The sequence below is a fragment of the Sturnira hondurensis genome, unplaced genomic scaffold (genome assembly GCF_014824575.4).
Source record: "Sturnira hondurensis isolate 20B ecotype Veracruz unplaced genomic scaffold, ASM1482457v3 Scaffold0004136, whole genome shotgun sequence".
Taxonomy (NCBI): Eukaryota; Metazoa; Chordata; class Mammalia; order Chiroptera; family Phyllostomidae; genus Sturnira; species Sturnira hondurensis.
In genome coordinates this window covers 18,023,040-18,152,175 of record NW_028076767.1, presented here as the reverse complement: position 1 = coordinate 18,152,175, position 129,136 = coordinate 18,023,040, and the positions used below count along the sequence as shown (strand labels likewise).

General features: G+C 45.4%; 4 protein-coding genes and 1 long non-coding RNA gene across 12 annotated transcripts; 3 read left to right on the top strand and 2 right to left on the bottom strand.

Moving 5' to 3' along the window:
* Nucleotides 1-11,018: 11,018 nt before the first annotated feature.
* On the bottom strand, nt 11,019-56,362 carry TPX2 (TPX2 microtubule nucleation factor). 3 transcript variants are annotated; one of them, XM_037043813.1, is made up of 18 exons: nt 56,272-56,362; nt 53,889-53,976; nt 44,154-44,271; nt 42,086-42,205; nt 37,555-37,681; nt 33,874-34,002; nt 32,890-33,012; nt 31,653-31,774; nt 30,578-30,729; nt 29,425-29,596; nt 26,937-27,078; nt 25,832-26,048; nt 18,863-18,955; nt 17,545-17,718; nt 17,023-17,169; nt 14,837-14,948; nt 13,982-14,169; nt 11,019-12,464 (listed from the first exon to the last, which is right to left on the bottom strand). In XM_037043813.1, the coding sequence occupies exons 3-18, from the start codon at nt 44,260-44,262 to the stop codon at nt 12,354-12,356; spliced, it is 2,238 nt and encodes a 745-aa protein (XP_036899708.1). In that variant the 5' UTR covers nt 44,263-44,271; nt 53,889-53,976; nt 56,272-56,362; the 3' UTR covers nt 11,019-12,353. The 3 variants fall into 3 exon arrangements, with proteins under 3 accessions (XP_036899708.1, XP_036899709.1, XP_036899710.1); XM_037043814.1 differs by having other exon boundaries at nt 13,982-14,148; XM_037043815.1 differs by lacking the exon at nt 32,890-33,012.
* Nucleotides 56,363-68,024: 11,662 nt separating this feature from the next.
* Nucleotides 68,025-68,486, top strand: LOC118985964 (40S ribosomal protein S25-like; the record flags this gene model as incomplete). The annotated part of the gene is made up of 1 exon (XM_037044751.1): nt 68,025-68,486. A coding segment is annotated over one exon (396 nt), but the record flags the coding sequence as incomplete, so codon positions are not given.
* Nucleotides 68,487-69,832: 1,346 nt separating this feature from the next.
* On the top strand, nt 69,833-112,959 carry BCL2L1 (BCL2 like 1). Of its 6 annotated transcripts, none has more exons than XM_037043811.1 (3): nt 69,833-69,944; nt 71,409-72,084; nt 111,311-112,959. In XM_037043811.1, exons 2-3 carry the CDS (start codon nt 71,521-71,523, stop codon nt 111,446-111,448), a joined length of 702 nt encoding a protein of 233 aa, XP_036899706.1. In that variant the 5' UTR covers nt 69,833-69,944; nt 71,409-71,520; the 3' UTR covers nt 111,449-112,959. The 6 variants fall into 6 exon arrangements, with proteins under 6 accessions (XP_036899706.1, XP_036899705.1, XP_036899707.1 ...); XM_037043810.1 differs by having other exon boundaries at nt 71,391-72,084; XM_037043812.1 differs by lacking the exon at nt 69,833-69,944 and adding an exon at nt 69,955-70,059.
* LOC118985338 (uncharacterized) lies at nt 101,605-105,851 on the bottom strand. Its single transcript, XR_005066101.1, has 2 exons — nt 105,690-105,851; nt 101,605-102,123 (listed from the first exon to the last, which is right to left on the bottom strand). It is a non-coding gene; the product is annotated as an uncharacterized LOC118985338 (long non-coding RNA).
* Nucleotides 112,960-123,896: 10,937 nt separating the features above from the next.
* LOC118985336 (heterogeneous nuclear ribonucleoprotein M-like) lies at nt 123,897-125,922 on the top strand. Its single transcript, XM_037043806.1, is given in 4 exon segments — nt 123,897-124,157; nt 124,159-124,418; nt 124,420-125,308; nt 125,310-125,922. Coding segments are annotated over 4 exon segments (1,740 nt in total). The 5' UTR covers nt 123,897-123,911; the 3' UTR covers nt 125,655-125,922.
* The last annotated feature ends 3,214 nt before the right edge of the window (nt 125,923-129,136 follow it).

Below are 129,136 nucleotides of genomic sequence, written 5' to 3'. Positions count from 1 at the left end.
GACCATGGGTAAGCAGCTTCGTGAATGTCCCCCATTCAATTCCAGCAATCTAAGTAGTTGTTCAAAGCTCTGTCAATCAAGCTGAGACTAATAACTGAGGCATGGGCAAATGCTTTCGCTCATTTCCACACCTGTAGGAGGAGCATCTTTGTCCCAGGGGAAGGGGTATAAAGCATTTTGAATAGTGCATGAGTGCATAGTAAGTGCTTTTAAAATGTCAGCTATTTCAACCCCATTTTAAAGATGTGACAGGAAAACTCAGTCACTGAGCAAACTCACAGAGGTGGGTTGGAACCACCAAATCCAAGGCTCGGCTCATCACCTACCTGCCCGGGGTCTCTCTCCCAGGGTGGCTGGGACCATGTAGTGAGCACATGTTTCAGAGTGCTTGGTGCTGTCCCTGTGGCACTGTCACTGCCCCTGGGGGGTCTCCACAATGGTGTGGACACCCCAGGCAGAGGGCTCAGCTGTCCCTGCAGCCTCCTCCGTGGTCCCTCCTGCTAGAATTGAGAGGCTGGCCTGCAGCTTGCTGGCCACCCAGGCTGAGCACACCTTGGCCAGCTGCTCCTGGGAGCCCTGAGCTTCGCCTCGGCTTTCCCTTGGAGGCACAGGGTGGGGCACAGGGGAAACCTCCTCTACCAAGCTGGGGGCTGCCAGAGCCCCTGCCCACCCTTAAAACGGGCTTTCCCACCCTGCACCAGCTGTGCCGGCACCCTTTTTGCCTCTAGAGGGGCAGGACAGGAAGTGGGGCAATGCCAGGACCAATTAAATCTGCCAGAGGAATTAAGGTCAGCAGGGTGCAATTATGCCTGTTGGATTTAACAAGGCCAGAGGGAAGGTATCTCCAGCCAGAGTTCACGGCTCCTTAGGCCTCTTGCCCTGGATGGCTCTGCACTCCAGAAGCCTGGGCTTTCAGACTCACCCATTCCTGGGATTTCCTTGGGAGTGGAGGGGTTAACTCCAGGCGGGCACTGCTTCCTTGGCTCCTAGGAGGAAATCGACCCAGCCAAGATGCTTTTAAAAGGACCTGCTCAGAGGAGACATTTCCCAGCCTCACCCTGCTCGGCTGTGATGGAAAATTTAGGGAGTTGAGCAACGACCTTCTGACTCTCAGGAGAGCAGCCAAGTCCCCGCACAGCTTCCCTCTGGTCCTGGTATGGGAGCCGCTCAGGGCTGTTTTCTCCCGCCCTCTCCCACCTGGGGCCCCTGTTTTCTCCTGCCCTCTCCCACCCAGGGCCCCTGAGCCCCGGGCTCTGGCACTGCCTCTCAGGCCTCTGGACAAGCTCTAGGTAAGTTAGGTAAGGCTGCTGTCCTTACAGAGGACCCTCTCTCCTTCCCCTCAAGGCTGTAGGGCCAACTGGACATTGGGAGCTCAGATGGTACGCTGTGCCACCCCAGAATTGCAGCGTGTCATTGCAAAGATTATTTGCTGAATGTGTTACTCTCTGGCAAGGACTAAACTGGTCACTTTGGAGACAGAGAGATGGAGTTGGGGAAAAGCTAGAGCATCATCACATCGTGCATTTTAGGTGGGAAAGACTGCCAAATCATTCATGAATTTGGGATTGTTTTATTACAAATATTTATAGAGAGTGTCTGGCGGAGTAGAAATATGCATATGAACAGGTGTGGTGCACAATTTTTACTCTTTGGTTTTTGTAAGATTTTCTGGACTGACCATTTGTAACTGAGCAGATTAACAAATAATTCAAAACATATCAATATGGACTCATATTTCTACAATTCAAGGCAGAAAATGGGAGGAGCTTCACGTGAGCTATCACACCCTGTGGGGTTTCAGAGGAGGAATCTCGGGACTGTGATCAGCGTGGCTTTCTCAGCCACAGGCCTGGTCAGCGCAGGCTTTCTCAGCGCCCAGGCCCCAGAAGCGGCTTCCAATAGATCCCCTGCACCCTTGCTGGGTGGCTCAGTTGGAGCATCTGTTCACCAAAAGGTTGAGGGTTCGATCCCCGGTCAGGACATGTAACTAATTTGCAGGTTTGATCCCTGGTCGGGTGTGTTCAGAAGGCAACTGATTGATGTTTCTCTTTCTCTCTCCCTTCTTCTCCCTAAAATCAATAAATATAACCTCGGGTGAGGATAGAAAAAAAAGAAGCAGCCTCCTCGAATACGTCTTGGTCCGCACATTTCAGGCGGTTTTCATGCACACCCAAGTTTGAGGAGGGGCCCCACATCAGGGGACCAGCTTTGAGGCACCCGCGGGAGCATCCCACCCATGCAGCCCGTGGAGATCCCATGATGCACGTCCCTCTCAAGCCCTCTGGGCTGTGCTCCTCAAGGCTGATGCACGCGGGGATGCCTGGAGAGTGGTCACAGCTCCGGAAGCCTGAGCCCCTCCCGAGCTCAGGCCAGTGGAGTGAGAACCCTCAACGGTAGAACCCAGGCTCAGGATACTTCTTCACCTCTCCCCAGAAGACTCCACTATGCAGTCAGGGTCCAGGGCCACTGCTCTGCAGCTGCCCCAGGGCGGAGACATCTCCCCATCTCCCTGGAATGCCCCTGAGTAAAGCAGCGTACACGGGTGGGGCTCCATTCTGACGTGTTGTACCGACTATGCACGCTGTCCCGGTATCTGGGGCTCCCGGGACGCAGATGCCCGCTCAGAACACACAGAGACCGTGTCAGTGGATTCTGCCCCCTGTACGAAACATGCTGCTGTGAACAGGAACAGCCGCTCCTATCTGTCCTGCATTTACCATGTGCTAGACACAGTAACCCCTTCGATCTTCACACGCAACCTTATGAGGTAGACACTGTTATTACTCCCATTTCCGAGAGGAAACTGAAGCACAGAGGGGTAACTTGCCCAGGATTTGAGAGAGAGGATTCCTGTGGGGCTGGGATTTAAACCCAAGCCGTCCGGCTCAGAGTCCTCACCCTTACTACTCCACACCACAAAGTAAACGTCAGCTGGAAAATAAGTTTGTGAGAGAAGATGACTACATCACCAGTCTGGAAGCCCCAGGGCCTGGCATTCAGTAGGTGCTCCATAAATGCTGACAAATAAATGCTCCTACTTTGACAGGGCCCCGGAACCATGGGCACCCAGACCAGCTTCTCCTTAGCTGTCTCCCTCTCCCCCATCTCAGCCCAACTTCTCTGCGGCATAAACAGCAAAGCCAGAAATAGCCAGCTAATGACGTCAGAGGAGCAAGGTCATCTGAAAACTGACCACAGCCACTGGACACCTCCCGAAAGGATTGAGTAGCAGGAGGGTACCCCAGGCTGTTGCAGCTGTTCCAAGAACAGGAGACACCCCAGGAGCAGACTCGGAAACACCCCCTCAGGAAGGCAGCCCTGGTGGGGTCGGGGGCCAAACAGAAGTACATGTAAGAGTAGAAGCAAGACCCACGAGGAGACCTGGTGGTTGAGAGTAACTGGGCTTTGTCTGCCCCAGAAGTCCCTCCTGTCACTCGATCCCAGGAAATGACTCCAAAAGTGGGGAATGTGTTTTGTCCCCGGGGGGCAGAGGCCAGCTCCCCCGCCCACCCCGGTGCTATTTATAAAACTGAGGTCCATTTGCTAAACTGAGTTGTAGGAACCAGGGGTGCACGGCAAGCTCTGAGCGGCTGCTGGGAGAAGAGGGCCTGTGCGGGTGCCGAGGGTGTCCAAATAAAGGATGAGTGGGCCGGGCGAAGCACCTTCCAGCGGTCGGCGCTTGGCACGCCGGCCACCTTGGCTAGCACTTAGGCCTGCTGAGGCCTGTGACTTAATTGACTGGCAGCCACCACATCCCTGACAGGAACCCAAGCATCCGGAAAGGTCTGAGGCGATGCCTGCCGTGTGAAATTGAGGAGAGGACCTGCCTCCCAGCCTCTGGGAAGCGTAGCTGGAGGTTCCACAGCAAGGTCAGGAGTTCAGGGCCAGCCCCAGCCCAAACTTCACGAGCGAGACACGTGCTCCCAGGTCTGATGTTGCTGGTCCTGGAGGGTGACAAGCTCTTCTTTGCCCGGTGGTCTTCGATCAAAGGTCGCTCGATTCTACAAAGAGCCAGGAGAGTACAGGGTCTCCCCGGTGGCCTTCTCCCTGAGGAGTCTTTCTGCTCTTGTCACTGGCTTGTTAACGAGCAGCCGTGGCCCTGTCCTGTTAGATTGCTAGTTTCGGGTAAAAAGCAGGGATTTCTGGCAATCCCTAATGACAAAGCCTGCAGCTGGCTGCACTCAAGGGACGCCACAGATGTGGGGGACAGGGCACTTGGGGACAGGGAGACCTGGATCCGAATTCTGACTCTGCCACTTACTAGCATTGTGAACTTCCGGAAAATAACTTAAACTCTGAGCCTCGGTTTCCTTATCTGTCATATGACTTTTGGGAAGGACACACGGAGAAGCATTCTTCCCTCCATCTTTATGCTGGTCACAGAGTCTCGGTTAAGGACTCTGCAAAAGGAGATAAAGGCCTACTCGGCAAACTCAGCATCTCTCCTGGCTGATGTGCACAAAGGCACTCCCCAGGGAACTCCAGAGGGGAGAGGTGTCGCCCTCTAGACTGGCTCTTGCTTGGCCCGGGCACTGAAGGTCACGGGGGAGAACCGCTGCTGGCTCCCTGCCCAGAGAGACCTTCGAGCTGGGAGCCCTGCAGGGCCCTCTCCTGGCACAGTGGTCCTCACGCTTGGGCGTGCACTGCGAACCCCGGAGGGCTTGTTAACACGCACATTGCTGCCTGAGTGCCTGACTCAGGGGGTCCGGAGTGGGGCTAGGGAACTGGCATTTCTAGTTCCGGTGATGCTAGTCTGCCGGTCCCCAGGCCACACTCTGAGGACAGCTGTCCCTGAGACAAGTCCCCAGCCCCAGTTGCCAAATGTCCAGCCTGCCGACCCCCACCTGGTCTCGCGAGGCCTCTGGGTGCCCAGGAGGGTTTGGGCACTTGTTGAGGAAAACACAAATGGCAGACGCCACTGTCAGCACAGCTGGTGTTTCCTGAGAGCGAGGCGCACAGAAAGTTAAGCTGTTCGGTGAGAGGGGGCGCTAGTGGCAGCTCCTCCCCACTGCTGACCAACTGCTTTCTCTGTTGCTTCCTGCATTCGTCTTCTATTCCGAAGTGACAAATGGTTGAGAGAAAACGGTTAATGAGCAGATAAGACCAGCGAGCCTGTGGTGTAGACACTGAGCTCCAGTCATTAAGAATGAGATTTCTTTTTTCTTTTTTTAAAGATTTTATTTATTTATTTATTTATTTATTTATAGAGGGGAAGGAGAGGGAGAGAAACATCAATGTATGGTTGCCTTTCGTGCATCCCCTGCTGGGAGTTGGCCTGCAGGGAACCAGCCTGCAACCCAGGCATGTGCCCTGACTGGGAATCAAACCCCGATCCTCTGGTTCGCAGGCCCGCGCTCAATCCACTGAGCTACACCAGCCAGGGCAAGAATGAGATTTCTACAAGCCCAGTTCAAACCCCGTGCCTTTCTTGCACGAACTCCCACGCAGCCTCATCCCTGAGAAGTCTCCCTGCTCCTTTAGCTGGCTGTCATACATGGCGCCTGTGGCTCTGTCCTGTTAGGCTGTGAGCTTTGAGTAAATAGCAGGGGGTTCTGGCAACCCCTGGTGACACATACCCACGGACAATTACTAGCGAATACACGGCTGAGTCACACTGCCCGACAGGCACAAGTGAGTGTCCAACACGATAGTCGTCGCTGCTGCCCAGAGTACAGCTGGGTCCTGCTGAAGCTGGGAGCAGATCATAATGCGCAGGGCTGGAGGGAAGTCCTTCCCGGAAACATCATCACAACTTCTAAGACGAGGAGATTGAGGCACAGGGAATTCAAATGACCTGCCCAAGGTCACCAAGCCAGAAAGCACTCTTGCAATTCCTGATCTAGGGATCATCCCTCCAACTCATCTCGTTTTTCCTGAACCCTGCGACACTTGTCCTCAAATGAGCAAAGGCCCTGTGACCACGAACACTGTACGACTGAACCGCCGTGGGGAGAAACAGAGGGACAGCCAGGCAGGGCATCTGTGTGACTGGGGTGTCCTTTGGCTGCTTCCAACAACAGGAGAACCGCCATTGGCTAACTTCACACCTTGAAGTCACCAAGGATGGGAGGGACTTCGAGCAACTGTCTGTAAGAATTCGCTGAACATTCTGTGCAGTCTTTAACCAGTTCCAAGGTCAAGAGAAACAGCAGAAAATATGTGTGTGTGTCAGAGGACATTATTCAGGGATTAGTCCCCTGGAGTGATTTGGAAGAGATTTCCGCTTCCAGAATAACCCTTGGAAAGTCCTCAACAAGATGGCAAACCAGTCTCTAACATACTTTGCTGAAGTTCAAATGAAACTCCAGGGGCCAGAGAGTTTACCAGAAGTGCCCTCTTGTAGCTGGTTATGGAAAAAATATTAACACAAAAGTGGGGCTGGTGTAGTGAAAACAAGTTGCCAAAAAAAAAAAAATCTGAAAGGAGCCTTATCAATCTAGTTCAATCTCCTTGCTTGACAGATGTGGAAACTAAGGTCCAGAAACGGGAAATGACTCGTTAGAACACTATGTCAGTGAGAGGTGAGATCCTATTCCTGCTCCTATTCTTCCCCAAGACACGAAGCGCCCCAAGCTAATGTCAGGAAAAAGGGCGTTCTTCCAAGTCTGCCTCGAAGGCTTAGAGATAACACCCCACTGTGTCTGAGACGCAGCATTCCGAGACTCGAACCCAACTAGCATCCTCTCCAGAGAGGCTCTGCGAAATGCCAATAAACGCTTCGTGGGGCACGAGCGCCAGTAACATCGCTGGCACGTCAGCCAAAGGGAACTTTCCACTTTGCAAAGGGGTGTGCCAGAACAATGATGCCATTAACTATGCTTTGGGGAGGGGATCCTATTTCCTTTTAATATTTTATTTTCAAAGTTTAACTAAGTGCTTGGAAACAGTCATTTAAAGTTGAGACAGACATGATACATTAGAGGGAAGCAAATAAAGACAAATCGGTCCTATAAATAGAGTCTAAACAAATCCTTTGCAAAACAAGCATTTTCAACGGAGAGAAGCAAACTCAAAACAATGGAACGTATGCGGCTGTTAAAATTGGTATTTACAAAGTATGCAGTAATATAAAAAATATTTGAGTTACTGCTATGCTAAGTTTAAAAAAAGCAGAATACAAACTATATATAAACACCTACAATGCAGAAAAACAGACTAAAGTTTTACATGAGGGGAAAAAAGAGATTAAACAAAGAAACACCAGTGTTCAAGGTGGGTGATGGGAGCATGGATTTTTCTTCTTTTTCCTATTACCAGGCATATTCCAAATTGTATCCAATTAACAGGAAACCCCAATTTAAAAACTGAAAATAGCAACACTGTGAGATTTTTGCACAGGGCAAATTTAAAGTCACTTCCTAGTGACTTAGTGACACGAGTGCCCGTAAGGGACAGTCAGTGTTGGCCAGAGACGTCATCTCTCCTTACCACCACACAAGCCTGAACAACGCTGCCCAAACTGCTTTTCACAGCACGAGTTACGACCAGACTATTCAGTGTCTTGACCGATGGCAAACGACGCCTCCCACCTTTGCTCTTGAAAGACCTGAGAAAATCCCACTGGTGCCCAAACAAGCTGGACCACGGCACCCGGCTACCCACGCTGGCCCATCCGCACACCTGCCCGTGAGGCTCTGGGATACCAGTCCCATCACTACGTGGGGCTCGGCAGATCAGACACATCCAATTTTATTTCCTTTCTAATAAAAGTTTAAAGAAAGGGGAGAGGGCAACTGATATGCTAAAGTTAGGCTTCGTCTGGCGAAATAGTTCCTAAATAAAATCTAGTCTTTTCCTAACCCTCAGCCCTTTACCTCTGCCCCTACAACTGTGGTTTCTGCGAGTGAAGTCTGCGTTTGTCAAGCCCTTTCAGGAAGCTGACACCTTCGGCACATAAAAGCCAGGCTCTGGCCTCAGCCCAGCCTCTTACTCTCCGGCATGAGAATAGCAAATATCACCAGACATTTTCGATGTGGGAAACATTCCGTATAGGACTAGAAAAGAGTGGGTATGCAAGAAGACTAAGGCAACTAGGAAAAAGCATGCTTTTGTCCCTCAGCTTCTTTTTTTGTAGCAACTATATTGGCTTCAGCTGGATAACAAATTGTCCTGGAATTCTTGGCGCCAGAGCAAACATGTCAGCTCCCTGGTTACGCCTTCGTCACCGCTCAAAGCACCACACACAATTTACCCTCCCTGCTCCTTCCATAGGCCTGGGCTTGACCCGTCTCCAGGAAACTTTATATGTTGTCTAAACTGACCATCCAGGCAGGCTGCAGGGCAGATGGCAGCCCAGGATTCCAAATGCTGACCAACGCCTACCTGGAGCCACACCACCAGGCTGTAACTCAGCCTGTCTGTGCAGAAATCGGAGCCCCGCTGCGTGGCTAATGGCTTTTTTAACTGCTACTCTCAGCAATGAGGAACTTCCCCGGGAGGCGATATTCAGAAGGGAAGTGGAAAGCAAGCAATGTCAAGATTTACCTAAAGGGATACACACGTTTGACCAGATAGCAAACCGGCAAGCCCTCAAGGCTCAGCTAAGCTGGGAGCTAAAAGCCCGGTGCTGCTGACCCGCCCTCAAGTCCTTGGACCTGAGGTCACTAGCCCGGGACAACGTGTGGAGGAACAAGACCCCACTACAGATCTGCTTCCATGTCACTAGATTCTCCTAAGAGGCTTCAGACTTCAGTTGGGAAGCCAGCCAGGACAGGCCCAAGGTGGCAGCCTGACCACGTCATTCAATGCGGACCATGAGAAGAGTGAGGTACAGAATGTAGAAAATGACACTATCTGTGCAGAAGAGGAGGGAAGGGGTAGAAATTATACATGCAGAAGCCATCTCTGCATGAAAACACACCTGGCAGCAATGTGAGGGGAGGGGAGGGGAGGGGAGGGGAGGGGAGCTGGAGGAAGAAGTGGGAGGCTTTACCTTGGCAGCTTTTGAATTTCGAACCATGTGGGGATGCATAACCTTTCAAAGAACAAATTAAAATTGAAATGCAGAATGCTATAATCATTTTGTTGTAAAAAGACAAATGTTCTATAAATCTGTGTATACATAAAAATACCTTCTGGAAGAATGCACGACTGTTAACTGTGGGTCTCTCCTGGGGAATGGGAATAGAGGAAGTTAAGAGATGTTTGCGTTTTGTTCTACATAATCGGTATTATTTTGTTTCCAAAAGGCAGTATTACTTTCGTGATTTTTACTTAAAAAGAAACATCTTTAAGAACTGCAACCTCACCCCCAACAAGAATCTCCCTGTGCACTTGTTCCACCCGACTCACGTTGCTCAGTCACATCCCATCCTGTTTCACAAGTGCTCGCGTACAGGCCTCATCTCTGTTAACTGATGGGGTGACTGCAGCCGCTGCCTGTCTGCCACCCAAGCTCCACTTCCCAGGGACAAGCTCTGTGGGAAACAGCCAGCAAGCACTAAAACAGTAGTCAAGGTGGCAACAAAGCAATTAAATTACCCGAGAACCAAACAATCAACTAGAGTAAGGGGGGTACGATGATCTTCTAAGTGTTTAAATTAGCTCAGGACCATTAGCAAAGGGAAACCTTGACCAAGTCAAAACAAAATGGAAAACAGAGGCCTTCCCAGAAAGCGTGGGAATTCCAACAATGCGCATAAGCTAGGAACTTTGTGAAATTACCAAGCGAAGTGTGAGGGCCAGATTTCTCAGAATTCGGTCAATCCCTATTGGCCAGGTTCTTGGTTTAGAAAACCTGCAGAGCGGCCTCCAAGCGTTGAGAGACTCCTTCCAGGGCACGGCCTGAACAGATAGAGCTTAACTCCTCTGCAAAGTGAGGGTGGGGAGCTGGGAGTTTCAGGGGACCTGGGAGGCTGTGCCAGAAAAGTGAAGGCCATGTGAGAGCCCAGAGAGAACTCGATACTACAGATTGGGCTCAGGAAAAACAGGGGGCCCCTGGGAACCCGAGAAATTCTGGGAAGAGGCAATGGATAGCTGCATCTCAATTTCCAGCTATTTGCTCTGCTAAATGACCATCATGTATAACCACTCCGACACGGGTGTGTTTGGAGAAGGTAATCCAGAGTGAAGCAAAGGGATGAAGGGACCCCATGAGTCCGTGATTCTCAATAATGCTCTTTCCAAACCCCTCCACGCGGGGGCCAGATTTATTCTCCTACCGGAAACAAGCAAAAACAAAAAACGGACAGTGGAAAAAACGATACCAGATGGAAATATGAGCAATATCAACCTGTTAGAAGGGGAGGGCTGGTATAGGCAGGGAGAAAAGCAACACAGGAGAGATCAAATGAACAGAAAGTGAAAAACCAAAGCAAAAGGCCACCAGAAAAAAAAGAAAAACGAAGCCCCTCAGAGAATCCACAAGAGATATGAGGCCCGGGGTTGAAACAGCTTTCTCACAGGACAAGGGGTGGAGAACTGTTTCTGGTGGATTGGTGGATACCTGGGTGCCCTCCTCAACTCCTCTCTCTCACTCACTTTCCACATCCAATCTGTCAGCAAGTGCTGCCGGTTACAACTTCCAAATACGTTCAGAATCCCACCGTTTCTCACCCTCCGCAGCTACCACACCGCCCGAGCCACACCCAGCTCGCAGACCACAGAAGCACCTCTGCGGCCTCCATTTCCCACCTCCCACCCTGGCTCCCGCCCTCCTCCGTTCTCCACACAGGAGTTGGGGAAATGTTTATCCCCTGACGGATCAGGATGGTTCCTTGCTTATTACCTGTCTCCCCCATAAAACCTAAGCTCAATGAAGACAAGGCCTTCTATTTTTGTTCACTGCTGTATTCCCAGACTAGCACAATGCCAAGTTACATAATGTCGGCACCAAAGTATTTAAGTGAACTACATATGTAGTTACGGAGCTGTACACCACACACATCCAAGCAGTGAAGAAAGGAACTGTATTTTGCATCAGTTTGTGGGCCTTCAGGAGGCCCGGGGATCTGCAAGTCATGTCTCGGCTAAATCTACAATGGCTTGTACATGATGCTCACTGAATGAATAAACAAAAGGAATATAAACCAGGTTTAATATTACCCATGGGGCATAGGACTTGGTCCGGGCAGAGTGACTGGTACAGAGCAGAGCTCATAAATAATGTCAAGTCTCAAAGAGAGTACATTCTTTAATACGGACCTAGAAGATGCTGTGCCAGCTACAAGAAATACAGAGATAACCGAGATAATTTTAGGTATCTGTGTCTGTACCGGTTCGTAAACAAGTCCAAGGACTTCAGCGATGTAGCTGCTATACCAGCTACACAGAAGAAACCCTGGGCAGGCGCGAAGGAGAAGCGGCCATCCTTATCTGGGGAGGTCAGATGATCAAGGAAAGGTTTATGGAAAACAATTTTTCTTGAGCTGAGTCTTATAAGGAAGAGTTCACCGGACGAGAAAAGGCATATTTAGGGGAGAAGGCGCAGTCGTGCGGAGGAAGAGCACACACACACTGCCTTCCGGGGGGCTCCCCGGGAGGAAGTCCACAAACACAGAAGGATACTCTGACATAAGACAGAAAAAAGTTGCAAAGCACTTTCCTACTACCCGAACCTACCTCTCAAAGTACCCTTTTCCCAAAAAAGACGTGACCTCCTCCAAAGGGGCCGGACAAATTTTAAGACATAAAATAACAAAACCAGGGAGGGGAAGACAGACGTATTTATTCTAGCCCGGGTCACTGCAGGACCTAACGGGTGCGCTGGGCGCTCCCCGTCACTATCAGCACGATGACAGGAGAGCGGGCCTAGACGGCAGCTCGGCCTGCAGCGCGCCGGGCACTCTGTGAGGGTCCCCACCAGCCCACAGTCTCCCCCCTCACCTGCAGCTCATGAGGCTTCCCCCACACAGCAAAGGGCCCCTTAACTCCAAATTTACCTTGTGGAGATTAGAGGAAAGAATCTGATATACTGATTGTTCCTCGTTGAAGCCGTAAGTTAAATCCTATCTCAATATTTAACTGTCTTTATTTTCTGATTTAAAATAGAAAAAAAGGGGGGGCAGTTAGGGAAGGGACAAGAGAAATTACACTGTGCTGATATAAAGACTTTCCATTCTAGGCAAAGTGAAAACCCATTTTAAAGGTCAAATGATGGGTCAAAGAAGTAAAGACATGGAGTCTGACCGACACACACTCGGGCTGAGTCTCATTATCAGCCTGAATAACGTAGGGTCACAGTTCTCAACACAGTCAGTCAGCAGCTGTTAGGCATGCTCTGTCAGGCATGGGTAGGTAACAGTCTGAAGAAATGGCTTCTCTCCGTGCCCCCGATGGGACAAAGGAAGACAGTTCCTGGTGCGATGGAAAATGCAGCTCCCTTCCCAGGCCGCGCCCACAGCTCGAGGCTGAGTTCAGCAGTGGAACCGAGTGGAGAAGTTGGGAGACACAGGCACGGTCAGAGGCCGCTCACTTGACTTGATCTCCACGCTCGGGTATTTGCGTATCGGGTTTGCCTTGTGCACCTGCAAAGTAAGGGAAACAAAGTTAACACTGATAAGGATGTTAGAAAACTGCTATGGTTTTTTCCCCTCCTTGAGAAAATGTTTGCACAGTTTTACAGATCCCATCACATACTCAAAGAGGGGGAAAAAAGGCAACACAGTATAATGAAAAAGCATATGAGTTTAAGAGCCCAAGTTGGTTTCTATTCAGGTCTTGGGGATCCCTCAGCTTACACTCAGGAATATCACACCTATCTCCAGCTTCGGCATTATTACTAGGGTGTAATAAGGGTGCACTCAATTTCAGCAGAAAAGAGATGCGTGTTAAGAATTGGCTAGAGTACAGTCTCGAGCTCAATGAGTCTTAATATTAAACAAAAGCACAGACAAAAAACAAAACCCCAAAACAATAGCTAGGGAGGGTTGCTGGGAGAATGCCTGGTCCCATCCATCCTGCGGGGCCGGGCTCAGAGAGAGCTGACCAGCACTGGCAGAACCGCGCTCTCAGCCTACCCTGAGCCTAGCTGTAAGAAACAGCTCCTCCAAATGTTGAAGAAAAATCAAAGAAATGGGGGGTAGAAAAAGGTTTGGTTTCCTGAGTGTATCTGGAGTGGGGATTGTATTGGTTTTTTTCCCATTCAATCAGAAAGTAACTTGGATTTTGCTGAGAAGCTAGTCCCTGTAACAGTTTGTCCTGAGAGCCTTCCAGCAGCCAGTCACCTCTGCAAACCGCTGTATTAGCTGTTGGCTTGGCATTTTTAGACAAAACCTCACCAACTCATGTATTTCTATATTCTCTCTTTATTAATCATATGAGGTTCCATCTAAAACCGTCCTTGTCCTCACTGGTGCAGTTAATGTGGCTTGCTGCACTCGCAGAGAAAGGGTCCTCTAATGAGGACCCAGCTTTCTTTTGGATAACTAATATTTAAATGGTGATGCTGGTATGAGCAGAGTCACATGGACCAACATGCACTGTGACGCCAAGGAACCTGAGTCAGGTATTAAGAGGAAAATGAAAACAGTTACTGCTCAATTCTCATGTCCTCCCCTAATTATTTATTTTTATCTAATTGTAAAATACATTGGTTTTCGTACCAATGAATGGTCTTAAGGAAACCTTAAGGAAACAGTAAGCTAAATAGTGCATCCTTGTGCGCCTTATGATTTCCCCCTTATGAAGACCCTTGGAAGTAACTCTGTCTGAATTCAATACCAAGGAGAAATGCATTATTTTTAAACAGCTGGCTTGTTTTTATCTGATGAACACTGTAAGTTTTGTAACCGACAGGCCGGTCCCTCTAAAAAGGGCCAGAATGACGACTCAAACTAGCAGATACGTGGACCACAATGCACACATCTTAAGCCTGGTTCGCATCTCCGCTTTGTCACCACCCTCGGTGTGTGGGATTCCCTGCCCCCACTTCTCTCTGATGTGTCCGTGTGGCCACCTTGGACCCTCTCTGGACCAAGATGAAGTGCAGATAAAACAGAACAGGCACAACTGTGGGTTAGCCAGCACTCCTGCTGCCCGTTACCAGTTCTTTCCGGAGCCTGGCCAGCTCCTTCCTCTGCTGCTCTTCCTCCTGCTGCCGGACCTCCTCCAGCTGCTGCGCCCGCTGGGCTTCTGCCTCAGCCATTTTCTTCTCCAGCTCCTGCCGCTCCTTGGCTCTCTTCTCAGTGGCCAGCTGAAAAGGTTCCTGAACTAGAGAACCAGAAAGGCCCTCTGAGTACAGAAACAGAGAGAACATTGGTACAGGGCTTGCATAAACCTGGCCCTTCGGCTCTAGCAAGGGGCACAGACACGCATGGCAAGAGAAGAGCTGAGCACTAAGGAAGTCTTGTTTCAAGAAAGGTGGAGTCAATGACACACAGAAAGTCTCAGAATTTTCAAACTTGGAAGGGCCCCTGGAAATGAAAACAATTAGGAGAAAAGCAAAACCCATGAAGGTCAAGCAGCTTGCTCAAAGCCACACAGTGATTGTGAGATAGAGATGTAGAACCCATTCCTGACATCCTGCCCAGTGCTTAAAGAACCAAATGTTCCGTAGCCAAGGCCTGCTTCGGAGTGAACTCCAGGAAGAGTCCCGACCCTCCCTCCCTCCCTCACTGGTTACTCTTCAGGTGGGTAAAGCCTTAACTGTCACTGGAATGCCAGCGGCCTTTGCCCAGGCTCCTGCTCTATGAATCTGGCCCCAACACATTCTGCCACTCCACACAGCTGCTGGGTTCAACAAAAGGAAAAAAACCCGCTCCAGGGGAAGATACACTAGATCCTCTACCAGCAGATGCTGCTGGCTGACAGAGCACTGCACTGCCACACCGAGCCCCAGGTATCCCGCCGGGGAAGTCCGACAACGGTGCCCCAGCCCCGAGAGTACTCCTAACACTACCAGCTGTGGATTTCTTCTCTTTCTTGGGAACAAAGGGCTCCTGCGAGATGACGGTGTTTGGACGAGCCTTGAAACATGTTGCTTCCTTCTGTTGTCTCAGTTCTTCCTCCAGCTGTTAGGGAGAGAGTTTGTCAGACGGCTGGCTGTGACCACCTCCGTGACCCAAGTTCTACCGTTTCTAACTGCAGCACCCACAAGGACAGCAGACGATAGACCCTAATCCCCAGTTCAAACCCCTGGACAATGAGCAGAGCAGACTGACATCACTTAAACCCACAGAGAACTAGAAAGTATCTTTAAGATACAGCTGACCCTTGAAAAACCTGAGGATTAGGGCGCCAACCGCCCACACAGTTGAAAATCTTCATGGAACTTTCAATTCCTCCCAAACTTACCTCCTAATGGCATACTGTTGACTGGAAACCTCACTGATAACATAGTCAATTAACACATATTTTGTATGTTATACGTATTATATACTGTCCTTTACAATTAATTAAGCTAGAGAAAAGGAAATATTAAGAAAGGAAGAGAAAATACAGTTTTTACTGGAAAAAAAATCCAGGCATAAGTGGACCTGTGCAGTTCATACCCATGTTGTTCAAAAGTCAACTGTAATTTTAAGGCCTTAACAGTGCCCGCCCCCCCACCCCAAAGGTAGACATTATATATCCCCAGATGTGATCAGTTACAAAGTATTCTCCCTCCCAATCCCAAGAGAGAAACTAACCAGACTTCAGTTAAGGTCCCTGATGTGACTACTCATCTACAGGACACACAGTGATTGAGGAACACAGGGAACAGCACCGCGGTGCACAGTGACCCAAGCCCAGATCACAGGAAGCTACGGGACAGTCAACCCAGTTCATTCAAAGTGGGGAATGCAAACAGACACGCCTATAGACTAAAAGGGATTTAGAGATCTATCAAATGCTACATGTGGACCTTACCTGGATCTTGATTTGAACAGATCTTGATTTCAACAATTTTAAAAACTTTGAGAGATCTGGGGACATGTGAATGCTGACTACTTGTCACCATTGAGGGATTACTGTTAATGTTTTTGCTACAATGATAGTATTGTGGCTATGGTTTTCAAACCCTTATATTTTGAAGATACATACTGAAGTATTTTTTGATGAAATGAGGAGATACCTAGGATTTGCTTCAAAGTAATCATGCGTAGGTAGAAGTATCCAGTACAGAGATAAGTGGATAGAACTATAGATGAAGTAAAATTTTACATGCTTTGATCACTACAGAACCAGGTTATAGGTTCATGAAAGTTTGTTATACTATTCTACTTTTGTGTATGTCTGAAAAACTTAAAAAAGATTTTTTTATTATGGAAAATACCTCCCACGGACACTCTGTGTCATGGTCCTTGAAAGTGAGATTCACTAGCGCTTTCAAAGCGCCGCTCCTAAGTTTTCCCTGAAAACACACCGACAGGAGCCTACACTCAGTCACGTCAGCGAGCACATTTCTTGGGCTGCAAAGGGGTAACTTCCTACAAAAATTAGCCCAGAGCTCCTTTTGGACACAGTCCAAGATAAGTGACAATATAAAAATGCTGACAAACTTAGGAATTCAGGAAAAATCTTTTCCAGATAGGGCCAAATTAGATTCCAGTTAAACTAGCCAAAACCAATGAGTCGTTTTTAACTCCCTGTCTTCTATAAAGAGCAAACAGCACTCAAGGCTGACAAAACGGCATACCGTATGGAGAATCTGTTTTCACCATACTGCACCTACAATGCACCAAGAAAACAAACAAACATTGAATGAACAAGTCTAATGGATGAGATCTTAAACTCCTGATGCAAAAATGTCTACAGTTCTCACATTCTGGAGATGAGCACCTAGAGCCAAAGTCGGCACACTCAGCCAGCTTGCAACGTCCTTCTGCACAGCCCTGGAGCCCAGAGAGATGGCCACAATCTTGCAGAGTCGTAACACACACACACTACATGACAGAGATCATATGTGGCCAACGGGACCTAGAATATGTATTTACTACCTGTTTTTTTAATAGAAAAAGTTTGCTGACCCCTGATTTATAGTGGAGACTCTGAAATAATCCAATGTGTTAAGTTCCCAGATGAATTTCAATGTAGCGGGTCTGCCCACTCTAACAAATCGACGAACAAGTCACTGCCATCCTAGCTGCTCTGCCAAGGTCTCACCTGATGCTTCCAAGTCTGTGCCTTTATAGCACCTCTTTTATCAGTCTCCAAGCAGAAAGGCTCAATCTGGGTTGCATTCTTCACCTTCTTCTCTGGCAGGTTAACAGTGTCAAAATGAGGCAAAGGAAGTGCCTTGAACTTGGGTACCTGATAGAAAAGAAAGCATAAGATTTAAGATAAGGCCTTTCAGGCCAGGAAGCAATAGCTGCAGCAGAATATTTGGATGAATCTCAATGCAAAAGTAGGAAAGGCCAGTTTTAAAGCAGCATGATGTAGCAGAGAGAATAATGTGCTTAAAAGGAAACCTAGGTTTTCCTCCCAATAATAGGAGGGCAACATAAACATGGGCAAGTCACTTAACCTCCTTGTGCCAGAAAGGTTATTAAAATCACGTGCCCTCTTCACATTTCACAAAGGGATCGGAGGAAGTCAGTGATTTTGGAATTGCAAGTGCAACATGAAAGATGATCTTTGAGGAGTCAGAGAATAGTGTTGGCCATTTGTAGAAATGGAAACACCTACCTCCCCTTTCTGCAGTTCTTTTATTCTCTTTTCCTTCTGTAACTGATGTTCTTTGTCTCGAGAATCAAACGAGAAAGGGCATATTTCCACAGTTTTTGCTTCTGGGATATGGGGCTTAAAGGGCACCCCAAAATGTGGCACAGGTTGAGCTCTTATCACTACTGGTTCCTCTTCCTACAAGAAAAATTGCAGTTTAGAAATGGGACTGCTCACTCTTGCCTCCTCAGAATGTGTAGTCAGAGGACATTACAGGAGATAAGTCACCAATTAATGCAAGTCACTCGACCTCTCTGGTGTCTTCGTTTCCTTGTGTATCAAAGTCACTGACCAGTTCACAGGGCTGAGACCAATATGAAAGTATTTGATAGTATTTAATAAAGGACTAACACAACTACTCTTAAAGAATCTAAAGTCCTCCAGAGAAAGATTGTAAAAAGTAAAACGAAGAACAGAAAGTCCTAACCGAGCATCCATCTTGGCCTCCTCTGTGACCCACCCTCCATCTGGACCCACTAAACCATGTGACTGGGAGTCAGTGTGAAGCCAAACCCAGAATAGGACCGAGTAAGTTGTTTGGGTTCAAGCTGGTAACATAAGATTCCTGTGTATTTTAGTTTCAAATGGACCTATAAAAAGGCTTATGCTTGAGATCTGCTATAAAATTACCCCAACTCTTGATATTTATAGGTAAAATGGAGATGTAACAAGAAACTAGCCCGATCCGTGACAGTTTACAGATCCCAGTTTCAGGAACCATATCACACAGTCACCTTTGCAACCCTTGGGTTAAGGAAGATAGGGCAGGGTAAAAGGCAGCCGCGTGGTGTGGACCTGAACAGCCCCTCAGTGCACTGGCCAGGTAGCTCAGATGGTTAAGGGCGTCGTTCTGATACGCCAAGGTGGCAGGCTGGCTCTCCAGCCAGGGCACATACAAGCAACAAATGAATGTGTGAGTGGAACAACAAATAGGTGTTCTCTCTCCTCCCCCCCTAAAATCAATAAATTAAAAAAAAATTTTTAAAGCCCTCAGTGAATGGTAATAATAGTTCAGGCAAAACAGAGTACAGGGATCGGCGACTTTTGATCCACATTACAATGCTCCAATAAGTTGCAAACAGTTACCACCTCAAGACAGAACATTCATACCCTTTCCAACGACTTTGCTCTTGAAGGAGCAAAAGCGATGATCAAATGGTTAGGCCCACTGCTAAAGACAACCCTGGACAAGAATGACCGCCTTTGGACTCCACGGAGTTTGAAGAAAGAGTAATAATGCCTAGGTCGATCACGCAGAGAGACCCCCATCCCAAGGAATCACCTCATCATTGGTGGGCATTCGGATTCTGTTCTTCAATGCAAAGGCCGGGGACTTGGGCACAGTGATGGGAAGTACTTTCTTTTCCGGAACACCCTGGAAGGAGTAAGTAACTCAGTTAGACATCCCTGAACAAGCTCCACTAGTTAAGATTAAATCCCTTTCTTAAAGGGAAGTTCATACACCAGGAATGAAAAAGAAAAAAAAGCTAGTATTTCAGATTGTCATTATCTACCTAAGACAAGGCATGTCTGACCGGCAGCAGCAGGCCAAAGGCGGATTATTGTGGCGAATCATAAGCATATAGTTTGATTTGTATATTCAGTGAAAATAGAATTCATCAAGATCTTTTTTCCTGGTATTTATAGAAAACACTCACCACAACAGAAAATAAACTAATGCCAATATTTTGTTGTTTCTCTTCCTTCCTATAAAGGTAGAAATCACTCAAAAACAAAATAAAAATATAGTCTTCCCATAAGCATTTTCTGATTCTCATAGAATTTATACTCTATCATGAATCTGGCAATTAACAATAACTACAAACTGTTATGTCTTGGGCTGTTGTTTTGAATGAAGTGTATGACCAGACCGATTTAAAAAACCCTCTCACGTGCTGGTGCTGCCCCATCAGCCCTCTGTTCTGCCTCCGCCCTGACTGCACCGCCACACCACGGGCCGCACCACTGACTGCACCGCCACACCACGGGCTGCACCACTGACAGCACCGCCACACCACGGGCCGCACCACTGACGGCCTGTGCCAGTCGCCAGCCTTCTAATAGTCTGTTTGGCTTCTCATCTCATTCTTCCGATTCATCCTCTGTATACAGTCAGAATTATTTTTCTAAAACACATCTGATAATGTTACTTCCTCACTTAAAAATCCTTAAGGGCTCCTACCGCCTACCTACAACGGTATAATAAATGCCTTGGCATGAAATACAAGGCGCTTCATCAGCTGGTAGCCTGACTGACTCTTCAGCCTTATCTCTTGCCCCTTCTTAAGCACGACCCTCCAACCACACGAACTGCTGGCAGCTGCCAAAATGTAACACTGGTCCTCCACTCAATACCCTTCCTCGTGTGCGCTCTCTCTCAGCCACTTAGAAGTACTTAACCCTTCTTTTCAAGCCTCCACTGAAGCATGTCCTCTTTATAAGCCTTTCAATAGACCTGTCCAACCCTCAGAATCCACAGAACTGATGCCTCTCTCCCCTGTGTACAGTTCTATCACAGTACACCCAAAATCCCACTGAACTGGTTTATCTAGATGCTCGTTCCCTTGTGTTAGCTGGGGAGAATAGGGACTGGTATTCTGTCAGTCCCTAGTACCTAATGGATATCTTGGCAAGTATAAGGCCAAGCATTCAGCAAATGTCTGTTTAATGAATGTAGTACGAATAACAAAATTTATACTGTAGACTCTAAGGCTCTTAGATTCTAACTCACATCTTGGGAAACTTCTCCTTAATCCCAACAATGCTGCAACTGCCCGAAACGTGTTTGGGATCTCTCCTGGAGCGGCTCTTAAAGCCAATTTTTTGGCCATGCAAGGTAGTCACTCAATCTTTATTTTTAATTAAACAAAATAGTTTCCAGACCTATTATCTTGGACCACTCTGAAGCTTTGGTTCCAAATGACTTTACACCAGCTTCTAAAAGGAAATTAATCTTTGAAATATGAAGATTTGCCATTGCTGAAGAGATCCAAAAGACTGTGTCACAGGATTTAAGACAAATGGCTTTTCCAAAAAGCTTTGCACAATACCAATCATTAGGAAAAAATTATACCCCACCAAGCTGACCGATATAAAGGGCATGCTCAATCGACTGTGAAAGTTCTTACATGTTCCCAAACCAAAGCCAGGATCTCTCCCATAGTGAAACCCAATACAGCAGAACTTGTAATCTGAGCAACAAAGGCCCATGAAATGGGGTTTCAAACAATGCTTACCATGAAACAACAAAATCTACTGTTCCACCACACTCTAGACAAGCAGGCAGCAGCCTCCTCCTTGAACATACCCAGGCCGTGTGGGAATGAAGTGAACTCCGAGCAGAGAGCCAGAGACCTGTCCTTGTCCACTCCAATTCCAACTGCTAGCTACAACCTTAGGTACATCAGACAGCCTCCAGGCCTCGAATTTTTGTTTCTTTTCATTAACAAAGAATCAGAAATAAATATCTGAGGGCTCATTTCATTCTAAAATACTGCTTCTTTTCCTATTTTTCTCCTCACTCTAAATCCACTTAGCAGAGACATGTGTATTTTATTTTAAAGATTTTATTTCTTTATTTTTAGAGAGAGGGGACAGGAGAGGGAAAGAGAGGAAAAGAAACATTGATGTATGAGAGAAATACCACTCAGCTACCTCTCACATGCCCCCAACTGGGGACCTGGCCTGCAACCCAGGTATGTGCCCTGAACTAACTTTCGGTCCGCAGGCCAGTGCTCAGTCCACTGCGCCGCATCACCCAGGGTGAGATGTGCACTTTAAAAGAAAGCAATGGAGGCCCTGGCCAGGTAACTAAGTTAGAGCACAGACCTGATACACCAAAGTTGCAGGTTCAATCCCCAGTCAGGGTACATACAAGAACAAACCAGTGAATGAATAAATAAGTAAAACAACAAATCAATGTTCCTCTCTCTCCCCCTTCCTCTCTCTTTCTAAAATTAATTTTAAAGATAGAAATCTCTAAAAAATAAGCCATGAAAAGAGACAGCTACCAGTGGAATCAATCCTCATTAGTTAGGAGAGAGGGAAAGGTGATTTATGAAAGTCAACCTTGCAACATCTATCTACCCACACTCCATAAAGAAAAGGAAATTGGGTTTTTAGAAACAAACAAACAAAAAAAGGGCTTGTTTTGCTATTTTAAATTTGTTCAGTTATAAACTCCTTGAGGGCAGTAATGTTGCATTTGCATTCCATTGCATCCTCCAAGGCACCTACAAGAAGTAACTGTTCCATGAACCTAAGGCTGATTAATTCATTTGTAAGTCAATCTACTCTACCAGGCTGTGAAAACTCTGAGGACCAGGGCTGTTTCACATTCCACCTCTGAATTTCCGGGCTCCAACACAGACCAGACGCACAGGCCGAGCGGCCTGCACTGTCACTCGCTCATGCATCCCGGCCTGGAGTGCCTATGCTGTGATGCTAGGTTCTGGGGACAGAGCGGTGACTCTTGCGGATATCCAGTCCCTCTCTCAGGGAACTCACATTCTACTGGAGGAGAGAGAATGAAAAGTAACGAATCAGTGATTTCTTGATTTTCACAAGTGCTACGAAGAAACCTAGCAAAATCTGGAACTAAAGTCTAATGGGGGCAAGCACATCTCCCTAACATGCAATATGCCCCCAGGTCCCCCGGGATGAATTCTTAGGCTTGTCCCAGAGCAGTTAAGAAATCACTGTGTAACAATGCTATTTCAGGGAATATAGGGGGTGGGGGTGGGGAGGGAGCACACTGGTCTCCCCAAGTCATCCCTAAAATATCACTGCTAAAATTACTCACTGGCCTCACCGACACCATATCCACCTCTGTGGTGCCCCAGCCCCCCCACTGGATGTTGGCACCAAGTTCACATTTCACACCCTGGAGCTCCAGGTTTTCATCACTCCACCTCTCCCCCAAGGGCCCTTATATTTCATCTCTGCCTCATGGCCCACTGCTGCCCAAGCCTGCTGTCTCCTCCCCACCTATCAACCACAGGCGGGGGAGCACAAGAAACACTGTGAGGACAGAGACAGCGAGCTTCAGGACCCAAAGGGCATGAATGGGGAACAACAGTGGCAGACAGACCAGCTGTATTCGGGCTCTGGGAGGCAGGCTCTTCTGTGCGACTATAAAAGTCCAGGACTGGAAGCTAAGAGACCTTATCTCGGTTCTGCCACCAGCTTTTAAAAAAGGACAAGCCACATTCCTCTTCCATAGCTTCCCTTTCGAAAAAATGGAGCGAGCGAAGGAGAATACATCTAGTGTCTCCTGTGCTTTGCTTTTCTAGAAACCAAGGGTTGAAGTGAAATCACTGGAAGTTTGAGAAAGCTGCAAACAGCTGGTGTCAAATTCAAAATCCCTTTGCCGAAACAGACAATGATTAATAGCATGTGGGACAGAATGAGAGCGCTCAAGACGACGCCAGTTCTAGTCCTGGTTCTATGTATCAGGCACCTCTTCGTGTCTCTTTCCTCATCCAAAAACCACATAAAAACAGAACCTACCTCTCCAGAGTTATGAGCACTAATTACGAGAACCTACATAAAACACTCAGCACAATGTAAGCATGCAATAAGAGAGTTATTACCGTTAACAATACGACCGCTTACGGAGTGTCAGAGGCTACATTTTTCACAGGGCTCTCTCATCTTTGCTGCACCCAACAAATCCAAAACTCCAGGAGTGGGGCCCAGGAATCTGTTTACGTAATAAGATCCCCAGAGGATTCTGAGAACCAGCTGGGTTTGGCAAGCGCTAACCCTGCGGCATAGCACTTGAACTCACTCGCATACTCACTTAACCTAACGCTTTGCTGATCTGTTTATCCAGAATTTTCAGTAACGCATAACCTGGTACAACACTTCTCTAAGATCTCAACTAACTCCTAATGAACTTTAGTCCCCCTCCCCCACTTAATACTTCCCCCGAGTGTTTCCAAAGTACAAGAAACTGCCAAACCAATTCTTCCATCAATGTTTCTAAAAGTGGGGTCCAGGCACGGGTGGTGATATGGAAAAGAATGTTAGATGAAATATACTTTTTTTTCATACCCACATTTTCTTAAGAGCCTTCTATTTTATTAAAGAATGCTCCAAGAGTATGGACCCTGGAACCATACTACCTAGATTCATATCCTAGCTTTGGCACTGGCTAGTTGGTTATCTGGGGCAAGTTATTTAACCTCTGTATTTCCCAACCATAAAGTGAATTATTAATATTATCTATAGTGTTTACCACCTAGGGTTAATATGAGAATCAAGTAAGTTGTTATAGAAAGAGCTTGGAATAAAACCTGGTACATAATATGCTTTAATTTAGTAGTAGCTATTACTGTTGTTATTCATGGCAAAATGTACTGGTTTCCCATTTACATAATAATTTAAATGTTTCCTTTAAAATCACTTTAAAAATGAAGTGATCTTAAGAATATATAAATTCAATATTGGTATATGAGATACAAGAATATAGCAAAAATTGAAAGAGTGATATATAAATATGCTGGAGAAATTCATCTTCTTCCCTGGGCCCTGGATTCCTAGTGTGTAAAACGAAAACACTGTGCGAGCACTTCTGGCTCTTAGGATTCTGAAGTCTGCGTATAAATCTGCATTTCCCTTGTTCTATTCAGAACTGTTTACTCGGTGGGTGATGACCAGGGTGGCACTGTTCTTACAGATTAGTCACTTGGGTGGGAAGAGTTTTCTTAAAAGTTGGTATAACAGCCTTGGCCAGTGTTGGCTCAATTGATTGGAGCATTGTCCCATAAACCAAAAGGTTACAGGTTCAATTCCTGGTCAGGGCACATACCTAGGATGCAGGTTCTGTCCCCAGTGGGGTATATGCAAGAGGAATCCAACTGATGTTTCTCTCTCACATCAATGTTTCTCTCCCTCCCTTCCCCCTCTCTAAAATCAATAAGCATGTCCTTGGGTAAGAAAAAAAATAAACAAAATACACAATTCACTTTGAAAGAAAAGGTCGTATAACACAGATTACCCTTATTGTACCTATGCATCTTAGCAAAGAAGAAAAAAAAATCATGATAGAAAAGAGATCTCACATGCAGAAAGTTCTCAACTGACAAGATATGAGGTGGAAGAGGGTAAGACCCATTTATTTCTAAGCATCGTCATGCTTTTTAAAGCCTGGAAAATAAAACTTCAAACTGACTCTGACTTTTCTAAGAAAACAGAATAAACAAAAGCTAAGTACCATTGACCTGACCTAAATGCCCCTTCTTGGGCATTGTTAAGTACCCAAAGGTAATACAATGGTAGTTTCACTTGAAATGGTGATTACAAAAGAAAAGCAAAAAAGAGGACAGGAAAACAGCAAATCCAAACCGAGGAAGAGGTGTTCCCTCGTCTGCACGACAATCCACCTAAAAGCCACACCTGCACTTATGCAGGTGCTGAACTCCGCTGCTTATTCTTGGACCGTGGCATGTCTTCCCCGCCATCAAAATAAAGTAACCCACTTCACAAATCTACTTTCCAGTTGCTCCTCTTGATATACAGACTTTTTTTCAGCTTACCTTGCCCGCACTGTTTCTAGCAGCTGTCCCACACATCCCTCTTCAGGCCTTCTTTGTGTCCCTCCCACTGCCTAGAAGGCCCCACGAGTCTGTTTCATTGGCACTTCCACTACTCCAAGTCTACCGTACACCGGAGAGGCAATGTGACATTTTGGGATCACGGACTCCGGAGCCAGAGCGCATGAATTCTTACCCTCGCTCCACCATTTACTAGCTGAGTGTCAAATGTCTCATCTCAAACTGCTGACAATTAGGGCAAACAACCTGGAGGGGCCCTGGTCTAAACAAGTGGCGTAATATACAAGAAGGGCTTAGAGCAGTGCACTACTGAAAGTGTCAGTTACTACGACAGTGACATGATGACGAGGACAACTACAACATATTGTCAAGGACCAGGTCAAATGCTTCTTCTCCCCAAATCATTCCCTAAAACCTCTATCCGAAAGAAATCACTCTCTCCTTTGAACTCCTATATACTTTTAACCATCATCTCTCTGAGAACAACACGTCTCATTTTATATTGTTCACCCGTGTTGTCTCCCTTACGGGACTTTGTCTCCTGAGGGCACAATCCACCTGTCCTCATGTCCTCATGTCCTCATCACCTACAGATCCTAATACGGTGCCCTGATCACAGCACTCATTCACACATGTGTACGTGGGCGGGTATTTGGTCAGGAGCAGGACAAGCTGGCCAGCATGCAGGGCCTCACCACAACATCTTCCAAGATCTTAGTCGGGCAAGGTCTGGAATGAAATTCAAAGTATTCCTCCTCTGATTTCTTCTTTGATTCACGCTCCTGGATTCTCTTCTCAATCTCCAAATCAAAGCCAATGGGCTGAGTGGGCGGCTTCACAGCTGGCTTCTTGGGCAAGATAGGCCCACCTTCAAGAATTCTCGGATCAAGTTCCCGTGCTTTGAATTTGTATCTGTAAGGTGAGAGTTCAAATGATAACCACACACATAAAATTTTTTTTAATAAGATGAAAACTACATAAACAACAAAGGCCAAAACAGAAAAACAATAATCACTGAGCTTAGCCATCATGCAAGGCAAAATTTCTCTCCATAGCCATTATCTTTACTTCTAGAACAAAGAATAAATGAGGTAGGAAGTCCCAACATTCCCATCACCTTAAAAATTGGAGTTTCTCAGCCCCGACTGGTGTAGCTCAGTGGCTTGAGCGCGGGCCTGTGAACCACGCGATTGCGGTTCGATTCCCAGTCAGGGCACATGCCTGGGTTGCAGGCCAGTTCCCAGTGGGGGATACACAAGAGGCAACCACACATTGATACTTCTCTCCCTTTCTCCTTCCCTTCCTCTCTAAAGATAAATAAATTTTAAAAAAATTAAAATAATTTGCCAGCCCTGGAACTTAAAAAAAATGGAGTTTCTCTGAGGAAGCTCTCCCCCTTCTCAAAATCAGTACAAAAAGGAACGGAAGAAGGATACAGGAGACACTCCAGTGGTAACCCACATTCAGTTCCGGTTTTCTGTCTTGAACAATGCCTTGGGTAGTCAGGAGAAGGAAGGGCCCACCTAACCTAACCTCAGAGGACACTCCCTAATTGGAATCATAGGCAAGTTCTCCCACCGCACTACTGCATTAGCTTTTTACCAATTTGCACTCCAGGACATCTCCACAGTCCCACTCCCAAGGCTTTAAACAGAGGTGGGGGCACAGCCTACACAACCAGTAACTCAAACACTGTAAGTTCCCATGGCATGAAAATAGCAGCTGTCCCCTTATAGAACTGAAAGCCTGCGCAGGCTCCCGGAACTCCTCCTCTGATACCGCCGGGGGTTGGGTACTCACTGTTGCAATTTTTCGAGCTCCTCAGCCTCCTGATCCGCTGAACTTTTGCAGGTCACAGGCCTTGTGCGCTGTTTGGTTAGCAACACGGGAGTCTGTGGGTCTCTGCAAATCTTGGCCACGGCAGATTTGGAGGGTAACAGAGCTGTAAACCAAGATCACAGACATTCATGTGGCTCCCCAAGACCCCACTTACCTACAGGTGCTGAATCACCTTGGCAGCCCAGAGATGCCCAACCACAGATGCCTTCCACACTCAGCTCGGCTCACAGCAACCTGACAAACATGCAGTCAGGGGTATGACCACTGTGGCCTTTGGGGGAACTCAACCATGATCTTCTGAACATAAAGACCACCCGTGTCTAGTGAATTCCTTATCGCTGCACCAGCCTGTACTCACCTTCTATTGGCAATGCCCACTGTTTTGCTTGTTATTGAAAAGTAAGATTTGTATTTATTCTAGCTTTAAAATGAGGCCTTTCTAAAGACCAAGTAATGATTCCTAATTTTATAAGCTCCCTAAAAGCATCTGTATCAAAGTATCAAGACTACCTCTCACAGAAAGACAAATGGAGAAAGTTAAAAAAAAAAAAAACTGTCAAAGCATCAATATTAAGACCACCACCCAACATTACTCCAATAAATTCAATAAACATTGAAAAAAAAAAAGACCATCACTACCACTCATAGAAAACACTGATTTGCCTGGTCAGGGGCAACCATGTCAGTTTTCAAAATGATATAGAATGAGTCCTCTGATTTAGATGTATAAGGAGGTAGAATCCAAATCTATTTCTTTTATAACTAAGCAAGCCTTCAAGTACACACATAACCATTATTCAGCTTAAACTATTAAAAGTTTTAGCCCTGACTGGTGTCGCTCAGTGGATTGAGTGCGGGCCTGTGAACCGAAGGATCACGGTTCAATTCGCAGTCAGGGCACGTGCCTGGGTTGCAGGCCAGTTCCAAGCAGGGGACCCATGAGAGGCAACCATACATTGGTATTTCTCTCCCTCTGTCCTTCCCTTCCCCTCTAAAGATAAATAAATAAAAATCTTAAAAATAAATAAACAAAAAATAAATTAATTTTAAAAGGTTTTAAATAGCCCTGGCTGGTGTGGCTCAGTGAATTGAGTGCCAGCCTGTGAATCGAAAGGTCCCTGGTTCGATTCTCAGTCAGGGCACATGCCTGGGGTGCTGGCCAGTTAGGGGCATGAGGGAGGCAACCACGTGATGTTTCTCTCCCTCACTTTCTCCCTCCATGCCCCTCTCTCAAAAAGTAAATAAATAAAATCAAAAAAAAATTTTTTTTAAGTTTTAAATAAAAAGTACAGAATATAATTTTTATTTCTATTTGCTGGGACTGAGATTCAAAGAGGACATAAAAGACTCTAAAAGTCACATATTATTTGTAGAGTAATATTTAATATTTAAATCTCCATTAGGTTAAAAAAACCATTTTATTATTCTTACTAATATGACATGTGACAAATGGCTAAGAGAAGAACAAAAACAGTGCTAAGAAATGCTGCACTTAAAGGAGGTTGTCTGCCTACTGGACACGGCACTGAACGATGCCTGAGCAAGGGCAGAGAAACTGACCTCCAAAGGCAAGCCACCAGGTTCTGCTGTATCCATAATGCTGTCTGGTACTCTGCACTATTTTATGCCGCTTCTATTTAATTCTCCAACTTCTTTACCTCCCTCCTTGTAGTAATTATTTTCATAAAAATAGGAACTGTTAGACTAGAATCTTCTCACTGTTCACCGCCAAATCTACACCCACCAGCATTTGCACTCATTCCTCTCACTCTCCCACCCTCCTGTCAAAGAATGATCACTTCCCCTGTGCTAGGATCCTCCGCTACCTGCCTGTGCAGGGATTTCACCTTTGGTTACTGTCTCCTTCTGCTCTATCCTCAACGACTCCGTATGCAGACATGTTCAACTCTGACATCTCCCTCCACATTCTTAGCACTTACAATAATCTGTAATAATCTTTTTGTTTATCTCTCTCATTGAATTAGAAACTTAATGCTGAGTAGCACCAAGTCCATTTTGTTCACTTCTATACGCCCAACACGCAACAAAGTACCAGGTGTGTGGTGGTGAAAAACTTGCTGAATCACTGAACAAAAAGCACACAATCTTAAATGAATGGGATGCTTCCTTTTCTCTAGGCAAATAAATGCACTGGGACACTCTGACACACAGCGAAGACATCCTTGATGTATAATAGCACATCAGATAGCCCTGATTCCCCGTGGCCCGTTACTGACCGGGGTTAAGGTAGCTGATGGGCACAAAAGTGGACAGAGAGCTGGGTGGTCTGAGACATGCTCAACAATACGTTAGTTGTCTGCATGTAGGCATGTGCCATAGTTTAGCTCAAAAACTAGGATTTCAACTAAAGATAAATTATGCCCAAGATGTAAGCAAAAGGAATTTTAGGGGACACTCCAGCCAGTTAGGATATGAGTGAGAAACTTACTAATATCATCCTTCTTGCTCCTCAAGTGGTATCTGTTAGGGGTTCGTTTATAGAAGGCTTCCACCTGCTGTGCAAGAGGCACGTACGAAGAGGAAGTTTCATCAAACGTCCTCTTCTTTCCCTGGGACAGGTTGAAAGGCTTTATGATGGTGCACCCCTTAGTCACCTGGGCCTGTAAAGAAAGACATTGTCCCCAAATGAAACGTTGTAAGTGCTCAGATCTGCCACGAGTCACGCATTCAGCACAGATCAAAAGAGAGCCCATGGAAAACCAGGATTACTACACTCAGTCTGTCAGTTCTTGGGCACAAGCTATAAGCAGTCTAGTCCTGTCTTTTTCAAAAAGGAAGAAAGGACCCAGCACTTAGCAAATTGTCCTATGAAAGTACATAAAGTGATTTTTTTCACAAGTATGTTAATGTTCTGAAGCAATCAAAAGCAAATCTTTAGAATTAGAAGGTAAAAAAAAGCTAAAAAGGCACCCCATCCCCAATCCCATTAAAAAAACTGACAGGGCTTCTGGGGGTGGATCAGGTCAGGCAGCTGCCTGAACCAGACTCTCACACACTCCCAGAAACTGGCTGCTGAAGAAGCCTGCTCCCTGGAACACTGATTTGGATTCAACTGGTCTCTGACAGGAAACAAAACTCTTCCAGAACCTACATCTCAAAGAAAGAAACACACCCCAGGGATTAAGACGGAAGACTGAAACTGCAAGCAGAGATTCTTACCACTAGCATTTTCATTTAGGGTTGTGACTGCTTTCCTCAGGGCTCTGGCACAACGCTGCATCGCATTTGGGTGGTCTGCCCCAATCCCATTTCCCCCATAAATGCTGTTATATTTTGTATACTTTGCAAACACAAGAGTTCTCAAGAATTTTGTAATAGCACAAGCTGTAACAGGCCTGTGCTTACCCCTAATTCTATGTGTTTTATGTATATTCTCAATTTACTTTCCACAGTAACTTGGCAAGATGGTTTCCAGAGAGACAGCACTTTATCCAAGATCACAGAGCTAACAAGGGACAAAACTGAGGATTCAGATCTTACTTCAATCTTATTGTTGTAAGTAGCGACCACAAATGCTACAGCTGAAACCCTCCCTGAATTAGCAACGTGAATAGTCACTTTCACTTAGTTCATCAACTTACAGGAGACGGAGGATGCTTTCGCAGTTCAGATACAAAGTTCGCTTCCTTATACTCCTCCTGGTTCTGAGGATGTTGTTTGATTCGCTCATCTGTGCGGAAGTGGAAGTTGACTGACTTGGTTACCTGGCTCACCGATTTCTTCACGGGTTGTCCTGAGAAAGGAGCAGAGTAAAACACACAGGTGACACTAAGAATACAGAATATTAGTTTCTATCCAGGCCCTTTGGTCTTTCTGTTACCACGGATCTACCTTTGTTTACTCTCTACATATAACCCAATATTCACTCGTACTTATTCACTGAGTTGAGACTGTAGAGTTTGAGGCCCTTCAGTCAGATACAAACTGTAAAGAGGTAGCCAAGGAAAGAAAAATCCCATCTCCCAGGTGTGGCCACAGGTCTGAAAACACAGAGTAACTAAAATACTTCAGGTAAGCAAAGCTCTCAGTTGACTTTAAAAGCACATTTAACTAAATATCACCAAGAAGAAACCCTATGAAACCCCAAAGGTGCTTCTTCCCACCCAGGGAGCAGGGCTTCATAGCTCCACCCCCACCGATAAGAATTCTACGCCGGAGCAAAACGGAGCTCAGACGCCTTCAGCTCCTTCTGCCAAACTTCTCCTCCACAGGCTCAACTGAAGCCATTCGGCTTTCTCTTCCTCGGCCTAAGATAAAATGGGAAAACAGCAACAAAAAACTGGCCTGCCAAACTGCTCCATCCTCTGCCTAATCCTAGTCCTTTTTATTTTTTCTAATTTAAAAAGGAAAAAGGAGGGAGAAATTTACTCTACTTGAAGAAATGAAGGAAGTCCTACTGGGACAAGACCTCAAAAGACAGGCGTGACGGACACAGAGGAAGACTGCCCTCTAAGAAAGGTCCGATACGCGTGACGCGTTCTAGGGAATGATCATCGGGATGTAAATGGAGCCCGTGACCAGCCCTCTGAATAAACACGTTATTTCACGCCAACACCTGACCAAGAAAACCTTTTTTGCTATAGAGACTTCAAAACACCCGCCACGGTTTATGAGAAGCGCCCCTCATAAACCAGACTCAACCAGAGCCAAGCTGACCTGCTCCTGCGAGAGCAAATTTCTTGAATTCTTCATTCTTTTTCCGCATCTCCATCACCTCCTGCTGCATTTTCATGCTCTTCTCCAACTCTTGCTCCTCAGTACTTTTCAGAATCTTCTGCCTAAAGGGCAGATCAATAAAGGAGTTAAGAGAGGAGAAAGCAGCTCAATGGTTCAAACTAATTAAATGCCTTAAATTATATAATGCCTATATAACTAAAGGCATTATATAGGTTAGATTTTAAACCTGAGATAAAATAGTCAACCAAACAAAAAGCATTACCTAATAGACATTTAATTAGATAACCTACATATATACTCATCTTCACAGAATATTTGGGACTATTAACCAGATGTTTCTGACGCACTCAACACACAGTATAAGTTCCAGTTAGCACAGCCATTCTTAGTAACGAGAATGTCACCAAGCCCACTTATAGATAAACAGAAAAGGAAATGGACAATTCACCCAAGAGGAAATATGGAAAAGACGTTACATAACAGTAACACGTTGTCAGCAACCAAGCAAATACAAATTAAAATAACTGGATGCATCAACAACATGTCAATTAAATGGGGAACATTTTTTAAAGTAAAAAATGAAATGCAGATGAGACAAGGAAATAAAAATATTCAAGGCTAATAGCACTGTAAATTCATACATCTGTTCAGAAAGAAAGTTGGCAATGAACATCAACAGCCATGAAACTAGTCACACCCTTTGCCACGAGACTACCCGGAAGAAAAGGTTCTGCCTGTGACGATGTTCGCTGACGTTCACAACAGCAAAAAACTGGAAACTGCTTTTCAACAATGTTTAAATATCATTGAAAGGGTATTAATAATCTATCAAAAATTAATAAATGTGAAGATTTTATAGCAGTACAGAAAAAAAATCTAAGTTTCACGGTGAGTGACTAAAGCAAATCCAAAGGATATTTATATACTGGTTGTGAACAAAGACCAGAAGGGAGCTTGGCAAAATACAAACATTTGATTTAGGTAGTAAGAACCTTTACTTTTTCCTTTTGTATTTATTTTTATTTGCTTTAATAGTATTTTTTTTCCATGTTTAAGACTTGGGCAACCACCAGGATACAAAACAATTCACCTCACCGTGATTACAGCCTTAGGCCTTTCTCAAGTCCCACCCACAGCAAACGGACCACAGACGCACCCACGTGTAACTGTGCGCCACTGACTCGAATGCGCAAGTTCAGGAAAGAAGCACACATACCTCACGGGCGGTATACAAGGCACAGTGTGTCTGCCCTTGGCTTTCTCTGGGGACGACTCATTCTTGCCAGACGTATCTTGATGAGCACTATCTTCCTCTTCTGGCTTCTTCTTATTGTTAGAGCTTGAGTTCAAAAGAACAAAAAATATCCTCTTAATTCCCCAAAGCATAGCCTGCTCTAGCCTACTCCCCAGACCTACCGCATGACTTCAGCTTTCTCACTCTTCAGGAAAGCAAACATGCTTCAAGCACAGGATTCTTCCACCAGAACCGTCAGGGCACACACACCACTGGCTACAGTGGGTAAGCTGAAGAACACCAGTAACAGTCGGGGTGACAGTGGTTTGGTGATGGTGCAGGAGGGCGGGACTGATTCCAACGGCTCGTCATCGAACACACCAAGGGCAGACAGCTGCCTTCCCAGCATGTGTGCCATTGTCTTTGTTCTCAGTAAAACCCCAGTTTTGTTTAGGGCAAAAATGCACGGAGGCAAAAGTACTGTACTTGGGCAACAAGCTCTACCGCAATGAGGAGGGACCCAGGACACAGCCGGACAACTGAGATATGACAAGGGTTTCTGGAAAATATTTCACTTTGGCAATACGGGTGCCGCCCCTCTTCCTTTGCCTTCTTTTTCTCTCCAACATGGGTGTGATATCTGGAGATATAGCAGCTCTCTTGTGGCAGGAGGGCAAGAAGCACAGGAGGAAGCTAAGAAATACAGAGCAGCCACCTCCAGCAACAAGCGAGAACTAAACGCCACGACACAGAGATGCTGCCCAGCATCGTTCAGCTGCTGAACCGAGGCCAACAGCAAACCTCTGCGAAGCAAATAAATAACTATTCCGTAACCCTCTCAAGCCGAACAGATAAAGTACATTCCTGACTGATAAGGGTAAGAGCACCATATATTCTGCTGACTCTAACCATGGGGGCAGATGGGGGTAAAATCTACGCCAGCGGACAGGCACGGTGGCGACTTACACTCTCATTCTTTTGGAGGGTGGAGTTTCACTGGTGATTCCAGGGTTAGAACATCTCTTAGCTGTCGTTTTTACATGGTGTTTTTCTTTCTGGGCCAAATTCTTCCGAGCAGAGAGTCTAACAGATCTTCTGTGGTAGAGGAATGGACAAAATTTATCTGAAATAAGTATGTCTACTACAGATATGTAAATGTTCTTCAAAAATGTGAATGTATGTCACACGACAAAGGGCTATGAAAAGTTTAGTGATATTATTTCCACTCTAAAAATCTAACCTCTTCTTATCTTACTGATAGTTTTTGAAATCTCATCAGAAAATATTGGTACTTAAATGCATTGGTGTTTGCAAACCAGACCTCAATAAAGCTAACATTCTTTTCTAAGCCAAAGGCCATCAATCACCTAGTAGAATTCCCTTCTTTTATAAGTTAAAATAAGTCAAAAGAGATGGGGTGACTTGACCAACCCTGTGACACAGCTAAGTGCTGTCAGAATTGAAATTAGAGATCAGATCTTCTAGAAACTGACATTTCCTCATTTTTCTTTTAGCCACATCCCTCTTTTTTGTTAAAATATAACACACACCAAAAAGTGCACCACACAAAAATTACGTTACATTACAAAACGAAATCACATTAGACCTTAGACCTTAGGTCCGTTCCTTAGACCTTCTGGTCTAAGAAACAGAACACAGGCAGCAGCTGTACACGTGAACACAAGAAGGCAGCTGCCTTCTTGACTTGTTACAGTAATTGTTACTTTTTGTTTTAACCATTTTACCACATAAGGGTGCATCCCATAAATATGGTACATTAGTTAGGAAAGAAACAAAAATAAATCTTTATAATATAATCAAACTACTGCAAGTATTTTATTCCGTTGGGTTTACTTCACTGAGATTTTTACTTTACTTTGTGAGATTCAATCCAGACTGATTCACGCAGCTTTGGTTCACTGTTCCCAACACCGCATTCACTGCAGGAACGTACTGCTGAGTGTCCAGCCCAATGCTGATGCCCTCGTCTCTTGGTGCATATGTACGCACGCTGCTGTTGGGGATGCTAAGTCCTAGGATTGCTGGGTCATGGCACACTGGTTAAAACAACTGAAGTTGTTTTCCTAAGTGCTCGTACTGATTTGTGCAAGTTTGTCAGTCTCTTCTGCCTCCCTCTACATCCTCCTGAATACTAGGTATAATCAGGTGGTTTAATTTTAGCCATATTAGTTGCTACGTAGTAGAACTTCCTTGTGGTTTTAATTTGCTTTTCCCTGATTAACAGTTGAGACTGAGAGACTTTTCATGTTTATTGGCCATTTGATTACCTTCCTTCATAAGTGCTAGTAGTTCGAGTCTCTTCCTTATTCTCTATGGGTTGTCAATCCTATACATCTTTTTTTAATCTTTATTATTGAGCCTATCACAGATGTCCCCCCTTCCCTTCCTTTCCCCTCTTTCATCCAATCTCCTGTCCCCTCTCCTCTGACAGTTGTCGGTCTGTTGGTTGTTAATCCTCTTCCAAGTGATTAGTAGGAAGCCTTTATATACTATAAATATGAGCCCTTTGTAGGTTTTATCTGTTACAAATATCTTTTTCTACTATAGAAGTTGGCTTTTTACTCTCTTTATATTATCATTTGACTAGATAAAGGTGCTCAAATACATCAACTCCCGCCTTTCTGTGTGTATTCTACTAAAAAAATCTTTCCCTATTCTAAGGTCCTAACTATACTCTCCTGTATTTTCTTTCCTTTCTTTAAATGTTTTATTTATTTTTAGAGAGAGGGGAAGGAAGGGAGAAGGGAGGGAGAGAAATATCGATGTGCAAGGGAAACATCAGTGTACCCCTTGCACCTCTGGACACCCTGCACCAGGGACCTGGCCCACAACCCAAGCATGTGCCCTGGGCGGGAATCGAACCAGCGACCTTTCAGTTTGCATGCTAGTGCTCAATCCACTGAAGACCACCAGACAGGGCTCTCCTGTATTTCCTTGTATGAATTTTAGCTTTCACATTTAGATCTACAACCTACCTACAACTGACTGTTTTATATGGAGTGAGGTAGAGGCCAAGTTTCATTTTGTTCTGTTTGGATAGCCATTGTCCAAGTATTTAATGAAGGGACATTCAAAAAAAAAAACTTTCCCCACAGGTCTGCAATACTTTCTCATATATCATTTCCATACATGGGAAAGTGAGTTTCTGTTTAATTTCACTGGTCTCACTATTGTGATAAAGCAACACGTCCATGGAAAATTATTAGTACAGACTAAGGTCTTGTTGACTCGTAATTTCTGTGTCAAAAGAGTCTTGGCCATCTTTCAGCCTATCCATCTGCACCATGTGAAAATAAAATAGTAGAGAATTTATATGACTGCCTATACCGTCCTATTCTGCCTGCTGCTCCTTTCTAGACTGGGCATCTCGGGACCACGACAGATCTGAGATCTGAGATAACAGCACCAATGTTTTGCCCCTCATACATTTTCATAACACTGTAATTTACAAAGCACTGTCACATGTTATCTTATTTGGACCTTTCTTACAATTAGCTCCTTTGCACTCTCAGTAAACTGAGGTTTCTCAATAGTAGAGGGTAACTGACTTAAAAAAAATTCAGGTCTTCTGACTCTGACGGCAACTATGTTCTTGCCACACCATCATCTCCAGAAAGCTTTCTGGAATTCAGTCCGGATGAGGGACAATTTTAGCAACCATATACATAGGCAACACAGAGAAGCCACGGCACTAACACTGCTTTCCTGGGTTCTGCAGGAATCTGTGGGACGCTGGGTCTCTTTTCCACGTGCCCCACCTCACAATCTAAACATGGAACGGGGACCACAGAATCAGCCACGTCTCTAAAAACTCCTGTGACAGACACCAGGCTGGTAGGGATTTCATAGAATTCTTTGATTCAAATGGGCCTCTTTACCAGAAAAGATTAGTGTAAGTGTGTGATACCACCCTCAAAAGTGATACTCTTATGCCAGCATACAGCTCTGCAAGGGGCAATTTCATTACTTCTGAGCAATAACATTATAAATATTCTGTCACTGCTCTTCCTTGAGGATAGTCTAGGTGATGTCAAAGTATAAAGCAATAAACACTCCCGCACTTTAAACTCTGGGTGGGTGGCAATCACTAACGGCGAAAGGTGTGAGATTGCTGGTGCGAGACTGCGGGGTAACCTACCCATCCATCCATTTTTTTCATTCATAAAATATTTCTTCAGCTTTGGCTCCGGCCAGGCACTGTTAAGCACTAGGGATACACGATACTTGCCCTTATAAAGTTTATTTACAACAAGGTACAAAAAATCTGTCAAACAGCCATAAAAACGTAAAATTGTAAAAATTTTACAATTGTAAAAGGTAAAAAACGTAAAATTGTAAAAATTTTAAAAATTGTAAAAAAAATGTAAAATTGCAGCCCACATTGACAGTGCAAATAGCAAGGGCTTTGGAACCAAACCAACCAGCTTGAATCTGGCTCTGAAATAGTTTTTACCTTGGACAAGCAACTCACTATTTCCAGCCCTTATACAACTCATAAATGTTATGAAGATGAAATAAGGCAACATAAAAAGTCTAAAACAATACAGGACACCTAGTAGATGCTCTGTCCAGTAAGCATTCATTGAACATCATTAATATTACCACCACCTTGACCCCGAAACTTACCTCTGAGCCTGGGATGGAGTATTTCTTGAGTTGGTTCCCTTGACCTTCAGGGAAGAACAAGCACTTGAGGGAATGGACTGTTGCACCAGATTCTCTTTTTCTGATTCTTTGTAATAAGTGTTGTCAGCTGCAGGAGAGTAAAAACAAGGCAGCACTCAAATCTCAAGAAAATCAGTTAGAAATAAGATATACAGGATGGGGCAAAAGTAGGTTTATAGTTGTTTGTATGGAAAGTAATACAATAATTAACAAATAAAAACACGAGAACAAACTGTTTCACGTACTCGCAACTGTAAACCTACTTTACAACCTATACATATGACCTAATACAGAATTCTAGATCGAAACTTTTATGTGTGTGTGCATATACATACAGCCCTCCTAAGCAGAAAAACCTTTATTTCTAGTGAAACGTTCCACAGACGACCAATTTATAAAAGCTACTTTGGTTGAAGCAGAAAGAAAGTATCCAGGGTCCTGCCTACTTGCTAGCCTAAGGCACCACCTCAGAAAAAAACATCCCCGAAAGATAAAACTTTAAAAGCTCTCCCAGAGAAAAAGAAACCACCTAAGATGCAAGGAAAATATGATAAGCTGAATTCCTTATCAGCAACAGGACAGAAAATAAAAAACAAACAATGCCTTCAGAGCAGTTAAAAGTGGTTTTTACTTTACCATTCTATATTAAGTCAAACTTTCCATCGTATCTGAAGGTGGAACAGTGACATTTTCAGACACGAGAGAACTCAATGTTCTCGTCTCCTGCACCTAATCCTGGGACGCTCCCAGAGGATGTACAGTCCAGCAAAGTGAAGGACAAATAAAAGAATTCAAGGAAGAGACAGACTACCCAGGGAATAAGTCGGCAAAGATATTGAGAAGATACAAAAAAAATCCTCCCCCCCTAAAAACAGTTATAACTTCCAAGGACGACTGTCCAATATGACAAAAATGTAAGTAACCGATGAAGCTTAAAGTGAATCGACCTGACCCTGGTACCAGGACCATCTCCATGTGGCCCAAAGGTCCTACCAGCGGAACTGAGGAGAAACAGGAGAACCGAGAAGGGATGCAGCTGTACATCCCACTAACTGACCTCTCATGGAATATAGTTACAGACTCATAACAATGTAAATACTGCTGATATAACCATATCATCATGCAGTATGGGTACAGCCACAGTTTATAACAGTGAGAATTAAAAGATGTAGCAATTGAGAATAGGGACGGGTATAAGGGTGGGAAGGGGAATAAGATATTTTATCACTAAATATTATGATGTTACCACAGCCATATGAAACAGAAAGAGAAAAAAAAGTGCTGTGAGAATACTAAGGAAGGAATAATCAAGTAAAGACTTCATGGGAATAACAGCATTTGATAGTACAGCTAATGAACTGAGCCTCGATAAAAGAAGAAAACTCTGCCCTGGCCAGTGTGGTCTCTCTTTCTCCCTTTCTTCCCCTCTGTCTAAATAAAAATGAATAAATATTTTTTTTAAAAAAGAAACTCCAACTATATGACAGGGGAGAAAAGGCCACGAAAATACATTTCATGCATTATTTATTCCAGAAAATATCATTTGACTCATTCTCGAAAGAAGTTTTTGAGGGGGAAGAAAAAGACAAAGAAACAAAAAAAACGATAGCATGTAGCCTATGTCAAGGCTACAACAGAGACACTTATCCTAATTAAAAGGAAGAGATGATTATATTAAATTTTAAAAAGATGTGCCAGAAGAAGAGAAAGAGCAAGAAATCGGAAATCTATTTGAAAAAATGCTGAAATAAAACGTCCCTAATTTGGTGAAGGAAAACAGACATGTAAGTCCAGGAAACACAGAGAGTCCCATAGCAGATGGACGCAAAGAGGCCCACTCCAAGACACATCATAATTAAAATGCCAAAGGTTAAAGAGAAAGAGAATCTTAAAAGCAGCAAGAGAAAAGAAGTTAGTACCTACAGTGGGGGCGGGGAGGGGGTACCCAAAAGACTGTTAACTGATTTCTCAGAAGAAACTTGCAGACTAGAAGGGAGTGGCAAGACACATTCAAAGTCATGAAAAGCAGAAACCTAAGGCCAAGATTGCTCTACCAGGCAAAGCTATCATTTAGAATCAAAGAGCAGATAAAGAGCTTCCCAGACAAGAAAAAAACTAAAGGAATTCACCATTACCAAACCATTATTATATGAAACGTTAAAGGGACTTATTTAAGAAAAAGATCAAGGCCATGAACAATAAAATGGCAAAAAATACATATCAACAGTTGAATCTAAGAAAACAAACTAAACAAACAAGAAGCACAGAGACAGAATCATGGATAGAGAGCATTTTGATGGTTGCCAGATGAGAGGGGGTTTGGGGGATTGGGTGAAGAAGTGAGGGGATTTAGAAGTATAAATAGATAGTTACAGAATAGCCACGGGGATGTAAAGTACAGTACAGGAAATGGAGAAGCCAAAGAACCTACACACATGACTCATGGACATGAACAAAGTGGGGGGACTACCTGAGGTAGTGGGGGGTGCTAGGTGGAGAGGGGGAGCTAAGAGGTAAAAATCAGGACAACTGTAATAGCATAAGCAATAAAATATAATTTAAAAGGGGGAAAAAACAGAATCCCTCCAGCCACTGAGGGTCAATCACTGCTCAGAGTTGGCTCACTCCCATGTTCTGTGGAGTGTACTATCACTTAATAAATCTGCTCTCTCATTCTGCTATTTAAAAAAAAATGAGTACAGGCCTGGCTGGTGTAACTCAGTGGATTGAGCGCGGGCCTGTGAACCACACGATCGCGGTTCGATTCCTAGTCAGGCCACATGCCTGGGTCGCAGGCCAGTTCCCAGCAGGGGACTCACAAGAAGCAACCATACATTGATATTTCTCTCCTTCTCTCCTTTCCTTCCTCTCTAAAGACAAATAAATAAAATCTTAAAAAAAAATGAGTACAAGTGAAATGAGAAATCTGAGTAAGATTGGTGGGTTGTTCATCACATTGCAATAGTATATAAATGTATCAAATCAAGTTATACTGAAACTTATACAATGTCAATTACATATCAATTTTTTTAAAAAAATGAGTCAAAGAAAATAACAAAAGGTAAATTAAAAAGTAATTTGAAACCCTGGCTAGTGTAACTCAGTGGATTGAGCGCAGGCCTGTGAACCAAAGGATCACGGTTCGATTCCCAGTCAGGGCACATGCCTGGGTTGCAGGCCAGTTCCCAGCGGGGGAAGCGAGAGAGGCAACCACACATTGATATTTCTCTCCCTCTCTCCTTTCCTTCCCCTCTAAAGATAAATAAATAAAAACAATTTTTTAAGTATTTTGAATGGAATGAAAATGAAAACACAACACATCAAATTTGTGGGATGCCACTTAAGCTTTTCAATCATGTGCTGTAAGAATTTTTAAAGCATGCAATTCCTGACTGATTTAGGCCCTGATCTCTTTTCCCTTAGATTGACTAATTCAAAACACAACAGTCAACAACACAACAACAGCCATCCATTGTGATGCCCCATCTTGAACCATAAATATAAAGTTGCATTTTATTGGTCATGTCACGTGATAAGGTTGGGTCCGATTGGTTAATTCTTGGTACCAGAAATCCTTTTATACAAGAATAGGCACCTGACTTAAAAATTCATTTTGGAACAAAAAGGATAGGTAATTACTTTTTTTTTCCTTTTGGTAAATCAACCAAAATTATTTTCTGGTGTGCCATAGAATTTTTGTAATATTAGTTTATTGGGCCATGAGATAAAAACAGGTTGAAATTGCTGCACTAAAGGAGTATTTGGGGGGAAATTTACAATAGCAAACACATTAAAAAAGAAAATCTCAAATCAATGACTTCAGCTGGCACCTGAAGAAACCAAAGAAAGAAGAGCATATTGAACTCATAGAAGGGAAATAATAAGGTCAGAATGGAAATCTATAAAACAGAAAACAGAAAAACAATAGTAAAAAAGTCAACGATAAACTGATCGTAGTGATGGCCGCACACTACTCTATGAACATACTGCAAGAAACAATGAAATGTACACTTTAAGTAGGTGAATTACATATGTAAACTATATCTAAATAAAGCTATGCCTTCAAAAAATTATTTTCAAGAATTTATGACCTCTGATCAAATAAACAATATTCTACAGATTTAGTAACCACCAGTTTAAATGTCAATTATCTTTTGAAATCAGACACATGACTCACAGAATTCTTAGATAATATAAAGCAGTACATTCTTTCCTCCTACTGATTTATCTCCCAGCCAGGCCCATGTTATGTTAAATCTTTAGTAAAAAGAAGATAGTTATGTATCTATCAATCAGATTCTATGTTAAGAAATTATTTTAAAAGTGTAGCACATCATCCACTTCCCCGTTCACCATGAAATGAATGAATTAGCCCATTTCACCAGTAACTAACCAAGGGATGCAGCATTTAGTAATTCCCCCGGATCCCTCGGGCTCCTAACACACTGCCCCACCATTCTGCCAAGGAACTTTTTCCTATGTTCTCTCTTACCTGGTCTCAAAGGTGTGACAACAGCTTGCTGAGGATTTGCCTTTCTCAAAGGAGTTTTGTCTGGAAAAAGCCCCGTCCCATTCTTCCCGGGAAACTGAATCTCCAAATTGGCCTTCTCCTCTGTGAAAAGGTGAGAGTGTCAGCATCTAAACAAGTAAAATAAGTCAGTACCACGCACTTACAATGGGGCCTAACGCCCTTACCAATACACTTCTAACTCATCTGGCAAGTACAAAGCAAAGTTCTGGTGATTAAAAAAAAAAGACACATTATACCTCAGAGATAGAGACTGAAAACTATCACTGAAACACTGGCAACACTGAACAACGTATCACAATGAAGAAGCGCAGACTCTGCACTGTGAACAGCTCCTTGTCTTTGCTCCATGCACATTTAGGACTGCACAAGCATGAACCGGCCTTATCCACCACCCATGCACATCGTGCTCCTTCGAAAGAGCACTGTAACCACCAAGCTCTGCTGGGATCACAGGGCCATCTGAGGGTCTGAGCTGAGGTTCTTCTTCAGCTGGAATGGTGATGGGGTTTCTGAGGGAGGACCAGACCTGGGCTCTATGCAGAAATTTTACCTTAGGTTCTGCGTGCCCAAAAGTCAGCATAAGGCAATGAAACGCCTGTCTGCCAACAGTCTACTGATGGACTGAAGTGTCAGGACCATGGTGAGCCTCAGCAATAGCAAAGTACATGTAACACTGATTGCAACTGTGTAAAAATGTGATTATTTGGAAGAAGTTACAAACTAATATATTAGCACTGAGGTGCATTTGAAAAAACAGTGGGCTTACTTTTTTTCTTTCAGAGAGTATTTAATAGTTTTGGTATATTAATAGTTCTTTTTTGTGTTAAAGAAAAACTTAGGAAAAGACTGCACACAACCCAACCACTCCCTCAGGGTTTCCGTGGAGCAAGGGCAAGGGAAGACCCCTGCAGGGCAGCCGGTCACTCGTCCACCTTCCTCCCACACCACTTCCAAGAGACCTCTCTTCTCAGGACCCCCCACTAAAGTCCTTTCCCAAGAGAAGGGCATGTGCCCTCACACATTTGGACTCTGCATTATCCGTGCTAAGTACAGCTGCAATGGAATCATTTTTGTCCTCTATCGATACTGATTTATCTTAATAAGGAGTAAAAAGGACATGAGAAAGAATTAAATGAAGGGGCCCCAGCACCTACTATCCAGGCATATCACTCATTTGTCTCACATATTATTCCAAAGTAAAGTAACAACATAACTATTCTTATTTATTGTTGGCCTGCTGTCGGGTTTGCGCCGTATCGCATGACCCAACATCAGGTAACTCTACCTCTGTTTAGGGCCCAGGCTCTGAGTAGCATAATCCATCCATTTAAAAGTTAATTGGGGCCCTGGCTGGTGCAGCTCAGTGGATCGAGTACCTGTCGGCAAACTGAAAGGTCACCAGTTTGATCCCCAGTCAGAACACCTGCCTGGGTTGCAGGCCAGGTCCCCAGTGGGTATGTGCAAGGTGACTGATCCATCTCTCACACATTGACATTTCTCTCCTTCTTTCTCCCTCCCCACCCCTTTCTCTAAAAATAAGTAAATAAAATCTTCTTTAAAAAATGAACTGGGGAGGGTTTAGCCAGTGTAAGGGGAGTGTAGTTATAAAAGGACAACACAGGGCTCCTTGTGAGGTGAGAACTGTTCACCATCTTGGCTGTGGCGGGAGACACGTGAACCTCCACAGGTGGTGAAATCACAGAGGACTTAACACATACAGATGAAGACGAGCACGAGTGAGATGGGAAATCTGAGGAAGTGTGTGGATTGAATCACTGTCATATTCTCGTAGTAACATACTCTATGCCCAAGGACAAGTGGAGCAAATTTGTATGTGGCTGCCATCATTGTATTTTAAGGAAATATGGATTTCTGGATTTCCCCATCTGTTCCTAAAGTTTAAATATTTGTCATTCTTAACTACAAAATAACATTGACTTACATCGATAGTCCATTCCCAAAATACTGGGCACTTCAGAACAAAGCAAGCCACTAACCCTTAAAACGGCCAGAGAAAGCAGACACGTACCAAACCAGGAATCTATGTTTTGGGTGTCTTCCTCATCATCCAAAGAAGTAAAATTGATGAAGTCCGTGGGAGCATCGTAGGAGTAAGAAGAGGCTTTAACCTGCGACATTGTCCCCACCTTGGCACAAAAGAGCAAGTTTTTCCAATATTAGTGTCACTTTTCTCAACAGTTCACCTTCTAAGTAAAGAAATGGTTCAGCAACTTGACGGCACCTGCCTCACTTTTCAATCAAACTGAGCTAACCATTCTTTCTGGTAACTTGCAGATACTCCTTGAGGTAAATATGGTGGGATTAGAAAGAGGCGAAGTTTGAGTACTTACCGCACATGCCAGGCACTGGGCTAGATGTTCTACATTCATTATTCTGTTTTCCCCTCAATCTACCGTTCTCTCATCTGATTTACTCTCTGTTGCAAACACCCTAATTTCTGAAAAACACTATTAAATTTTATACCCTCCAACCAAAATCCTATCAGTCAAAGTCCAATTCAACTCTCTATAAACTGTTTCCCCATTTCTACCTATCACACAGAACTACTGCCCCTCCAAAGCCAGAGAGCTTTGTTTACCATCCAACTTTATATTAGTTAACTATGCAAGTGTCTCTCCTAGCAGACTATTAAGCTCCCGAAGACAAGAATGGATACTGGCCCTGACTGGTGAGGCTCATTTGGCTGGGCATTGTCCCACAAAGTGAAAGGTCATGGTTTGATTCCTGGTCAGGGCACATGCCTGGGTTGCAGGCTCCATCCCCAGATGGGGCGTGTGCAAGAGGCAACAGATCAGTATTTCCCTCTCACATCAGTGTTTCTCTCCCTCTCTTTCTCCTTCCTTTCCCCTCTCTCTAGAAATAAATAAATAAGATCTAAAAACAACAACAGTAACAAAAAAAAACCAGGATGATTAGTTTTTAAAAAAGAAGAGTGGAGCCCTGGCTGGTGTTGCTCAGTGGATTGAGCTCGGGCCTGCGAACCACACAATCGAGGTTCGATTCCCAGGCAGGGCACATGCCCAGGTTGCAGGCCAGTTCCCAGCAGGGGACTCATGAGAGGCAACCATACATTGATGTTTCTCTTCCTCTCTCTTTCCTTTCCCCTCTAAATATAAATAAATAAATCTTTAAAAAAAAAGAATTTAATTTAAAAAAGAAGAGTGGATTTTACTCATTTGTGTATACCTAGTCCATCAAGGTGCCTAGTATCTTAGTAAGAGCTCAATACAGTTTTGCCAAGTATAGGTTTTCTTCCCTTATTTTCATAAAAATATTGTTCCTGAGCATGAAGAAAAAGATTTTAAGTGTGTGTGTGTGTGTGTGTGTGTAAAACAGGTATGACATGTAGATTAAGTACAAGAAAGAAGTCAAAGACATGGGCCCGTCCTGTGTACCAATTCTACACACTGCGCTACGGAAACCTGCGCAGGTTTAAAGTCAGCCCCCACTTCAGCCTGTATGGTTGAAAAAGAGCTGGAAGTAGACTGAAAAATAGCCTAAAGGCCACACTCACTGGCAAAAAATTTCCTATGAACCCAATGAGCCATTTGTCCTCACCTAGGGAACAACACGTACTTAAGGCAGTCTGTATCTTAGAAGGGAAGACCAGTAATCACTTGCATACACATTTGTCAAATTAAGTATCTTTCTTTAAGCCCTTACTTAATGTTATAAAAAAATACATGCTCATTAAAAAATTAGACCACAAAAAATTTATAGATTTTTAAAAAATCTACAATGTCACACTAGTCCAGCCTCTCTCCCCCACTCCATATATACAAACTTTAAAAAAATGGGATCACTTGACATTTGTATATGTTTACATATTTCTATGCCAATAAATGTCAGTATATCATCAATGGATGACTATACTGGTTTACTTATCCCCTACATTTAGGCTTTTCCCGCTATTTTCACTTTAAAGATACTACTAGAAAAATATCCTTGGAGCTGAATTTCGGTACACAATCACAATTCTTCCCTTAAAGTAATTTCTTAAGATGGCCCTGGCTGGTGTGGCTCAGTGGATTGAACGCCAGCCTGTGAATCAAAGGGTCACCAGTTTGACTGCCAGTCAGGGCATGTGCCTGGGGTGTGGGCCAGATCCCCAGTTGGGGGTGTGTGAGAAGCAACCACATATTAATGTTTCTCTTCTTCATTTTCTCCCTCCTTTATCCTCCCTCGAAAAATAAATAAATATATTTTAAAAATTTCTTAAAGATGGACTTGCTGGCTCTTGATATATACTGTGAAAATGTTCCTCAGAAGAGTGATGTCCACTTACATTACCAGAAAGGTGTGCCAGCTCCCCAAACGGTCACCAATTCTAGGCACTAATGGCCCTCAGTGTTCATTTTCTCCACATTATACCACTACTATACACTGAGAGAAATCGTAAGAGTCCTTACACCCGACTTCATTGCTGCTCAGTGGTTTGGCCAGCATTTCATTAGCTTCTCTCAGTGGCCTGGGATAATTCAGAAGCTACTTCAGTTCCTCAGACACATTTGTTCTGAGCTGTTTGGCTTACATAGTGACATCAATCTACAGACTAAAGAACGTCATCTTCCCGTGGTCTCCCTATGTAATCAGAACTCCACAGATACCTTTAAATAATGCCCTGGCTGAGGAACTTAGTGTAGAAACACGACATTTTGGAATTGGGAGGGATCTTAGACAACAAATAGCTTTTGCAGTTTATAGATAAGGATTAGTAGATGCAAAAGGGGTCCTCCAAGATCACTCGGCAATAATACTAATGATGATGGTAAAAACAGTTACCAAAGGCACTTAGGTGTGGCAGGTACCATGAAATACTAAATACATATTATTCCTAATACTCTGGACAACCCTGTAAAGCAGTAATTACCATCCCAGCCCCAAAAGAGGAAGCTGAAGGTAAGAGAGATTAACTGACTTGCCCAAACCCTAACTGGCATGGCTCAGTGAGTTGGCTATTGTCCTGCAAACTGAAAGGTCGCTGGTTCAATTCCCATTCAGGGCACATGCCTGGGTTTCAGGCCAGGTGCCAGGTTGGGGGTGTGCAAGAGGCAACTGATCAATGTTTCTCTCCCTCTTTCCTCTCCCTCCCTTCCCCTCTCTCTAAAAATAACTAAATAAAGTATAAATAAATAAATGACTTGCCCAATATTGCACAGTTACATAAAAGCAGAATTAGATCTAGAACTGAGGATCCTGACTTCATTCAGCACGTTCTTTCCATATTGTCCTTCGCACCCTGTGAATTACAGAAGCGCATTAATGTAGTTAAGGTTTCTATTTTCATAGAAAGTAGTGACGTATTTATTCCCAAGTAGATCTACTCTCCATAGTCTTTTGCACTAAATAGATAATTCTTTATATCCTCATTCTAATATTTTCACTGTCCCTCATTTCTACTTTCAGTATTCAACTTAACTCAATAAGCTATTTCTTAGCGATCCACTCAGACACTTGCGAAGGGCCCTAAGATGCAGTCCTGATGATACTGCAGCTCCTTTCTCACTAATACTCAAGGACGAAACCCCAAGTCTCATACAAAAAGTAGATCTGGTCTCAGACACCAAGGGATTTAAGTCTAGACAGTAGCCAAAGTCCTATATTCTCAATAAATAAGACAGTACACAATATTTAAATTCTATAGTATGAACTTTAAGTATAAAGGGAATTAGATATTAACATAGCTTAAGTCAAGCCATTGTTAAATATTTTTCATTGAACATCATCAAAACAGTAGGAAGCACACTATAATGGAAGTCACCTCCTTGACTGCGACCTTCCAAGCTTGGGAGTAGCCACAGGGCAGTTCTGGCCAAAGAGAAAACTATAAATCTGCTGTGGGATTCATAGGAAAACTCTTACATTCCTGATACAGCTGCAGTGCCTGTCCCTACCCTTTCCTTTCACCTTCCTTCTTGCCTTGACGGCAGTTACAATGGCTACAAGTATAGTAGCCCCCACTACGCAGGAGTGGATGGCTAAGAGCAGACACTGACCCTGACATCACTGAGCGAGTGATCACTGATGATCAAGTATCAGCAGCCACCTACCTCCAGACAGTAATACTATTCCTGTATAAGCCACTGCAGTTACATTTTCTGTCACTTATAGCTAAAAAGAATCCCAACAAATACAGAAGTCCAGAATTCTCGCCCTGCCTCTGGTATTTACTAGATGTGTGTGGCAACAGGCAAGTCACTCTACCTTTCTGCCTTCCTACTTCCCATAAACAAATTAGGAGATATTTTGAATGCTATGAATACATACAACCATAAAATATTATCACTGCTTTTGACTTATTGATACCTTTCCTCTCCTTGACCAAATTTCTATTCAAAGGACCCTTACTGAAAGATTCCCCAGTGACTGACAGTAGTTAAAATTCCCCTTCTACAAGGAGGAAGTTCTCCTGTTCTTGTGAACAAACATGCTGGAAGACATGGGAAAATCCTGGATTCCCATGATCTTAATGCCTAACCCAGGTCACTGGGAACACTTCCCAGGCAGGGATGTAATGAAGACAACTACAGCTGGGGGAGGGAAGAGGCAGGAATGTAATTTGCAGCAACCCCACTTAGCCTCCTAAGAATCATGATTCCACCAAAGCTGCTGCTGAAAACCACCTGGAGAGTAATCAAATGTAACCCCTCAGACTCTTTCTTTCTTTTAGTTACGGATCTACACTGCCAGCCTCTTTGGAGGCTACTTGCATTTTTCTTTTTGCGAGATCTTTCCAAACATAAAAATTTGTCTTACAGATATGTATTTACACATATATAAAAGTATAAGAAAGTTCACTATAGAATTGTGCATAAAAGCCAAAAAACTGAAAACCCAAATTCCAACAATAAGAGATTTGTTGAATGAATTATGGCACAAACATATATGTAATAAAATATTAAGTAACTTTTCATATGTGGTTGTATGTGCAGAATGAGCTCCGAGCTATTAAATGAGAAAAGCAAAATGCAGAAGTGCACGTTCCCATTCATGTTAACAAGAGAGAAAAGGGTGATGTGTACATATATGTACCCTTGTACATACACAGTCTACTATGGAAGGAGACACAAAGATGTCAACAATATTTTTCTCTGGGAAGAGAGCTAGGAGTTCTGAGTCAGAAGAAATCTTTTTATTATGTGAACTTTATACTCTCTGAATATGTTTTATTATATTAATGCATACCTTTTCAGCTTAAAGAACTGGTTAAGAAGTATAATAAATACCCCTAAATCTATGTTTATAGGGCTTTCTGAAATTTTTATAAATATTCTTAAATCCAGCAATAACTGTTAAAACTCTTGATTTCTGGAAAAAATGCTGCCCATTTGTACAGTCTATAAATAGGCTACCAACTCTCACATGTCCATTGTTATACATCCTCTTTCTTTTGTAATGTTTTTGTATAAAGATAAAATGTTCCTAGGTATTGGCTGAATAAAAAGGTTTATAAACTTGAAAAGAAAAGTGAAAAATAGTAACTACTAATTACTGAGTGCTTACAACAGGCCAGGCACCGTGGGCAACGTTTTCCATTAAGTCACTAAACCCTCACAATTCCCCTAGGAAGTAGGTGCTGTTACACCTTTGTTTTACAGAAGCGGAAACTGAGGGACGCAGCGTTATTTACTGTTTGTTCGGTCACAACACAGCTAAGAAGTAGCAGAGCCAGGATTCGAGCCCAGACAGGCCCTAAAAGTATGTCTTTACCCACTGCACCATCTACTGCCTCTCATTTTTACTTAAAAATAGATATTTGTATAGATCAATATCAAATGTTAAGAAGCCAGAGACAAACCCATTTACAAGTAACAATAAATTCTAAACACTGTCTACGAATAGGCCAGGCACCTTACCATGCACTTCACACAAATCATCTCACTTAAAATGAACTAACAATGTAAAAGACAGACATCACCATTTTTCAAACAAGGGAACCGGTTCAGGGAAGTTAAGCCACTATAATTGCCACCAGTGCAGCAGGGCTGTCTTAACACCGGGTCCGTGGGGCTCCAAAATCCGGAATCACCATAACATGCAGAGTTTCCCACAAATATTCCTTCAAAAAATGAGGTCATGAACCAAATTTTACTGATCTGTTAGGCCCAAAAAATAAAAATAAAACTCTGCTCTTCACAAAAATTGAGCATCCCTGACAAGTTGTTCATCAAGAACACTGAGAAATTAAAAATCCTACTCTAAATATATCAGAAAAGCTCTGAGCTGGATCTTCCCATAAAGTAAAACATTGCCTCTTAATTTCTTTTTCTAAGTTTGTGCTCTTGTACATAAAGTTTTTGCCCTATGTTAGGTGAGCCTGAACCTCTCACTGGATATTCTAGAAAGAAAGACACTATAAAGAGGTTACTCAAACACCAGAAGGAGGGATGGCCTCAGAGGTCTCCAACTGCACGCAGTTGGTGGGGGTTATCAGTCAAGGGGCTCAAACCTAAAGACACCTAATCTTTATTTAGCTGTTATTTTAAAACCAAAAATACTGTTTTTAACATGATGTCCTTTACAAAAAGCTTCTTTTGAGCTCTCTCTTGGTACAACATGGCCAACTCAGGAGATCACCCCCCACCCCCAAAAGAGGGGAACAAATAAGTAAACGCACAGCCCCGGAGAAGTTCGGCATTCCTCAGTAACGGGATAGACAGCTCGAGCCATGAACAAAGCCAAAAGTAACCTCGGAGTCATGCCAGTTTCACTGCACTGCCTCTTCCATAAGATGTAAAACCTTCAAAAATTAAAGAACACAAGGCCTGGTGGAAAATGGAGTAGGCCAGGGCCAAAGCTAACTTTAAATGAGAGAGCCTAAAAAAAAAAAAAGAGAGAGAGAGAGAGAGAGAGAAATAAATAAATAAACAAATGAGAGAGCCTCATGCATGGTGGGAACTGGATACCTTCCTGCACCCCTTAATCAAGACTGAATTTCTGTCAACAGGTCTCACTTAAAAAAAAAAACACCACATGAGTCAACCGTATTCCCCCAAACAAATTAAGCTGCCAAGCAAGAGAAAGAGAATCAGTATCACATTTCAAAAGTCAGCATTACATTTCAAAATTACCTAAATACACCATAGCTTCAGATTCCTGCAAATGTAGAAACATACGTGAATAAATAGCTCTTTCGGACCAATAAACCTACAACAGACATGAGAAAAAAGCCTCTCCCATGTTATGAACTAGTTAGCTTCCTTTTAAAAACTGAGTGTTAAGTGTCATCCATCATATCATATAGTTTACTTTTGTTAATCAAAGGAGATCATCTCCCCCAAAAAAACAAACACTGAAAGGATATACAAAATCCCTTCCCTTAAGGAACTCACAGTTGGACGGAGGATACGATTATGACCCTTGCTATAGTGGGGTATGAACCCAGGGCAACTAAGGATAAACTATGGAAGTGCAGACAAGAGGTAGAGTGAAGAAGGGTCAGAGCAGGCTTCTGGTAAAGGTGATACAGAGCTGAGCCCCCGAGTTCTATAGGCTAAGGATGACAGTTGACTTTTCTAGGGGAGGAGGTAAATGGAAAGAGGAATCTAATGGGGTTAAAGCGTACAATCGAGGAAGACTGCAAAAGCAACAACGTAACCTGTTCCCACAGTCATCTGAAATGAACCTCTATCACCTCCTGTCTCTCTTCACTCTCAAACCAAAAATAACTAGCTTTGACAAGCTCTATAAATCAAAAGGTGCAGGTGGGGGGAAATGGCAAAAGAGGGGGCATTCTAAGCAAAGCTGAAGTAACGGACTAGCAGCTCCTAAGCAAAACAAAGACTTCGGTGTGATAGATACTCTCAACTGAGAACCTCGCTATCCAGCTTTAAAACCGTGTCCCGCCTATTTCTACTGCAGGAAAAGAATCATGAGTGAAACAACTGGTAATGTCACAGAGTAAACAGAGCAACCCAAGACTCCGTTAGAAGTCTTAGTGACGATGGTCCCATCCCAGGCAATGCCATTTCCCCAGGGACACCCTCTCCTACTTTCACAAGGGATAAGAGATCGTGTTACAATACCACAAGTTAAATAGAGTTGAGTTATTTTCATCTTACCCAGGGAGAAAACACCTACATTTCTTTTGTACAGAGATCAGCAGGAGTCAGTAAATGGCAACATAATCCAGCATGCAATCTTAACTGTTAATCTAAATCAAAAAGCAAGTCTGAAGGATGTTAATGGACTTTGTGTTTCCACATTTAAGTTTCCACATTTCACCTTCTGTGTTGAAATTGGATCTGTTTACAGAAACAGATCTATGAAGCTTCCGAAACTGGGTCAATTTAAAATCCAATGACAATCCCTCTGTCCAAGCACTCAGAAGTCAGCACAGGACACTTGTTTTAATTCATCACTGTCCAGAAACCTCAAGCAAATATATTTTTCTATGATTTCTCTCTCAAACTTGTAAATTCCCTATACTCTCTTGGAAGAATTATTCAGTTCTGCTTTATTTAATTTATTCACAGACTCTGTCCGGGAGTGTCCATCCTGCGGCCCGAGGACTGCGTACAGCTCAGGATGGCTGTGAATTCGGCCCAACACAAAATTGTAAATTTACTTAAAACATTATGAGATTTGTCATTATGTGTCACAACGTATTTAATGCGTGGCCAAGGCAACTCTTCTTCCAGTGTGGCACAGAAACGTGAAAAGGTTGGACACCCCTGCACCATAACCCACTTATACAACTAACAGGATCTGGATAGAAATCAATGATGCCATTTACCTCTACACCAAATAATGTCACAGATCTTTGTAGGATACTAACAGAAAATCTTTGTAGAATATCCAAGTGTTTCTGATGTTCCAAGAGTGAGAAGCTGAAAGAGTTTGTAAGGGTGGACAGTGGGGCTGCAGGTTACAATCCTCATCCAATTTCACTCACTTGTAAAGATATATAACCTTCAAGTGGTTTGGGAAATATACACACAAACCCCCAAGAACCTAAAGAAGTGATCACTGCCCTGGCTGGTGTGGCTCAGTGGACTGAGTGCCAAGCTGCAAACCAAAGTACAGCTGGTTCAACTCCCAGTCAGGGCACATGCCTGGGTTGTGGGCCAGGTACCCAGTAGGAGGGTGCATGAGAGGTAACCACATATTGATGCTTCTCTCCCTCTCTCTAAAAATAAATAAATAAAATCTTTAACTACTTTAAGTCTTTTTACATTATTGTGATTTTTGCACAATGCAAATGTATTACATATTTTTAATATATAAATTTGTGCCAGTGTGAATACATTGTACATTGTCAGTGGGTATGTCAATCAGCATAATTTTCCCAGTAGTCAATTTGGTGTTATGTACCAAAGTTTTAAAAATGTGCATTCTTTCTGAGGAATGACTCCACTGGGTAAAATACCACAGTAGAACCATACAGTAACGGAATACTACATAACCATTAAAATTACCTTCTACAAAATTTTCATGGCAAGAAAAAATGTTCATACCCTATTAAGCAGGGAAAAAAATGAAGATTTTCAAGTGCATGATTTTTTGAAACCAAATATAGGCACAAAAAAACACTGGAAAGAAACCTATCAAAATGTTACCCATAGTTTATGAGAAGTGGGATAATGGGTTATATTGTTTTCTTTTGCTTTCCCAATATTAAATTTTGTTCCAAAACACATTACTTCATTAAGATAGATTAAACATATTTAAACACGTTTGAGGCTAATATATTGATGCTTCCCTTGTTCTTTTTTAATATAACTCACCATGGACACAACCTTACCTGTGGTTTAATCTGTCAGTCCAATCAAAGTTGCAATGTACTCTCACCTTTCTTTTGAAATCTTAAGTCTAGCAAGTCTTTCAGTAACCTGGAAGAAACAGAAAGATGATAACACAGGTTCAAATTCTCTATAGTAAAAAAGGTTCACAGAGAACAGGAAGGAGCTATAACACCAAGGAGACCCACTTTCAAAACCAGAGAGCGTTCTGAGGGCTAAGGTCTAAGTTGTAGAGATCCCCAAATGCCAAACTCAACAGCATTTTATAGAAAGTAATTTTAATGGTTATGTAGTATTCCGTTACTGTATGGTTCTACTGTGGTATTTTACCCAGTGAAGTCATTCCTCAGAAAGAATGCACAACTTTTACATTGATGTTGTTTCATCAATGTAAAAGTGTTCTTAAAAATTTTTAGGGTACATTTGCTGTCTCCTGGTGTCCCTCATGTGACCCACTCCCCCATTTTATAGAACCCTCTCCAAAGCCTGCAATTTTGGAATAGTAACCTGTACTTCTGTCCTATTCAAACAAGACAAATAGTTGGCACACTTAAAATATGAAAAAACATTTACCACTTTATTTCAAAAAGTAGAAATAACATTTTTTTAAATTTTCCAAAGTAAGCTCCTACATACAACTTTTACCTTTCTCACTAATCTTTACTTTTTAATATATTTTATTGATTATGCTATTACGGTTGTCCCATTTTCCCCCTTTTATTTCCCTCTGCCCTGCACACCCCCTCCCACCCACATTCCCCACCTTTAGTTCATGTCCATGGGCTGTACATATAAGCTGTTTGGCTTCTACATTTCCCATACTACTATTAACCTTCCCCTGTCTATTTTCTACCTACCATTTATGCTACTTATTCCCTGTACTTTTTCCCCATCCTATTCCCCCACTAACAGGGAGGGCTATCTCACTAATCTTTAAATTCTCCCTAATTAAGCTTCTCTATGCAGACAGATAAAAAGAGAACCCCTCCCAGTTATCTACAACTTTCTCACAACCAACCTTGGGCCGCTGATCTCTATCTACATCCTTGTCTCGAACACAGATCTGTTCACAGAACTGCTGTTGGATCTCCCTCTCATCCATTCTGCTTTCTACCTGTACCCAAGGCAAAGAAAATTAAGTTTGCCAAGGCGCATTTGAATCTCTCCTCCTCCTTTCTTCTCCAGCAACTCAACACAAGGTTGGCCAAAGTAACCGTATTTTATTCATATGATTTCAGAGTTTAAACAAATTCACCATCCTAGCTGAATTAAGTCCATTTTTTCATACTTGCAATTTTGTAGTCAATTTACATAATGCCCTCCTGCCTAGTCAACTCAATAGACATTAAGTGGGTGATGACTATGTACCAAGACTGTTCTAGTTGCTGTCTCACAAACTTCGTTTATCAAGAGCCAGTTCGGGTCCCACCTGCTTCACAAAGACACGCTTGTCTACATTTAAGCTTCATTGATCTTCCTCACCTTTCAATTGCCAGGGCATTTACAATACAAAACAGCAGAGCACTCAGATGCCATTTTAATTTGATCTGGTTGTCACTTGTCCACTGGAATCCATCTTTTGCCCTCAAGCATACCAGAAGACCCTTTGAGTAAGTACACCACATATGACAGAACTACATTATCGAACACCAACTTGAACATACAGTGGTCCTTCAAAAGTCAATTAATTAGCTAAGTGAGCTGGCAGCTACACTCATTTTGATCCCAGCAGTGACAACTTCATACTGAGCTGACACACTCAACAACGCAACTCCCAAATCACGGGGGATATAGGGGTGTTTCGACCGGGGGAATTTAACATCTGAAATGTAGTTGTGACCATGTTTCCCTTCACCAAATGCAACCATTCTTGAGGGCGAAGATACCGTGTCACCCATTTCTTTAAATTTAGATTGTGGGCCTCAGTTTCCTTCTCTACCAAGTGGGGCTAAGAACAGCACCTACTTCATTGCCTTGATGTGAAAATTAACTGAGAAAGCGCACACAGAGTGTTTACCCCAGTAAATGTTTATTTCATGTGTGCATTGTTAATAACAACTGCTACCATTACTAATAGCCCCTACAGCCTCTCGCAACTCCTTCCGCCTACTTCCCACGGCCGGCCCCCACCTCTACCTCCAGATACAGCCCAGCAGACTGGGCGCGGACAGACTTCTCGGGAAAATCCTGTAACGAAATCAAGGGTGTCAGGAAGCCCGGCTCCCACTCCGCCCGGGCCAGGACGGAGCCCAACAAAAGCTTCAGAAGCCCGGGCCTAGAGACGCGCGGACCGGCTGGAAATTTGGAGGCAACCTCCAGCCGCTCGAAAATTAGGAAAAGGCATTCCCGCGCTCCAGCTGCTCCCCTTTTCTCCCCTTGGCTCACCTGGACTCAGCTGCAACGGCGAAGCACCCGCAGGAACGCCGCGGGATTCATGGAGTACCGTTGAAAATTTGAACCCAGGCTCTCCAGTCGAATGCACCAATCAGACTGCCTGGACCCAGAGATCCCAGTCTTCCGATTGGCTCTAGAGATGGCAAAACGCCGGAAGTCATGATGGTAAACTGGCAAACAGCCTGCCCCGAAGGCCTCTGGGAAACGTAGTCTCAGGTGACTGCGTGAGCCCATTGGAACCTCTCTAATTAGGAATTTACTACAAAGCCCAGAATGCTCGGCTCCAAACTATTTTGGAAAGGTGGTACCGACTGAAGAGATGGAGAGTCGGTTTTGGTAACAGAATAACGTCGATCCTAGACCTCCCCAGAACTTTTGCGGAAAAAAAAAAACAATTTAATATTCTCTTTATAGTTGGGCATTGTGCCTGAATAATCATAGGGATTCACTTCGTTTTAATTCGGAATCCCTGGCGTGCAGGATAGATCACCCTCAGCTTCTCTGCCAATGAAGGAGTCCCTCAAATTCTCTATCCAGTCTGCGCTCTGACATTACTGCCTTAAAACGGCGCTTTATTGGGTGCATGGTCCTTCCGTTTTAATTCCAACTACATCGCTAGTGTTTTTACTCTCATGTTGTGGAAGAGACAACAAAGACTCAGAGAAGTTGAGTAAACTTGTCTAAAATTACGTGATGAGCAGAGGAGCTGGGATTTGAATTAAGAATGTCTGGGTCTGTACATCATCAATAATCAATTTGAAAATAATAACGACAAGAATAAAAAGATCACCGTCCATAACAACGACACACGCTACCAAATTTTTTTAAATTGTCCTATTTGGCGTGGCTCAGTGGACTGAGCCAGGCCTGTGAACTGAAAGGTCACTGGTTGGATTCCAGGTCAGGGCATATACTTGGGTTTCGGCCAGGTCGCCCAGTTGGGGGCTGCGAGAGACAACCGATGACGGACGTTCCTCTCCCCATCTCCCTTCCCCTCTCGCTAAAAATAAATAAGATCTTTTAAATAAATAAAAAATTAACCTAAGACCTTTATGGGAAAATTTAAAACTGTAATGCTTTCTTGAATAACTCTAAAAGTAATTAAATAAGATGAATATACATTATTAATGGATGGGAAAATCCAATATAATAAAAATGTTAACTCTCCCTAATAAAAGCTCAAGGCAATTCCAATGAAAATACCAATAGGTTTTGTTATGAAACTTGCCAAGTTCATTACAAAATGTAAATGGGAGAAGAAAAGCACAAGAAGTGGCATCTGAATTTTGAAAAATAAGAGGGGGAAATTGCCATACCAGATCTCATAAACATTAACATATTATGAAATTATAATAATTTTTAAAATATGGTTTTTTGGGTTTTTTAAAAGATTTTATTTATTTATCTTTAGAGGGGAAGGGAAGGGGAGAAGGAGAGAAGGATCAATGTATGGTTGCCTCTCTTGAGCCCCCTGCTGGGAACTGGCCTGCAACCCAGGCATGTGCCCTGACTGGGAATTGAACTGCGATAGTCTGCTTCACAGGCCCGCGCTCAATCCACTGAGCTACACCAACCAGGGCTAAAATATGGTTAATTGTCTCCATAGGGACACGATCAGCAAAATCCAGATGAGAAAATTCTACAGGACTCAAAATCAAGTTGTGTTTTTTTTTCAAAAAAATAAACTGCAAGTGTTTTTTGTTTGTTTCAATACAGTTTGGTTTACTTGTTTTTTAGTACTCCTTATTTTTAGAGATACACACAGAAATGGTTGGGATGAAATGACTCTAGAATTTGCTTCAAAATAATTGGGAGTATGTAGGGGAGGAAAGGAGGTGGAATTATAAATGAAACAAGTTTAGCCAAAAATTGGTAATTGTTGAAGCTGAGTGATAGGTTCATGACACATATATGCATATCCATACTCATGTACAGGTATGTGTTTGAAATTTTATGCAAAAGTTTTTTTTTAAGTATTGCCATAGACATTTTTTTAACCAGTAGAAAAGTTATGAGTCCCCAAACAGACCTATGTGTATCAGAATTTAGAATTAGGTTATAGAATTATTCTAATTCTAATTTGGAATTAGATTTATCTGATTAGAATTTCAAATCAGATAAATAATGGAGTTGGGACATTTGCTTTTCATTTGGGGAAAGAAAACATTACATTCGATTTTTATCCTGTAGCAGTTACAAAAATAAATTTTAGAGGAATTAAAACCCTAGGTATATTTTAAAATTAAAAATCTTAAAATCTAGCCCTGGCTGGTGTAGCTCAGTGGATTGAGCACAGGCCTGCAAACCAGAGGATCACGGTTCAATTCCCAGTCAGGGCACATACCTGGGTTGCAGGCCAGTTTCCGGCAGGGGACACATGATACATTGTGTGTCCTCAGCAGAGGCAAACATACATTGATATTTCTCTCCCTCTCTCCTTCCCTTCCCCTTTAAAGATATATAAATAAAATATATTTTTTAAAAGTTTTAAAAAAATCTTAAAGTCTTAAAAGAATATGTTAATGACATTGGGGTAAGAAATTTTTAAGTAAGATAAAAAAAATTAAGACAAAAGTTAAGACCAACCAAACCAAAAATTTAAAGGTCTATTTGACAAAAGAAAAACAAACAAGACTGAGAGGTAAAATACTTTCAACATATACAATGAAGGATTAGAACCCAGAATGTGAAAAAAATGTCTCCTATGACTCTCTGAAGAAAGGACCAAAAAAAATATTCAATAGGAAAAAAAGTGGGGAAAATAGCCAATTCTTAGAAGAAAAAACAAAACTGGCCATTAAAGTCACAAAAGGTTGCTTGGCCTTACTGTAGTATGGGAAATGTAAACCAAAAGGTACCATTTTTCACCCATTAGATTGACCAAAATTAAAAGTTGGAAAGTATCAAGGATTTGCAAGGGAACTCAGCAGGTGAGAGAATGGATGGGGTACCACTGCTTTGGAGGGCAACTTGGTAACATCTACTGAAACGACAAACGTGTGTGCTTTGCAACCTCGAATTTCTGAGTTTAGTTCCAAGAGACGTACTCGCACCCATTTTCTCACAGAGACACAGTCGCTGCAGTTATTTAGAGCCTACTCTGTGTCAGTCACTGGGCTAAGTGTCAGCATGCAGCAGTGAAAACACAGACAAAATCTCTGTCTTGAGGTAGCTGACATTCTAAGTGAAGACAAATACCAAATAAGGTAAATAAATAAATGGTGTAGTGTCTTAGGAGGTGATAAATGCAAAATCGTTCACTCCCAGGCCCCGAAGGGTGGATGACAATAAGAGGAGGAGAGACTAGACAGAAGGAGAGAGCAGGATCTGCCCGGGCCGTGACTGTGCACTTTCAGTAGATACCTCGTCCAAGCTTCACGTACGTGCTGGGCCGGGGAAAAGCCAGGCCTGGGATGTGAGGGCGGAGGCAGAGAGAGCTTGCTTTATATTAGGAGGGAGAGGGCATCAGACCTGTGCTGTCTCCAGGGCCTACTAGGCAGAGGGTGTCCAGTGAGTCAGTGGGTGGGTGAAGGGGGCAATGCCAGGAGGCCACAGGGTGTGTGCAAGAACTTCCCAAGTCCTTCCAGAATCAACATGAGGTAAATGAGCCTGGCCCAAGGGATTCCTCTCTTTTCATTCCTTCTGCATTGATTACATTCTAGGCTGTCTCAAGTTCCCATTCTTTGTGAATGAGAGACAGAGAGGTCTGAAATCAGCAACGCAGAATTTTAGAGCTGGAAGGGAGCACAGACACATCTGGTCCATTTTATCCACAATTTCAGCCATCACTGTTTGGACCTTATCTCTGTAAATGAGCTGTGCACTTTTCAACAGGGTGGGTCAGGGACATTTGGGCAAAGACCTGAAGAAAGTGGAGTGAGTCATGCAGATAACTGAAGGAGGATGTTCCAGGCACAGAGAACAGCCAAGTGCAAAGGCAGGAGCATAGCAGGAATGTTTTAGAAAGAGCTAGGAAACAGGGTGACTGGGTCAAACGGACAAAGAAGAGAATATCAGGAGTTGCAGCCAGAGATATTCTGGGGCAGGATGCAGACCAACTAGGCCATCGTAAGGACTTTGATTTTTCACCCTGAATGAGGTGGAAGTCCTGGGAGGGTTTTGAGCATTGATTTACTCTCTGCTTTTAATGAAATAACTGGCTGCTATGCTAAAAACAGAGGGAAAGGGAACAAAGCGGAAACAGGGGAATCGCTTAGTAGGCTGTTGCATTGTAGTTTTGAGAAATTGGAAACCACCTAAATGTCCGTATGCAGGGGCTTATTTCAATAACCTACCTATAGCTTTGGTTGATCTGGCTCAGTGGATTGAGTGCCTGCCTGTGAATTGAAAGGTCGCTGGTTTGATTTCCAATCAGGGCACATGCCCGGGTTGTGGGCCAGGTCCCCAGTTGGGGGTGTGAGAGTCAATGCATGAGAGACAACCAATCTCAGACATTGATGTTTCTCTTCCTTTCTTCTCTCTCTAAAAGTAAATAAATAAAATGCTTAAAAAAATAGCCTATAGAATGAAATACTAAGCTATGCATCTGTTCAAAGAATTCCATAGATCTGAGCTAACAGGGAGGTATCTTTGAGACACATTTGAGTTAAAAAACAAAGCGCTGCTCTGGCTGGCGTAACTCAGTGGGTTGAGTGCAGGCCTGCAAACCAGACAATCGCGGTTCGATTCCCAGTCAGGGCACATGCCTGGGTTGCAGGCCAGCTCCCAGCAGGGGACTCACGAGAGGCAACCATACATTGATATTTCTCTCCCTCTCTCCTTCCCTTCCCCTCTAAAGATAATAAATAAAATCTAAAAAAAAAAACAACAAAGCTCTGATTGACATAAATCAGTGATTTAAAAAAAATATATTTTATTGATTATGCCATTACAGTTGTTCTAATTCCCCCCTTTATTCCCCTCCACCCTGCGCACCCCTCCCCCACCATTCCCCCCTTTAGTTTATGTCCATGTGTCTCAAGTTCTTTAGATTCTATATTTCCCCTACTATTCTTGCCCTCCCCCCTGTCTATTTTCAACCTACCGTCTGTGCTACTTATTTTCTCTACCTTCTCCGCTCTTCTCCCCCTCCCACTCCCCTCTTGCTAACCCTCCATGTGATCTTCATTTCTATGGTTCCACTCCTGATCTAGCTGTCCTCTTGGTTTGCTTTTGTTTTAGGTGTGGTTGTTAATAACTGTGAGTTTGCTGTCTTTTTCACTGTTCATATTTTTCATCCTCTTTTTCTTAGATAAGTCCTTTTAACATTTCATATAATAAGGGCTTGGTGATGATGAACTCCTTGAATTTGATCTTATCTGCGAAGCACTTGATCTGTCCTTCCATTCTAAATGAAAGCTTAAATCAGTGATTTTTAAACTTGTTCATCTCATGACACACAGAAACTAATTCCTAAAATTCTGTGGCACACCAAAAAATACATTTTGGGCCAATCTGACAAAAAAAATAGCTACAATTTTGATTCAGTCACACTGGACTGCTATTGCTGCGTTGGCTGTTGTCTTTTTTTTTTTAATTTGACAGTCTAAGGGAGAAGAGGTCAGTGCACCTGACTAAATAGGTGTTGCATGTTTTAAAGACTCTTGCAGCACACTGGATGAAAATAGCTGATATAAATGCATTATGAAATCATTATGTTTTAAAAAATTGCAAAACAATGCTCTACTTTTCCCATGTGTATGTATAAGTAATAATACCCAGCACGTGTCCTATATCAGGCAGTTTGAAGTGTTTTATACATACTAATTCACTTCATCATAACAATAACCTCATGAGGTAGGTAATGTTATCATTCCCATTTTATAGATTGAAGGAATTGAGGCCCAGAGAGGTTAAGCAACTTCAAGGTCACGCAATTTATATGTGACACAGTCAGGATTTGGACACAAGAAAGCCATCTCCAGAGACCAAACCCCTAGCCATTGGGCATTCTGCCTCTCCTAACATGAATGTGTGTGGCGAGAGGGAAGGTGTGGCAGAATGCGCAACAAAATAACAACTGTGGGAACTTCGGAGGCAACTAAACTGGACTTATGGACAAAAAGGATGGATGATTGGAGCTTTATCTTTCAATTTTTATTAAAAAAGAATGTTGCCATGTATTTGAATTTATTTATTTGTTTGTTTGTTTATTTATTTATTTACAATGAAAGCCTGGTAGGAAAGAAACGTCTACGAAGGACAGAGGAGGAGGAGCCAGTGGGGTAGAAAATCATTCAGGTTTTCAGGCTCTATTTTTAAACAGCGAGAGAGAAAGAAAGAAGCAACTGCTGCTCCTGCCCCTTCCAAAGCTGCTGCTCCGCTCTCTGCCGGTCACCCCTACCATCTATCTAGCCTGGCCAGAAATCGGGACCTGCCTTTTAGCTCCGCGGAGGCTCCTACTTCACGGAGAAGAGACGCAGCCTGTCGGTCATTGGCTCAGGGTGGCAGTAACTGTCAGATACCTCCAGGGGAGGTCGCTGTGATCGCCCAAGGAGACTTCTGGAGAAGTTTGCTGGTATCAGCTGCTGGTGACAGCCGTCAAAGGGAAATTATGCAGAAATGTAAAGAAATCATAAACATGAAGTTCAAGCTAGTCATTGCACATGATAGAGGAGGGTACAAAATAAACCGGAACAGGATAAAATGGGGAGCTTGGAAGGTCATGGAAATGTTCTTATTAAATTAAATTGTATATATGTGCACAGAATTTATTGCCTCATTATTCTTAATACCTTTCATATATTTTACATATATGTGTATGTATTTATACATATATACACTACTCAATATCTAATAAAATCAATTTCAAAAAGAAAGAAAACATATTAAAATGCTAATAGTGAAAACATTGCCTCTAAAGTCTAGGTTAGAGTTATTTTTTCTTTCTTCTTTATTATTTCCAATATTTTCCAAATATTACAAATAAAAAAGTATTACTTTTGAAGTGAGAAAGATAAAAATGTATAAACAAACATCCATACATAATTTCCCACATATGTACATACCCCTGTATTAATTTTCCATAGCTGCAGAATCGATGACCCCTAAACTTGACAAATGACAAACACTTATTATCTCATACGGTTCTTGAGGGTCAGGAACCCCGCTTACTGGACTGGTTCTGTTTCAGGGTCTCAAGTAAAGTTGTAGTTAAACTGCCACCTGTTGTCATCTGAAGCCTCGTTTGGGGCAGAAGGACCCCCACATGACTGCTGGCAGGAAGCTTCCTACCTTTACCACACGTGGGCCTCTCCAGGGGGCTGCTCTCCCACAGGGAGTGACGCGGTGGGGGGAGAGGTGTGACCCAACCTTGGAAGTGACACATCACCATCTCTGCCATTCGCAATCAGTCAAACGGCACAACTTGGGGACAATGCGGGAGGAAACTACACAAGGGTGTGAATAACTGGAGGCAGGGATGTTTGGGGGCCGTCTGGAGAAGGCTGGCTACCACAAACCCTCAACAGTATGTTGAGTAAAAACAAACAATATATAAATGGAATTACACTGCATTATTTTTTGCAGTTTCTTCAAGCAACGAGTGTCAGGTTTTGTCATGCTCCACGTAGCTAAAGTCACTTAGATTCTCACTGTATCATGTTACTACATATAAATATACTCCTATTTGTTTAACCATTTTGCTGCAATAGGCACTTAGGTAGTTTCCCAATTTCTGTTATTACAAGTAGCGAGGCTATAAACATTCTTATACCTGTGTCTTGCACACGTACAAGAGTTATTTTAGGACATACATCAAAGAACGGAACTGCTGGGTCATTCGTCATGGTTATCTTCAAGTCTACTAGGTAACGATACAGTTTTTTCCCAAAGTTATTTCACATTCTGAATCACACTTGATTTATTCAGATTTTCTCACTTTTTGCCAATCTAGGGGGTATGAAATGGTAGCTCACTGAGGCTTCAATTTGCATCTTCCTTGACAACGAGTGAAGTAGAGCATCTTTTCAGGTATATTGACCATTCTGGTCCAGTTCCTCTTCAGCGTCTGTGCCCCCAGGGGTTCTCTGTTTCTCTTTTGTCTTTATGATATTGATTTCCCGGCTTTTTCCTGTGAATGGTATTGTTTAAAGTTGAGATCATGTCACACATCTAATTTTGTATACTTTCATTTTCACTTAACATTACTATTTTCTTGTCATCTCAATTTCAGTGAAGAAGTTTTTTAAACAGTGTTTTCCAATTTGAAAAATACAGTCATGGTTAGATAATACAGAAAAGTATTACAGAAAATAAAACCTCCATCCATAACTTTATTAGCCAGCAATAACCACCTTTAAGCATCCTGGTATAATTCCTTCTGTATTTTGCATGTAATGTACATTTTTTAAAATTAGAATAATTCTCAGTATAGTTTGATAATCTATTATTTTACAAAATGTTATGTTTTGAACATTTTCCCATATCACTAAATATTCCTCAATCGCAATTGTAATGTGTGAATTTAACCCACATAAACCATCATTCTGAACTTCTCAGTTTTAATTTCTTTCCTGTGCTAGTTGGGTTGGCCAAAAAGTTCCTTTGTTTTTTTCCATAAGTTGGCTCTAGTAGCGCTTAGTTGTCTTTAACTTCATTTGAGACAATTTTGTCAGATTGTATTGTGACAGCTGTCATATCAACACACATTTAAAACAATGTATCAAAATTGATGACTTTTTATGGAGTCATTTTAATATTGAAGATGGAAGAAAATATGCAACCTTTTCAGTGCATTATGCTTTATTGTTTCAAGAAAGGTAAAAATGCAACTGAAATGCAAAGAAAGATGTATGCCGTGAATGAAGAAGGTGCTGTGACTGATCGAATACGTCCAAAGTGGTGTGCGAGGTTTTGTGCTGGAGATTTCTCACTGGACGATGCTCTGCGGTTGGGTAGACCAGCTGAAATTGACAGTGATCAAACAGAGACGTTAATTGAGAACAATTAATTCAATGTTACACCACACGGGAGATAGCCAACATATTCAAAATATCCAAATCAATAAAGCTATTCGTGAAAATGAAAAATATGTCTTTTATCATACAGAAAAACATATGGACTTTGTGGCCAACCCAATAAATAACCTTGCATAAATGCCTCTGTCAAAGGTAAATCTTTGGCTACATTTCACTTACTTGAATTATATTCCAATCGCTTTCAGTGTTGTACCTGACGCGTAAAAGACCCTCAATAAATATTTATCATTCGGTTAAAAAATAGTGAAATAAAATAAATTAGATTCCAATGAAAGATAATTTCTTAATGACCTTTCCAGAGTTGTTTGCAAGGCTCTCAACTAATACTGCAAAGTTCCTTTCCCAAAAGACTGTACCCACCTTTCCAAAATATGAATCTCCCTGTGACTTTTCCGTTTAAAGAGCCTAACTGGCTCCTCTGGTGCCTATTTGATGTCCTGCCCTCTTGGATACATGTTTCCATTTAGTCTCCCCTACCACCATGACCCTCTTAGTCCTCTCAGTTCATTCTAGAACATACCATGGGCTCCTACATCAGACCTCTACGCCTTTTCTCAGGCAGTGCCTTCTACTTAAGGTGCCCCTTACCTCCTTTCTCTCCTTTTAAGGGCCAGTTCAATTAATTCCGTGTCTCTGGGCAGAGTTTGATCTGCCCTCTGCTGGGCTCCCAAAGCATTTCATAGATGTCCATAATGTTAATCTTTACATCAAAATAATTGTGACACAGCAGATTTTAAAAATAAAAGCAGGATCATGCCCTACCCCAGTTTAAAACCCTTCCAGGGAACCTAATGGAAAGTTCAGAAATTGGGAATGTAGATTATGATCACAGAAAAATTGCAAATGAGTTGGGGAAAGGTAGCAATATTGGGATAATGGGATAGTTATTTGGCAAACAAATTTTGGATGCCTGCACCACACACCAAAGTGGACTTATGGTAGGACAAGAATTTCAATATAAAATATACTAAAAACTGGAAGAAAACAAAGAATTATTTTTATAATACTGATCAGAAGAAGGTGCTCCTAAGAATGACATCGAACCTGGAAGCCATAAAGGAAAAGACCAATAAATAAAAATACATACAAAATAAAAATGTCTTCATAAACTGGAAAAAATATTTACAATTTATACATAGAAAGGATAAAAATCCCTATAAATCAGTAAGGAAAAAAATCATCAGAAAGACCAACTTTAAAAAAAGGCAAACGAATTAAACAGAGAACTCACCTAAATAAGCCCCCCCCAAAGACTTACAAATATGAAAAATCGCTCAACTTCACTCTTACTAAAAAGAAGTGAAAAATAAAAGTGTCTCTCAGTTTTTATCTATCTGATTGTCAAGGGTAAAAAGGTTTGACAACACATCGTGTAGTTCAGGATGTGAAGGAATCAGCACCCACTGATAGGAGAGCGAACTGGTACAACCGCTGTGGAGAGCACTGTGCCAATACCCATTAAAACAAGCCCCAAACAAATCTGTACACTCATTTACCGATATCTCCATTTCCCGGAATTTACCCAGCAGGTGAACTCCCACATATGCAAAATAACAAAGGAACAAGTTGTAGCATTACTTGGAAACTACCTAAGTGTTCCAAAATAGGGGATTGGGCAAGCAAATTATGACACATCTTTAAAAAGTCGTTAATTTTAAAAGATGAGGGAGATCCAAAATGTAGAGCTCAGCAAAAAAAGCAAAGAGCAAGACCCAAATGTAGAGCTCAGCAAAAAAAGTGCATTGGGGTAAAACATTTATACGTAAACGTTTGTTTGTGAATACAGCAACCATCTCCAAAAGACTATAGAGCACAGGTGGCCAACACAAGGCCCACGGGCCGAATCTGGCCCTCCACCTTGTTTTATCCAGCCCAGCACCCTGTTTCTACCCAGTGGCAGCGCTGAGCTCCCGGCTCCTAGTTAAGGAGTAGTTATAGTTACAGAGTCCTAAAATTACATTCGACCCTTTGAAGGCAACCACAAGGCTGATGTGGCCCCCAGGGAAAACGAGTTTGACACCCCTGCTCTATAGGAAAGGGGTTAAGAATGATGACCTTTATGTGGGGAACTGGGGCCTGGGAAGCAGGGTGAGAAGAGGACTCACTTTTTCATTCTGTTTTATATACACACGAGGTCTGGCACAAATGACATCCCTCTTTATGACAAAATCATAAGCATGTAATTCTGTAACAGAACAATATCACACTCAAGCACACCATATGACATTTTAGGTGAAATGTTCAAATTAAAACAATAAATTATTACACTCATATTATTGCCACACTCAAGTAGGCGTTGCTTCTTTTGGACCCTGTATATGTATGCATGTGTATATCTATATATGGGACCCCTAAAAAACCCAGAATTTTCTTCTGGAGGGTCCCTTGTAGTACAGGCTTCTGCTACACGAGTGGTCTAGGAACCCATCTGTATCAGATTACCAGCTGGTATTCTACTTCAGTGAATTTTTTTTGACACTTTCAACACATTTGCCCCTTTTGTGATGGGCGATTTATGAGCAAGTGCACCTGCCCACCACAGCACTGAGTATTCAGCAGTTTTTGACCAAAAACAGCATGAATACTGTTTTTGGTATTCATGTGTTCAACCTTCCCTATTCACCCCATCTCACTCTGAGCAACTTCTTTTTATTTCCCCAGATTAAAAAAATAAAGTCCTCAAAGGGAAACATCTGCCAATGAGGAGGAGGCGAAACAAAAAACAGCAGAAGCACTAAAAGACATCAAAATCAGAGCGATTGCTGACACTCCTTGAGTTTTGCTGTACCACCCAAGGATGACACAAAGAAGAAAGATGCTGGAAAGTCAGCCAAGAAAGGCAAAGACCCAGTGAACAACAAACCTGGGGTCAAGGCCAGAAAGAAGTGGTCCAAAGGCAAAGCTCGGGACAAGCTCAATAACCTAGTCTTGTTTGACAAAGCGACACATGACAAACTCTGTAAGGAAGTTCCCAACTACAAGCTCATAACCCCGGCTGTAGTCTCTGAGCAACTGAAGGTCTGCAGTTCCTTGGCCAGGGCAGCCCTTCAGGAGCTCCTTAGTGAAGGGCTTATTGAATTAGTTTCAAAGCACAGAGCTCAAGTAATTTACACCAGAAACACCAAAAGTTGGGATGCCCCAGCTGTTGGTGAAGATGCATGAACAACAGGTCCCACCAGCTGCACATTTTGAAAAATAAAACTTTATTGAATCAGTAAAAAAAAAAAAGGCATCAAAATCAACAAGTTCAAAAACCGTTTTGAGCACTGGAAAAAAATGGAGAGTACTTTGAAGGTGACTGAAGTTTCAACATATAAGAAGAAATATACAATTAAAAAATAAATTCTGGTCTTGAGGGTTCCCCCCTCATGTGTATATATAAATATTAATCCTCACCGGAGGACATGTTTTCATTGATTTTAGAGAGGAAGGGAGAGAGAAACATCGATGTGAGAGAGAAACATCCATCAGTTGCCTCCCATAAGCACCCTGGGATGGAACCTGCAACCTAGTGTGCGCTCTGACCTGGATAGGAAACCACAGCCTTTTGGGGCATGGGAGGACACTCCAACCAATGGAGCCACCCAACCAGGGCTCTGGTATATTTTTAACATTGTTTTCCTGTATACTTAATCAAATTACATCGTTCAATGTTTAGAATCGAGTGCAACTTGCTCTCATAATCAACTCTCCAACCTCCCCTCACACCACCTTTGCCCTTCCTTACTACCTCCCATCACACTGCTTCTCCTCCGGCTTCTGGAACATGCCCAAACCTTCCTGCCTCCGGACACTTTGCACCGGCTGCTCCGTATGCCTAGGTTGATATTTTTTAGTTTTTTCCCATGAGTTGGCATTTTCTTGTACTTCCACTCTTGGGTTCTATGTCATCTCCTCAAAGAGAACACCCCCAGCCACTCTCCATAAACAATGGTTGAATATATGCCTCTTTCCCTCACTGGGCAGGGCTTACATCCCTGACCACCCAATCAAAAGTAGCATCTCTCCCTTCACCCTCTTTTTGACAAGTCACGATTTATTTTTTTTCGTAGCATTAGTCACTATTTGAAATACCTTGTTTGTATGTTTTCATAGTTTACTGTCTCTCTCCATCTAAAGGGTTGAAAAGGTGCCCATGAAAACAGGGACCATGTTTTTTCTTGTTCCCAACTATGTGTTCAGCCACCAAAACAATAAACACTTGATGCAGCAGATACTATGGACCATACACATATGGACTTCACAAACAACAACTTTTTAAATTCTCACAGTGACTCCATAAGGGAGTTTGGTTTTTACCCATTTTACAGTGAAGGAAATTAAGGCATAAGGCTGTTGATGAACTCGACCAACTGGAGTTGGAATCCAAAACTCAATATTCTTAGCCACAACGAAATGCTTCTTCCATATATAAGCTAACAGATGGATGAAACCGACTGACTGAATGAATGGAAATGTGAATGCAAACGTTTATTTATTTTTTTTTTGCGTCTTAGGCTTCCCCAGATATACCGCAAGGGGGCGCTCGCTTCCAGGTCTTGACGCCAGTCGTGCACTCCTTTTGCGTCTCGGGCTCGCGCGCGCTGCCGCGGCACCGGAAGTGACTGAGCTTGCAAGTTCTCCAGATCTCTTCAGGGGAAACTGAGGCCGGCTCGTTTGGAAGAGACAGAGCGAGCCGTCAGCCAGGTAGGCCAGCCCGGGTCAGCGGCGCGGAACTCGGCCGCGAAGAGCTCTGGCGTCTGGAAACAACCTGGCGGAGGAAGGGGGGAATGCGGTCCCCCACGGCTTGCGGGGCTCGCAGGTGAGAGCACCGCCTCCCCGATGCGTGGCAGGCGCTGCGCCCAATGGGAGCCCTCGCCGTCCCGCTTCCGTGCCGACTAGGTTCTTTGATTGGTTACGCCGGGCGGGCCGCTGGGGGCGAGACCAGAAAGGTCTAGGGGCGCCCCTGAGGGAGAGCAGTTGCCTAGCAACGGGGCGGTGGCCCAGCGGGTACCCGGCCCAGCGCGCGCGAGAAGGCGCGAGGCCACAGCCCACCCGCCCCAGGCTCCGGAGAGGTGCCTCCCCTGGCCCCCAAGCCCTCCTGGGGGTGCCAGGAAGCCGCATCGGGCCTGGCTCCAGGAAAACGTGGTCTCAGCTGTGGGGGTCCTCAAGCAGGCCTCAACCCTTCTCCCGACCGGAGGAGAGGCCGGGCGCCTCACCCTCACCCGGTCTTTGTGCAGGGCGCCGGCGGCCATTATGTCCGTTCGGGAAATGGAGGACCCGGCAATCCCCTACCGCCAACGCCGCGTCCAAGGCCTTTGGGGAATTCAAAGAATACCAGCGGCGTTTTTGGGGGGGTCCCCGGTCTTCAGCCTGCCGGAAAGGCCGGGGGATGGCCTTTCCGAAGTCAGACCTCAGATGTGAGGCAGTTTCCCCTTCCCTCTCTCCCTCATGGAAACCTTGAGCCCCATTGAGAAGTCCCTTCAGGGTTTCGGAAGCCTCACCCTGGGCCGGTACTTAAATAGAACAACAGCAACAACAACAAAAAAAACAAACCCTAAAGCCCACACAAGCCACCTCAGGGAGAATTCTCCTGGCTCCCAGTAGGAGGCGGAGAGCCAGGAGCGTGCGAGAGCGAGGGGGCTGGGCTCCCGGGTGGCAGGAGGCCGCCCTCATTCTGGGCGATGGAGGAGGAAGCAAGCGAGGTGGCGGGTTTCTGAGCTTCGTAATTCCTGTGTCGCCCTCTGGGGTCCCAGCCGGCTGGGTCGCATGATCCCTCCAGCCGGAGCTGGGTTATTTTGCCAGCCAGCTCGGGGCCAGCTGAATTACCGGCATCCCGGCTGCCACCTCCTCTCCCGACCTATGATACAAAAGATCTTCCGGGGGGCTGCACCTGCGTGACTTCTGAAACCGATTTGAATGTAGGTGAAGCGGGTGGTGGGGATGGGGGGCAGACAGCTTTGGAGAAAAGGGGGTGGCTGGGATTTTAAAAAATGCCGGTGTGATGATTCAGAGCCCACTGGTGTTTTCAATTGGACTTCATTGAAGTCTGTGGGAAGCTAGACCCACAAAGAAACCATCTCTAATATCTGGAGGTGGAATGTGATGTTTTAGGTGAAATAGCTTGCGTATTGATTTCTTTTTTTCCTGAAGCTCTTTCTCTCCCTTCAGAACCTTATCTTGGCTTTGGATCTCAGAAGACAACCACTAAGTAGAGACCAGACTCAGTGAGTGAGCAGGTGTTTTGGACAATGGACTGGTCGAGCCCATCCCTATTATAAAAATGTCTCAGAGCAACCGGGAGCTGGTGGTTGACTTTCTCTCCTACAAGCTTTCCCAGAAAGGATACAGCTGGAGTCAGTTCAGTGATGTGGAAGAGAACAGAACTGAGCCCCCAGAAGGAACTGAATCAGAGATGGAGACCCCCAGTGCCGTCAATGGCAACCCATCCTGGCACCTGGCGGACAGCCCGGCGGTGAATGGAGCCACTGGCCACAGCAGTAGCTTGGATGCCCGGGAGGTGATTCCCATGGCAGCGGTGAAGCAGGCGCTGAGAGAGGCAGGCGATGAGTTTGAACTGAGGTACCGGCGGGCATTCAGTGACCTGACATCCCAGCTCCACATCACCCCAGGGACAGCATATCAGAGCTTTGAGCAGGTAGTGAACGAACTCTTCCGGGATGGGGTGAACTGGGGTCGCATTGTGGCCTTTTTCTCCTTCGGTGGGGCACTCTGTGTGGAAAGCGTAGACAAGGAGATGCAGGTATTGGTGAGTCGGATCGCAACTTGGATGGCTACTTACCTGAATGACCACCTAGAGCCTTGGATCCAGGAGAACGGCGGCTGGGTAAGGATCGCACCCCCTTTGTGTCCCTTTTCCTTGGCCTCTCATCAGAGAGATCCCCTCACCAGCCTTTCTCTGTATCTCTTTCTGTTGTGTTGGGTGATTGCCACACATGTTTGTTAAGGAGGCGTGACTGGTCTCATTGCACCACAAGAGGTTAACTGTTCTGGAGTACAGATGACCTAGTTAGTTCTCGAAGGACCGGGCATCTTCCATTCTGGTCACCCTCATGACCCCACTCTTTCATACTTGTGTTCTGGTTTCTCAGCGGAGGAAAGCATAGCCTGTTTGTTCACTTGAGAGTGGGAAGTTAGTCCAGTGTCCCCTCACCCTGACACAATGGCTCGCTGAGCAAAGGGGTGATGAGTATAATGCCTGGAGAAGATAGTGAGTATCGGTGACCCAGGAGCCTTTCCGTTCTTACTCCCCCGGGATGTCTGCTCTGGGCTTCCCTCCCCCACCTCAAATTCTCTTTATTTCAGAGTTTGCATACCTGATAGTCTCTCAGAAAAGGGCACGGCCAGGCAGAAGTTCCCACTGGCTTGGATGGCTGAGGGTTGTCTGATTTTAGGGCAGTGGCCAGTTGTGCTTGTGCAGCACCCCTGTTTTGGCTCTGAAGTGTGCAACTCTGCACGGTCGGCCCGTTTGCTGAGCCCTTGCTGTGTCATGCATTAAGCCTGGACTTTGTACCTCCCTGCCTAGGATCGGTTGGGGAGCTCCGATGTTCTGTCTGTTGCTTTCCTGCCAGGGCCCTGCGAGCACTGTTTGCTGGCAAAGCAAGAACTGAGTCTATGGGGCCCTGTGGGACATCGAGATTCAGTGACTGGCTTCAGAATCAAACTGACATCTATTTGAGTCCCAGCACTGTGACTTACTTAGCTGCGTGACCTTGGACAGACGACTTTACCTTGAGCCTCAGTTTCTTCCACTAAAAAATTGTGGCAAGCCCCTCTTGACTTTCAGGGCATTGTAAATCTTGGAGCTAAGGTGAGCATAGTGACCCACTCCAACAAGTTTGCCGTAGTAGTTGTTCTTGGTCCCAGGCACACTTTCTGGGCCCAGGAGTCATGCCTCCTTACTTTCCCCGGGGAGGGAGACTTCTTTTGCCTGTCACCAAGTCAGGATGAGATAGCGGTGAGAGAATCTGTACCAGGGGTCATTGTAGACAGTGTTTGCTCTTCTACAGTGAGCTCAGTCCTATTTCCTTGCTATCTCCCTGCCTAGGGGAAGTGCAGGGCTAATGAGAAGTGGTAGTCTGTCCCCTCAGAATACCTCTAAAGTTGAGCAGGCTGTGGGAAATAAGTCATCTATTGAAGGAGCTGAGGTGGAAGGGGCCATGCACCATGGACTCAGGAATCTCAAGAATGCAATTATCAGTGGGCTGGGACTAGGGCGTGGCAGGCACTTCAGTTTACCACTGAGCAGAGACCTCTGAGTTTGCCCTGGAACCCCACCCCCTGCCTTATTTCCCATTTCTTTGCAACTTCATCCCCTCTTCCCACTGTCAGTCCTTGTACTAAGTAAAGAGATCAAGTCAGAGGTCAGATGACTGGGGTAGGATTGGGGGAGGTAAAGGCAGAGGACTCTGTAGAGCTAAGGCTGACCAGACTTGAAAGCCATCCTGTAAATGAACTCCCTGGGGGATAAATGATTAAATAGTTCCTGTTGGTTTGTTCAGTGACCTCTCATTCCCTCCTGCTTTGATTCTCTTTGGGGGCAAATATTTGTTCAGCTGATTACAGGAGGGACAGGATTCCAATGCTTCAGACACACCCTCTGAGGCATCTCCAGGTAGATTTGGGCCACTTGCCTACTTTGCGTGACTGTTGTCTTTGGCCAGTGGTCCTAATAACAGGTGGGTTGCTGCCAGCTATTAACAAAAGGCAATCCGGGAGAGGTTCCTCGTCTGCCAGCCAGCCTCTCCAGAGTTCTACGTGGGCCAGAGAATTTGGAGTCACCCAGTGTTGCACGTGAGAAGAGGTTTTAGACACAGCACTGGGCAAGTTCATTAGACAGCCACTGGAGTGAAATTCCATTTTCTCTTTTTTGCTCAAGAATTGCCAGAGCTTGTTGGACAACATACCATATATCACGTCCTCTCTGGTGAACGTAAGGGGTGTGTGCAGATGAGCCACTTCAGTTTGAACCGTTTCTGGGCGTGCATTTTCCCTGAGGTCAGAAGACATTGATTCAGGATCTTTTGAGTAGAAAGTACCTCCCACTTCCCTCTCAGGTACCATGTGTGGGCTTCACAGACTGGCTACTGCAGTAGCATCTCCTAGAGGCCGTGGCTGGAGGATCTGTGAGTGTAGGAGTTATGGGTCATTCCATCCTCGGATATTCTCTAAATTTAACATCCTTACTGGAAAAGGAAAGGAAATGAGCTTTTATGCAATACATCTTATGTTCAAGGCATTGTGTTACTTAGGTCTTCTACTAATACAGCCACAGTTCATTGAGCATCTACGATGAGGTACATCCACTGCATTAGGTGCTAGCCATAAGCCAGACATGGCACCTTTCCTCCTGGAAATGACATGCTATTTTATATATTGCACACAATAACCTTCCAAGGTAGGTAGGTTTAATCCCAGTACCTGTGTGGTACCTGTGTGGTACCTGTGTGGCTAAGTACTGGCATTAGGACTCCTACAGCCAGTTAAGTGACTGAGTGAGAAGGTACATGGAGGTTGGCCTGACTTCAAAGTCTAAGCTCTTCCCATCCTTATTAGGTTCTCCACGGAGCAATAAAGTGACCCCAGCAAACTAGCGTAGAGAGCCAGAGATGCTGTTGGGCTGAGTAAAACGTGCCTGTGGAGGTGCTCACTCTGGTCTCTGATCCTGGCATGGCTTAGTTAGCTGCAGGGGGAGCAGGGCCTCTGTCGGCAGTAGCAGGTTCCCAAAAGCATGTGTGGAGCCTCAGATTCTGGCACTGGGAAAACTTGAGTGGCTGTCAAGGGTTTGCCCAGTCAGAATGGGCTTCTTGGTGATTTTTTAAAGTCTTCTCAGGCCCTACCAATAGATAAGAATGATGTGCACGTGGGGAGGAGGTGGCCTGCTCCGGGTGTGCCTACTTAATTGTGGAGGGTGCTCCACGGACTGGAATGCCAGGCTCATAGCTGCACCACCGCTTGCCTGGAGTCACCTGGCAAGATGCTAAGCCTGTTTGTCTCTTGTCTATCCATCTCTCCCACCTATAAAATGGAATAATGATAGCCACCTGCCATAGCTTGACTCTAGTAAATGATTTAGACAAAGGCCCTTCCTGGGTCTTAATTGTAGTGTGGAAGCACCCCTTTTGATGAATAGATCACTTGCCTCAGAAGACTGAACTTTGCCCCCAGAGTTTCGGAGCAAATAAGTCAGCCTCTGAGATATTCACCCAGAGTGGTATATGATGTGACCTTTCTTGAAGGGACAGGATTTCTGGAGCTTTCCAGCAGGAATGTGAACAGTTACAGTGTGAGGACCCTGGTGGGTCAGGACATTTTGGGACTGCTGTCCCTGGGAAAGCCCATAGCTAGATGGAAACACCATTGTTGAGAGCAGTAAACGGTGTGGGAGAGGAAACAGAATTTGGCCTTTCCCGGTCTTCATGGCTCTATGGTATTCTACTTTCCAAAGGCTGCTGCTTACCTGTTCTGGTTGCTTTGGCATAGATACATGTTTAGCTGAAATACTTCAGTGACCTTTACAGGTCTCGGCAGCCTTGGCAGTTCTGCGGTTTTCTCGGGGAAACCCCATTAGAAACCCCAAATGTGGAAATTTTTAGTAATGTCATTCAGGTTCCAAAGTAAGATAGAAGTGCCTCGGGCTCCCCCTCAAAGAACCCAGCTCTGGATAGACATTTGAGGTTGCTGTTAAAACTCTGTCACCATCACAGGGTTTTCCAGACTTCCTAGGACGAATCTCCCCAGTAGCCCCATGAGACCCATCAGCCTCTGGCAGAAAATTACCCAGGTATTTTTTCAGGGGGCCCCAACGGAACCCAGAGGGTTTTCTTGACTTCAGTGTGGGCAGTCAGCAGATTTGTTAGGGTTCTGGGAGGCAGCAGTTGTTTGCCGTCTCTTCCCATACAGGTATCTGTCCTGATGCCAGTGGGCCTGAGTGTCTGCTCCTATGCCTGGCCTCCCTGGTTTGCCCAGTGCCCTCAGCTTCTCACCCTGGGCTTGCTTTCGGCAACCGTGTTTTTTCTCGGTGTCATATGGGTAGGTTTAGAGGTAATTCCCAGTGAGCTGCTCTTCTACAGAAACATAATCTCCTACTACGTTAATTAGCAGGGCCCTGTCCCCAGCCCCAACCTCCAGCCTAATTCCACGGAGTCCTCCCCAAGGACTCCCTCTCTTTTCTTTGAAGGAGTCACTCTGCTCCTGGATCTGCTTCTCCTCTGTTCCTGCAGCCGACAGTCTGTCTTCCCCACTCCCAGTTGGCAGAGCCGAGTCACACAATCCCACTGGGTCTTTTTGTTTAGCCTGGGGAAGAGGAGACCCAGGAGAGTATGCTCACCGGTTTCAAGTGTCTGAAGGAAGAGGGGCTTAGTCTTTTTATTGGTATAGTACCCAGCAGAATTTGGATAAGTAAGAGGAAAATAACAGTGGTAGAGTTTAAATTACTGTAAAGAAGGCATTTCTAAAGCTGCCACATCTCTCTCAGCTTTAGGAGCTTCCTGAGTGTCCTAGTCCACGCTTATTTCCCCAGCACTGAGCAGAGCTCTTAGGCATAGTGGGTACCTAGTGGAAGAGGTGCCCACTGGATTTCTGAAGAAGCAGTCACTTTTCAAGCCAGAATAATAGTAATGGGAATTGCCCTTTACTTAATCATTGATTCATTGATTCAAACAGTTATTTATTAAACTCCTAATATGTGTCAGACTGTTGTAGGTCCCAGAGGTGCAGCATTAAATAAAACAAATTTTTTGCCCTTGTGGAGTTCACATTCCGGAAGGGAGAGATAGACAATAAACATGTAATTGCACATATACACATGTGTATATACTCATATCTTTGTGTATATGCACACACTTTATGTATATATACACATATATATGTATATATGTACATTGTATATACTTAACTAAGGTGAGGTTCTCACTGGCCTTGTGGCAGATTCCATCGTTGTTGCACATTTCACATTAGCTATGTTTTAGGATGGCTTCAATACTTTAACTGCAAAAATGATCTAATCTCAGGATCAATCAATGTAGGGTAGTTTATCACAGACCCTGCACTGATAATACTCCAGTTTTATGTAGCACTTCACCATTTAGCGCTTTCTGTCCACCTTGCCTTTCTGATGCTTGTGGCCACCCAGGGAGGTGAGCTGTTGGGAGATCAGGCTGAGAAAGAGAAGCAGCTTGTCCAAGGTTACATCGGGAGGAAGATGCAGGGTTCAGACTTTCACATCAGGACTCGACCACTTACTTGCTTTGTGGCCTTGGGCAGGCCTTTTAACTTGTAAATGGCTATAGTAATAGTGCCTTTTTGTTAAGATTCAGTGAGTTAGATCAAGTCTCCAGGCTCTCAGGGTAGTGACTATTGGGATCAGCAACACACAGCAGCTGCATCCTAGGGCTGCTTTAGTCACGTCCTCTGGCTTCCCGTTTATTACGTACTGATTTTTGCAAATAGTTTTTTAAAGAAAGAAACTGCCTTTGGAGTTTTCAGCTACTTGGTTTCATCCCTGATGAGACTCTCGGGCCAGGCTAGAGCCTCACAGCTACCTCCAAGCTACAGGGCTTTTTTTGGGCAGACTCCAGAGCTCCCCTCGGAACTAGAGGTTTTTCTCTTGCTCTTCAGGAAATGCCATTGCCATGACTTCCATGGACTGCTTCCTGTCCCAACCCAGCAGCCAGATTCCTGCGAGCGAGAGTATGGAAACTGGAAAGTAATGTCCCTAAAGGCTCCCCCCTACACAAACTCCTTTTTTTGGACATGTCCCTCCCTTTCCTCTTGTCATTTACTTTCTTTTCTTACTCCCCCTTTACCCTGCACCCTTCACCCAGCTTCTCTCTTCAGCCTCTGATCGTCCTCTTAAGATTTAGAAAATGCATTTCTACTTATGTCAGACCTTTCCCCCAAGCCCATGCTGGGGGTTGGTCAGGACTCCTGGGTTCTCTCCATGGCTTCTTCACTCAGTAGCAGTTTCAGTCTTGGACTTTTCCTAGAGGGACATTAAGCCTGTCACTTGCAGTGCCTTATGTCGTCCATTAACCCTGAGTTCCCCCAGGGGTCCCCACTCACCCTACACAGGACGGAAACTCCTAAGAGGGATCTTAGAGGTTTGGCACATATAAATCCTGCCTCTTGGAAATTGATGACAGAGGGTACAGTGAAGTGGAGCCTGTCACCCCCACCACCCATACCCCCACCCAGGCACCTTTCAGGAGGAAGCTAGGTTGAAAACCTTGTTGGACAATCATGAGGCATGGGAGATAGCTTGGGAGGGGATTGGAACGCACTCAACTATGCCTCAGATCCTTTGTTCTGCTCTTGAAAGGGAAACATTCCCCTCCCTCCTCCCTGGCCACACACACGTGCCTTTGTTCCCCTGAGTCAGGCGGCTGGGAACACAGTGTCCCTTCCAAGGAGCCTGACTTGCCTCCCCAGAGGCTGGCCTCTTGGTCAGTGGGACTGGGATTTTTTTGCTCAGGAGCCCCCAGCCTCAAGTCCTTTCCATGAAGAGCTTTTCTCAGAAGCTAAGAACTTGCCTAGAAACAGCTACTCAGGGACTTACCTCAGATTATTCTATGGGGTGCCCGTGTCCCAGGATTAAACAGTCTCTCTTATTCCGCTTGGTGATTAATATTATTGTTGACATCACTATTAATAGCACCTAACATTTATCAAGTGCTTACTCAATGCCAAGCATTGTTTAAAGTGCTTTAGATGTATTAATTTATTTCATTCACACAGCACCACCCTAAAGTTGGTACTATTATTATCCGGATGAAGAAACTGAGGTACTGAGAGGTTAGGTAGCTTATGCAAGGCAGCACAGTTAGTAAGTGGCAAAACCTGGGAGGGGAGCTTCCAAGGCCCCACATTTTAAACACTACACTGTCCCTTCTGTCCCCACTGTTCCAGTGTCAAGATGATTGCTGTCCAGTGCTCACTGTGTGGCAGGCCTTTAACTAATAACATCATCCTGTGTCACTATCCCCACAGAGTTTGGAGGAATTGGTTAGCAGCGGGCAGAGGCTGTCCTTAAAACCAAGTTTGTTGTACTCCAAGGCTTGTATTATCTTTAATCCTGCCCCAACCCAGCAGCCAGATTCCTTAAAAATCCTACAAAGTAGGTGGTGTTTTGTGGTCGAGAATCTGAGGCTCGGAGAACAGTGGCGTGCTCAAGGTCTCATAGGCTAGTACTAGGATGACCTGGGATTCAAACTCCAGGTGTTTGATTTCATGTTTTACTGCCTTAGTAGTCTGATAATTGCTTTTATGTGCATGAAAACGCTTTCTAATTTAGCAGACCTCTTTGTATACATCATTTTATAGTGAGATAGTTTAGGTAGGTATATGCAGTTTCATTTTAGAGTGGAAACTGAGGTGTAGGGCTTGTCTCACAGCAAATAACAGAGCCAGACTGAGAATCCACATTCTGGCTTGTAAGGTACGTGTTATCGATGTTGCCTACTTTCCCTAAGTCTGGTTCATTGCTCAGAGCTGTCTTTAGAGTTTTTTACTTGTTAAATCAGCCAATACTGATGAATGCCTTATATGTGCTAAATGCTACGGAGACTGAATATTGCAGTGAGCAGGACTGGGTTTCACGCCCCAGTGTTCTGTTTTTATGGCCCACACCTTGGGCCTGGTTGGTATCTTGTCATCAGGCCGTGTGCATCACCAATCTGTCCCCCCAGTTCCTGGACATGCTGGCAGGGTTTATCCTAGTTAGTATGTATTGATCACTTTCAGTACACCCAGAAATAAAACTCCACTCCAGTTTGAAAGTTAGCTTGATTTCTTGCTGGTGGCGTAATATTAGGCAAATCAGCTCCAAATTCTCATTCATAAATCTGAGAGAGTAATACCAACCTACCAGAGCACATGAGGCTTAAACTAGAAAGTGAAACACAAGTGTTTTTCAGTAATAATAACAGATACTCTATGTTGGGTGCTGGCTTTGTGCCAGGTGCTATGTTTATACCTTTGACTTCATCGTCTTGATTGGTCCTCACAACTGCTCTGATGTGAAGATAGAGAATTCAGAGCCTCAAGAGGTTCTATAATGCATCTGCAGTATTACACCTTGTGCATCTTGCACTCAGATGTATCTGGTGCCAAAGCCTACCCTCAGACCACTGCATCCTAGCTTCTTTGCAGGCCCAGACTGGCTTATTTCACCCCGAGTGCTTGGCACAGGGCCTGGGGTTCGGCAAGGGTTCAGCCAGGGTCTGCTCAATGAACATGAAGGGTTGTTATTATTAGGTGTAGGTTACGCTACAAAGATGTCTCTGTCCCTAAGGAAGCAAACTCATTTGAAGCAGTACCCAAAACACTTGCTAAATGGCCCAGGCAAACTGTGCCAAATCTGGTGTGGACTCCAGAAGCAGAAGAAGACAGACCCACTGGCTGGATCCTACAGGTGTCCTGGACTCCTGCCAAACAGGCCCACTTCCACGATCAGCCACTCAATTGATGACCCAGAGACCTCCACTCTCAACCTGCATCATCAGTGTGCATGCTCTCTGTCGCCAACCGCATCGCCAACCCAGACCTCCTCCGGTGCCAGTTGTGGAGTGTCAGAAAGGGGAAAAGTCACTAAGGGCTTGAATAATTGTTTTCTCAGCAGTGTGGCTTTGTGTAATTCACACTGAGTCCTCAATTTCCTCATCTGTAAAGTGAAGATAATAGTCATCCCTCAGCGAAGATGATAGCAGTAATCTCTTTCTCCTGGGCTGCTTTCTGTGTTTCTTCTGCCTGAGTCACTCCTCCCCTAGAGCCAGTTAGGGCTGTCATCTTCTTTGGGTCTCAACTCAAATCTCACCTCAACAGAGGCTGCTAATGTTTATGTGTTTACTGTGCGTCTCTTCCAGTAAAACCTAAACTCCCAGGGTGTAGGGTCTTTGTACAAAGCATGACTTGGGGAACTGGTTGTGGAGGAGGGTAGGAAATAAGGTTGAGTCACAGTTCCAAGATTCAGGAGTCTTAAGATCTCCAAGCTCTTGGTTCGAAAGATATCCACATACTCTTATCAAAAGAGTAGCCCCAATAGCAACGACAGCAACTTGATCACCTGTGAAGGCAATTTGATAAAACAGTAACAGTAGCTGCCATACTGGGTAGTCATTACTTGTATGCGAGGCTCTAGGCTAAATGCTCCATGTATCTTTCTAGTTATTTTCATGCATATAAGACTCTTTCAAGAAAAGCATTATATATTATCATCCTCTTTTTGTAGAAGAGAAAACTGAGGCTGGGGGAGAGTAAGTAATTTGTCCAAGGATAGCTATACAGCAAGCAGGAGTCAGCGCTGGTTTGTCAAATTTCGTACCTGACTCTTAACAGTGATGGAATCTCTCCCAGGGAGGCACTGTAGAGGTAGGCATCAGGAATACCAGGAGCAGCTGCTGCCTGGGGTGCTGGTGCCTCCAGAGCCCCCAACAGATTCTTCTTCACTCCTCTGAGATGCGAAGGTAAGGGTGGGAGTGATTAGGCATGCTCAAGCTATCCCTAACTTTCCCTCTCTGCTGAACGTCCAGGAGAGAAGTTTGTGACCTCCAGTTGCCACCTACCAAGCTCCCAGGGAGAGAAAGAAGGAGGCAGGGCAGGGTAGTCTTTCCTCCCCGGGATGGGGTGGGGAGCACACACCAGGGAAGAAGGAAAGATGCCTGATTGGTTCTTTACTCTCTTGGGCAAGAAGCCTGTACATGTGATGTGGTGTGTGTCCTTCACATGGAATCCCTTGGGGGAATGTCAGGGCCCCTTTTGGACCCAAGAAGCCTCAGAGAGGAGGGACTGATACAACCCTGAACTGCAAGCTTAGCTAACAATTTCTAAGCATTGTAACTAGGTCATCAGGTTCCTGGAGAAGCCAGCTGTGGCTGGGGGGTGGGAAGGGAAATTCTGCAGCCTACCAAGATCCCTACTTCCCTTCAGGCCCCACCCTCCCCGAAATCTGCACCTGTTCCCAAATCAACCCCTTCCCCCAGCTGGGCCCAGCTGTCAACGGCTCCCAATACCCAACTCTAGACTTCCACAACCAGAAACCACGGAGGGGGAGGCAGGGAGTCGCTTTTGGGCAGTAGGCACCTTATTGTCACCTGAGCTCTTCAGAAGGGAGCCATGGGGCAGGGAAGGAGTGGCCTCTTCTAGGGGGTATTTCTTGCCTCCACTAGGGCAGCAAGAAAGCTGGGCCCCTTTGAGCCTGCCCAGGGTACCTTCCTGGCATTGTTGTCACAGGTGGCAGGAGACAGGTGATGTTTACCCTGCTGAGACCAGAATTGCCAAAAGGCTTCAATCAAGTCTTTGAATCTGCACCTGGCCCAGAGCCCCAAAATAACAACCAGGGCAGCGTACCTGATCTGCAGGTTGCAGGTGCCTCTGGCTTTTATCTCCCTGCAGCTTGGTCTGCTGAACCCAGGCTGGCAAGGGGTTCTCTTTCCCAGGGTTTACTGAAGACTTGGTCGAATCCCTCTGGTGTTGGGCCTCATCCCATCAGGTCCACCTCTGCCATCACTACCACTGTAAGCAATGGCCAGTGTTGCAGAGTAGGCATTTAGCAATAGTGCCTCCAATAAACAGGGATCTCGTCCTCTGCTTTATTCATGGCTACATCCCTAGATTCTGCCACAGAACTTGAAATATAGAAGGCGTTCAATTATATTTATTGGCTGAGTGGATTGAGTATAAAGTGTGTGGAAGCATGCTTAGCACACAGTAGGTGTGTGGCAAGTGTTTGAATGATTAAACAAGGTGTTGTGGAAGCTCTGGAGTTTTCCAGGATGGCCCCATTTCTCGTTTGCTTTGTGGCCATAAGTCTCTTGCCCAAGCTCTGCCTGTTGCCTCATCTGTTGAAGAAAGATAACACCCCACTTGCCTCCCTCATGGGCTAGCAGCAAGGCTCGAGGAGATGATAGATGAAAAAGCATTTTCAGAAATATGTTTGGTCTCGTTGCTCCTCCTTGTTGAGGTCACAGCCATAGCTGTATCATTCATTCATTCATTCAACCAACAAGCTTTTTTTTTTTAATCCTCACTTGAGGATACGTTTATTGATTTTGGTGTTGGAAGGGGGCAGAGAGAAAACATTGATCAGGTGCAGTTGCCTTCCATATGCTTTCTGACCAGGCATCAAACCTGCAACATAGGTATGTGCCCTGAGTGGGTATTGAAGCCACAACCCTTTTCCTATGGGATGACTCTCCAGCCAACTGAACTTACCTGGCCAGGGCAACCAACAAGCATTTATTGAGTGGAAGCAATACCCTAGCTCTCTCATTTATCTGGCTTCACTTTGGACGAACTACTTTATTTCTCTAAGCCTCTGGACATCTTTAAATTGGAAATAATACTCATTTCACAGCATTGCTGGGAGGAAGACTAAGTAAGGTGTTGTGAGCTTATTGAGGATGGAAACTGTGTCAGTCACTGTTATCAGCTACTGTTAGGTTTAGCACTGGGTGGCTGTTTAGTGACTGAGTTAACAAACATTCATAATGATGAGTGGTGTATGCACAGTGGCTGATGTGGGGGAAAAGCCAAAGCCAGCTCTTTTCTTTTCCTCTAACTGTGAAGTTTGATCGTTCATTGATTTAGCCATCAGTTACCTTCTGTAGTCAAATTACCAGACAAGGTTGGGTTTCTGAATGTGACTCAAATGGAAAGGAGAAATGAGTATTAATTATTCCTAACTCCAGCATGTTCCTTTCCATCTCAGTGTGCTGCTGAGTGGGAGCTTTGACTCGGCCAGGATCAGTCTGCATAAGCATGAAACTGTGAGGCACAGCAGGCCTTGACCCTGCACTTACCTCATTAGGAACAAGAACACCCACCCTTTGTTCTACCTGCTCTCCATCTACTGCTCAGCTAGAAAATACTCCCTTTGCTCACAGCATCCACATTTGTATGGAACCCTAAGAGTTAACAGATCAAGGAAGTCCCCAGATAGTCACTCAAGAAATGGCCCTTTGGAGCCGGGTCCATAGAGGGGTCCAAGCCTAACGCTCACTGTCCCCTGGGACTAAGTCAAGCGGCAGGTGCAGGAATGAGGCCCCAGGCTGGTGGCTAAGTAATGAAACTGAAAGATATGTAGGGCCAGACAAGAAGTCAACCCCAAGGAAACAGCCTGCCTATCCGTGCCAGGTGTCTGGGCACCTGGGGGCAGTTTCTGAGTCTGAATTACTTGGTTGTGGTTCCAGATTAGCACCCCAAGTCTCAGTGATGGGAGTCCATGGAACTCTAGAGCAAAGTCTACGGTTGGCACCCAGGTCAGTGCCTTTGAAGTCCCCCAGACCCTGTCAGGGTGAGAGGCCTTTCCTCTGGGCTCCGCAGCACCTGCTATTGGAAGATCTTCAGGGACAGTGGAATAATATCTGCAGCTCCCTTTATGGGGCGCCTGTACTACATATACTGAAGGCTTTTTAAGAGGATGGGATCATTTTGTTATTGGAATGATGGGCTCTGAAGTCAGACAGAGCCGAGTTTGAATCTGGGCTCCATCATGTAGCAGATGTTTGATTGTGGCACATACCTCTCCCTTTCTGAGCCTCAGTTCCCCTGCCTGACAAATGGAGGTAATAATGCTTGCCTCAAGGTTTTTGTAAGGATGAAGTTTAAGATCATATGTGTCAAACTTAGCACAGATGTTACAGTAGTTTTAGTAATAGCTAACACCTATTGAGGCACTTACACTTCAGTGTTTCATATTAATTCGTTGAATTCTCAAAACTATACCATCAAGGTAGGTACTCTTATTATTCTCATTTTACAGAGGAAAATAATGAGGCATAAAGAAATTTGCCCAACGATGCACAGCTAATAATTGCCGAAGTCATGATTTGAACCCAGGCAGTGTGGCTCCAAAGCCCGTGTGTGCTGCCTCGGGTTAAGGAAGGCCTCGTGTGAGTGTTGCTGCTGTGACTCTTGTATCCAGCATTGTAGTTGTCTGTGGCTTTTGGTCTGTCTGCTGACTTCTGTCTGTGGCTTTTGGTCTGTCTGCTGAATTCTGAGCTCAGTGCAGTCAAGAAACCCATCTTAATCACCTTGCATCCCCAGAGACCAACACAGTACTCATAGTACTCATTAATATTTGCTTAATGGCTGAGAATATTTCCTCTCTTCATTAATCAATCAGTAGCTCTTTAGCGACCATTTCCTATAGGCTAGATTTGGGCTAAATCCTGGGAGGAATGCAAAGCACAACTATGCCTCTATAACCGGAAGATGAGGGGTGGGGGGCATTCCAGAGTACTGTGTCATTGGCAGAAACTTCACACTGGAGGCAGAAACAATACAGGTGGTTTAGCGATGTATTCCAAGCTGGGATTCCCACCCCTCCCTGATTGGGCCACTCCCTCCATCTCTTGCTGAACCAGGTGAGGTGGATTACCTCCTCCCGCCCAGGGCCAAAACCACTCCTTGGCTTCCTCTCTAGTGAGGAGGATGCATCATCTTTTGTTCTCAGGCAACCTAGTTGAAGGGAACCTAGAATGACAGAGGAAAAGAAGTTTGGAGTGGGGAGAGAACCTTAAGAAATCACATCTTCCCCAGCATTGTAACCAGAGTGATATTTTAAAAAACCAAAATCAGAACTTATCACAACTTGCTTACTACCCTCCACCCACTTGGAATAAAACCCAGAGTCCTTACCAAGGCCTCTCAAGTCTATGTGAGTCGACACTGGCAGCCTCTTCACCCTCCATCCCTGCACTCCTCCCCTTCTGCCTCAAGCCTCAGGGGGCTCCTGCTGTTCCTGGTTCCTGGCATACTTGTCCCTGCCTGAGGGACTTTGTAGTTGCTTCCTCTGCCAGGAATGTTCTGCCCCTGGTGTTTGCCTTGTTGGTTCTTTTCAGTTGACTCAGCTTATAGGTCATATCCTCTGAGAGGCTCGCTCTGACCTTTGGTCTAAAGTAACTGAGCTACTTCTAAATCACGCTCTAGTCTGTACCATCTTGTGTTTTTGTTACAGCACTACCTCTTTACAATTTCCTTTTTGTGGGTCTCTTCTACTAGGATATACACTCCGTGATATTAAGGGCTTTGGTCTGTTCATCATTTTACCTTTAGTGCCTAGAACTGTTCTTGCAGGTAGTAAACATTCAATGAATGATTTTGGAATGAATGATTGAACAAATGAACAAACCTAAGACACTGTTTTCATTTACACGTGAGAAACTGAGGCCCAGAGAAGCTCATAAGAATTGAGTGTTCTGTCATCTTACCATTTGAACGCTCACTAAGTTGCAAGAACTGTACTCAGTGCTTTGCATGTATTATTTTTGTTACTTATCTTTAATTGTTAGAGAGTCATTTGGGAAACCATTGTTTGTTCACCATTGTAGCGTTTTAAAGAAAACTGGACTAACTCTTTATTTTTTATTGGAACCTCACTCTTGTTGTACAAAGAGTTGGAGGCAACTTAGAAAAGCTCCAAAAAGATAGAATAAACCAAAGGATAGAACCAAAAGGATAAAGCGTGTAGGGGGTCTGGTGCGAGTATGAGTAAGAAGACAGGAACCAGAATGAAGACTAGTTCACAGAAACGGACACCATACGAGTCCCTATGAACTGAGCAAAGTTTTCAGCCATTCTTTACAGCTGATAACTAAATTATGCCCAGATTCTTGAAAGTGATGGTTTCTCAAAAACCTATGACATTGGGATTGTCCCAGACTGCATGTGATAGTGCCAGATTTGTCAGCCCCCTCACCGCCTCATCAGCTCGGCTCCTGGACTGAGGCAGCGTGATCTCTTCCTCCTCCTTTTCTATCAGAGGGGCCAGTGCACTAAGGAGGAGGCTGGCCCTCTCCCCAACCCTCTCTGGACCCAACCAACTTTGTTTCAGAGAGCACCTTTTTCCCTGAAGTTTTATTAACTGAGATACCGCCATTGAAGGCCCAGTTCTCCTCTCAGGACACTTCCAGTTGAATTAAAGAGAAAAGACAAGGAGCATAAAAAGAGATTTTTGTAAAAGGTGACAATGAATACTAGATACCAAATAAGAGAAGTACTTTAGAGGAGAGGTTAGATTTGTGCTAGGACTTACCACAGAGACAGGGTAAAGAGGGCTGGTGCTCCCAGCAAGGGGTTCTGGGGATCCATGTAATCAAAGATGTACAGGCTGGGATGGATTCTCAAGAAGAGAACCATAAGCAGTGGCAGGCCAGTGTGGAGTATGTGTGGAAGGGTCTCTCTCACTAGGTGATAAAGCCAGAGAGGTCAGCTGGAGCCAGATTTGTGGGAGCCTTGAGTGCCAAGGAAAGATTCCAAGGCCCTCCTCAGCAGCCCCGGTATCCCAGGAGGTGAGTCATCGCCAGGCATGGATGCCCATCCTGGCCACCTGTCGGTCCGCTGACTCCCAGGTAGCAGTGCCAGCAGCTGAAATGGAGGCCAGGACCTTGAACTGACCATGAGGAGAGGAGTAAGTATGGGGGCCACTGTTAGTTTAGCCTTTGGCCATCCCAGGTGCATTTACTTGATGATTCATCAGATGTTTATTGAGCACCAGCTACAGTTGACCCTTGAACAGTGGGGGGGGGGGGATTAGGGGTTCTGACACCACCCCCCAGTCAAAAATCCATGTATAATTTAAGTCGGCCCTGCACGTACACAAATTCCTAACCACTGATCAAATCGACTACATGCCGGCCCTGTGCTGAGTGTCAGGATGCTGTGATGAGTAAGACAGTCAAGGATACTACTGTCATAGAACTCTTATATTAGTGGGGGAAGCGGCCTGCCTGAGAAACAAGCAGATACAGTGATTTCAGAGAGGAGCCTAAATGATGGGAAGAAAATGAGGCTGAGTGATGGGGTGTCTAGGGAAGCAACTTTGTCCAGGGAGGTCAAGGACGGCTTCTCTGAGGAGATGACATTTAACCTGAGAGGAGATTAAGGAGAAAAAGCCAGCCTGGGAAGATTGGAAGTAAAGATTTTACCAACAGACAAGCAAGGCAGGACCGGACTTGGCCCCTCTGCACTTGGGGCCTACACAGATCTCAGCCGACAGTGGTGGGCCCAGTCTGGGCCTTTGTTTCCCTTCGTGTTATGGATGAAGACGGTCCTTCAGACCTCCCTCACGAAGGTCCAAAGGGGACAGTGGTGACGACCATGTACGGAGCGTCTGTCCTACATCAGGCCCTCTATATGCATTTTCTCATTCAATTCTCCCACTGACCTGTCTGGTAAGTGGTCTGTTGGCCCCAGTTTCTTTTCCAACGGGGAAACTGAGGTTCAGAGAGATGAAGTGCCATGAACAGGGTCCTGCAGCTTATACATGGTGGAACCTGGATTCAGACCCAGATTGGTCTGGCTCCAAACCCAGGCTTTTTCCCACTGCTCCACCCTTGGGATAAATGCAGTATGGTTAGTTCAGGACATGCAGAAAGCTACTTTGCAAAAGGAGAGTTGGGAAAGCATCTTAGTATAAGCGTTTTGAAAGACACCCGATACCCTCCTATCCAAGAGGACTCCTTTTGCTCCTCTGCAAGGGGGTACCCAAGAACCTGGGGTCACTGTTGGCCTTTGCCAGAGGCATGTTTGCACTTAGCCAGCTATATCCCCCAGTTTCCTGCTTTCACCATCTCAGCTGCTGGTCAGGAGTTTGGGGAAGGTGACATCATCTAGCTGATTCAGCGGCTGCCTCTAGACAACGGGAACTGAAAGTCATTGCCCCTTCCTTCCCACTCTGCAGACCTCTTCAGAACAGGGCTGGCTATGCCGCCTGTCCACAGGGTCTTGGCCAGAACAGCGCTTCACTCCCTGCAGAGCTGGGAGGTGGCATTTCCCTGGAGAAAGCCATCCTCAAGACTTTTCAAGCTAAGGGAACGGTGCTCTTGAGGGTTAGGAGGATTCACAGGAGGGCCCACATCCCTCCACCTTGGTGAGAACTCCTGACCCTGTGATCTCATCTGCATAAGTTCAAGGCTCAGGCCCAACACTGTAGATTGGGCAAACAAAATGTTATTTGTGGACTTGGATGCTAAGGCATTTAGAGTCTGGTCAAGAGGACAAAGAGACAGACTTCAGAGTAGAACAGCCATCACACAGTGATCTATTGAATATCCCTGTTGACCCAGTGACCAAAAAGGAAAAAGATAAATTAAATATATTTAAAAGAAAAAAGAAAGAAAAGCAAAAGGAAGTAATAAAGAGATGGCTCAGTGCCAGGTGAGTAGGACAGCAGACAACTTACTTGCTCTGTGACTTAGCTTCTCTCAGCCTCGCTATTTTCTTGTAAAAAATGGGTATCACCAAGGTATGTGGCTCCTTAGGTTATTGGAATATTACATAATATATAAAGCATTCAGCAGTGCACCCAGCACCCAGGGAGCACTCAGTGGATGGTGGCCCTGTAGATAAGTTCTTGAGAGAGGGACAGCCCATTGGGGAAGGTCAGGGAAGGCTTCCTGGAGAAGATGAACTTAGGACTGGGCTTTGGGGCCTGGGTAGGCAGTAGATGGGTGCTGGCTGGAAGCAGCCTATTCAAGTGGGAAGAGGACAGACTTTGGATGCTGACAGTCTGCTGTGTATTCCCTGACAGACGACTTTACCTCTCAGAGCCTTGCGGTTTTCTTCTCTGTAAATTGTGGATTTTGCCAGAACCTCCTCACAGGAGTTAATGAAGTGCTGTACTGATAATGGAAACTGCTGAGTAAAGTCCTCACTATGTACCAATGATGTTTCTTAGTTGGCGGGGGAACCAGCCTAGTGACAGGCTAGAAGCGGTATGTGAGAGGGCGCAGCTATTGCTCATCCCCTCCCAGCTGGACAGCTCTCCCAGCCATCCCCCTCTTCTGTCCTTGTCGCCTGCAAATCATAGCAACCAGTGATCCTTCTAAAGTAGAAGTCAGAGCCTGTCGTTCTTCAGTTCAAAACCGCCAGTACTCTTTTATTTATTTTAAGATTTTATTTATTTATAGAGAGAGGGGAAGGGGGGGAAGAGAGAGAGAAACATCACTGTGTGGTTGTCTCTCACATGCCCCCTACTGGTAACCTGGTTTGTAACCCAGGCATGTGCCCTGACTGGGAATCGAACCAGTGACCCTTTGGTTTGCAGGGCAGCACTCAATCCACTGAGCCACATCAGCCAGGGCCAGCACTCTTTTCTTTTAATTTTTTTTTTAATTTTTTTTTTATCCTTACTCAAGGACATTTTTTCATTGCATTTTAGAAAGAGAGGAAGGGAGAGAAACATTGATGCCAGAGAGAAGCATTGATCAGTTGCCTCCCGTATGTGCCCAGACCAGGAATGGAACCCGCAACCTTTTGGTTACCGGACAGTGCTCCAACCAACTGAGCCACTCTGCCCATGGCCAGTGATTCTTTATTCATGAGAATAAAAAGCCAAGTGTATATACAGTGCAGGGACAGATGGAGAACAGTCTCCTAGAAATTAGCGTTCTGGGTTTATTCTCAGAAGTAGCTCTGCTCCAGCTCCCATGTCCCTGCATGTATGTGTGCAGGCACAAGTGGATGGCTCTGGTGATGGTATACGTATATGTCCAGGACATTTCCTAATAGTAAAGGATATTGACTACACCGCCTTACAGCTACTGAAGGTCATGAGGGCTGAGAAAGCCAAGGGTACTCAGGCAGACCTTCTTCCCCTCTGAGTCTGAGTCATTTCCTGAAAGGGATGTTGGTCATTAATTCACTTGTTCATTAACAAATGTTTATTGAATGCCTGCCATGTGTTAGGCACTGAGCTATAGGTTGGACATACAGTATGAACAAATCAAAGTCTCTGTTTCCACTTTGCAAGCAAGGGCGGGAGCCAAGAGACCAGTAGGAAGCTGGGCAGGTGATAATGGTGGTTTGTACAAGGGTGGAGATGTGGTGGGAGTGGTGAGCAGTGATCAGAACTTCGATATAATTTGAAAGTCAGGTCAACTGGATTTGCTGAGAATTGATAAAGGGTGTGAGAGAGAAAGAGGAGTCCAGATTTTTCGCTTGAACAACTGGAAGGAGCTTGCTGCCAACTAATGAGAAGGGGATGACATCATGGCTAAGTCGTGGTTTCCTGAGAGGGCTCTGAAGTCGGACTACCTGCATTCAAGTCCCAGTTTGCTTGCTCTTTGACTTTGGGTAAGAGTTTAACTTGACCAAGCCTCGGTTTCCTCAGATGTAAATCTACTTTCTAGACCATAGACAGCTGGGTGCTGTGAAAACAAAATGGGGGTAATTTGTGTGCAGGGCTTAGAGTGGTACCTGGTATATGTATAGTAAAGCCTCAGTAAGAGAGAGAGCTCTGCTCGTTGTGGACGGCAGGGAATCCCATGACCACGCAGGCAGCAGCGGGTCCTACCCCCACTTCCACCACTCCCTCAAGGAGCCCACCCTCCAAGAGGCAGTTCAGACACCATCTGTCCAGCAGAGAAAAGCCATAGGGAGACAGCTTTGGGGGGACGTTAAATAGATGAGCCCTTCCCAGGAAACTTAATCTCATTCTCAGCAGGTGCTAATCCCAGCAGCCTCCCTTGGTATCTGAGCCCAGCCCACCCAGTTCCTTCCCCGCCCCCACCCTGAGTACCAGACCCTCTTCCCAACTTCCCACTGTCAAGCTGCCACCAGGACACTTCCTTACCAGATGGAGTGGCTCTGACAGGAGGAGGCCACCACTCATCTGACTGGGCCCAGGCCCTCACGTGTATCAAGTCACCAAGGGCTTCAGGTGCCACCTGTCTAGAGCTCCCCCCCTGCCAGGTGCCAGTTCCTGGGCGTGGTGCTTGATCCAGGCGGATCCTGGCTGAAGCCAGCTGGAGCCAGGGACTCCCGCTGTGCCCCAGCTGCCACCTGCCTTCCCACCCACAGGCTGAGAAACAAGCTTAACGCTTTGAACACCATACATGTAGCCAGAATTAGTGGTTGTAGTTCTGGCTCTAAGTGTTGCATTGTTCCAGCACACTTAAAAAAAATGTATCATAAATACAATAGAGAATATGTATGTAATGTATCAAAAATAGGAAGATGATCACCTGTAAATTCATGACCTATTTTAAGAAATCAAACATTTATGTGCCTTAGGATTCCCTGTGTGTCCCTCTCTAATAGGAACACACAGCCTCCTCCTACCCATTCTCCTGAGATTCGTGTTTATCATTCATTACCTTGCCTTTAAAAAAAGAAAAGGTTCTATTACATATCTATCTTCTTAAGCATGCTTTTAAATTTCATTTAAATATTATACTGTGTGCATTCCTTTGCACTTTGCTTTTTTCATTCAGCAGTGTGAGAGCCATTGATGTTACGTGTACACCTGTAGTTCATTCATTTTCATATCTTTTTGTGTGTGTCACTCTACTCTCAGCGGTTATTTGGGTCCATCCCTTGTTTTCGCTACTTCAGATCATGTGGTTTTGAACCCGTTGCGTGTGTCTCAGCACATGCACGTGTTTCAAGAGTTTCTCCAAGGTAGTGGTTTCAAAGGCTTTAGCTGCCCATTAGAATTAGGCAGAGGGGTTGTGAAACCACGCTTTGCTGGGCTCCACCCCCATGGTGTTAGATTCTGTATGTCTGGGTTGGGGCCCTGAGAATTTGCATTTCTAGCAAGTTCCTGGGGATGCTGCGCAGGTCCTGGGACTACACTTTGAGAGCCATCGCCGTAGGGTGTGTACTCAGGAGTCAGATTGCTTGACGGAAGGTAATGCTTAATTGTTTTGCTTTCTATTTTTAAGAATGTATGCTGCCACCAGCAGCACATGAGTTTTCATTGCTTTACATTTTAATACTTGATATGGTCAGACTTTAAAATTTTTATAGAGCTGGTGGATGTGAGATGGTATCTTGTGGTTTTAGTTTTGCATTTCTCAGATTACAAGTGGGGTCGAGAGTCTTGTCTTCCACCTTTGACCATTCGTGTTTCCCTTTTTGTAAAATACCTGTTCAAGTCTTTGCTCTTTCAATATTTTTTTATGGATTTGTAGGAATGCTTTATGTATTCTGAATACTGATCTACATGTGTTACAAATACAGGCTCTCGGTTTCTAGGTTGTCTTTTCCCTTTTTATACAGTATTGTCTTTCGATGACTAGAACTTCTTCATTATAATGTAGTTGAGTCTTTTCTTCTATAACTCACACCTTTTACATTTTGTTGAAGAAATCTCTTCTCAGCCTGTGATCCTCAAGACCTGTCTATATTTTCTTCTAAAAGTTTTAAAGTTTCGTCGTTCACATTTAAGTCTTTAATAGATGTGGAGTTGGCTGTCAGGTCATGTCACCTTGGTGTTTTTACTGGTGGAATACCTTTTGTTTCAGTAGGTTTTAAATGTCTACCAATCTGAATTATTTATAAGTCGAGTCATACCTAGAGCTTATTATATACACCTCATTAATATTTCATATTGCACAAAGGTGCTCTCTTTGGGAGAGGGTTATGATCACATTTAAAACCTTCCCAAGATTTTTGTTATATTTTTCAAATTTTAGATACAATAATGGTACCATGGTTGTGTTTGTGTGTTTGTTTGTTTCCTATTTAAGATTCCTTATTTTTTAGAAATGCATACTCAATGAGGCCTGGGGTTCACTTCAAACACTGCAGGGATGAAGGAGGGTTTGCTGGGGCACAGATGAAATAAGATTGATACTGAGTTGCTATTTATTGAAGTGGAGTAATGGGTATACGGTGGTTCATTTTATCATTCTGTCTACTTTGTACATGCCCAAGTGTTTTCATAATAAAAAGTAAAAAATATCCAAGGACTATTTCCAGGGTTACTTATGAAGTAAAGCACATTTTCTTATACATATTAGCTATTTGTATTTCTTCCAGGGTTTGATTCAGCACATTTACTGAGTGCCTTCCAATTTCGGGCCCTGGATACAAAGATAACACTTTCATGTATCAAGTGAAATTGTTATTGTGTGCAAGCACAGACACATTATCTGGTAATACAGTTCCCCAACTAGGAGGGATTTTACATTTTTATGATTTGGGGGGGGGAGAGAAGAAAAACATCAATTTGTTGTTCCACTTATTTATGCATTCATTGGCTGATTCTTGTATGTGCCCTGACTGGGGATCAAATGCATAACCCTGGCATAGCTACACAACGGTCTAACCAACGAAGCTACCTGGCCAGGGCAAGGGAGATTTTTAGTGAGGAAAGCTAAAGCTCAGAAAGGTTAAATAATGTGACGTGGTTGCTGACACAGACTAGTAAGTGGCATAGCTGGGATTTAAACCCAGGCTTGAAGCTTCTAGCACCTGAGCTCTTAAAAAGCACCCTTGTCTGCATCTTGAGAGGAATAACACATGGTCTTAGAGTATAACACAAAGGAGAAACCAGGCTCAGAGACTGTACTGACCAAGAGAACACACAGCCAGAAAGCTATGGAGTCTCCAGGGGAAGACCCACATATATGTGATCTGAGGTCTCTAATCTGTACTGAGCTGCCTCTATTTCTTCCATGGAAAGAGTTTTTAAATCTAATTAGGATTCCATCAAGAGACATTTCTCCATCCAGAGCTCCAGTCCATATCCAGAACCATAAGTCACTGGTCCTTGGTCTTTATCTATTCGCCATCAGATGGGCCCATAGACATAACCCATTTATGATGAGTAGACTAATGACAATGTAGTCGCTGCCATTTATTGAGCGCTACCATGTGCAAGATGCTGTAAGGTGCACTGTGTTATGTTTTGTTTTGTTTTGTTTTTTAAAGATTTTATTTACTTATCTTTAGAGGAGAAGGGAAGGAGAGAAATATCGATGTATGGTTGCCTCTCATGTGTCCCCTGCTAGGAACTAGCCTGCAACCCAGGCATGTGCCCTGACTGGGAATCGAACCGTGATCCTCTGGTTTACAGGCCTGCACTCAGTCCACTGAGCTACACCAGCCAGGGCTGTGTTATGTTTTTTGATCCTCACAGTAATCCTGCTCAGGAAACGTTGCCCTGATTAGAAAACAGAGTAAAACAAGTTAAATAAATAGTTTCAAGGTCAAATTCTAATAAGGGCAATTCTAATAAAATCTAGTCTATTAGACTCAGAAGCCCCTCACTCACTCATTCTGGTGGTGGTCCATGGGTTTGCCTTTCTCTGTCTCTTCCACTTTTGTTTGGTGCCCTCTCCAGAGGGTTAGTCTGGCTTTTCTACTTCACCTTGACTGCTTTAAAGGAGAGGACCAATAGCTTCCATTTGCCCCATAACCCCCCACCCCAGTGATTAGCACAGTGTAGCCACAGTGGGCTGACACATGACACCTGAGGATTGATGGGTGGTCATTGCTGATGACCCTCCCTGATACAGCCCCAGAAGGAACCTGTCTCCCAGTTACGGAGCAGTTTCCCTTTGAACACTTGTCATGTTCTCACTGCTCCATTGGGAGAGAAGAGAAGTGTAAAGTGCGGGCATAGCACCACAAGTTGGGTCATGAGACTACAGTTACTGAAGTAAGTGAAAAGACTGCAAGGGACAGAGGAGTTCAGAGGAGAGGGCAAGCATGATAATTATACCAGTAGCAGACATGTATTGAGCACTGTACGGTAGGTCTTACGTTCATTTTATAAGTGTGGACCTTGAGACTCAGCGTTTACATGATTAGCCCACTGTTGCACAGCAAGTCAGAGTTAGGACTCTGAACCCCTCCATGGCCTCTCAAGGGAGAGCTCTCTGGCTGGGCTCTGTGTTGGGTAGCCTGGAGGCTCCAGGTAAAAGGAGTCTGGAGGGATAGACCAGATATGGACGAGAAGGGAGAGGCTGAGATGTAGGACGAAAGTCTAAAAAGTGGAGCCATAATATCCCTAAGATAGGACATCTTGTGCCTTCTGCTGTCCTTTTGAACGAGAGAAACCCAGGCTCAGGCCACAGAGTCCTAGCACATGATCATTAACTAAAGTTTATCCATGCTGCTTTGTGTCCATACATTATCTCATATAGCTTCTGACTGCTAGGAGGTAGAGGAGGTCATCCCCTTACCTTGGAGGGAACTGAGAGGTCTTCTGATTTTAAATCCCATCCATGCTTTCTCCACTTCTCTGTTTCTGTAGTCAGAGAACACAGGCTTTGCACTCGGACACACCTGGGTTTGAACCACACCTGCTCCGTGTCTCTAAGATCTTAAGGCACAGGTGGCGAATGCATGGCCCACAGGCCGAATCCAGCCCTCCACCTTGTTTTATCTGGCCACAGCGCCGAGCTCTCGCTTAACTGTTACGGAGTAGTTACATTTATACAGCCCTAAAGTTACATTCGGCCCTTTGAAGGCAACCGTGAGGCTGATGTGGCCCCAGTGAAAATGAATTTGACACTCCTGTCTTAAGATTTGCCAGTTGGGGTGATTAGAGGTCAAGTATGGGACCGTTGGGAGGCAAGCATATGCCAAGGAGGGGACAACATAAGGGAGGCATAATAATGGCAAAGTTCTAGGTATGAAGAAAGTGAGGGTTCCCAAGGGTGAATTGACTTGCCCAAGATCACACAGTGAGTTAATAAGCAGCAACACAGGGATTAGAACCCAGGTCTCTGATCTCCTAAGACAATTTACTACCTTTTCCCTAGACAGCACTGCTCCCTGAGGGGGCATGGAGCAATAGCACTTTGGAGCTAAGGAGAAGGTCTTAGCGATCTTTTGGTCCATCCTCCAACCCTTGGCAGATGAGAAAAAAGGGGCCCAGGGTGCTTAATTTACATGTCTATAACCAAATAGAGCTACCACAGAGCACGAGTAAACCCACTGGTCTTTTTTACACTGCCAAGCAAAACTTCCAAATTGCCTTTTTTTCTATGCAAATCAAAAGCCTCACTCCAAATGCCAGTAACAATGAGAACAACTGGTTTGGGGAGTTTTGTTTTGTTTTGTTTTTTCCCTCAAAATATAATCTCATATTCTCTCTGTCTCTGTCTGTCAGTTCTTAGCAAGGATAGTATACTAGAAGTGGGTGGAGCTTCAGTGGAAGATCTTGGTTGAAAAAAGATAAAAATTTGATAGTCTCTGAATGTAGAGGTCCTCAGAGCCAGGAGAGGGTAGGCCCACCCTCCACCTATTCCAGCTAGTTTCCTACTTGCCCCGCCCCGCTCACAGTAGACCTTCAGAAGGCCCATCTTTTCCTTGGCAGCTGCATCTGGTGAACACCAACGGAAATCCCTGGTATTTTTCTCTGCATGCAACCAGCCATGGAGATGTAGGTCAGACATTGCTGGCCTGGCAGTTACAACAGCTCTAGCTTTACCCCCTGCACCTGCAGCCATGTTTGCTGAGCCCCATGGGGATGGAATAAGGATGTTCCCCTTCAAAAAAATCAAATCCTCAAGAGTCCATGTGGGCAGAACTGGCTGGGACTTAGGAGGGCACTAGAAGAGATCGTCTACGATGCGGGGACTAGAAGGGTCGCGCTGTCTCTTTCCCTGTAATGTTAATGTCTGATCCCTGGTGTGACTAGTAGCAGGGTTGGCAGTGCCCCTGCTCAGAGTCACTGCCACTGATAGAGCTGACTAGGAAGGTCCCATTCTCCCCCAGGGCTCGGCTGGGCCCCCAGGCCTGCACCTGGACCCCCACGCCTGCCTGGTGTTTACTGGATTAAAGCTGCCACCCTTTGGGACCCTTTGGGACCTAGTCTGTTTTCATTTCTGTTCTCAGCTGTCTGGTCTCCATGGGCCTCACCTACAGGTTTCTGCATGCCCGTCCCCCACGACGCAGCCCCATGAGGCTCTTCCAGCCTGGCACACTCCTCTTTGGCCTTTGTTCTCTTCAGCAGGGCTGCCAGTTCTGTGCCTAGCCCCAGACAAGCTCTTTGGTCCAACCTAGCTGCATCCTTCCCAAGATTCCGGCCCTTTGTCTTCACCCCTGGGGGCAGGGGGCAGGATTATGGCTGTAAGGCATGAAGTGGGCACTTGTGTGGCTGCTCTGGACAGACTTCCAGTTGGCTGACTGTTCTGTTCTGAGCTGTCTCCTGCCCTGGGCCTCACTTACCTCCTTTTAAAGATATGGGACCAAGATTGGTTCATGAATCACTGGTCTTCAGGATAATGTATAGGTCATAGGCAAATGGATGTACTTTTATTTTAATAGTGTTCATATTTTATGGTGATTTCATCTGTGGCAAGTGATACTGGCTCTATATTTATAATAGTATAATAAGTTGCCTTTTCATTTTATTTATTTATCCAGCAAATACTCAGTGTTTAGTTTACGCCAAGCACTATTCCATCTCCTAAGCATGTCTGTCTTCATGGAGATTCCGTTCTAAAAACACTGACAGTGATGGCGGGGTGGAGGGTGACTAGGCAACTTTTGGTGTTTGTTTATTTTATTTATTTATATTTTTATTTATTGATATGATTTGCTGTCCCACTTATTTGTGCAATCATTGGTTGATTCTTGTGTGTGCCCTGATCAGGGATCAAATTCACAACATCGTGTATCAGGACAACACTGTAACAAACTGAGCTACCCAGCCAGGGCAGGTATTTGGTTTTTTTTGTTTTGTTTTGTTTTAATTAAGAGTGATTGGGAACAACTTTTCTAAGGAGGAGTTAGGTGAGGAGAGATCTGTATGACCTGAGAGAATAAACAATGAAATAATCTGTGGTAAGAACCTTCCAGGCCTGGGGAGTAGGTACAGAGACCCCAAAGTGAGAAGCATGTGCTTGGCATGTTTGAGGAAATGTGTGACTAGAACAGAGCAGAGGAGAAAGTGGTAGATTGGCGAGGTTTGTGTGAGCCATGGTGAGAAGGCATGGAGTGTTTGGGCCAGATCCATAGCAGGAGGGAAGAATCTGAGAGACCAGAAAGGAGGTTGTTACAGTAATGCAGGCAGAAAATGATGTTAATTTAGACCAAATGATGGTGAGAAGTGGTAGATTCTGAATCTGTTTTGAGTATAGACCCATGGAATTGCCGACAGATCAAAAAGATAGAGCAGATTTAAGATGACTCTAAGGTGTTCTAGGCTTTAGCACCTGGAATCATGAAGCTCCTAGACCATTTACTAAAAGGGGGAAAGATACGGAAAGAATAAGTTTGGGCGGGGCACATTAAGAATTTTTAATACATTTATTTAAATTTTTAAAAAGCAAGTCAATTGATTGAAAATGTTAATAATAATAATAATGGTACATGGATAAGGCCAACACAGTGATGGCTGAAATTGTGGTTAGAGTGGATCTGATGCATCTGTGCTCCCTTCCAGCTCTAAAATTCTGCACTGCTGATTTCAGACCTCCACATCTCTCATTCATGAAGAATGGGAACTTGAGACAGCCTAGAATGTAATCAATGCAGAAGGAATGAAAAGCAAGGGAATCCCTTGGACCAGGCTCACTTACTTACCTCTTGTTGATTCTGGAAGGACTTGGGAAGTTCTTGCACACACCCTGGCCTCCTGGCATAGCCCCCTTCACTCACCCACTGACTCACTGGGCACCCTCTGCCTAGTAGGCCCTGGAAACAGCACAGGTCTGATGCCCTCTCCCTCCTAATATAAAGCAAGCTCTCTCTGCCTCCATCCTCATCCCAGGCCTGGCTTCTCCCTGATGTGGAGCTTGAATGATGTGTCTGCTGAAAGCGTGCAGTCACGGCCCAGGCAGATCCTGCCCTCTCCTTCTGTCTAGTCCGTCCTCCTTCTCTTATTGTCATCCACCCTTCGGGGCCTGGAAGCAAATGACTTTGCCTCATTGACAGCAGAAATGGTTTTGTCTTATTTCATTCACAGTTATCAAGCTGGGAAAAAATGTCCAAAGGCTTTTTGTAGATGAGAAACAGAAGGCCAAAGAAACAAGCAATTCCCACAGGCCACATCCCATCAGCACATCCTTTCAGCTCTACTTTTACAAATAGATTCTAAATCTGCCTGCTTCTCACCAGCTTCCCAGACACTATCCTGGCCAAGCTGCCATCCCATTTCCCCTGAGTGACTGCATCAGCTTCTCAACGGACCTCTTGCTTCCACCCTTGCCCCTGGAGGTCTGCACCCAGCAGCCAGAGGGACCCTATTAAAAGCAAATCAGATCATGTCCCTCTACTGCTCACAACCCTGCATTGTTTCCATGTCACTTAAAGGCCAAGCCCACAGCTTCAAATGACCTTCAAGGCCCAGCATAATCTGGTCTTTGACTACTGCCAGACCCCATTGCTGCCACTCTCCCCTCATTCACTCAGCCTCCACCACACTTGTATCTTTTGTGTTCTTGGAACACCCTGGCTGTGTATCTGCCTCAGGGCCTTTGCACTAGCTGTTCCCTCTGCCTCTCCTCCAGTCCTTACAGTGCCTGTTTCCTTACTTTATTCAGGGCTCTGTTCAAATGTCACCTTTTCAAGAAGCTTCCTGTGACCATCGGTTGCAGTCCTGCTCTCTTCCCGTGTTTCTGTCTAACCCCTTTTCTCTTATTTATTTTTCTTTTTAGCATTTATTGCTATCTGACACATTTACCGTATTTTTCGGACCATAAGACACACCTAGGTTTTAGAAAGGAGGAAAATAGGAAAAAAATTTTGAAGCAAATAATGTGGTGAAATATTTAATAATATAAACAACATAATATTTCACCAATGTAAGTATAAATAGAACTCAACAGCAGCATTAACAACCATTATTTCTCCCAAATTTGTGGGTTGGGGGAGAAGAGTTCATCTTATAGTCCAAACAATAAGGTATTGCCTCTCTCTTCACATTAAATTGTAAACTCATGCAGGTAAAAATTTTCACCTGAATTAGTCACTGTTTTATCCCTAGCATTTAGCATAGTGCCTGGCATTTAGTGGGCACTTAATAATAGAGAATTGTGGAATGAATGAATGTCCAGAACTAAGCAGAGCGGCTTGTCTGGTCCTTCCTGCAACCCCATAGGTCAACCCACAATGGGGTCACAATCTACCTTCGAAAACAGCTCTTCAAAACTACTGGGCATCACTTTTGTTTCCAAGAGAATGACCAAATAGTAGGAGGGGCTCTGTCTGCAAGGACTGGCCTGGCCTTGCAGGGGTTGAGAGCAAGGGGAGGCACAGAGCAGCCATCATCAGCACACCTCCCTTTCCAACCCTGAGAGGACCAGAGGGCATGCCTCTTCCCTGTTCTTCAAGTCATTCTGACTTCAGGGCCCAAGAGTAGCAGATCCTCAGTAAATAATGAGCAAGTGGGTGGGTGAAATGAGGAAGCCAAGAAGAACTTAGTAACATCCTCTGCATCTTCCCTACTGCACTGGCAAATTTTAATGTGCTTTAGAGTTAGACGCCCTTACTCAGTAACCAGTGATCTCAGGCAAAGTTTCATCACCTCTCTGAGTCTTAGTTTCCTCACTGTTAAAATGGGGACAACACCTACTTACAAGATGCTGGGAAATCTAGCAAGAACTTGTAAATATTAGCTGTAACTTTTATGTTTGTAGCTACAAATGAGATACACAAATGGGCCCACTCATTTTTAGCTGTTAAACAAACAGTAGCATTTATTGGGCACTTTCCATGAACCATTTCATTCTCGCTGCCAAGCCTGTGAAGTACATTGTTCTTGCTTGTAGACAGGACACTGAACTTAGAGAGAGAGGTAAAGGGCCTTGCCCCAGGTCCCACAAGTAGGCAGTCACAGTACTGAGGTCGGAACTCACACTGTCAGAATCCAAGGGTCAGGAGGCTTTTTGGGGGGATTCTCATCAGCTTTTCTGAATCTCAGTTTCATCTCTCTGTGAACCACAGATTATGACATTTTCTGGGCGCTCCACATGCCACATCAGGTGGGACAGTGGCTTGCTTCTGGGTCTTCTGCTGGTCATGGTGGAAGCAGTCTTCTGCAGTCTCTTGGGGCTCTGGGTGTTGACTGTGAAAAGCAAACCTCCAGGTGGCCCCGGGCTCAGCATCATCCACTACAGACAAGAGTGCTTCAGCTCTCCTGGCGCCGGCTCAGGCATCTCGATATTCTAAACCTTGAGGGGCTGGTGGCCTAGGGTGGAGACAAACCAGGGAGAAGACTGGATGGGACAGGAATGTAGGAAATGCAGCCCCACAGGAGCCTTTAGCTGAGGTTTTGGTTACCGGGGTGTGTGTGTGAGCACTCACATGTACAGGGTGAGGAAAGGGTGGTGCACCCCGCCCCCTTTCTGCTTGGAATTCCAAACATTTCCGATCAGATCAAGGTGGCTGAAAATAAATACCCGGGACTTGTCTGGACTAGTTGGAGGCGGTGCTGGGGTGAGGAGGTTGAGACCACAGGGGCAGAGACCAGCAAGGTCTGGCCCATCCGATGAGCTTGCCCAGGTCACGTGTGCCCACTGCCCTTTCCCCCTGGAATCCTGCAGGGTTTAGGGCAAGGCTCCTCAGCAGGCTTTGAGGTGGAGGGGGATCAGATTCTTTTGTGGCAACAGGTCCTTACACTCTCCCACTCCACATTACCAGATCTGTCAGATACCCCTAAGAGAGAGAACCCAGGGTGTCACTCAGTCCTCTGTGTGGGGATTACTTTGATCCTCCTCACGCTGCGGCAGGAATAGGAGCCCTTTGAGATGATCCCTTCATTTTACAGATGGCGAAAGGCCCCGGGTTTCCCAGCATTCCAAGCAAGCCAGTGACAGAGCTGGAATATGAAAAGTGCATCTGTTCTTTACAGCATGTGCCGTCGGTCAGATGAGGGAGTGGGAACAGCTTGGGGTAGAAAGGCTACTTTGGACTATGGAGTACTTAGACGCATACACCCCAGAACGAAGCAGTTTTAGGGAAGGGGTTGGCCCCAGAAACCAAGTCTCTGTTCTTTGTGGGTTGCTACCACTGTCCCTCCTGCTTATTGCCTCAACAAAGTGCAGAAAATGCCTTTTCCAGATCCTTCCCATAGCTTTCTGTCACTCTTCCTGAGCCCGAGAGAACATGGTATATGGGGAATCCGGGGCACCCTGCCCAATCACCTGGTGTCTCCGGTCCTTTTCTTAGTTTTGCCAGGCAGTGAAAATGGGAATGAAGAGAGAGAGAAAACTGGCCTTTCCTCTTCCCTCCTCTCCCCACTGTCTAGCAGTCAGCAGCACTCATCAGCACCTTCTCTGGGCCCAGCACTGACTGGGCCAGGCCTGGGGGACAGAGCTCATGGTCAAAAAGGAGCAGCTAAACAACCTGGTGAGAGAGCTGAGGGAGACGTGGGGCAGAGAGCAGGAGTCCTCCTGGAAATGACCTATAGCTTAAGACCTAAGAGGTAAATAGAAGGGAGCTCGGCAGAGGGACCAATGTGGACAAAGGTCCTGCGGCTGAACATGGCATGTGAGAAGCAAAGCAGCCTGGCCTGGTCAAAGCGGAGGGAACCCTGCAGGGTCTTGCAAACCTTGAAAAAGTCTCTGAGACTCAAACTGAGCCTTGGAGATACAGCCGCCATTTAGTCAGTCTGCTGTGTGCTGTGCACAGTTCTAAGAGCTTTGCCTGCATTGAATGCTTGCGGTGTTTTTGTGAAATAAGTACATTTTTAATCCCCATTTTACACGTGAGGTCCGCAGCTAAACATCTTAGTCTAGTTGCAAGACTTATTGGGTACCTGCCTACTCTTTGCTCCAGCGGTCCAGCTTGGTGGAGAAATAGAAATTAATTTGTCACCAGCAATGGCCTCATCCCGTAGCACCACCATTTTCCAAATGAGGAGACTGATACTCAGAGAGGAGCAGGACCTGGTCCAGGGCCCAGAGCGAGGCCAGCAAAGCTGCCTCTGCCAGCCTGTGTTGTCTTCCTGGGAAGCCCGTGGGATGGAGTTGGACAGGAGCAGCAGAGGGAGAGGACCAGGACTGAGGACCAGAACTGAGGCCCAGCCAGTGGGAGGTGGGGCTGGAGCGGGGAGGTGACAGAGGGACAGAGGCAAAGATTTCCAGTCAAGCTGACAAAGGGAAGAGTTTCCCGGTGGAGCTGCCCAAAGAGTAAATGTTCCACCACTTAATGGGGGGGAAGGGAGTTCCTTATGACAAGTGTGTAAGCAGAGAAAGCCCTAGAGAGAATTGTGAACTTCCCCAGATATGGGCCATCTGGAGTGAATGAAGTAGACCCCCGCTGTGTCACCTGGGTGCTCCCCCTTTCTGTTCCCCATCTGGGCAGTGACAGTGTTAGGAGTGAACTTGCGCATCACATGGAAGGTGGGTGGGTGTGTTGTTACGTCACTTTTGAGTCCCTGACTCTGTTTCAGGGGTATGCCTTGGTCCTTCTTGCCCTGGCCACTGGGAGAAGCATGAAAGGTTGTGGCCATCTACTCATGAAAGAATAGGGTCATCAGGGGTGGGATGAAAGAGACTTGAGATGAGGGAGGCCTTGGAATTGCAGGGAATTGATGCCTATGAGCGTGTAGCAGCTGCCTGGGAGCCATTAAGTGCGTAGACTTTGGAGCCAGACTGCCTGGGTTCAAATCCCAACTCTGCCATTTATGAACTGTGTGATCTTGGGGGGTCACCTGAGCTCTCTGCGCCTGATACCTCTTCTGTAACACGGAGCATTGGCAGCACTTGCTTCACGGGGTTATTGTGAGGATTAAGTGAATTCGTATACACAGTGAAGCCCTTAGCACCATGGTAAGTGCCCAGTAAATATCAGCCATCACTCCCAAGGAAGGAGATTGTGAGCCCCTAAATGAGCATCCGTGCCCCAATAAATGCTTTTCTGAATTCCATCTCTTCGCCTCCAAGGCCAGCACCCTGTGTCTGAGCCGAGGAGGTGGAAAGAGCCCGTTCGCACTGCTGGGTCAGATAGCTTTCTCAATTCCCCAGCTGAGGCTTTATCTCCTCCCGGCACAACCACTTCCTTTTCTGAGAAATGAGCACATCTGTCAGGCTTAGCTTCTTAGAACTAATGGTGGGGGAGGAGGCAAGGGAGGAGAGGGTAGCAGCTGACAGGGGCAAAGATTATAACGAAGTTTGCTGTGGGGATGACTTCAAATGTTCTCTAAGCTCAATTGGCTTGGGTCCCCTTTGACTCCCTCTTCAGCCAGTAGCACCGATGTCACCCTGCTTCACCAAGGGCTTTCACCCCCTGATCTCACCACTGACTGTGGGTGAGGCCAAAGCAAGACGGAGGCTCAGAAGTTGAGAGGCTTGCTACACACCCACAGCTGGGCTGGCTGGACTTAAGTGTCAGGCCTAGCAGAGTTTGGCCACCCATCTGTTTGCCCCTGCCCCATTAAGCTGCCTGAGTTGCCCACAGTCAGGCCCATGTTCCTCTGGGAAAGCCAAGGGAAGTGGATTCTAACCACAAACCTCACTTCTTCCGAGTCTCCGCTGCAACTCCCTGCCAAGAGGGTGATAAAGTCTCTCCATTTGCCCCACCCACCCTTCCTGCCATCTCTTAGGGATGTCCTAAGAAGGCCTCATTGGTCTATTCAGCAGGCATTTATCACCCTCTCACCCAGGGAAACGGAGGCCAAGAGCAGAAAGCGACTCTGCAAGTGACGTGCAGCCTGCCCAAGCAGGGCCATGACGAGACCAGGGCAAACTACTGTGCTGATGTCCCTGGTACTTTCTCTGGGCTGCTAGGAGCCCCTTCCTCTTCTCCACCTACCTCTTTCCCGAAATAACCAAACAGGAAGGAAGCAGTGGGCCCGGGCCCTCTAGAGTCACCCTAGAGGAAGGAAGGGCTCGTCTGGCACAGGCACTTGTTCCCCATTGAAGGCAGGACGGAAGGGTTTCACTTTCCCTCCTGGTCTTCGTCATATCCTTTTCCTGTGGCACCAGTTCCTCCTTAGCCGGGGGCGGGTTGGGGGGGGTGCAGAACTCATTCATTAAGCTGGTGGCCTTAGGCTGCCTTCCTTCCTCTTCTTAGAGGGATTCAGGACTGTAGCCCTGGCCCAGAAAGTGGGGCTTGCTGCTGCATGTGTTGGGGGTTGAAACTGGCCTCCCCACTAGCCAACTCTGATCAGGTCTCAGCATTTCTGAGCTTCAGTTCACCTGGGCTTGGAATGAGGACCTCCTTCAGTCACAGAAGTACATGCGCCTGGCCCACGATGGGGCTTCAAGAAGTATTGTCCTTTTGAAAGTGAGCAGAGATGCTGGAGCCAGATTGTTGGTGCAGGCAAACCAGCCGGGTTACCAGACTTCTTTAGAATGGCAGCTCTGTGTTCCAGGTACAGTACCAGATGCTGGAGGTACAAGGGACAAAACCACACACAGTCTGGTGGGGGAAACAAAGCAAAAAATAGTCACTAAAGTGACCATGGCCATGCCTGTAGTCAGGGAGTATGGCCCAGGCAGGGTAAAATGCTTTGGCTCAGTGACTGACATAGGTAAAATATGTAACTGTTATTTTAGTGTCATTTGACAATGAGGACACTAGGAGCCAGAGAGGTGAAGTAACCTGGTCAAAGTCACACCGCCAGGAAGAAGCATGGAAATTCGGGTGGTTACAGAGAATAGTAGGGATTGCAGAACTTACCACGTGCCAGCAGGGACAGTATGTAGGCCCTGATAGGGTGGGCGATGCATTGGCACTTGGGCCACTGCACCAGGAATATCCTTCTGCCAGCCTTTGTCCTGCCTTCTCCAGGGTTGCAGGTGGCCGCAGGGTAACCTGCACTGTTCATTTGGCTGCCTCTGGGCAGAGATCTAGCTGACGTTAGTCATATCTGTCTGGATGGGCCTCTGGCTTCAGACGTGGGTAAGACTCAGTTCTGCCTACACTGACTGCCACCCCTGCAGACCACCGGGAGAGACCAACACACTGATAGAGAGCCTCACCCTAGGGGCGCCATGCCTCTCCTTCCCACCTCAGGGCCTTTGCACTTGCTTCTGCTGGAGCATGACCTTCTTCACTTGAGATTATTGATTCTCCCTTGACCGCCTCCACCTTGTCATTCAGGTCTCAGCTCAGCCCTCTTTTCCTCAGAGACACCTTCTCTGAGCACTCCACCCACGCCTGTCCCCAGCATTCACTTCTTTCACCTCTCCACGACTGACTCTCTTCAAAATCCCATCACCTCTGAAAGTTTCTTGTTTTGTAATTATCTTCTGTGCTTCTCATTAGGACAGTTTTTCTCAACTTTTTTTTCCCCCTTATTACCACCCCCCTAAGGAGTCTTTTCAAGACATTTTTGTCCTAATTGCCCTCCCATTACATTTGAATAGTGCAGCTGTACCATGTATCTCTGATTGTGCTCTGGCACCACAGAGAGCCACAAACCACTTCGTATCCCAGAATTCTTCTCTTCGCCCCATTGAGCTTGCGTGGAGAACGGGAGCTCCGTGAAAGCCCGGACCTTATTTGTCTTGCTCTCTCTTGTCTCCAGTGCCAGGTGTAGAGAGCATGGTGGGTGCTCAGTGACTGTTTATGGGGTGAGGGGAAGTCCATAAACCCTGGGAGCACAAAGGAGACATTTGTCCCAGAATTGAAGGAGGGATGAGTAGGGAAGGCCTCTTGGTAGACAGGTCTTCAAAGTGAAGTCCTGTGAACTGAGTAGGGGTTGGCTGAGGAAGAAAGAAGCGGGAAGGATGCCCAGTCGGAGGGCACGGTGTGGGCAGGGGCAGAGGGACAGGAAGCACTCTGGAGCCTGTGGGGCGGGACCATTCCATGTGTGTGACCTGGACCGTGGAGGCAGGAACTTGAAAGCAGGCCCAGCCTTGGCTTCTCCTAGGGACCCTGGTTCTTGCCTCACCATTCTGCAGGGCCCCAGTGCCAAACTGGGAGACCCCAATTCCTAGTCCAAGCTCTACCACCAGCTGGCTGTGTGATCCTATAGAAGGGGCAGGTGTGTTGGCCTTGATAACTTGTGGGTCTGCCTGGCTAGATGCCCATGATTCTCCCATGGGAGTCGTTAGCCACTGCCTCTCCCCAGTGGCCCTGAAAACCCCCACGTGGATCCCCTTGGTAGCAGTCACAGCTGCAAAGAGACACTTCCCCCATTTGCTCTAACCCAAGATGAGAATGCAGATGACCTCTCAGGCTTGGGTCTCCCAAGGACTGTGACATCAGAGACCTCCCTGCAACACACCCTTATCTGTCACCTCCCTGCCCACCATGCCCACTCTGGCCAAAACCAGTGGGAGCCACTGAGGAGCAGCGGGGGCTTATCTCTGCTTTTCCAGACTACGTTGCTTTGCAATCCTGTTTGTTTATTTAGAGCAGCCGCCCGCTGAGAAAATGGCTGTTTGTTTCCAAGTGTGTCGTGTGAACCGTGGGCTAAATATACCCACACCACTGCCTCCCAGCACCCGGCACCCAGCATCCGCCCTGGAACAGCGCTCTGTCTATAAAAGCAATCCACAGAATCCACAGCCCTTGGAAACCCTACTTCCCCCTCCCCAAGAGAAGGCGCTCCTTGAAGTGGAGATGAAGTGTTGTTCTGGCCAGGAATGCACGCTTGGGGGCTGGGCAGGTCAGAGCCTTGTTCTCTACGCACTACGCACCGAAGGGAGAATGTTCCCTCCACCCTGGAATGACTGTTCCTGGACAGTGAGTGCTTTGTGCCCTTGCAGGGACAGAGCCTGTTTACTCCAATCCAGCCTCAGAGCTGAAAATTTCCTGTGGTTGCCAGCCCTCTACTTCAGGAAAGTTCCCACTGAGGGAGCCAGGCCTCTCCCACTTTGGCTCCAACCCCAGTGTCCCTGGTTTCTTGTGGGACATTCGGTTTCTTGTGGGACATTCGGTCCCTTGGGATGATAACCAGGGCCTTCTAGCCATGGTCTCACTTCTCCCATGCTCCCCACAGCCCAGGACTCTTCCCATCACAGGTCTATCTTTATTGAAACTCCATGTGGGCCTACTTCATTTGGATCAGAAAAATTAAAACTCCTGTAAGAATTTTCTTTGCCAACACCCATGGAGTCTAGCCAGGGTGAAGGGGGAGAAACAGGGTTGCATATCCGCAGCAGCCACGCGTGGGCAGCAACAGGCCAAGAGTTGGGCTGGCTGCTGCCACTGGTCTTACCTTTGTCTCCCAGACCCAAGATTCTGCCTGTACCCCACCCCCACGTCCTTTTTCAGGGACTCCATGCAGCACCAGTGACAGGGTAGGGCCTCCCTGGTGCCCCACATAGGGAATGTCCTGCCGTAGCAGCGCTCGCTCCCTTTGGAGCTGGGCCGTCCAAAGTCCTACCCTGGCTTTGCCACCTTTTCCCACAGTCCTCCCTATAGTAAACCTCAGTTGTCTCATCTGTGAAATGGGTTTCAAATCTCCAGTCCAGGAATTATGAAAGTGAAATGAAAGAGTAGTGCGGGGCACTTAGTATGTGTGCAGTACCTTTGTTCTACTTGTGTACTTACGGAGCACCAGCTGTGTGCCAGACACTGTTCTGGGTATACGGAAATAAGACAGGTAAGGGGGTAATAAATAAATAAAACAAGGTAAGAGGATAGGTGAGAGAGATAGGGGTGGATACCACATTAGACACAGTGACTGGGGAAAGCACTCGAGGAGATGGCATCTCAGCAGAGTTGGGTAAAACGAGGCCTGTGACGATCTGGGGTCAAGTGCTCTAGGCAGCAAGAGCAGCAGCTCCTGGGCTCAGCAGGTGTTCCAGGACCAGCAGGGAGGATAACACTGCATGTGGAGTGTGTGTGTGTGTGTGGGGGGGGGGGGTCCAGGCCCTGCTTAACCTTGCTTTCTGTAGTAAGGACTTAACTCCAGGTGTGATGGGAAAGCCTTGGGAAGGTTGAGAGCTTGGGATGGTGTGGTCTGAATTGGAGGGACTTTTCCCTACCTGCCTGCATTCCCCAGTGCTCCCCAGTGCCTTTTACCAGCAGATGGTAAGCTTTATGGTAAGGGCTCTGGCTTATGCATCGCTGCTACCTTCCTAATGGCTTAATAAATGTTGAGGATTCTTTGAGTCAAGTTGGCAGCTCAGCACGCGTGGTACTTTGCTAGGGTACCAGGGATGTGCACAGGCGCGAGGTGATCTGATCTATGTTTTTAAGTCTCCTCTGTAAGGAGCATGGACTGAGGAGGGTCACCAAGACCAGAGGGGGAACGAGGCAGTATCTAAGTGAGCAAAAGGGCCAACTGGAAACACAGGCCCTGCCTGAGGGATCACACACTACTCAGCAGGTTGGAACCAGGTAGAAATGTGGGCCCAGGGTGTGGGCTCTTGGTGGAGAGGCAAGAACACTCGTCCTGGAACCAGCGAGTGATTCATTTCATTCCCCCCCCAGACATACACGGTGCAGTGATTTCTAGGTGCCAGATACCAGGCTTGGATTTTGGTTCCTCCACTGACAAAGCTGGGTGAGCTGATCCAGGCTCCCAGCCCTCAGAGGCTCAGTTTCCTGGTCTGTAAATGGGGGAGACAGCCTGCCTTGAATCATTGTTGGGAGGATTAAAGGACCAATGGGGTGGGAGGCCCCTCATTAAAGGGTGATCTGAGCTCCCCTCTCCCTGCCCTACGGGCTGGCTCCACCCTGGGGCTGGCTCAGAACTGAAGCCCTTCCCTCCCTGTGTCATGTGCTTCCCTCCTGACTGGCTTCAGGGCCCAGGACTGTTGCTCACCTCCTCCTGGGCCCAGAGTCACACCCCCTGGGGTGGGGGACAGGGCCGGGAGCTCTTAGCCCCTTGCCAGCCCTGCGTGGTCATTACCAGCTCTGCTCTCTGCCTTGCTCGGCCTACCCTGGGCAGAGGCTCCCTCCAGAGGAAGAAGAGCCTCTGGCTAAGAGTTTCCAGACCTCCTCTGCCCTGTGCATCACTCTGGGGATTTACCCAGGCCCATTTCTCTCGCTCCCTCCTTCCGTCACGGCAGTGGAAAGGCTGAGGCCTTGTAGCCCCACCCTGCCCTCAGACCCCAAGCTCCTCTGTGGATTCCAGACCACACACGGTCCGGCTCTCACTCACCCCTGCACACTCATCTCTCCTATCCCCTCCTGCACTTTGCCCCAGCTATTTGGCATCGTGTTAGTCTGTGATCCAGCCCATCTCTTTCCCACCTCAGGTTCTAGAGTACCATTTCCTGGCTGTCTGACCTTGGACAAAGAGCTTTTCTTACTCTGCACCTGTTTTCTCAGCAATAAAATGGGTTGGTCATCCCCACCTGGAGGTCAAGAAGGAGGGAAGCCCTTAACCTTTTATCAGACCCAGAATGGGCACAGATGACTCTGTCTTTTCAAATCAAGGCCATCACATGAAGATGGCCCCTCTCCCCCCCACCCCACATTAACCTCTGGGGACTCAAACAGTGCCTTCCTTCTCTTCTCTCTCCCTCCAGGACACTTTTGTGGAACTCTACGGAAACAATGCAGCGGCCGAGAGCCGGAAGGGCCATGAGCGCTTCAACCGCTGGTTGCTGACGGGCATGACTCTGGCCGGCATGGTTCTGCTGGGCTCGCTCCTCAGTCGGAAATGACCAGACGCTGACTCCCCACTCACCGTCCTGTCCCTACTAGATCTCTTCTTTCCGCCACCATTGCCACCCGGAGAACCACTACGTGCAGCCCATGGCCACCGCACACATCACAGGGTTGGGCCTGGACTTGGCCCCCCACAGTTAGTTTCTAGAACCTGCCATGCTTCTGTGAGAGCCACCCTCCCCCACACCTCAGTTCTCCTGGCCTTGCAACCCACAGAGTTTTCCCCGAATCTGCCCCATGGAAGCTGGCAGGTGTGTGGCAGTTGGGGGCTGGCGGGCACTGCCTCATTGGTGGAACCCCCTTACCCCTTAGCCTCTCCAAGAATACTTTCCTGCCAGGGAGCTAGAAAGTTTTCTGACCTTTTTTCCCCAGAAACAAAGACTAGATTGCCTTCGTTTTGATGTTTGTGGCCTCAGAGTTGATCACTTCTTATCCCTGCCCCACCCGCCCCCCAAGACCTGAGCTCCCCTTCCTTTCATTCCCACCCTCCAGTAGCTACTTAGGGGCCAATTCTGACTAATTAGGGATTCAGGCTGCTTTGGATGAAGAAACCAGGACCGGGACCCCCCTCCCCAACTCTGGCCTGGCCAAAGTCCTCACCTGCCATCCCCAGTGTCCTCTGGAGGCCTTTGGCTAGAGGCCAGCGCAACCCAGGAGGAGGGGCCACAGCTGCAGGAAGCGCCCCATGCCAGAGCAAGGGTGACCCTTTGCAGTTTAGCAGTACCCCAGTCGCCTTCCTTTTCCCTTCCCCTGGCTCCCTTGACCATGACTGAGGGACCAACTGGGCCCAAGACAGGTGCCCCAGAGCTGTTTATGGCCTCAGCTGCCTCACTTCCTGCAAGGAGATCAGCCTTGTAGTATCTTTGCTTTGGACTGCTGCCCATGGGTTTCAGGGGCCTTGGCCCAGGGGTGAAGGGGAGCAATAGGCAGCAGCTATGGGAGCCCTAGGGTCTTCCCTACCTCAGGCAGGAAGGGCAGGAAGGAGAGTCTGGTACACAGGGTGGAAGCAGGGCTGGCTGGAGGGTCAGTCCTGCCTGGCCAAACAGACTTGCGCTCCACCCTCATTCAGCTTGTGCAGCCAGGCTGCCAGGTCAGAGTGGCCTGGCCAGGAGCCCTTCAGGCCTCCCTCTCTCCTCTGCTCTTCCCATAGCCTGTCTCATCCCTGGGATTCCTGGCCTAGCCCTGGCCCCCAGGGCTCTCTGCTGTACATATTCGAAACTAGTTTTTATTCCTTGTGAAGATGATATACTATTTTTGTTAAGCGTGTCTGTATTTATGTGTGAGGAGCTGCTGGCTTGCTGTGCGTGTGCACGTGGAGAGCTGGTGCCCAGAGATCGAACAGCCTGACGCTCCCTCCCTGCCCTGGTCCAGGGAAGCCAGCAGGGGTCCTGGCTCCTGAGGGGCACCTGTCCCTCCCCCAACCCCCATCCTACACTTGTCCCAGCTCTTTGAACTAGTCTGTGTGCAGGTGAAAGTGGAGTAAAGTAATAAACTGTTAATAAGTGAACACAGGGCCTGGGCTCGTGTGTTCCGGAGTGGGAAAGAAGGGGCTGTGTGGCTGACAGTCTGCAAAAGAGCTGGGTACCGGTGCTGGCTCTGCTGTCCCCGGAAGAGGACCTTGGACGAGTTTCTTTTCCACTCTAGGCCTGGGAGAGAAACACTTCTTGCATGTGGCCTGGTCAGGAATCGAACCTACAACCTTGGCATATCAGGGTGGTGCTCTAAACCAACTGAACTACCTGGCCAGGGCTCCACCTGTCTGTGAACGGGGTTTTTATTGAGCAGTTGCTGTGTGCCAGGCACTGGGCTGTACGTGAACGGGACAGGTAGTTCCTGACCTCGGGAGCTGCCATTCTAGTGGGACAAACAGTCTGAGTCACAGCCATAATCCTAAAACCCTGGGGATTCTGTAGTGAACAAAGTCCTTGCCTTGATCGAGCTTCCATTCTAGTCAGGGAGACAGACAGTTGGACTAATAGACAGTTGCTGCAGGGCAGAGGTGGACACATGACCACAAGGAAGCATGGCAAGACTTGAAAGACCTATTGGGGAAGGAGAGAGGGGTCAGTTGAGGTAACATTTTAAAGGTGAATCTCACAGGATCAACTGATGGATCAGAGATAACTAGAGAATAAGAGGAGGAGTTTTTGAATAATGATTCCATTGCATTTATGAAAGCGAAGCCCATGTATGAGGCCAGTACTACTTGAGAGGCTCATAACGAGTGTTTAAAGAGCATTTAACATGGGAGCTGAGCATATCTGGCAGGAAGTCCAGCTCCCTGGAAGAGGTGACCTCGGGCCTGGGCCTCAGGAATGTGGAAGCAATTAAAAGAAGGGAGTGGCAAGAAGAGAGCCTGATGAAGAAGCAAATGCAAGAGTTAAAACAGGAGTTTTCTTCAGGCTGAAGGTAAGTTGGTGTTTGTGGAGTTGAGAGCGGGGTTCCTGCGTCAGGAGATGCCAGGGATGTGGGGTGAGTGGGCTGAACTTGATCCTGAAGGTGGCAAGAACCATAAGAAACTGATTAGTACTGCTAAGCCCCCTGAGAACCCCCCAAGCGCCCCCTGGCTGCTGCGTGAAGAAGGTTCTGGAGGAGGAGCAGAGTGGAAAGAGATTTAGTCAGGTGCCCTGCTTTTAGAATGGACAGGCCAGGTGTGTACCCCGGGTCACCATTCCCGTTCTTTGAGCAAGTTACCAGTGTCTATGCCCCAACTTCCCTCTCTATGAAATGGGTATGATGTCAGTTCTCACCCCACAAAACGGTGGTCAAGACTGAATGAGATAACCCAACAGAGCTGGGGGGGGTGGGCCTGGATGTTGGGGGAGGCTGCAATGATGACCCCGCCAATAGGCGCATTGCCCAGGAGGAGGGATGAGGTGCACCTCATGAATCCCCGCTTGGCTACGATGGGAGGTAGGGGAGAGGTCTGGGAAAGCCTGAAAGGACTCTAGGGGCAGGCGCTCCAGGTTGGGGTTGTGGGGGGCGGGGCAGGCCTGGAGGCGGGACCTGCCACTGGTGCTCCGCCCCACCCGCTTTCAGGAGTGGGCTTAACTGCCCCCTGGTGGCAGGGGAATGCTAATTGAAAGCCACACCCACCTCCTGCAGGCCCTGCTCGTCTGGCCACTTTCTCCAGTGGCCGTCCTTCCTGCCCATGGGAAGGATGTCTGCACTTCCAATCCTTGGGTACTGGATTCAGAGTTTGCCGGAGCTCATGGTCACCATTCTTAATTCAAGACCAAAGCCTCCAGCCTCCAGCCTCCCACCCACTTCCACGCCTACGAAGTGTCCCTGGCCCCTGGCCCTTACCTAGCCACTCAGGTCCTCTCCTCAGGATTCTTGGTATCCCTCCGGAAACACCTTCTTACATACCGGCAAACATAGACATCAATATAGTGATTTTTTTTTACACAAATGGTAACATATTGCGCCTTGCATTTCACACCTAAATAATGAATCTTACAGAAATTCCCGTGAGATGCACATGAACAGCACTGTGGTGATTGTGACGGGGAGGGGGAGGAGTTGGACGAAGGGTATGAGGGGGTGAATGGTAATGGAAAAAGTACAATAAGAAAAACTACTTAAAAAAGGTTTCCGTGGGGACATTAATCCCCATGTACTCATATACAGCTTCATTGTTTTTTCTAGCTTTGTAGTATTCTGCACATTTTTTAAATCAGGCCTCTAACTCACGGATTCCCAATCTAAAACCTGCCAGTCACATGCACAAACTATTGGAGAGGGAAAGTTGGAAGGGATTTCAGACTGTATGTGAGTCCTGGGGGAAAATTCATCCCTTTTATTTATTTATTTATTTATTTTTTTAAAGATTTTATTTATTTATTTATCTTTAGAGGGGAAGGAGAGAGGGAGAGAAACATCAATGTATGGTTGCCTTTTGTGCGTCACCTGCTGGTAGTTAGCCTGCAAGGAACCAGCCTGCAACCCAGGCGTGTGCCCTGACTGGGAATCGAACAGCGATCGTCTGGTTCGCAGGCCAGCGCTCAATCCACTGAGCTACGCCAGCCAGGGCCATCCCTTTTTTTTATTAAAGATTTTATTTATTTTTTAGAGAGGGGAAGGGAGGAAGAATGAGAAGGAGAGAAACATCAGTGTGTGGTTGCCTCCCACGCACCCACTACTGGGGACCTGAAGAGCAACCTGGTCATGTTCCCTGACTGGGAATCCAACCGGTGACCCCTTGATTCGCAGCAGGCGCTCAGTCACTGAGCCACACCAGCCGAGGCTCACANTTTTTTTTATTAAAGATTTTATTTATTTTTTAGAGAGGGGAAGGGAGGAAGAATGAGAAGGAGAGAAACATCAGTGTGTGGTTGCCTCCCACGCACCCACTACTGGGGACCTGAAGAGCAACCTGGTCATGTTCCCTGACTGGGAATCCAACCGGTGACCCCTTGATTCGCAGGCAGGCGCTCAGTCACTGAGCCACACCAGCCGAGGCTCACATCCCGTTTGTACGTATTACATTTTCAGATGAGAGAAGTGAAAGACAACGTATTTCATAGAGAGGATATGAACTATTAACTTTGATTAAAACATCCAAATATATTTTAAATTTCATTTCTGAAGAAACTTGATCTTGCTCCTGTGAATGCAACCTTTTAATATGAGGTTTTACAATCAAAACGGCTTACCAACACAATTCCTGATCAAGGCCTACTAATGATCTTTTCAAATTCTTGGTAGTCGACATCAACAAGAGACTTCATAACTTTAAGTAGGTGATAAAAAAAGGTTGCAACCCATTCCAAAGCTTACAATTAAAATTACATTTAAATCCTCCAGTAGTTTAAAGTAATTAAAATTACATTAAATGCTTTAATGTTTAATGAAACATTAAATGCTTCCGTTAGTTGACAAATATAATGTTGTAATCAAGTGGATTTCAAACCCAGATGGATTTTTTCATTTTGAGTGTCTTAAAATAATGCTGAATTCTAGAACACAGGAAACAACATAAAATTTTCAAACTTTTTTTTTGAGAAAATGATAACATATTAAAACTGAGCAAGGCTCTATAGTACTAAGCAACAGAGGGAGAGAGAAGAAGGGAAGAAATGCCATGAAGGAAAGAAAAAACAAGGAAAGGGAGTTTATGTCCATTTATTTATAAACATGCAAGCCAAGTTTCTAAGTATAATATTAAATCTAACAACATATTAAAAGAATAATGCATCATAACCTAAGATTGTTTATTCCAGGTAAAAAAGATTGGCTCAATATAGGAAATCTTTTGATGTAATTCACTGTGTTGAAACATTAACAAATAAAATCTTTGGTATTTCAGTAGCTATCAAAGTAGCATTTTATAAAATTTAACACCTAAACATGACTTAAAAAAAATCTTTTAGCAAGCCAAGGGTTGAAAGTTAACTTTGACTTCTCTACACTCTTCTGAATTCTGTGAAAGTTTAAGATAATGACTACATGCATTTCTTGTGCAATTTAAAAAATTAACAAGTCATGCCACCCTGACTGGTGTGGCTCAGTTGGTTGTGCATCGTTCCACAAAGCAAAGGATTGCCAGTTCGATTCCTAGTCAGGCCCCGAGCGGTGTGTGGGGCACATGCCTGGGTTGCAGGTTCGGTTCCTGGACAGGGCACGTGTGAGGGTCCACCAGTGGGTGATATTTCTCTCCCTCTCTTTCTCCCTCCCCCTCTCTCTAAAAATAAATAAATAAAATCTTTTAAAAAAATTTTGCAGAAAAACCAGTAACTTACATCATGATCAAAGTCATTCTGTAATGTCAGTCTCTTCATTTTTCCCTCTTCACAATCACAGCCTTTGTCATGAGGCAAAAATAACAAGAACTTTTTCTTAAAATATAGAAATATAAGTGAACTCACATGATTCCTATAAATTTATGTCTTCTTTGATTTTTAAATAAATATCCACTAATGTTAGAATTCTGGGCACATGGGGTATTAATTCTCTTCTAAATTATTTAAACCTACCCATTTCAGTAGGTTTGCTCATGAATTAATGGCTTGGATAATTCCATGATAAATAGCCTTGTGAATTCTTATGAAATTTAAATAGTCTTACTAGAAAGTTTTAACATGTCAGTCTTGAAGTTTGGAGAAGTCGTTATTAAAACACTAAGGTACAGAAAAATGGAGTAAGAAAAAAGTCTTCTGGAAAACAAACAAAACAGAACATAACATAATGTAGTGGCCTAGAACAGAACTGTGCCTTGTACTATTGCATTATAAAAATAACAATAAACAAAAGTAATGGTGTAAGGCCCTTATTTACAAACCATTCATGTGGTGGAACTTTCCACTGCACCTGTCTGGCTATCCTTTTTAAGATTTGATTTAATTTTAGAGAGAGTGGAAGGGAAGGAGAAAGAGAGGGAGAGAAACATCGATGTGCAGGAGATATGTCTCTCAGTTGCCTCTCATGGCACCTCAACCGGGGACCTGGCTCACAACCCAGGCACGTGCCCTGACTGGGAATCGAACCTATGACCTTTCGGTTCTCAGGCCGCTATCCTTTTTAGACTCGTCAGTCTCACCTAGGCTTTGTGCCAAGTTCCCTGGGCACTGGCAAAACAAACTTCCAGTGGCTCCATGAACTTCGTGGCGGCTGCATGACCTTCCCAGATGGGTGGCCATGGGCTCTGTGGCTGAACACAGCAGCAGATGTCCAAGAGGGAAGGGCCCTGCCTTGGGGGTGCCCCGCTCATTCCAGCAGAGCAGCTTTGGACAGAGGAGAGACGGGCTAGTGTCGTGATTAGGAGCAAGACTCTGCAACTTGACTGCTTGAGGTAGCTGGGTGCCCTTGGATAAGTGGCTTAACCTCTCTGTGCCTGAGTTTCTTCACCTGTAGAATTGAAGGTGATAATTACACCTACCTGATGGGGTGGTTATTCCAATTTGATGCAGATTTTATACTTGTAAAGTGCTTATGAATGGTATCTGGCACCATCAGTATTACTATATAAATTTCATGAGGCTATGCTGTCAGATTCCCCCGCCCCCAACCCCTCACCACCAGGGCTCCAACTGTCCCAAACTCTAACCTTAGCATGGATGTTCCCCAAAAGTAAAGCCTGAAATAAGGATTCAGGCAGTTTAAGTGGTGATCCCAGGACAGTGGGGACAGTGAGGCAGAGAAGGTCAGGAAGCCAATACAGGTGCAATGACAGGTAAACGGCCACTTCAGGCAATGGGGCTCCGTCTCAGGGGATGCTTTGAAAGACCTCTGGAAAACCCTAGCTGGTGTAGCTCAGTGGATTGAGTGTGGGCCTGCGAATCAAAGGTTCGTAGTTCAATTCCCAGTCAGCGCACATGCCTGGGTGGCAGGCCAGTTCTCAGCAAGGGGACACATGAGAGGCAACCATACATTGACATTTCTCTCTCCATCCTTCTCTTCCCCTCTAAAGATAAACTAAAAAAAAATTTTTTTAAAGAAAGACCTGTGGAACATTCCACGGGCAAAAATATGGGATATTTATTTATCATACCTTTTTCTTTCTTGGCTGAGGGCTGCTCCGCTTATTTCTCCTCAACATTTGACATTTCCTGTCTGGGTCCCATGCTTACTTGGGCCAAGCATAAACCTTTGATCAAAGAGACACCTGTTCCCTTGAAAGAGACCTGTCTACCAAAGCTGCACGTGACCTCTGACGACGTGGCTGGGGCACCAACGCATCTGCCACAACTTTGAAATTTCATAGCGCACCAGCTGGGCAAATGCAGTAGTTCTCAACTTTTGCTACTCCAAACAATACTGCAATACACAACCTCACATGTCCATCACGCACGCATGCGTGTGAATACACAGAACACTCCTAGGAGCAGACTTGCTGGGCCAAAGGGTGTATGCACTTATCATTTTGATGGACCTGGCCCAACAGGCATCCTGTGAAACACTTTACCAACACCTGTGTTGATCTGGTTGATGAAAACAATAGTATCCCACTTTTTATTTTCAAAACTCTAATTGAGGTTGGCATCTTTTAACAATTTGATAGCCATCTGTACCCCAGCACCTGAGGAGTAATGTGGTGGCAAGTTCCCTGGGTTTTCTGTCTGCCTCGGAGATCCCAGGCTTAGAGTTGAAGAAGTTGGAGCCAACCACTCCAAAATGCCAATGAGCATAGAAAAGAAAAGAAAAGAACCAGCCCCAACAAAAGCTCACTCTCTGTAGGCAAAGGATTAGAAAAGGAACAACCTCCTGGCTGGTATAGCTCAGTGGATTGAGCTTGGGCCTGTGAACCACACAATCGTGGTTCGATTCCCAGTCAGGGCACATGCCTGGGTTGCAGGCCAGTTCCCAGCAGGGGACTCACAAGAAGCAACCATACATTGCTATTTCTCTCCTTCTCTTCTTCCCTTCCCTTCTAAAGATAAATAAATAAAATTTTAAAAAAAGAAAAGGAACAACCTAGCAAGACAGAAAATTTTTAGACAATAAGAGCTCTAATCAGCCAAATACCACTGAAAAAACTATGGCCCCATCTACGTTAGCCAAAGCCAAGTTGGGAGCCTCGACTTCTACCCTCACAAGCCCATGCGAGGTGTTGTGAGACAAGGCCCAGGGAGCCAGGGCTTCCGTCTCGGCTGCCCGTTAAGGAGCCGGCTCCTGCTGGCCCTCTCCCTACAGTGTCTATGGAGACCACCTTGGGAGCCCGGAGTTCCACCCCCACCCAGAAATTCGAAAGTGGGTAAAGGGACATAAGGGAAGATAAAGTTTCTACATTTCATTCTAAGCAGGAAGCTGATGACACCAGGAAACTGTGATGAGTTATGTATATGTAATGTAATAGCTACAGCAACCACTAGCACAGCTATACAAAGAGACACTCAACACTGTAGATCAATTAAAACTGGAATTCTAAAAAAATAAAGTCAACCCATGGAAAGGAAAAAAAAGAAAAACGGACCCTGGCTGGTGTAGCTCAGTGGATTGAGCACTGGCTGCAAACCAAAGGGTTGCAGTTTGATTCCCAGTCAGGGTACATGCCTGGGCTTCGGGGCCGGTCCCCAGTGGGGGCCATGTGAGAGGCAACCACACATCGATGTTTTTCTCCCTCTCTTTTTCCTTCCTTTTCCCTCTCTCTAAAAATAAAAAAAAAGAAATAAAAGAAAAGAAGAGAAAAAGAAAAACGGAAATGCATAACCAGAGAACACACAGAAAACAAAAATAGTTGTGAGCTAGGTCTTAAGTGTAATGGTCTAAATACACAAATTAAAAGACAAATATTGCTAAAGTGATTTTTAAAAACTATATGCCATCTATGAGAAACATATATGGCAGCTAGAAAGAAAAATAATTTAAGAAAGATATGCAATCTCCAATCAAAGGAAAGCAGAAAAACTGACAGAACTGAACAGAGAAACAGGCAAATCCATAATCAATACTCTTGTCTCAACACTGGATTGGACAATTAGGTGGAAAAACCACCAACGATAGAGAACTCAAAACACCATCCACACACAGGACCCAACTGACACTTATCAGACACCCAGCACAGTCTTCCCCAAGTGCCCACCAAGTTTATACCAAGACAGACCATAGTCTGGGCCATAAAACAAAGCTCAACAAATTGACAAAAACTGGAATCATACAAAGTGTGACCACAATGGAATCAAACTAAAGATTAAAACAGAAAGATAACAGCAAAACCTCCAAACCCTTGGAAAATAAACAGCACATTTCTAAATTATTTATGGGTCAAAGAGGAAGTCCCTAGGAAAGTAAAAAGAATACATCGAATTGAATAAAATTAAAATACATGTCAAAAATCGTGGGACACAGTTAAAGCAGTGCCAAGAGGGAAGTTTATGCAATAAATGTATGCATGACGACAAAAGAGAAAAAGCCTCAAAACAATAACTTAAGCTTTTACCTCAAGACCTAGAAAAAGAAGAGCAAAATACGCCCCAAGCAAGTGGAAGGAAAAAACTTACATAGAGCAGAAATCAGTAAAATGTGAATCCGTGAAGTGATAAAGAACTCTGATTAGGGTAACTGCATAGGCAACTATAAAAGGAGTATTACTGTATTTTTGGTTTGTAATGCCCTTTATTCCCTACATGATTTAAAATATAAATGCACAACAAGTTCGAAATCTATGTCAGGGGACACACAATGAATGAAGGTATCATTTGTGACAAAAATAATGCTAAGAGGGAGGTATGGAGCTCTAGAGGAGCAGTTTTGGTATGTGACTGAAGCTAAATTGGTATCAGGTCAAACGAGACTGTTATAAATTTCGGATGTGAACTATAATCCCCATGGTGACTATTCAGAAAATACCTTTAAAGTGTACCCAAAGGAAGTGAGAAGAAATAGCAGACTTAAGCAACATTGTAAACTAATTAGGCCTTACAGACATCTGTAGAACTCTCCATCACCAATGGCAGAATGCGCATCATTTAATGCATATTCAATTTTCTCCAGGATAGTATGGTTTTCTCCAGGACTGTATGGTAGGCCACAAAACAGCCTCAATAAATTTAAAAGATTGAAATCATGTACTGTATCTTCTCTGATCACCATGGAATAAAGCTAGAAATCAGTAACAGAAGGGAAACCGGAAAATTCACAAATACATGAGACGAAAGAAAACCCAACATACCAAACTTTGGGGGAATGCAGTAAAAGTAGTGCTTCGAGGCAAATTCACAGCAATAAATGCAACATGTGTGAAATGGACAGATTACTTGAAAGAAATAAGCTAGTACAGTTCAACCAAAATGAAATAGATCATTTGAATAGCCTTATAACAATTAAGGGAATTGAATTTGTAATTTAAAAACTCTCCCCAAGAGACTTCTGGCCAAGATGGAGGCATAGGTGGAAACATTGTGCCCCCTCCCACAACTAAATTTAAAGACAGCTAAGTTTTAGAAACAAAAACGCAGCCAAAACAGTGAAAATTGAACTGTGTGGAAGTCAGACAACAACGAACCACTCAGCCAGATCGGTAAGAGGGGCGGAGTCAGCGGTGGAGTGGGGTTGGGTTTGGACTGGAAAGACCTCTCAGTCCCACCAACCCAGGAGCGGAGGCGGAGGCGGTTGGTGGATCCCAGGTGTGGGGTGGCGATGGGGGGACCCAGTGAGGGCGCAGGGCAGCTGACTGACCATGGTCACACATTCATGTGCAGATAAACAGGCAGAGGAGCAAGCAGTGAGACAGGCCACGAAGGCTAGGGCCCCAGCGCCAGGAATTAAAGCTGAAAGCACCAATTGGAGAAACTTTGGGGGCTGAGGCGCCAGGAGAAGCTCCCAGTCTCACAGGGAGTTCATTGGAGAGACCCACAGGGTCCAGGAGAGTACACAGGCCCACACACCCGGGAACCAGCACCAGAGGGGCCCAATTTGCTTGTGGGAAGCCATAGAGGGGACAGAAATCTGAGAGAGAGCGGAGCAGAGCAAAGCGCCATTTTTCCCCCCTCTCTGACCCTGCCCCCACATACAGCATCACAACCCAGCAACTGAGGTGCCCCGCCCTGGTGAACGCTTAAGGCTCTGCCCCTCATACGTAATAGGCGCGAACAGACCAAACATTATGGCTCAAGTGGAAAAAGAGTTCAAAGCCACAGAGCCAATACTTTTAAGCAACCAAGAAATAGCCAACCTATCAAATGCACAGTTCAAAATAGTGGTGATCAGGATGCTCACAGAACTGGTGGATTTTAATCACAAATTAGAGGAACAAATAAAGGTTAAACTAATTGAAATGAAGGGAAATGCACAGGAAACCAATAGTGATGGAAAGGAAACTGGGACTCAAATCAATGGAGTGGACCAGAAGGGAAAAAAATGACCAAACAGAAAAGGATGAAGAAACAAGAATTCAAAAAAATGAGGAGAGGCTTAATAACCTCCAGGACATCTTTAAACATTACAACATCCGAATTATAGGGGTACCAGAAGGGGAAGAGGAACAGCCACAAGTGGAACACTTATTTGAACAAATAATAAAGGAGAACTTCCCCAGTCTGGCAAAGAAAATAGACTTCCAGGAAATCCAGGAAGCTCAGAGAGTCCCAAAGAAGTTGGACCCAAGAAGGAACACACCAAGGCACATCATAAATACATCACCCAAGATTAAAATGAAGGAGAGAATCCTAGAAGCAGCAAGAGATAAGGGGACGGTCACCTACAAAGAAGTGCCCATCAGACTGTCAGCTGATTTCTCAAAAGAGACCTTACAGGCAAGAAGGGACTGGAAAGAAGTATTCCAAGTCATGAAATCCAAAAACCTACATCCAAGATTGCTCTATCCAGCAAATTCATTTAGAATGGAAGGACAGATAAAGTGCTTCTCAGATAAGGTCGAGTTGAAGGAGTTCATCATCACCAAGCCCTTATTATATGAAATGTTAAAGGGACTTATCTAAGAAAAAGAAGATAAAAAATATGAACAGTGAAAGGACAGCAAACTCACAGTCATTAACAACCACACCTAGAGACGCGGAGAAAATGGCGGTAGGGGTTGAAGCAGCAGCTGAGGTGGCGGCGACAGATCCCAAAATGGAGGGAGAAAGCGGTGCGCCTGGCGCGCCAAGCAGCAGCGGGACTCCGGGGCCGAAAGATGAAGGAGAACGACCTACTCAGAATGAGAAGAGGAAGGAGAAAAACACAAAGAGAGGAGGCAATCGCTTTGAGCCATATGCCAATCCAACAAAAAGATACAGAGCCTTCATTACAAACATACCTTTTGATGTGAAAATGGCAGTCACTTAAAGACCTGGTTAAAGAAAAAGGTGGTGAGGTAACATACGTGGAGCTCTTAATGGACGCTGAAGGAAAGTCAAGGGGATGTGCTGTTGTTGAATTCAAGATGGAAGAGAGCATGAAAAAGGCTGCGGAAGTTCTAAACAAGCATAGTCTGAGTGGAAGACCACTGGAAGTCAAAGAAGATCCTGATGGCGAACATGCCAGGAGAGCAATGCAAAAGGCTGGAAGACTTGGAAGCACAGTCTTCCAAGGGAGATTTTTTCCCTCCTGAGTGTCCACAACAGCTACCCCATGGACTTGGTGGTATTGGAATGGGGTTAGGACCAGGAGGGCAGCCCATCGATGCCAATCACCTGAATAAAGGAATTGGCATGGGAAACGTGGGGCCTGCAGGAATGGGGATGGAAGGCATAGGATTTGGAATAAATAAAATGGGAGGCATGGTGGGGCCCTTTGGTGGTGGTATGGAAAACATGGGTCGATTTGGATCTGGGATGAACATGGGCAGAATAAACAAAATCCTAAGTAATGCACTGAAGAGAGGAGAGATCATTGCAAAGCAGGGAGGAGGTGGAGGTGGAGGCAGTGTCCCTGGGATCGAGAGGATGGGTCCTGGCATTGACTGCATTAGGGGTGCTGGCATGGAGCGCATGGGCACAAGCCTGGGCCATGGCATGGATCGTGTGGGCTCTGAAATCGAGCGCATGGGCCTGGTCATGGACCGCATGGGCTCTGTTGAGCACATGGGCTCCAGCATTGAGCGCATGGGTCAGACCATGGAGCTCATGGGGTCTGTCATGAAGCACCTGGGTCAGACCATGGAGTGCATGGGGTCTGGCGTGGAGCACATGGGTGCCGGCATGGGCTTTGGCCTGGAGCGCATGGCCGCACCCATCGACCGTGTGGGCCAGACCATGGAGCGCATGGGCTCTGGTGTGGAGCGAATGGGCCCTGCCATTGAGCGCATGGGCCTGAGCATGGAGCGCATGGTGCCCACGGGCATGGGGGCTGGCCTGGAGCACATGGGCCCTGTGATGGATTGCATGGCCACCGGCCTGGAGCGCACGGGTCTTGCCATGGGCCCTGCCCTGGGCGCTGGCATTGAGCGCATGGGCCTGGCCATGGGTGGCGGCGGCAGTGGCCAGCTTTGACCGTGCCATCGAGATGGAACGTGGCAACTTTGGAAGAAGCTTCACGGGTTCCTTTGGTGGAGCTGGAGGCCATGCTCCAGGGGTGGCCAGGAAGGCCTGCCAGATATTTGTGAGAAATCTCCCACTTGATTTTACTTGGAAGTTGCTAAAGGACAAAGTCAATGAATGTGGCCACGTGCTGTATGCTGACATCAAGATGGAGAATGGGAAGTCCAAGGGGTGCGGTGTGGTTAAGTTTGAGTCGCCAGAGGTGGCTGAGAGAGCCTGCCGGATGATGAATGGGATGAAGCTGAGTGGCTGAGAGACTGACGTTCGAATTGATAGAAATGCTTAAGCGGTTGCCTTTTTTAAACATCAATACCAGACCTCTGAATTTGTATTTTTTTTCCTGCTAACCATTTTAATTTGTTGGCTGGATGTATAAAGATGTTTTAAAAATTCAGTTGCTTTTTGGGGTAATTTGAATTACTTTTTTTTTAATGACTGGGGTTCCATTGGACTGTTTGCATTGAGATTGCAATGTGCGCAATTTTTTTGTAGTTGTGGCATCTTGTTGACATCAAATATGACTTAGATAATAAATACCAGTTCCTGAAAAAAAAGAAGAAGAAGAAAAACAACCACACCTAAAACAAAAGCAAACTAAGAGGACAGCTAGATCAGGAGTGGAACCATAGAAATGGAGATCACATGGAGGGTTAGCAACAGGGGAGTGGGAGGAAGAGAAGGGGGGAGAAGGTACAGAGAATAAGTAGCATAGATGATAGGTAGAAAATAGGGGTGAGGGCAAGAATAGTATGGGAAATATAAAATCTAAAGAACTTGAGACACGTGGACATAAACTAAAGGGGAGAATGGTGGGGGAGGAGTGTGCAGGGTGGAGGGGAATGAAGAGGGGGAATGGGACAACTAATGGTATAATCAATGAAATATATTGAAAATAATAATAACTACCTGGCTGGGTAGCTCAGTGGACTGAGCGCGGGCCTGCGAAACACACAATCGCAGTTCGATTCCCAGTCAGGGCACATGCCTGGGTTGCAGGCCAGTTTCCGGTTCCTAGCAGTGGACACACGAGAGGCAACCATACATTGATATTTCTCTCCTTCTCGCCTTTCCTTTCCCTCTAAAGATAAATAAATTAAAATCTTAAAAATATATTAATTAATTAATTAATTAATTAAAAATGTCAAATTTTTATTGTTTGAGTTTCAGTCAGTTTTCAGTTTGGTGTGATCAGTTTTAGTTTCTGTCAGCCTCACTTTGTGCTGGTATTTCCACACCTCTGTGGTAGGTCGTATTCTTTACTCGCATTTCTGCCTTCCTCCCCACGCTCTCCTCATGCACTTGGCTGGAGGATATTTTTTTTGTGCTGACTGATATGGGCTTGCCCGTGGGTAGCAGCCTCCATTTTCCACAGATGACCACACTACTGCCCATCTCATAAGTGTCTCCCATCTTACACTGTGACCCGGATGTATTTCTATCAAGTGGGAAGAGCTCAGCTCTCTCCCAGGGCTTTGTGAGTGCGTGACGGAGCGAGTTCCGCAGAAGTGACGTTCTGTGTCTTTGGAGGCTAGATCACCAAAAAGCAATACACTTCCCTCCTTATCTCTTGGAGCCAACCCACCACGCTCTGAGGGAGCCCGACCGGCCCACGCAGAAACACCACCCAGGGGTGCTACAAAGAGGTGTTCTGGTTGGCAACTGCAAATGGGGTCCTAACTGGCAGCCAGCATCATCCACCAGGTGTGGGAATGAAGACACCTCCAGAAGATTGTGGTCGCGGCTTTTGAGTGTTTCCAGCTGAGGCCCCAGACATTCTAGAGCAGAAGCAGGCCGTTCCCAGCGAGCCCTGCCCGAATTCCTGACCTACGGAGTCGGTAGGCATAATGTGATGCTCGTTTCATGCAAGTTTCAGGGTGCTTTGTACCAATAGTGACCGGAACAACATGGAGCTTGTCTCGCCAGTAGGATGTGGTGCTGGGTCTGTAGGCTGGTTCTGAGGATGGACCTTAAGAGGGCTGTGTGTCCCCACTGTCCCTCTGCCCCCTTAGGAGTCTCCGACTTCTACCACGAGAAGAACGTGGCCTAGATGCCTGCTGGTCCCAGAACAAGGAGCCCAACTGTTATGAGCTGAAATATGTCCCCTGCAAATTTGTAAACTGAAGTTTTAATCCCTGATCCCTCAGAATGTGACAGTATTTGAAAACAGGGTGTTTCCAGAGGTGATGAAGTTAAAATGAGGGCACTAGGGAAGGTCCTGACCCAGTCTGCCTGGTGTCCTTATAGAGAGGAAACCTGGACACGAAACGAGACACGGTAATGTGCACACACACAGGAAAGATGCTATGAGGCGCAAGCCAAGGAGAGAGGTATCAGAGGAAACCAGCCTTGCTGACACCTGCTCTTGGACTTCGAACCTCCGGAGCTATCCAGAAAATACAGTTCTCTTGTTTAAGCGGCCAAACCTGTGGTATTTGTGACGGCAGCCCTAACATGCCAAAATACCAGCCTGCAGACTGGAACTAAACCTGCAGATCTCAGCAGAGCCTCAGCCAACCCACACCACCGGTCCACGAGAGATAAAAAGAAATGCCCAAAGTTGTAAACCTCCCGGCTTTAGGGTCATTTGTTACACAACATTATTGTAGGGGAGAGATTGACTTAGTACCACATCTAATTTTTCCCTGGGCCAGTTTTGAAAATTTCCTTTGTTTCTCACCACATGATTCCTTAGTAATTTGTTCATCTAAACGAATTCCGCTGTCTGAGCATTTCAACAATTCCAGTTACATCGAAACTGCTCCTGCTGCTAGCCAAGCATCAGGGTCAAAACCTACTACCGAACATTTTCGTAGTTCCCACCTCATTAGCTTCCAGCTGGCTGTCCTGCCAACAGGCCGGGGGACCTGGGGGTCGAGGCTCCTGCGTGTTTCGTGCTCAGGTCCCCAGCATCTCTGGTGCTAAGATGGTGACTAGTAAATGAATTCTTCATGCCAGAGAGAGCCTGGGACCAAGGCAGCTGCCCCTCCCAGATAAAACTTAAATGGATGTTCAAGGCTCCCCAAACTCTGGCCCCAACGACTGCCCCAGCTCCATTTTCCTGTTTTCTCCAGACTTGTCCTTTCAGTAGAGCCAGCAAAGGCTCCAAGGACTCGAATGAGTCTCCTCATTTCCCTCTCCCCTTTTCCATCTACACATTCTCCTCTGGCAGGCCTTTGGCTCCCTTTATTTCACCTGTCATGGTTCTTACTACCACAGGGCCTTTGCACATGTTTTTTTCCTGACTCAAATGCTGTTTCACAGCCCTTTTTATCTAGTTTACACCCAGTCATTTTTCATACCTCAAGTCAGAGGACACTTCCTCAGGGAAGCCCTTTCTGATTGCTCTAGGCTGAGTTAGTCCCTCACCCCCTCTGTTCAGTCCAAGTACCATGTACCTCCCTTTCTTAGCATTCATTTGTGCTATAATTGATTAGGGTAACCTTCAAATTAATGTCTGACTCCCCATTCCAGTCTTCCAGATTCATGAGGACTAGAATGAGGTCTCATTTACTCTGTCCCCAGAGCCTGGTACGTAGTGGATGCACTGTAAATATTTGTTGATAGAATGAGTACAGGATGGGGCAAAAGTGCGAGAGGCGTTGGCCGGTGTGACGCAGTTGTTCGGAGCATCATCTCATAACCAAAAGTTTGCTGGTTTGATTCTGGTCAGGGCACATGCTTAGATTGCAGGTTCAGTCCCCAGTCTGGGCGCATAGGACACCTGGTCCAGGTGCGGACAATCCCCAGTCTGGGCGCATACAGGAGGCA

Coding starts and splice junctions, on each gene's coding strand:
- TPX2 (XM_037043813.1), bottom strand. CDS start 44,262: ATGTCGCAGGTTAAAGCCTCTTCTTACTCCTACGATGCTCCCACGGAC. Junction 27,079..29,424: donor GAGCAAGAAGGATGATATTA/GTAAGTTTCTCA, acceptor CTTGGTTTACAG/CTCTGTTACCCTCCAAATCT. Junction 17,170..17,544: donor AAGAACTGCAGAAAGGGGAG/GTAGGTGTTTCC, acceptor CTTTTCTATCAG/GTACCCAAGTTCAAGGCACT.
- BCL2L1 (XM_037043811.1), top strand. CDS start 71,521: ATGTCTCAGAGCAACCGGGAGCTGGTGGTTGACTTTCTCTCCTACAAG. Junction 72,085..111,310: donor TCCAGGAGAACGGCGGCTGG/GTAAGGATCGCA, acceptor CTCTCCCTCCAG/GACACTTTTGTGGAACTCTA.